At 53.5% G+C, this 109,919-nt stretch overlaps 9 protein-coding genes across 14 annotated transcripts; 5 read left to right on the forward strand and 4 right to left on the reverse strand.

The window, feature by feature from the left end:
- Window positions 1-773: 773 nt before the first annotated feature.
- Window positions 774-2,024, reverse strand: LOC127191440 (galactoside 2-alpha-L-fucosyltransferase Sec1). Its single transcript, XM_051148535.1, has one exon. The coding sequence runs from the start codon at window positions 1,880-1,882 to the stop codon at window positions 1,031-1,033; it is 852 nt and encodes a 283-aa protein (XP_051004492.1). The 5' UTR covers window positions 1,883-2,024; the 3' UTR covers window positions 774-1,030.
- A 5,823-nt stretch (window positions 2,025-7,847) lies between these two features.
- Window positions 7,848-15,766, forward strand: Ntn5 (netrin 5). Its single transcript, XM_051149687.1, has 7 exons — window positions 7,848-7,954; window positions 8,953-9,603; window positions 12,943-13,131; window positions 13,314-13,463; window positions 13,761-13,814; window positions 14,166-14,246; window positions 15,390-15,766. Exons 2-7 carry the CDS (start codon window positions 8,979-8,981, stop codon window positions 15,764-15,766), a joined length of 1,476 nt encoding a protein of 491 aa, XP_051005644.1. The 5' UTR covers window positions 7,848-7,954; window positions 8,953-8,978.
- Window positions 15,767-19,974: 4,208 nt separating this feature from the next.
- Ca11 (carbonic anhydrase 11) lies at window positions 19,975-25,532 on the forward strand. The gene is made up of 9 exons (XM_051148536.1): window positions 19,975-20,369; window positions 20,456-20,530; window positions 21,247-21,389; window positions 23,199-23,384; window positions 23,597-23,692; window positions 23,823-23,895; window positions 24,391-24,545; window positions 24,630-24,795; window positions 25,419-25,532. The coding sequence occupies exons 1-9, from the start codon at window positions 20,303-20,305 to the stop codon at window positions 25,442-25,444; spliced, it is 987 nt and encodes a 328-aa protein (XP_051004493.1). The 5' UTR covers window positions 19,975-20,302; the 3' UTR covers window positions 25,445-25,532.
- Window positions 25,533-25,910: 378 nt separating this feature from the next.
- Dbp (D-box binding PAR bZIP transcription factor) lies at window positions 25,911-31,387 on the forward strand. Of its 2 annotated transcripts, XM_051148538.1 has the most exons (4): window positions 25,911-26,682; window positions 27,493-27,903; window positions 29,163-29,374; window positions 30,482-31,387. In XM_051148538.1, the coding sequence occupies exons 1-4, from the start codon at window positions 26,544-26,546 to the stop codon at window positions 30,695-30,697; spliced, it is 978 nt and encodes a 325-aa protein (XP_051004495.1). In that variant the 5' UTR covers window positions 25,911-26,543; the 3' UTR covers window positions 30,698-31,387. The 2 variants fall into 2 exon arrangements, with proteins under 2 accessions (XP_051004495.1, XP_051004496.1); XM_051148539.1 differs by lacking the exons at window positions 25,911-26,682; window positions 27,493-27,903 and adding an exon at window positions 28,446-28,587.
- Window positions 31,388-31,519: 132 nt separating this feature from the next.
- Window positions 31,520-39,045, reverse strand: Sphk2 (sphingosine kinase 2). 5 transcript variants are annotated; one of them, XM_051148543.1, is made up of 8 exons: window positions 38,799-39,045; window positions 38,065-38,135; window positions 37,654-37,758; window positions 33,964-34,432; window positions 33,209-33,358; window positions 33,029-33,123; window positions 32,831-32,946; window positions 31,520-32,594 (listed from the first exon to the last, which is right to left on the reverse strand). In XM_051148543.1, the coding sequence occupies exons 4-8, from the start codon at window positions 34,367-34,369 to the stop codon at window positions 31,520-31,522; spliced, it is 1,842 nt and encodes a 613-aa protein (XP_051004500.1). In that variant the 5' UTR covers window positions 34,370-34,432; window positions 37,654-37,758; window positions 38,065-38,135; window positions 38,799-39,045. The 5 variants fall into 5 exon arrangements, with proteins under 5 accessions (XP_051004500.1, XP_051004499.1, XP_051004498.1 ...); XM_051148542.1 differs by having other exon boundaries at window positions 38,065-38,189; XM_051148541.1 differs by having other exon boundaries at window positions 38,781-39,045.
- Window positions 39,046-39,662: 617 nt separating this feature from the next.
- Rpl18 (ribosomal protein L18) lies at window positions 39,663-41,627 on the forward strand. The gene is made up of 7 exons (XM_051149688.1): window positions 39,663-39,778; window positions 40,207-40,354; window positions 40,462-40,569; window positions 40,761-40,859; window positions 41,011-41,134; window positions 41,227-41,296; window positions 41,517-41,627. The coding sequence occupies exons 1-7, from the start codon at window positions 39,663-39,665 to the stop codon at window positions 41,590-41,592; spliced, it is 741 nt and encodes a 246-aa protein (XP_051005645.1). The 3' UTR covers window positions 41,593-41,627.
- A 1,232-nt stretch (window positions 41,628-42,859) lies between these two features.
- On the forward strand, window positions 42,860-50,289 carry Fam83e (family with sequence similarity 83 member E). Its single transcript, XM_051148545.1, has 5 exons — window positions 42,860-43,364; window positions 44,144-44,311; window positions 44,539-44,663; window positions 47,550-47,994; window positions 49,983-50,289. Exons 1-5 carry the CDS (start codon window positions 42,894-42,896, stop codon window positions 50,220-50,222), a joined length of 1,449 nt encoding a protein of 482 aa, XP_051004502.1. The 5' UTR covers window positions 42,860-42,893; the 3' UTR covers window positions 50,223-50,289.
- On the reverse strand, window positions 45,679-46,280 carry Spaca4 (sperm acrosome associated 4). Its single transcript, XM_051149436.1, has one exon. It carries the CDS (start codon window positions 46,278-46,280, stop codon window positions 45,897-45,899), a length of 384 nt encoding a protein of 127 aa, XP_051005393.1. The 3' UTR covers window positions 45,679-45,896.
- Window positions 50,290-51,180: 891 nt separating the features above from the next.
- Window positions 51,181-64,906, reverse strand: Sult2b1 (sulfotransferase family 2B member 1). Its single transcript, XM_051149437.1, is given in 7 exon segments — window positions 51,181-51,404; window positions 52,188-52,368; window positions 56,036-56,130; window positions 56,438-56,564; window positions 58,418-58,626; window positions 64,616-64,798; window positions 64,801-64,906. Coding segments are annotated over 7 exon segments (1,110 nt in total). The 3' UTR covers window positions 51,181-51,195.
- Between the last annotated feature and the right edge of the window lie 45,013 nt (window positions 64,907-109,919).

Below are 109,919 nucleotides of genomic sequence, written 5' to 3' on the forward strand. Positions count from 1 at the left end.
CATGCAGGCAGGACACTTAAACACTTAAAATAGTAATTACAGAAATGTGAAATAAGTAATGCACGAGGTGGCAATTTTAAGTGAATGTAAGTGACAATAAAAACACTTTTAAAATACCAACAAAGGAAAATAAAACAGATAAACATTCTGGTATCTCCTTGTTTTCACATGCACTGAACCCAGAGACATCAATGCCGAGCTCCCGGGCTCCAGCTGCACATGCTCTGGCCTGACTGTCCTGAGGAATCAGGCTGGGTGTAGAACTGGAAACAAGTTATAAGTTTGGGCTGAGAGGATAGAGTCCAGTGGGGAGCTGGCGTTGCAGGAGTCTGGGGCCACGCTACTGTTCTGCCTGACACCTGGTGTCCCAGCACGAGGCAGATATTGGTGCCACTCAGAGACATCAGTGACAGCAACAACAGAAGTAGACCAAGGCCAGGCTGATCAACAGGGCTTCACTGAGAGGGCAGGAGACACTGCCATAGCCATCGTCAGTCTTTCTGAGGAATGAGTTTCAATTGAAAAAATGCCCCAGCCAGATTGGCCTCTGCATTTTCTGGACTGACTGATGTTGGAAAGCCTGGCTCACCCTGAGTGGGTCTCCCCTGGGCAGGTGGTCCTGGGTGGTGTAAAGCAGCAGGCTGAGCAAGGAATGGGGAGCAAGCTGATAAGCAGCCCTCCTCCACAGCCCCTGTCTCCAGGCTCGGGCCCTGACCTCTCTCAGTGCTGCACTGGGATGTGGAAGTGTGAGGTGGGATAAGCACTTTCCTCCCCGAGTTGTTTTATCATAGCCATAAGAACCCTAATGCAGACACTGCCCTCCATGGCAGATGCAGCACATGAGGCAGCTAACACTCCGGGTATAGTGAACTCAAGTCACATGTGCATGTTGCTGCTGAGGTTAAGCCCAGACTGTGCTCATGTTTCCAGGATACACTGGAAGGCAGTGAGGCCACTCAGCTGGGATCCTGAGCATGTGCACTACAGCAAGCACCCACACCGCCTCCTGGGTGCCGAGGCTGAGGCATGGCTAGAGATTCCTCCCTTGGGCCTGTCCCAGGTCAGCAGCAATGCCTACCCACTCGGGCAAGTAGGCTGCCTCTGGCTTGAAAATCGCGTGGAAGGGGGAGTTGGGCTGAGTGAAGTTAGCCAGGTAAACAGTATCCCCGCCTGTGAGGTAGGCAGCCCAGATCCCAAAGGTCCCCACGGTGATGATGGTGTGGTTGCACTGGGTGAGGAGTGCGAAGTCCTTGGCTGGCGAGCCCTCGATGCCATTGCCCGCGAACACCACGTCCCCTCGAGAGACACTGATGCTCTCCCGGCACCAGGCCATGTCATCACTGGTGACTACAAAGACTGGAGACGAATAGCGTGCCCGGAACCTGTCCAGGGCCTTTTCCAGGTAGCCCCGGTCAGCCACCACGCCCTTCCACACCTTGGGCATGACATGTACATAGTCCCCCCGGCGCACATGGACGCCCACAAAGGTACTCGGCTGGCTCCCGTTCACCCGCAGCCCACGCAGGAAGGCCTGGGCCTCCTCACGCACGTGGTCGTGCAGGGTGAACTCCTGCTGGATCTCTGGGCGCAGGTGGTGGTAGAAGGTCCAGGAGCACGGGTACCCCGTGAGACGCACATAGCGTCCTGAGATGTGGCGGTAACGCTCCTCCATCCAGTCGTTGAGGTGGTAGTTCTGCCACGGGATCCTTGCGGCAGTGTCGCTGTGCAGCACCGGGAGGCTGATCCTGAAGATGGGGGCCAGAGTGCTGTGCATGGCCGCGGGGATGAAGGCGGCCTTTCCGTTCATCCTGGCCAGGGCGAGGAGCGTGGCGTACTCGCCCATCTGGTTCCCCAGGCGGCCAATGGAATTGATGGTGAACATGCCCCCCTGGGACAGGTGTCTCGGAGATAATACCACAAGGGCTGAAGAGGCCCAGGGAGCAGGCACCAGAGCCAGGCGCTGGTGGCAGTGGAAGATGACCGACAACAGGAAGATGACAAAAAGAAAGTACAAGGTGGAGAGGGGCAGGCAAACTGTGGAAGAGGAAGGGAGTCAGAAGACACGGTTAGTGGGTCAGACTCTCTTACCCAGTCCATATCACTGTCCACTGAGCACGTGGTCAAGGCCTAAGAGCTCACCATACAGGCTGTGAGGCTAGGCCTGCCTTTACCAGCAACGTGATGGGTCCAACTGTACCTCTCTGAATCTTTCTGTCACCTGTTCAATGAGTATGGCTAGGCATAACCACTGAAAATAGCCGGCTGAACCAGGCAAGGTGGCACACGCCTTTAATCCCAGCACTCAGGAGGCAGAGGCAGGTGGATCTCTGTGAGTTCGAGGCCAGCCTGGTCTACAAAGTGAGTCCAGGACAACCAAGGCTACACAGACAAACCCTGTCTCAAAAAACCAAAGGGGGAAAAAAAAAGAAAGAAAGAAAAGAAGAAAATTCAGTGGGATACAAGAGCGCTTCCTTATTCACATTCTGCCCTTCTAAAGTGTCAATTACTCAGGGCCAAGTGGGGGTTGGAAATATTAAATGGAAAATGCCGCAAAATAAATAATCTATAATTTCTAAGTTCTGTGCTGAGGATGATGAAATCTTTCAACACCCCACCCCATCCCCAGCTCTGGAGAGTCAGCCTTGGTCCAATGTGCCATGCTGTGTGTCTTGCATGCTCTGGTCACTTAGATGTTATCCTGCTCACTGTCCGAACTACAGTGTCAGGCCAGCAAGGCGACTCAGCCAGGACAGGCACCTCCAGGCAGGCCTCATGTCCTGGGTTCAATACCTGGATGCCACAAAGTGGCACAAAAGGGTCAACTCCTGAAAGTCAAGTTTCCTCTGAAGAGAGCTGCAGTGCTGTGTTTGTGTAAGCCTGACCTCACTCCCTAATGGCTCTAAAGGGACAGATGATGACTAGAGGCTGGATACACCAGAGAGGCTCCATAAAAGGCTCCTTCAAGCAGGAAAGCTAGCAGGGGCTAGGCGGTGCTGGCCCACACCTTTAATCCCAGCACTCCCGAGGGAGAGGCAGGGGATCTCTGAGTCTGAGGCCAGTCAGAACAAGTTCCAGGACAGCCAGAGATACACAGAGAAATCCTGTCTCGAAAAAGAAAAAATAAACAAAAAAGAAAAACAGGAAAACTTACAGGGTGTGCCAAGTGCAGGAGTCACAGCCGTGTGTGCAGCTCTTATTACAGCACGGTTCCAGGTGCTTTGCTGAGTTGTTTCTCCTTGTGCCTGATTTATAAGCTCCATGGGAGTTTATGGGAATGGAAGGCGCACAGGGCCGCGCACTGTCTACGGTTTCAGATGGTCCCTGGGGTCCTGGACTATACCCTCACCACCGACAGCTGGTTTCTAATGTCCTCCCACCGTGCCCAGCCCACAAGGAACGGCAGCTGCTAGTGGGCTAGTAGAGCAGGGGAGGGACAGCAGAGAACTCTCCACTCTCCACTGCTGAGGGCAGAGCAGGGCAGTGGTTAGACAGCTCAGGGTTGCCATGTGTGGCGTTGCTTCCCATGGGCTTCGGTTCATTATTCAGCTCAGTCGCTGTAAGATGAGACTGGCCACAGCACATGGGCACTGAGTTCCTGACTCTAAAGACCTGGGTGGCCCTGTGCCTGTCAAAATCAGTCATGTGAGGCAAGCGAAGCAAATACCTGCTCCTGCTCAGGGGATGGGCAGTGCCAACTTCCTGCTTCTGAAATGCTTTCAGTACCAGTTATGTTTTATCATCTTGGCCTTTGTAAGCAGGCTGGCAACCACACCACTGGGATATGGCTTGTATACCTAAGCACCCACCCATGTTGGTGTTCAAGTGGCTTCTGGTGTGCTCAGCGCTGCCCAATACCTGCTTTACCTCAGAGGCTGTGCCCGACAGGCCGGGCTCGTCTCCCACCTGCTCCCTGACTCAGCGAAGCTGGTCTGGTCTCTGTGACTGGCTAAGCCACATGGTTAGTGTGTAGAAGCACACAGCATTGGGCCTGGTAACTTCCACCCATGCTCCGCCTATCACTACACTACACCTGTGGACTATTTCTACTTCCTGCTTGTGTTGCACAATGCTGTCAGGACTCACAAAGTGTCCATGTGGATGATTTTTGGTTTCCTCAGGCACCTGTCTGGAGTGGCATTGCTGGGTCAAATGTGACCCTGTGGTCACTGGTTTCCGGACCCATCAGCAGTGTGTTATAGAGTTCCATTTCTCCAGTCGCTGTCCTTTGCTGGTGACTGACTGTGGTGGAAGCAGTGCAGTGGCCCTCACTGAGGGGGCCATGTGTTTTAGCCTGCAGGTTCTGCCTTGGCACCACTGGGCTTGTCTGGGCTCTGATGTGCGCGATTCATTTCTTTCTCGACAAGTTGATACAGGCAGAGTTATCTGGGACCTCCTCAATTGAGAAAATGCCTCCACCAGATGGCCTGTAGGCAAGTTTATGGGGGCATTTTCTTGATTAATGATTATGGGAGGCCCCACACCACCATGGGCAGTGCTGTGTCTGGGCAGGTGGTCTTTGGTTGTAGAAGAGAGCAGGCAGAGCAAGCCATCAAGAGCAAGGCAGTAAACAGCACTTCCCCATGGTCTGCTTCGGTTCCTGCCTCCAAGTTCCTGTCTTGAATTCCTGTCCTGACTTCCATTTATGATGGACTGTAAACGTCAGGCTGAAATATGTCCTTTCCTTGCCAAGTTGCTTTTGGTCACAGTGTTTATCACAGCAGCAGAAAACAACTAATATACCACCCTGAGGGCAGGTGAACTGCCTCTTCCTTTCTCTTTATACAGTCAGGTTTGAGCTTGTGATCTGTTCTCGCCTGCTTATTTTTGGGGCGAGCCTCAGGGCTGGGCAGGCCGCCTCTCTCCTTCACTCCTACATCCCGGGGCCTCTCACTTTCTGATTAACCCAACCATTTCTGGAAGCATGAATATTCTTGGAGTTTAACTTGGGTTCCCAGCACGCAGCTGGGTCAGTTAGCTCTGACCACAGGACGCAGCACATGACACACAGGCGTGCTAGAAATACAACTCCTTCACTGCTTTATTTGCCACAAAGCAGGCTAGCTCTACTTTAGCCCAGTGCCTGGGCCCCCTTGTCATTTTCTCTCCTATCTCCTGGCTCTCCGGCAAACTTGAAGTGGAGCTCCCAGCCCAGCCAGAGCACCTCAGAGCCAAGCAGGGATGGAGAACCTGGCCAGGGAGAAGAGAAAGAGCTCTAGACTAGGGGCGGCCTTGGGAGAGGGTGTGGCCTCGGGAGCACTTCCTGGTAAATGCAGCTGCTTTGGGAAGTGCTCTGCGGCTCCCATCTTGAGGTAAGGCCCAGCCTCCAAACTGCTGTGCCAAGAGCGCCCTCTTGAGGCTGTTCCACAGAGCAGAGGCTGTGCTACCCTGCTTTTCTGAGGCTGGTGAGAGACCAGAGTGTCTGTGGAGAGGAAACCGGTCGGAGCTCTCCTGAAGCCAGGCCCTGTGGGGGTTAAAGTCTCAATACTACCTCTGAGTTGGGGACCAGCCACTTCCTGGGTGGGCTTGTCTCTCCTCTGCCCCACTCATGGCACAACAGATGTCTTCTGGGAGGTGGTCACCCAGCCAGCCCAAAGGTTCCTCTGTGAACTACTTAGGGACTCCGATGCTAGGCAGGGAGGATCCCACAGCAGACCCAACCTTCCTGAATGTCCTGACTGGCAGCGCAAGGCTCTCTTCTGAAACCACAGCACCTATCCCTGCTCTACAGCAAATGATACCTCATTGTCTACCAGGTAGAGCAGACCAGTTTCTTGTCTTTCTTCTAGAAGGTGGCCTGACAGGGTCAAGGCTGGGGCAGAGCTGGGAAGACTTGCTGGATCCACCCTACTGCGCACACAGTCCTTCTGGGAACACGCTTCTCTGACGTAGGGTCTGTTGGTCCAGCTTCTCCTTCAGCTTCGCCCTCCAGCTTTCAAGGGTCTTGTAGCTCTCATTTGTCCCTGTCCTTGATCTTCCAATATCCCAGCCTCAAGGGTTTCCTGCAACTAATACAGGGCACCTCCGACTTGCAGGGCAATAGGTCCCTGAGCCTTGCCCCGGGCCAGTTCTGCACAGTGGCAAGACAGAAGCTGTGAAGCAGAGAGTGCTCAAGGACACACCACACACCCCTTCTTTGCTCAGGGGGAGCCACAAGACTCAGATGCTCAGAACACAACAGGTACTCAAGGGCTTCTGGCTCAAAGCCCTGGGGCCTAAACACCAGTTGCTCAAGTGAGCTGCCTTTGACCTTTGCTACCCCCTTCTGCTCCCCAAGTCCAGCCCGGATGAGGCACTCTGCACCGCCCTCCCTGCAGAAGCACTGGCCTCTGGTCTTCCCTGTGGCTGGACTGAGGCTTCCTCGGGGATTTTGGAACTTGAAAGCAATTGATCTCAACCCTGAGTTAGCACACAAATGGCAGGCTTCAGGAGGCTGCAGGACTGGGAGGGGCTGGCTGGATTGAGGTCAACCAGCAGGGGCGTGGCAAGTGGGAACCGGCCAGGGCCCCCAGCTGCAGCTGTGCTCCTACCTGCTTGGATCCTTCTAGGCCAGTTTGTTCGGGGCCACCAGGCTTCAAGCCTGCTGGGGGCAGCAGTGCTCCTGTCCCACGCAGTGTCTGGTGGCATGGCTGGCAGGGGTCCCTATGGGGAAAGCGTGGCTGCTGTTGGCTAGGGTTTGGGGTGGGCGGCGGTGTTGGATTCTGCGGGCTCTGCTTAGAGCTCCCGCCCAGAACCCCCACTAGCCTGAGAACAGCCTCTCTCATTCCTCCTAGAGCCCACCACGCGCTGCTCCTGCAGAAGAGTGTGGGATGGCTGACTACAGCACACTCTTTGCTTCTCCAGGCAGGTTTGACCAATGGCTGGGCCCCAATAGCCAGGTAGGAGATGCACGCCAAAGAGGAGAAAGCAGGGCAGGGCCCCTTATAGATCCCAGAGGCCCAGCAAGGCTGACTCTAGGCCGACGGAGCAGCGAGGTGGGGCCTGCCGTTAAGAGGAAGGCCCAAATGGGCAGGGCATAGTTTCTGCCTCTAACCCCAGAACACCGAGAACTCATAGCCTGCCTGGTACTTCATGGTATTAAGAGCCAGAAGGTGGGACCCTAAAATTGCTCAGCAAAAAAACATGCTCACATAAGGGGCTGGGGCTTAGGGGAGGCTGGCCTGCTTCATTCTGCATGCATAATGGCTTCAGACTCGGGGGTGGGTTGGGGGGCTTATGGCCTGCAAGGAAAGTTTCAGTGGGGCACAGGGTGGTGGAGTGCTCAGCCTCTGTGCAGATTTGGAGATAAGGGTTCACACAGGGGGCTCAGGAAAGCCCCAGGATTCCCAGTCCTACGAAGGGGAGGGTGAGAGACTGAGTCCTCTGGCTCCTAACATTCCCTGGACTCTGGATTTCTGGTTTCTAAGTGCCCCGGCATCTGGCACACAGTTATGACTCCTCCCATATTATGTCTGTCCTCCCATATTATGTCTGTCCTCCCATATTATGTATTCCCCAACATCAGCTCCCCCACCTGCTCTGAGGGTCTGAGCACTGTGGGGAGTGTGGGGATACGGATCCAGGCCTGAGATTTGGTGTAGCAGGTGGAGCCATTGCCCAGATAGTCCCAGAAATGTAACTGTGGGGTCCCAATGTCCTAAAGAAAGGCCAGGCTCTGTCTTCCCAGTACCCCAGGGGTCTGCTCTCCAACTCCAAGGTGTTGTTGGATTCCAGCTCCCACACCCTGTCCGTCCCTCAGCTTGTCCTCTGGCTGTACACCTGGACGGGAAAGGGTTAAGAGTGCAGGGCTGGGGTAAGTAGCAGAGAGGCTGGGGCTGTTTGGCGATGATAATCCCCCTCCGTGCCCAGGGTGTGGAGAACAAGGTTAGAACCCCATGTGGGAAAGACTTCCACTCTGCTTCTGATTTCCTGCCAGCTCTCCCTTCCCTCCTGGGCTTCTCACTGTCCTCAGACTTTGGTGAGTGTGTGTGAGCCTGCCTGCTCTTCCCTCCAGGCCTCAGAAGCCCCTAGCTTCATGCTATCCAACTCCATTGCAGGTGTCCCGTCCTCCGCCTGCCCTGCTACCCTCTGGCTCTGACCTGTGCTGCTTTCTGCTCCTCTTCTGTGTCAGGGTCCTCCCTCGCCAGGCGCGCCCCCCCACCCCTCCTCTCTTCCTTGACTCTCTTCTAGCTTTTCCCATGTGTGGGTCCCACTGCTTCTTCACCCACCTTCACCTGTCCCCAGGGCCTCTCCCACCCTCACCTCTCCCCAGGGCCTCTCCCACTCTCACCTCTCCCCAGGGCCCCTCCCACCCTCACCTGTCCCCAGGGCCTCTCCCACCCTCACCTGTCCCCAGGGCCTCTCCCACCCTCACCTCTCCCCAGGGCCTCTCCCACCCTCACCTGTCCCCAGGGCCCCTCTCCCACCCTCACCTGTCCCCAGGGCCCCTCCCACCCTCACCTCTCCCCAGGGCCTCTCCCACCCTCACCTCCACCCAGAGCCTCTCCCACCCTCATCTTTCCCCAGGGCCTCTCCCACCTTCACCTCTCCCCAGAGCCTCTCCCACCCTCATCTTTCCCCAGGGCCCCTCCCACCCTCACCTCTCCCCAGGGCCTCTCCCACCCTCACCTCTCCCCAGGGCCCCTCCCACCCTCACCTCTCCCCAGGGCCCCTCCCACCCTCACCTCTCCCCAGGGCCTCTCCCACCCTCACCTCTCCCCAGGGCCTCTCCCCTGGACACTGATGGATAACTTTAGGGTGTTAAGCTCTGGATTAGTTCAGGCAGAATTCTCAATTTTGCTTGCGTTCTTTCCCTCTGGGTTATGTAAACAGTAATTCTCCCCAGATGGAACTATTTTCCTCGCTTCAAGGCAGCTGGGGAGGGGGCTCAGGCAGGGCTAGGAGGAATGTGGGGTCCACAGGAATCCGCAGCAGGGTGGAGGCTGACTGACCCCCATCTGCCACCTCTGTCTGCAGGTGCCAGTTCTGCTGCAGCTGTGCCTATGGCCCTCGGCCTGCGCCTCTTGCTTCTCTTTAACCAGGCCACCTCAGACCCCTGCTATGATCCCGGAGGGCATCCTCGCTTTTGCCTCCCACCAGTGACCCAGCTGGTTGGCAAGGCAGCATCCCCCTGCCCTCAGACCTGTGCTCTTCCTGCAGACAGCCCTGGCCCTGACTGCAACGGTAGTCTGACACTGGACCTGAAGGGCTCCTTCCTCTTGACGTCTGTCACCCTGCGCTTCTGTGCCCCGGGGCCTCCAGCACTGGTTCTTTCTGCCGCCTGGGCCCCTGGAGGTCCCTGGAGGCCACTATGGCGCAGGCCTGCTTGGCCTGGGGCTCTGGGGGGCCCTGGGAAGGTAACCTTTCACTCCCCACCCGGCCCCAAGGCCAGGATAGTGGCCAGCTACCTCCGTGTGGAGTTTGGGGAGAAAGCAGGGCTGGTGACCACTGGAGTAAGAGGCCGCTGCCAGTGCCATGGCCATGCTGCCGGCTGTGCTGCTCGTGCCCAGCCCCCACGCTGCCGCTGCCGCCATCACACCACTGGCCCAGGGTGTGAGAGCTGCCGCCCATCCCATCGAGACTGGCCCTGGCGGCCTGCCACACCCCAGCACCCTCACCCGTGCCTGCGTAAGTCATGGGTCCTGCCCCCAGACCTTGCCACCATGTGGCCTCCTGGGAGAACATGCTTTGGGACCTTGTTCCAAAGCATGCAACGTGTGCTCTTCCCCTCAGAACTGCTTTTCCTTGCTCGCCCTCACATTGTGCTGGGACTGGTGTCCTTTCTCTGTTGCCAAGCTTATCAGACACACAGACACACACAGGAAACCTCTCAGGGACTGAAGAGATGCACTCACCAGATGTAACCATGTGACACCAACGGCAGTCCTGAGCAGAACATATCCCAGGACTGGGATGGAACTGGGTTTGGGCAAGGGTACGGGCAGACGTACTTCCTGACTCCTGGCAGACATGGCACTGTCTGAACAAGAGGACTGTAGCCATAGCTCACTTACACAGTCACTTAGTGTGACCTGATATGATGATGGACCCGTCCTGCCCAGTCCACAGTGGGTGCTGCCATACTAGGTGCCGCTGGACACAGTCAGGAGCAGCTTTATCAGATGGCCTGTCCCAATTTCAGCTCTTCTGCTCAAAGTTATGTGGTCTCAGGCAGGGGATCTGACTTCACTGTGCCTGTTTTCTTACCCTATAAATTGGGGACAGTGACAGCTCTATCCTCTTAAGGCTGCAGAGAAGACAGCGAGCCCTGGCGGCAGAGCTCTGTCCCTCCACACTGCTGAGCGCCTGCCATGATAACATACATTCCCAGGCAGAAAGGACAGCCTGGCAGGAACACAGAGCTAAGATGATTCTTGGGGACTTGTCTTCCTAGATGCAGCTTGGCCTCTCTTCTTCCAGCAACAAGGTCTGTGACCTTGGGGAAAGGTCTAAATACCTTCAGGCACTGGCAGACAGACACAGACAGTCACACATCCCTCAACTTTCTGGGAGACCAGTGTCCCAGCCATCTCTCCTCCACCACCCCAGGGAGCAGCAGGGGAGACTCACGTGTCCTGATGCTGGGACAGGCTTCATCAGGTCTTGGGTGCTAGGGAGCTTGTGTCCCTGAGTACGAGAGCAGCCATCCCAGTAAAGACAAGGGCAGCGCGGGGGACCTAGATAAGAGACAGTGACACACTTCTGTGGCTTTACAGATAAGGTGGCTTGATTATCTCTACCGGTCAAGTTGTTTCAGAAGGGTACTCTGGGTCAGAAAAAAGCTAAAGCGTGCCTCTGCAGCAGCACTGCCACAAAACCACCTAACGTCTTGGGAGAGACAGTAGAGAACCTTGCTGGATTGGGGTGTGTGTGTGTGTGGGGGGGGGTAACAGAGGCTCAGGGGAGGGACTGTCATTTTACAGCTGCCTCTGCTGTGATTCCTGCTCCAGGCAGCTGCCCACCCAGGCTCTCAGCCTCTAAGTCCAGGTCTTTCCACAGAGTGACCAAGCACTCTGCTTGAGCATCTCTCTGGGATCCCTGCTGCTAGACACACAGAGCCCTTGGTTTGTGTGGATGGGCTTTTTGGCTTAGGTTTTAGGTTTTGTTTTGATAGTGTCTCACTTTGTAGCCTTGGCTGCCTGGGACTTGCCATATAGAGCAGGCTAACCTTGAACTCATAGAGATCCACCTGCCTTTGCCTCCTGGGCTGGGATTAAAGGTGTTCCCACTATGCCCAACAGTTTATGTGGTTTTTAAGAACTAGCCAGGCATGGCAAAGGCTCTTCTGTATGTCAATCCTCAGTAGACAGAAGTAGGAAGATCGTTAAGTTCTAGGCCAGCCTGGACTTCACGAGCTGCTGTATCTCCCCCAACTAAACAACAAATATATGAAAAGTTTCCTAGTGTTGCCCCATTCAAGGGAAGGATGTGTAACCTGTTTTCCACACAGAATGCTGGGAAGGGACGTGGCTAGTACCCTGGTGAGCTTTGTGCTGTGTGGCTGAGGCACACCGGGTCCTCCGCAGACACTTATCAGGAGCTTCTTTCCTCAGCTAAGCTGTAGAACATCTTTATGGACGGCATCACATGTACTTTACAAGGAGGTTCTATGTCTCCCCCCCCCCCCTTTTTTTTCTTTTTTCCCTCCGATACAGGGTTTCTCTGTGTAGCCTTTACTGTCCTAGACTTTATAGACCAGGCTGGCCTCAAACTCACAGACATCCACCTGCCTCTGCCTCCCTGAGTGCTGGGATTACAGGAGTGCACCCAGCTCTCAATGTCTTTTTAATTTTTAAAAATTTTATTTTATTTTCTGTGCATTGGTGTTGGGGTGTCAGATCACCTGGAACTGGAGTTACAGACAGTTGTGAGCTGCCCTGTGGGTGCTGGAACCAAACCTGGGTCTTTTGCAAGAGTATTCTTAATCACTGAGCTGTCTCTCCAATCCGGTCTTTTTTTTTTTTTTTTATGTGTTCTGCCTACATGTGTGTCTATGCATATGTGTCCCTGGTGCCCAGAGAGACACGAAGAGGGCATCAGATTGCTAGACCTGGAGTTACAGACAGCTGTGAGCTGCCACGTGGGTGTGGAGAATGAAACCTGGGTCCAGCCAGCGCTACTAACCTCTGAGCTCACACTTCAGCCCCGAATTTCAATGTCTTAAGCCATATTTTGCACACAGAATTGAGTTAATTGTCACCAGGAAACTTCACCAAATTGTGCGGTTAATTAACTTATTAACTTGATTAGCTTAATTAATATGCCTAAAATAAACAACTCAGGGTTAGACTCTCAGAGTCTGAACCAGCACCAGCTACTGAGTCATGCTGGATGCCTCCTTGCCTCCTATGGACCTGCAGTTGGGTTAGACAGAAAATGCCGGCCAGGCGTGGTGCTGCACGCAAGTCATCCCAGCACTTGGGAGGCAGAGGCAGGCAGATCTCCAGCCTGGTCTACAAAGCCAGTCCAGGACAGCCAAGGCAACACAGAGAAACCCTGGGGTGGGGGGGGAGGAATTCAGGAAAATGCAAGCATTCAACAAGCCTGTGGGCTCTAGTGGAAGTTGTTGACAGAGCTTTTGTTTCAGGCTCCCTCCAGCTGCGCTTTACCTCTATGTGTCATTCCCCCACTACAGATGGGGAGGGGCATAAGTGGAAGGACTCACACTTTGGTACCTGCTGCCTAGTGCGTGTGAGCGCTATAGGCCTAGCACAGCCCCTTCAGGCAGAGGCAGGGGCTGTCCATTCTTTCAGTACTGTGACCTCCCAGAGGGTCACAGGCTAACTGGTGACCCCTGCAATGCCAGAATTAAGATCCCCTGGGAATGAGCCCAAGGCAGTCTCTAACTCCACAGACCTGCAGTCTTTGATGAGAACAGCATGGTAGGTAGGGAGAAAGCCGGGGATGGGAGACAGACCTGGCCCTAATGTGCCTGTGTGACAGTTTCTGACCTCATCTTGTCCCCAGCCTGCTCCTGCAATCAGCATGCCCGACGATGCCGATTCAACTCCGAGCTATTCAGGTTGTCAGGTGGCCGTAGTGGGGGTGTGTGTGAGCGGTGCCGCCACCACACAGCTGGGCGGCACTGTCACTACTGCCAGCCAGGGTTCTGGAGGGACCCAAGCCAGCCCATCACTAGTCACAAGGCATGCAGGGGTGAGTGTGGCCTGAAGGCAAGCCAAAGGGGAAAGGACACAGAGCTAGAATTCTATGTTGGCAGGTACAGGGGTGGGTGTGAGGGAGGAGGCTGGAGTCTAGACTATCCGGTTTGGGGAGTGGGACGTGGATTTTGTAGGGAGCCTGCTGGTCCCAAATATCTCATTCCTTTTGTCATGAAGCCTGCCAGTGCCACCCAATTGGAGCAACAGGAGGGATGTGCAACCAGACCAGCGGCCAGTGCGCTTGCAAGTTAGGGGTCACAGGTCTGACATGCAATCACTGTGGTCCTGGATACCAGCAGAGCCGCTCACCCAGGATGCCCTGCCAACGTGAGTCCCATAGCACACAAAGGCCTAAGTCCTGAACTGGAATGGGAGATGACGGTCCAGATTTCACTGGACAACTACAGTGTGTGGCTTTGGCTTTTGGGTGGCAGTTCTCTTCAGAGAACTCGGGTCTCAAACGACAGACTCTTCAATCTTGGAAAGAAGGCTGAGGTTTAGACTCCTTGGTCTTATGAGGGAAAGGGGTGGGTCCTGGGGAGAGTAAAGGATGGTTGCACCCTTGGGGGCTGGCATTGCTTGGATTCCTAGAGTTTAAGTTGAGTTTCTCCTATGGCCTGACAGGAATTCCAGAGGCAACAACCTCCCTTGCTCCCACCCCAGCTGTGTCTGGATCTGGTAAGAGGCCGGGGCAGACATTCTCAGCAGCAAGGGGCTCTGGGATGGGCTGGCTGGGTCCAGAGGGTACCCTGCCCTCCTCTGTGTTGTTGTTTTGTTTTGGAGGCAGAGTTTCTCTTGGTAGCCCTGGTGGAACTCCCCCTGTACACCAGGCTGACCTTGAACTCAGAGAGATCCACCTGCCTCTGTCTCAGGAATAATGGGATAAAAGGTGTGTGCCACCATACCTGGCCTCCAGCCCTCCTTGAGGGTGCGGAGAGTCCAGCTGTCTATGGAAATGGGGTGGGGAGATGAGCGGGCTGTGTGGTCCTGGCCACGGGAGCCCACTGCAGAGAGCCTGACCCTCTCCAGATCCACAGTGTCAAAACTATTGCCACGTCCCGGACACCAGTGTGCACATGAGCCTTCAGAGGTACTGCCAGCAGGATTACGGTAAGTGATGGGGGGCAAAAGGCCTGCCTTCTCCCTGCCCTTCCATTTTCTTTTCTTTTTTAAATATTTCTTTCTTTCTTTATTACATATACAGTGCTCTGCCTGCAGGTACATCTGCAGGCCAGAGGAGGGCACCAAATCACATTATAGATGGCTGTGAGCCACAATGTGGTTGCTGGGAATTGAACTCAGGACCTCTGGAAGAGCAGTCAATGCTCTTAACTGCGGAGCCACTTCTCCAACCCCCATTTTCTTATTTTAAATGGGAAAGGATGTTAGATCCTAAAGGAGTGTTGTCTGCCAGGACGTGACAGAACAGCTGACAATGGCGGGAGGCAGCGGAGAGGAATCCCCCTCCCCTCCCGTGTCTTCTTGTCCCCCACGCTCTTGCACGTCCAAGAGGGCATCATCCTGTCCTTCTGCCTGACATCTCTGAGTGACCTCTAGATCAGTAAGTTCTAGGTCAGCCTCAACATCTTATTGAGACCTTGTTGCCAAAGCAGCAACCCTGGAGCCCCGTGGCTACGGTTAACAGTAACCCCAAAAAGTTCCAGGCAGCATTACCTGAAGCTCTCGGGGTGCTCTCCCTGCCTCATCTCTGGTGAGCATGGCCCTGAAACTCCACCTCCTTAGCCACCCCCTTCTCAACCACAACCCTGAAACCCTGCTCTTCCTAAGCACCCCGGCCACTCACATGGCCCTTCCAACCATCATCCTGGACGTCTCTCCCACTCCACTAGCGTCCACCATCCTAGACCACACCTCATTTGTTCTGCCGGCCTCTCCTCTCCAGCGCCTCCCAACCTTCCCAAGGCAGTTAGTTCCTCGGGTTGTGGTGACCCCACCACCACCACCATCAAATTACTCTGTTGCTCACTCCGTAACTGTACCTTTGCTGCTGTTATGAATTGTTAAGGGAAATGTCTGCATTTTCCGATGGTCTTAGGCGACCACTGTGGAGGAGTCACTTGACAACCGCCACTCCCTCGGTGGTCGCGCGACCCACAAGTTGCGGGCCACTCCTCTAGACCCTGCCTACCCTTCGCCACCGCCACGTGGCAGTTGTCTTCTCCATCAGGCCAGCCCTCGCTCCTCAGGGCCAGCCTCCTCCCACTCACCTGACATGGTGGTGTCTTCTCGCAGTTCTGCACGCCCAGGTTTCCGCGTCCGAGGCGCCCTCCGTGGGCCCCGAGTGGTGGCGGCTGGCCGTGCACGTGCTGGCCGTGTTCAAGCAGCGCGCGAGGCCCGTGCGCCGCGGGGGCCAGGAGGCTTGGGTGCCCCGCGCTGACCTGGCCTGCGGCTGCCTGCGCCTGCGCCCTGGCGCTGACTACCTTCTGCTGGGCAGTGCTGCGGAGGGCACCGACCCCGCGCGCCTCGTCCTCAACCGCCACGGCCTGGCGCTGCCCTGGAGGCCACGCTGGGCCCGGCCACTGCGGCGACTGCAGCAGAAGGAGCGCGGTGGCGCCTGCCGCGGCCTTCGGCCACCCACACCGAGCCCTGAGCCCGGGGAGCTAAAGTGAAGAGGACGGTACAAGACAGGAGTCAACAGAGCCTTTGCCCTCGACGGTTTGCTTCCGCTACCGAGCCAATCAGAAGCTACAGCGCCCGTGACGTCACCCCGCACGTGCCTGCAAGCAACTTTTCCGGAAAAGGCGGGAAGCCTCGAGCCGGACTTTGGGGCCCGGAAGTTAATGCTTTGAAGTCTGTGAGCCTAAAGGTTACTTGTCACAAATAAAGTCTCATGCCTTGTGGTATTGTGTCTACAGGCCCCCCCCTGGTCCATGTTGGGGGGAGTCTTTAGGGGACAAATGAAGAGGACCTTGAGTAAATTTGCCAAGTCTAAGTATCTGGGAGAAAGTGGCGGATGTGCTTGGAGAGAAAGGACATCAGTAGACTCCCTGGGTTCTAGTTAGATCGTGTTGCTTGAGGATTAGCCCAAAGACAAGAGGCCCGGAATGGCCAGCAAAGACAAGAAACTTGACAAGGTCTCACATATGGTGGCGCACGCCTTTAACCCCAGCACTTGGGAGGCAGAGGCAGGTGGACCGCTGTGAGTTCAAGGCCAGCCTGGTCTACAAAGAGAGTCCAGGACAGTCAAGGCTAACACTGAGAAACCCTGTCTGGGGGGGGCGTGGGGGGGCTGCCACTTAGATACTGTATTATTCTGATGGGCCACAAGACAGTCTCTGCAGCGGTGGGGGGGGGGTGGGAGGGAGTGGGGGACAAGGACACAACTTTGAATATCATCTGGTCTTGAAATATTAGTGGCACACCTCAACACTTAGGAGGTGGAGGATCAGGAGTCCAAGGAGTATCTAACAAGTGCAGTTTGAAGATAAAACCAATTAACGCATGTTAAAGGTTTGGGATAGGCCTGGCCCAGAGCAAGCACTGTATGAATTTACTGTTACTTGAACACCCAGAGGCCTCTCTCCCCCTGTGAGTGCTCTGATGAGTAGGAGGGCCTCACTGAAATCACAAGGAAGTGGGCTCTGAGGGCAGGGAGTGAGGGTTAAGGAAGTTCACGGGGCTGTGGGAATACCTGAGCTGCCAGAGCTCTGGCTTTGCCCCCTCCCATCGGAGACCCTGAGTGTAGGAGATGAAAGCGCAGAGCACGGCGATCCTTCCGTGTTCCTTGTGACTCAAACTTTGTTTCTAGCAGCCGAAGCAAATTGCTGTGAAATCCGCATCTGTACGGCTTGCCGACCAGGCCCTTCCCATCTCTCCCTCAAGGCGTCAGCCTGCCTGGCTGTGCACAGTAATAGAGGTGGCACAGGTGGCCACCAGACCTCAAAGGAGCCCGCCCCCACCTCACCAGCCTAGTCAAATAACTTCATTGTGGAAGTGGTGAGGGAATCTCCTGAAATCTATATTTGTTCTCGTAGAAATTTGCCTAGAAGAAAGGGGAGAGAGGGAACTCCAGATGGAGTGAAAACTTTTTTGAAAGATCCAGAAAATGGGCTGGGCTGTAGCTCAGCTCATAGAGTGCTTAGCCTAGCATGCAGGAGGCCCTGGGTTGATCCCCTGAGACCAGGTACGGTGAGAGATGCCTACAATCCCAGCACTGAAGAGTCACAAAGCAGGAGGATCACAAATTCATTCTCAGCTACATAATGAATTAGAGGCCAGCCTGGGCTGCAGGAGACCCTGTTCCAAAAGCAACAGCAAACTTCTAGAGGTTAAAAGCCTGGTGTAGAAGAGAGAGTCCAAGCCAGGTGTGGTGTACATCTGTAATCTCAGCACTTGGAATTCAAGGCTATACAGTGAGACCCTGCCTAAAAAGTATTTTTCACTGTTCTATAATGGCTTGAGAAAGTTGACACTTGTCCCATTTTCCAGAATTGGATTTTTTGTTTGTTTGTTTGGTTGGTTTGGTTTGGCTTTTGCTTTTCAGGACAGGGTTTTTCTGTGTAGCCTTGGCTATCCTGGACTCACTTTGTAGACCAGGCTGGCCTCGAACTCACAGAGATCTGCCTGTCTCTGCTTCCCAAGGGCTGGGATTAAAGGCGCACAGCTGCAGCCGTCACCACCACCCAGCTCACATTATAGAGTTTAAAATTGAAAGTTAGGGTGTTGGTAGGGCCACACTAAGAAGGTGTTAGTGAGAGTCATCCCCGCCTCTTCCAGACTCTTGGGCTATCTGTGACCCTTGGCTTGTGGTCATGTAATTCCTGTCTCTGCCTCTGTCTTTGCAGGAGTCTGTCTTAATCTTCCTGTCTTGGCTGTTAAGGGTATTTGTCCTTTGATGTAGGTCCATCTAATAATGAAGGGTGATGTCATCTCAAATAATAATGCCTCAGCATGGTGGCGCAGGATCGGCATCCCAGCCACACAGGCACACTGAGCGGGAGGATGGAAAGTTCACGGCCTCCCTGAACTAGAATGAGCTCAAGGCCAGTCTGAGCTATAAAGTGAGAAGCTGCCTTAAAAGAAAAAGTTCCAAAATGGCTAGAGGTGTTCCTTATCTGTGGTCTGCTAGTCTAGAATTCCCTAGCCAGGGTTCAACTGTAGAGCACCTGCCTAGAGTGCCCCAGCGAGCGGCTGCGGGTATGTGGCTCAGCTATAGAGCCCTTGCCTAGCATATAGAAAGCCTTGCGTTCAATCTTTGATAATGGGGGGTGGGGCAAACAACACCTTAATCACACATGCATCCCTAGATGCCGGGGTATGTCTTGCTTTAGCAGCAGATCGAACACTAGTCAGCCCCCCTCCCCCAAAGTAGGTGTCGCTCCCTTCTGACTTCTCAGTTTATCTGTGGAATAGGCTGATGCTGACCCCACACTATGGGCAGCTTCAGGCCTGACAGTGCTCCCGCTACTGTGCCTTCTCGGCTTGCTTTCCACTCCCTGCCTGCCTGCCCTATGCTTCATGTCACCTGGTCTGTGGCTGCACCCTCTCCTCTGCCTGTGAAGCTGTCCCTTGGTTTTGCTCTGTACATGGATGGCTTCGTGTGTAGTGTCCTTGGTATGTGTGTGTGTGACTCCAGCTCTGTCTCTATTTCTCGGTCTTTTTATACTCGGTATCTATATATCTTCGGATCTCTGTCTACCCTCCGTTTTCTGCTTGAATGCCTCTCTCTAGTCTGTCCTAAGTGTCTCTGCAACCACTGGATTCTGTCTCTGTCCTTTTTGCTGGCCCACCCAGCTCCTCTAATCCCACCTTCTATCTCTAACTTAATTTTTTTTTCTCTCTTTTTTCTTTTTTTTTGGGGGGGGGGTGTGTGGTGGTTCAAGACAGAGTTTCTTTGTGTAACAGCTCTGGCTGTCCTGGAACTTTTAGACCAGGCTAGCCTTGAACTCACAGGAACCCGCCTGCCTCTGTCCCCCAAATGCTGGGATTAAAGGCGCCACCAAGGCGCTGCAGGGCTCTAACCTATTTCTTGGCGTCTGCCTCTCTCCACCTCTCTCTCCTTCTGTTTTCTGTGGGCTGTTGGTTGTTTTCTTTAAGCCGGGTGTTACAAAGTAGCCTAGGATGGCTTCAAATCCTGGGGCGGGAGGCGGGGGGGGGGGGGGGGCTCAGTGCGAGAATCTCAAGTCTGTGTGTTTGTACATCCTCAGCTCCTTTCCTAGGGCCTGGCATTGTACTTTTCACTCTCTCTGTTTCTGTGTCTCCTTTCTTGCCTGGCTTCTCGCTGGCTTGTCTCTAAGCACCTCTCTCCCTGTCTCTGTATGTGTATCTCTCTCCTGCCTGGTTCTCTGAACATGAATCTCTCCGTGTCTATTTCTCTGTCTCCCCCACCCCCGCCCCCGCTATTTGATATCTTGCGCCGCCCCTCCCCCTTTCTGAGGAGCCCATCTCTCCTTCCCAGCCTCAGCTCTCACCTCCAGCCTTCTCACCCTCCAATTCCCCAAGCCTCTGCCTCCCCCTCCCGGCGAGCGGCTTTTCTGCACGCCAGGCCCCCAGCGTCCAGTCCATTCGGGCCCTGGCACCTGGAGCTGGGGGCCTCGGGCTCTGTGGGCGGCGCTGCCCCTCCCTTTCCAGGGCTGGGCCCAGGGGTGCGGCCCTTTCTACTGCGGAGGCCCCCAGCCAAACATCAAACCAGTGGGAGCAAGCGGGTGGGGAAGAGGGAAGCGGGACTGAGGTGATGGGGGAGGGGGCAGGGAGGAGGAGATGGAAAGAGGGAGAGGCAGCGCTGGGCGAGGGAGGAGGTGAGATAGAAGGAAGAAGGGAAGGCAGAGTCGAATAGGGAGGAGGAGGACGAAGGGAAGAAGAGAAGGCAGGGTGAGGGAGGAGGCGGAGGGAGGGGAGCGCACGCAGGGAGTGCGCGGCTGGGTTTGCTGGATGAGAGCAAAGAGGGGGTGTGCATTGGCATCGAGAGGGACCCGGGGCCGGCGAGGGCGGTCGCAGCTCCGGGAGGTAGAGAGGAGCGCAGGGCACGGGCCCAGGCGAACGGAGGAGTGAGCTTCAAACGGGCTCTGGGGTGCACGGTCCCAGCCCCTGCATCTCGGGAGCTGTGGCTCCCGTGCTGGGGACAGCCAGGCTGGAAGTCCCAGGAGGAGGGGAGGGAAGACCTAGGGGGCCGGGCACTGGGAAAGGGTCGCTTAGAGGCCTCTTGGATGGGGGGTGCGGCTCGCCTGAGCGCCCCTCAAGCGCTGGTACTCTGGGCCGCACTGGGAGCGGCAGGTAAGACCTGGGGGTCGGGGCAGTAGGCCCTGAGGGAGGGACGGGGTGGGGTACCTAGGAGAGGGATACACCTGCTCTCTTCCCAGCTCACATCGGACCAGCACCTGATCCCGAGGACTGGTGGAGCTACAAGGAGAATCTCCAGGGAAACTTCGTGCCAGGTGCAAACAGGGTGGAGACCCAGAGCCTGGCCCCATATCCCTAGGCGCCGTTTTCCCCAGATTTGGTAGTCTGGGTGCTCGATCCTCTCATCTTCCATAAGACCGATGCTCCCAGCCCCTGCTTCTTCCCTCAGGAGCGGGGGCCCAGCCTCTGAACCTCAGCGGCTCACCATGGGACATTATACATGCGCATTTCAAGTAGTGAGTGGGAGTGAGTGCAAGGAAAGAAAAGTGTGGGGGTGGAGAGATGTGTGTGTTTGCAGCCATAGACAGTTCCTATTCATGCTGGAAGGCACAGACTCGGTAGCTCAGGCCCCTGCCCCGCCCCCTCGCTCGGGCCTTCGGAGCCCTCTTTTATAACTCTTACCCTTAATACTTCTTATCCAGCTGTGGGACCTGGGAGTCTAAAAGAACTACAACTCCCATGGGGCTATGGGGCAGACAGGAGATTGATGCGTTAGTTTTACCTCTGATGCCTAATGGGAGTTGTAGTTCTGGTTTTACATAGACCAGCTTAAAGATGGGGGACAATACAGAAGGCTTGGAGGCGTTATGAGTTTCTAGGAAAGGATTCCAAAAATTATTCTAGAAATCAGCATTCTGGCTCTTATGTCCCTTCTCTCTAAGACCAAGGCTCCAGATTCCGCCAGGGTTACCCGGGCCCCAATCCACACAGCAGGTCCTGCCTGGAATCCAGCCTATTTCTATTCCCACAGGGCCTCCCTTCTGGGGCCTGGTGAACGCTGCCTGGAGCCTGTGTGCTGTGGGGAAGCGGCAGAGCCCCGTGGACGTGGAGCTGAAGAGGGTTCTTTACGACCCTTTTCTGCCTCCGCTCAGGCTCAGCACCGGGGGAGAGAAGGTAAGGAGCCTTGCAATGGGGTGGGTATGAGTAAAAGGGACCTGTGCTGAGGTGGGTTGTGAGCTATGAGGTATAAAAGGCATTTGCAGGATGGAGGAAAGGCTCCTTACTCTATGAAGATCACCTGCTCTTGCCTTTGCCACTGGTTTCCTCAACTTCCCATGTTTGCCATGCAGTGAAAACAATGCAACTCGTCCCAAGTGTTTGAAAAAGCTTAGCAAACCCGCTAATCTTTACAAGAGCCTACAAACTAGGGACTGTCTTATTTATTATCCTTATTTTATGGACAGAGAGCGAGGCACGGAAAGATGAAGTTTCTTGCCTAAAATCACATAGCCATCAGACCAAGTGGTGTGGCCTCAGTGTCTGTACTGGGGCGGCTTTCTGCAGTACCATTTCTCTAGAAGAGCTGGTGCCATGAGCCAAAAGCCTCAGAGTCAGACCCGCTTTCTCACGAGGCTCCTGTCTTTTGCACTTCCTGCCCCTCCACTGTCCTCTCTCATCCAGCCTTTCGGCCTTCAGCTCGATATCCTGCAGTCCGTCAAACTAAAGCCTCCCCCCACGCCTTGTGGGTACACCATCACCTTGTGGGCACACCATCGTCCCAGCTACCCAGGAGGCTGAGGCAGGGGGAGGGACAGTTCAACAATGCCAGCCTACCTCCAGAAAGCCAACAAAAGATAACCTACAGCAAAGCTCCATAATGCCCCTCCTGGCCTTGCATTATTGGGCCCCAGGACCACTTAATTCTTGGCTCCACAGGTCAGCCGAGCCTCTGCACTTGGCCTTCCCGCTTCCATCTGCCAAGCGTTACTCACCTCCTTAGGGATGGATGCCTTCCCTGACTTGTCGGTCTAAGCTGGCACCAGTCCTGTCCCTCCTAGCTAAGCTCAGGTGTCACTGGCCATCTAGTTTTGTAGTTCCCTAGTCCCACCTCTCCTGTTTGCTCATTGCTTTATTTCTAGTGCTCACTGCAGATAGCAGCAGCTCAAGAAATGGTTTTGTTCCACTTTTAAAATGTCAAGATTAGCCGGACGCGGTGGCGCACACCTTTAATCCCAGCACTCAGGAGGCAGAAGCAGGCGGATCGCTGTGAGTTCGAGGCCAGCCTGGTCTACAAAGTGAGTCCAGGACAGCCAGGGCTACACAGAGAAACCCTGTCTTGAAAAAACAGACCAAACAAACAAACAACAAACAAAAATGTCAAGATTCTATCGTGTGTGCTATGGAGGCATGGAGTGAAAGTGTATGAGGTCGGAGGGTAATTTTGTGGCGTGTTTTCTCCTTCTACCTTTATGTGGGCTCCAGGGGCTGAGTCCATTACGCTTACACAGCAAACTGAGCCACATCACTGGCCTTGATGAGTTTTTCTTCTTTTGTTCTTTTTGAAAAGACTCATTCTATAGCCCAGTTTGGACATGAACTCATAGCAATCCTCCTGCCTTGGCTTCCTCCATGCTGGGATTACAAACCTGAAACAGCACTCTTGGTTCAGTACTTGGGTTCTTTTTGTTTGTTTGTTTGGTTGGTTAGTTGGTTTTGGTTTTTCAAGACAGGGTTTCTCTGTGTAACAAGCCCTGGCTGTCTTGGACTCACATTATAGACCAGGCTATCCTCGAACTCACAGATATCTGCCTGCCCCTGCCTCTGGGGGCTCACTCAGTACTTGCTAGCTGAATAAATCTGAGGCTGGGGAGTGGCTGGTGCCTAAACTATATTAAATAGTTGTTGGACTCTGGGTCATGGGAAGAATGGCAGCTAGGAGGAAGTTATCTCTGTATCCCCCAATACCTTATACCTCTCCTGCAGCTCCGAGGAACCTTGTACAACACTGGCAGACATGTGTCCTTCCTGCCTGCATCCCGGCCTGTGGTCAACGTGTCTGGGGGTCCCCTTCTTTATAGCCACCGACTCAGTGAACTGCGGCTGCTGTTTGGAGCTCGAGATGGGGCTGGCTCCGAACACCACATCAACCACCAGGGCTTCTCTGCCGAGGTGCTGACCTCTAACCTTTGACCCTCCACATTAGGTCTCCCTGGTTTCTTAGCTCCGTGCTTCATATCATCCTTCTGTCCAGAGCTGCCTCCTCCCCCTGACCCCCACCCCTAAGTACTAATCCCTGATGCAGTTCTGGACACCAAATGCCCGAAAGCTGCCAAAACCATTCGTTCTCTTGTCCCCTTCTCTGCAATCGCCTTACTTTCCAGGTGCAGCTAATTCACTTCAACCAAGAACTCTACGGAAATCTCAGTGCTGCCTCCCGGGGCCCCAATGGCCTGGCCATCCTCAGCCTCTTTGTCAATGTGAGGGAGGCAAGACGGGGAACTGGCTTCCAGGGTGTGAGGGACACGGGAGGCTGGGAGGCTAGGCTCGGGTGGTGGGCCTTTGGGGAGCCTTGGGCTGCTGTCTCCTCGCCTCATGCCCCCTGCATAGGTGGCTGGCAGCTCCAACCCGTTCCTCAGTCGCCTCCTCAACCGGGACACCATCACCCGAATCTCCTACAAAAGTAAGTCCCCAAGCTAGGCGTGGAATCCCAGCTCCTGGGGAGGCTGAGGAAGGAGGGTGACAGGGCGAGCCTGGGCTACAGAGCAAGATCCAGTGTCAAGTCAAAAAGCGAAGAGAGTGGCTGGAGGTGGAGGTTTGATGATGAGTGCCTGATTAGCTGGGCATGGTGGCACACGCCTTTAATCCCAGCACTCGGGAGGCAGAGGCAGGCGGATCGCTGTGAGTTCGAGGCCAGCCTGGTCTACAAAGTGAGTCCAGGATGGCCAAGGCTACACAGAGAAACCCTGTCTCGAAAAACCAAAAAAAGAAAAAAGAAATAAAGAGCGCCTGATTAGAATCCCCTGCTGAGGGGCCGGGGGCCAGGTTCAGTGGTACCTACCCGGCCTGTCTGAAGCCCTAGGTTCAATTTCCATGCTGCATCTAAGTCCCTATGTATTGGTTGTACCCGTGGATTCCCATGGGACACCTTTTCACGCTTGGCTTGATATCCCCACAGATGATGCCTACTTTCTTCAAGACCTGAGCCTGGAGCTCCTGTTCCCAGAATCCTTTGGCTTCATCACCTATCAGGGATCTCTCAGCACTCCACCCTGCTCTGAGACTGTCACCTGGATCCTCATCGACAGGGCTCTCAATATCACCTCCCTCCAGGTGACTGACCTCCACATGCATGCTGCCCCTAGCTGAGTACCACATTGCCGCATCCCCTGCCACTCACCATTTCTCTTGAGGCAGATGCACTCCCTGAGACTCCTGAGCCAGAATCCCCCCTCCCAGATCTTCCAGAGCCTCGGTGGTAATGGCCGGCCCCTACAGCCCTTGGCCCACAGAGCCTTAAGGGGCAACAGGGACCCCCGGCATCCGGAGAGGCGCTGCCGAGGCCCTAACTACCGCCTGCATGGTATGCTCTCCTGCATATTTTGATAGTCTGCACTTATTCCCAATGGTGTCACAGTGTGACACATCCCTCAGACTCCCCCCCACCCCCCGCTCCCTTCTCCATATGGGACAGCGTGGGGAAGCCCACCCCTCTTTGTAACTTCGAGTGAGACCCGACACCCTGTTTTCCTTGCCATACAATTGCAAACTGGTCCATGTCCTCTGCCTACTGTCACTTTCTAAGATGGTACGGTCCAAGTCACCTGTTTATAAATGGTACGACCCTACTTCCAGCTAAAGCATTGACAGCTATCCCCTTTCTGAGACTCAACGAGGTACAATCCCTCTGTCTTTCTTACTGCCACTCTGGGGTTCTGCCCCGCGAAATCCAGTGGGCTCTCGGCTGGTTTCTCAACATGGTACAGTCCAGATGCCCACCCCACCCCCTTCGTGTACGGCTACCTTTATGCAGACCAGTCTAATCTGCACGTCCCATCTGACCTTCTTCCCTCCCTATATGGTCTGGTCCAGGAGCTGGCCATATCCCACAACTTGGTATATTCCAGTCCCCTCCCCCCCTTGCAGCTTGATTGTGGAAGAGCCCAGTGCGTTCAGCCCCCACAAACCGGTGCCTTCCTTTTACAGTGGACGATGGTCCTCATGGTCGCTGAGACGAAGATTAAGCCCGCGCGTCCTGAGCTTCCTCATGAGGGGGAGGGGAGTTACCCCAAAACAAAGCAATTAAAGGGACTGAATGTTTCCGGTTTCTCGGTGGTTTGATTATCAGTCGCGATTTAGAAATACAAAAAATTAATCCTTCCCGAAGACCACTTCTTTCTCCCTTAACCTGCTATAAATGGCCTTCTGCTTTATACCGCAAACAATGAGCTCGTGAATACGAGGCTCCTTTAAGAGACGCCCCCCCTTCCGCCCCACACCCGCATCCGGCAGCACGCGCAGGGCCATGTGCTTCCCCTTCTTCCTGCCTCATTGGCTCGAAGTGGGTCACGGTCCCGCCCCCAGCGCCTCCTCCCATTGGCTAAATGTAGGTCAGTGTCCCGCCTCCTTCCAAAAGGCGAGGTAACTTCACAAGTTCAGCCCCTCACGCGCCTCCAGGGCCTTGGCGTATCCCTACACCTTATTGGCTGAGCGTCTCAAGGGCTCGGGACGTGATTGGCCCTTGCTTTCAGTCGGAGGGAGGCACGCGGCTGGGGTGCATGGCCCAAGAGCAGGGAGGGGGCCCGGAGGAGGGGCGCGAGCTCTGGCGTCGGGTGTTTTGGTTTGGATTTTTTTTTTTTTCCGCGAAAGAAGTTTGCTTTGGCCACGCCTCAAGGCTGCCGCCTCCTCCGGCCCCCTCCTCCGCCCCTGGGCGCACACCTCTGGGTGCAGATTGCAAAGCTCCCTTTTCTTTGCGAGAAGTGCAAATTTTGCTAGAGCCAGAGGCTCGCCCACCTGGTACAGAAGGAGCGCGCGCCTGTGTCCCTTGGGGACCCACAGTTGCAAAGAGACAGCTGCTTGATTTGGTCACCCACTCGCCGAGACTATAGGATCCTCCCGGGACACTCTTTTTGAGTTGCACCTTTCTGCAGACGAGACTGGCTGACCCTCTCCGCGCTCTTAGGATTTGCAGCGTTCTGATAACTGGAGGCTTGCACGCCGCGCTCGCCCGACCCTGGAACACACTCGCCCGAACCACAGGAGTGTGAGAGAGACTGACATATCATCTCTTCGACTTTATGAGCTCATGAACCTGGGAGCAGGTGCCCGGCAATGGCGCGGCCTCTGAGCGACAGGACCCCGGGTCCCCTGCTGCTGGGTGGTCCGGCCGGGGCCCCCCCTGGCGGGGGAGCGCTGCTTGGGCTGAGGAACCTTCTGCAGGGAACCAGCAAGCCCAAAGAGCCGGCCAGCTGTGAGTTCTAGTCCCCACTGTCTTCGGGACTTAAATGTTGGGGTGGTGGTCCACGGCACCTATGTGCCAGGTATCACATCTTTGCTAGTCGCCGCACGGTCACTCAGGTCCAGGGCCAAATCTGACTCCTGGACGACCCAAGGGTCAAGACCCCAGTCTTCTTCCATGGAGACAGAGTTTAGGTCCAGACTCGTCTTTTCTCCCCTTTGGCCTGGGGATCTGGACCCCTGGAGTCCTAGGGAAGGGAGGGGGTGTGTCGGATGCTCACAGGGTGCTGACACGGGCTTGGGCGGGGCCTCTCAGGGTCACGTGGAGACCAGGGACGAGGAATGTGCCTGAGCAGTGCAGCCCCTTCCTGCCCTAACAGATTGTGGGGGAGGGGATGTTAGTATGGGGGGGGGGTTTACTGAGCTGTCACTTTTTCTCTCTCACTTGCCCAACCTTTCACCCACGCTGTCCCCAAACCCCCATTTCTAAACTTCCATCATTTCTCTGGGTCGCTTTCTTGTGTCTCTTATCCCTTCCCGGGTCTCTAAGCCTATCTGTTTGTACACTTTATGTTTTCCCTTTCTTTGGGTCCCTGTCTTCCTGGGTCCTGGTGCTTTTCTTTCCCTCGCTCTCCCCAACCTCTTTATCCCTCTCTCCTCTTTCTGGGTTCCTGTCACCCCACCTGTCCCCACCTCTCTTGGTCTTTGCTCTCCCGCTTCCCGTCGTCTCCTCACTTCTCCACATCCCCGCCATGTGGGTCTCTCTCTCTTGGGGGTCCTTCCTGTGTCCCTCCACCCCATCCGGTCTCTCCTTGGCCCACAGGTCTCCTGAAGGAAAAGGAACGCAAGGCAACTCTGCCCTCAGCCCCCGTCCCGGGACCCGGCCTGGAGACGGCGGGCCCAGCCGATGCCCCGACTGGGGCGGTTGGTGGCGGTGGGTCCCCGCGGGGGCGCTCAGGGCCAGCGGCTGGCCCGAGTCTTTTTGCGCCGCTGCTGTGGGAACGCTCTCTGCCTTTCGGCGACGTGGAATACGTGGACCTAGACGCCTTCTTGCTGGAGCACGGGCTACCGCCGAGCCCGCCACCCCTCGGGGGCCTGTCGCAGGCACCCTCTCCAGCGCGCACGCCCGCGCCCTCCCCCGGGCCGGGCTCTTGTGGCTCCTCTTCCCCCCGCTCCTCACCCGGGCACGCCCCCGCGCGGGACACTCTGGGAGCCGCCGGCGGCCACCGCGCAGGTGCGGCGAAGGGGCGGGGCTGGCGGGCAGGGAGGGGCCTCGCGACGCTTAGGAAGTCTGCCCAATGAGATGCTGCGATCCATTAAGGGGTACTTGGGTCCCCAAACGAGAGAGGGTTGTCCAGTGAAGAGGCTGTATTTTCCTCTAGGAGGAAGTTTCCTTTTACTCCTGAAGCCAAGAGTAGAAACTCAGAACACCTTAGTGAACTGGGGAGGTGACTGACTCCAGAGTCTGGATTCAGAAAATTTGGAAACGAGATAGGACTGTACTTAAAGGACATATAAAATGGGAGCAGGCCAGAGCTGGGCACTAGGTTCCTGGTTCGTGTCCCCGCTACTGTGTAGAGAGAGAGTATCTTGGCTCCCAGAGTCTTACAGCAGAGAATGTCGGGATCCCGCTACTGGAGTCTCCCGGCGGAGCTCCCCATACTCCTGCGATGGGGACCTAGGGTCTCAGGATTGTGGGAATCCCGATGGCAAAGTGCTTGGCAGGCTGGTTCCCCCACGGACCCCATAAGCGCGGAGAGGGTGGGTAGGATGCTTGGAGATGTTGGAACTGAGACCAAAAGGAACAAGAGGGGCGGCCACCCCTACCAAGATAAGGAGTCTGGATGTGGGACGCCTGGGTACACCTGTCCCTGATCCGACCTCCACGCAAAACCAGGGCTGCACATTCCCTCGCCACGTGAGTCCTCCCTCCCTGCTGTGCGCACGCGCTCTCACTCTTGAGGAGGCGGGGCCTGGGAACGTGAGGGTGCGTGGGGCGGGGGAGGGGAAAGGAGAAGCAGAAGGCCACACGTGATGCAGCCCTGAACTGGTGTCCTCGGCTGGCCCTTTCGGGTTCGTTCTTAAAGACACAGGCATCATCCTTTTTTAGTAAAGCTCTGGAACCTCGGAGCAGCATCTGTTTCTTCATTACTCTTAGGAGTGAGCCTAACAGGTTTAAGCACTGAGCAAGGTTACAGTCAATATGACTCAGATAAGGCAGTGGGAAGAAATCTGAAGCTTCGGGCTTTTAGAAGCTGTTAGCGGACTCACAGGATATATAAGACCAGTCGATTGTGCCTTACTCATAATGGTAGAATTGCTTTCATGGTGGCTAAGCATATTTGTCACAGGGTTGATGTCTGACAGGCAGAAAAGGCTGCCCTGTGGTAGACCGTGGATAAGGCGGGGCAGGAGGTGGGGTGGGGGAGGTCTCTGAGAACACAAGCGTCCAAACTAAATACTCATGCGTTCAAGTGATACGCATTTCTTCAGGCTTGACCTCTAGGGACACACCCAGTCCTGTGGACCCAGACACCGTGGAGGTGCTAATGACCTTTGAACCTGATCCAGCTGATCTCGCCCTGTCAAGCATTCCAGGCCATGAGACTTTTGACCCTCGGAGACACCGCTTCTCAGAGGAGGAACTGAAGCCTCAGCCAATCATGAAGAAGGCAAGGAAAGTCCAGGTGCCGGAGGAACAGAAGGTGAGCACGGCCGGCCAGGTGTGGGGCTTGGTTAGGGTCAGCACCTGACTGTTCAAAGAAGCTTCCTGGCCTATAGAGGCACCCAGTTCACAAGGCTCCTGGGGACAGGCTTTGCCCTGAGTCACGAAGATGGTGTCATCACTTGGACCCAGAAACCCCTGTGGAGTAGAGCTCAAGTTCCAAGAGGCCCTGTTGCCAACTGGAACTTTCTTTAGCATCTCATCAGTCTGCTTCTGAGCAGCTGGCCTGGCTGGAGCTGGTTTCAGCCTGGGGTGCAGACATTGTCCTCCTGGGGCCCGGAAGTCATCCTTGACCAGCCATGCTCTGGCTTGTGGGAGTTTTAATAGCATATGACCTAGCACCTGGCATCCTGTTTTGCTGCTACTGGGGTCTCCTGCTGTCTCCATCATGGCATTGTATGTATCATCCATCCCAGCATCTAGACCCCTCTGAGAAACCTAGTCCATACCAGTGGTTTTTCCTGCTACAGAGCTCGGCCGTTGCTAGGGAATGGATGTGTCCTGCAAGCTGGAACCTTTAATTAAGAGGAAGTCAAGGGAAGCATCATTTTGAGCTGGGTGGAGGAGCCATGGTACCATCCTCAGGGGAAGCCTCAGCTTCCAATTGTTCCATCAGTCAGGTGCTGGAGGGGGCCAGGCAGACAGCTCTCTGCTGACAGAAGACTAGGTCTGCTTAAAGCTCATGTTTACTTTCTGAGACGAGGTTGCCTTGGCAACCAGGACACCAAACCCTGTCACTAGGGGGCTATCCAAGCTTTCCTTAGCAACCTGGATCTGGAAAGGTGATGTCTAGGGCAGTGTGCTCTTCTATGGGATAAGCCCTCAGACCCTGAAGGCCTTGTTGCTAGGAAATATCCATAGCAACCAGTTATCTGTAGGTCCTTGTTAAGAGGGGAGGCTCCAAATGTGTACCTGGAATCTAACTTGTGATCTAGTTTCCTGTGAGGGAGCTGTACTTAGCAGCCAGGGCAGTAGCCGGCAGAGGTTGGGCACCCATACAGCAAAAGCCAGTAGCCCTTGGCTTCAGTGCTGCGCAGAGGCAGGTCCTTTCACTGGCTCTCAGTGCCTTCCACCCCTCCATCCCCAGGATGAGAAATACTGGAGCCGGAGGTACAAGAACAACGAGGCAGCCAAGAGGTCCCGAGACGCACGGAGACTCAAGGAGAACCAGATCTCGGTGCGGGCGGCCTTCCTGGAGAAAGAGAACGCCCTGCTGCGGCAGGAGGTGGTGGCTGTGAGGCAGGAGCTGTCCCACTACCGTGCTGTGCTCTCACGCTACCAGGCCCAGCACGGGACCCTGTGAGGCCACTTCCACCCTACCAGGGCTGACTTCTGATCCTTGCTGAGACTTGTACCTGACACCCTCCTCCCTCCTCATCCCATGGCCAGTGCTCTGGCCAGCTAGGTGCCCCAGGGACGTCATGATGCAGACAAATACATTTATATTTTTAAGAAAAAGCTAGCCTTCCCCCACCTCCCTCACTGGGGTGGGGAGGGTCCTGTGTGCACTCTTAGCACGTAGGGGAACCCATCCGCCCACCGCCTCCGTCAACACAATCCTGAATAAATCTTGAGAACCCAGGAGCCAGCTGTTGTGGCGGACAAAGCAGCTACTGGCTCTGACTCAAAGCTGCAGCTCAAGCGGTGTGCTGCTACTTAGGGGCAGGAGTAACTCAAAGTGCTGTCAGACGGAAGGGGCAAAGGTCTAGAGGAAAGCGATGCCTTTATTGCATAGACCTTTTCAATTGCTGTTTAGACTAGTGACAGGGACAAGAAGACACAGAACATGAAAAGTGACTCTCCCCACCGGCGAGGGGAAGATCATTAGTGCAAATCTGGGGACTGCCTTGGGGAACCTGCCCCTCAAGGGCTGATTGACCAATCAAGTTGAGGCACCAGAGGAGGCAAGAAGCAGCCCTGGCGGGCCGTGAGCTGAACCCTTGCTAGCTCATACATTCCAGGCCCCGTCATTGGGCATCAAGGAAGGCAGGCCCCACCCTCAAGCCACTGAGTCTTCTGGGAATTGGACCAGAAGCAATCTCCACTCTTGCGGTTATGAGTCAGGGCCCTGCTTCTGCATAAGAGATAGGCCCCAGCCTATCATCACCTCAGCCTGCTTCAGGCTTTAGGTTCTTGGCCTTTGACCCGCAGGCCCGGTGAGCAGTGTGGCAAGCCTGGGATGCACCTGCGCCTGCATCGGCCCATACTCCACTAACTCCCCATCGACAGTAAGTAGGCCACGAGGTGTGAGAGGCTCGAGGCGGAAGGCCCGAGCTGCAGCGTAGCCCAGGTGCGGGCAGCCCAGGCTGAAATGGTTCCCATGCTCCATGGCCAGCAGAATCCGTAGAAGTGCAGCTCGTGAGATGCCGCTGCGCACCCAGCACAGGTGCACTAAGCCGTCATCAAAGCGTGCGTGGGGGGCCGCCACCAGATCTGCACAGATGTGGCTGGGCAAGATGGCCAGCAAGAGTACAAATTCCCCCTCTATTGTCACCCAGTCTTGGGGCAGTGGAGAGCCCAGGGGAGGGAGCAGATGGTCAGCTGGGCCCCAGGTAGAGGCTTCTGGAGCATTGAGGGTGGGAGATGGGGACCCCGAGGATGCTGCCTTTTCTGGGGGCCCTTCAGTGATGGGTGAAAGCTGAGCTGTTTTGGGAGAGTTGGGAGATGAGGGCAGCAGTGGGTCTGGGGATAGAGGCGCATCTCCAGCTCCCACCCAGTCCCCAGTCAGCTCAGGGCCACCACCATTGAGGGTAGGGAGGGGCTCAGGGGAGCCAGGGGAGGCCAAGGAGGGCAAGGGCAGGGGCAGGTCAGACACTGACCGATGTAGAGGTGAGTGGGTGACGGCCGGGGCTGGGACTGGGGCCAAGGCTAGTTCTGACTTGGCTCGGGGCAGGCTGTGGCCTGGGATGGGCAAGGCTGGTTCCGTGGTAGCGGGGAGGTAGGAGAGGCGCCCACGGTAGGTATGCAGTGTGGCCAGGCCTAGCACTGCACCCACTGTGAATCTAGCCCTGCCCAGAGCCCTGAAGCGCTCACTGTGGATGTCCACGTCTGACAGGAAACCCCAGGCCACTGACAGGAAGGAAAAACAGCGGGATCCTGAGGCTAGCGTCACCGAGAGCAGGTCCAGAGGTTGGCTACCACCCCGGCAGAGAAGCAGCGAGCAGTTGAGCAACAGGTCAACACCGACAGCCGGCTCAAACCTTCACAGCCAGAGACGGGTGTTACAGTGGGAAAGGAGGATGGGGAGTGAGACACACAAGACAAGGATGGGGGGGGGGGGGCAGCAGTGGCACCAGAGAGCGTATCCCCAGCCCCGCATAAGCACCCCTGACTGAAGGCCTGCTGGGCCAGGCACAGATGGGGCCCCGCAGCGCTGAAGGCTCATGCCTCTCTTCAGCAGGGATCCCTGGCTGGCTCAACACAAGCAGTGACATACCCGCCGTAATGGTTGACTGCCCCAGCTAGGGCATTGCCGGAACCACAGGGGAGGACCCCAATGGGCATGCGCACGGCGTCTTCCCAATCTGGGCGATCAAGGAGCCCATTCAGCACCTGCAGTTGGGACAGGGCTGCCTGGGTCCTGGCCCCACTCCTCGGTCCCCCCCAGGCAGGGTTAGGGTGTCTGTGGCCCTACCTCATAGAGCAGCCCATCTCCCGAGACAGTGACAATGCCTCCCCACTCCTTCAGGTTCAAGCCCTGCACCAGCTCACGGGCATGGTTTGGTCGTTCTAAGGGGCCAAATCAAAAGGTTAGCCAGGAAGCCGCCTCTCACGTCCTCTCACGTCCTCCCACTCCTCCCCCAGTAGCTCCCACCTGTCTGTATGAGGTTGAAGGACAGCCCAGCCTCGGAGATCATGGGCACCACGTGTTCCATACAGTGCTGCCAGGCCACACGACGCCCGCCAAAAGGATTGACCAATATGAGCAGCCTGGACCTCCGGGGCAGCAGTTGAGGGGTGATTTCTGAAGGGGATGGATGGGAGAAAGGAAGGGAGGGCTGACTCTTCTAGAAGGGTATTCTGTGAATGGGCCCCAAGGAGATTTGATAAAGGGCAGGTACCCAGGGCCTACTGGGAGTTTCTCACTCCCTGCTGTCACCTGGCCAATGAGGTCAGACCAGTTTTTTTTTTTTTTTCCCTCACAGGTGCTAAGACAAAGGGTTGGTTGTAGAAGGGCACCTGTGCCCTGTAAACCTGTGTGTGGCAGGTGGGGAAAGAAGCCATGATCCCTGCACACCCATCAGGCTCCTGTACTTTTCTGTGAGGCTCATACAGGAGACGGGGGCCCTGGGTGAGGGAGGTTCTGCTGGAAAGCTGCCTGCCTCTGGGGAGAATGGAGCTACAGGCCACCTCTGAGCTGCTTGAAGGTCCTGAAGACCTGTGCGGTACCTCTTCCATTCTTAGCCTCCTGCTGCCACATGCCTAGGAGTCTGTTACTCCTCTGTCTGGATCATTTTCCAGAGAGGGACAGACAATATAGCCAAGGGCAGAGGCGCTCACTTGGCTTGCTTTTCTGAAACAGACTCAGAAAGACAGAAACGTCCACGTGGCTTTGGCCTAGCATCTCACCCTGATCCCCCGACAGAGGCACTCCTCGGAGGAGACACATGAGAGCCGTTGCCCAGCGCTGGGCCTCTGCACGATTCTCCTCATAAGTGGCCGCCCCGTCAGCCCGGAAGGTGCGAGTAGCTCTGTGCCTGCCCCCACGCCGGCCCCTTGGGTAGGTGTAGACACAGAAGTAGGCTGCCGTGTCTGAGGGGCTCCGGCTTTGCAGAGTCCCACAGCCTGAGACCTCGTGCAGAGGAACTAGGCCATCTCGGGGCCGGGCTTCTGGCTTTGGGAGCAACCGCTGTATGTGCAGGGCCTGCATCGTGAGGGTGAGGGCAAACCGTGGCCCGTGGGCTGGGTAGGAGCCAAACTCGCCATGCAGTATTGGAGTATTGGCAGCCATTGGCAGTGGTGGTGGCGGAGCCATGACCTAGGCCCAGTCTCAAGCACTCCTAGACCCTTGGCTTATGGTCAGCTCCTGCTGCAGCTTCTGTGGGGAGGGAGGAAGACAATGGTTAGAATTCAAGATCCTAGCGGGGTGGGGCTGGGGGGTGGCGCACACTTTTAATCCCAGCGCTCAGGAGGCAGAGGCAGGCGGGTCTTTGTGAGTTTGAGGCCAACCAGGTCTGCAGAGGAAGTCCAGGACAGCCAAGGCTACATAAGAGAAACCCTGTCTGAAAAAACTTAAAAACAAAACCCACAAAAAACAAACAAAACACTCAGGAGTCAGAAACACAAGTTGGGGCTGCTCAGGGTTACCTTGTTTCAAAAAACCATCCCACCCACAAAGAAACCACCACAAACCCATGCCACCCAGGAGACAGAAAAGAAAGAGAAAGGGAAAGACACTAGATGACAGCAAGGGCTTGAGGGGCATGGGAGAGGCCGGGGAAGATAGAGCTGGGACGACGACGGTGTAGACCCACAGGCACAAAGAAGAAAGGGTCAGCACTGAAAAGCAGAGACACCCGAGGAGACCACAGCTTCTGAGGCACAGGCTGAGAAGACACTTAGAAGTGGCCAGGCGGTGGTGGTGGCCCACACCTTTAATCTCAGCACTCGGGAGGCAGAGGCAGGTGGATCTCTATGAGTCTGAGGCCAGCCTGGTCTACAGAGTGAGTTCCAGGACAGCTAAGGCTACACAGAGAAACCCTGTCTCGAAAAACCACCACCTCCACCAACCACCTTAAAAGTTCCTCACCCTAAACCAGGCGTGGGCCACTACGCCTTTAATCCCGGGACTCTAGAGGCAGGCAGGTCTCTGTGAGTTCAATGCTGGTCTGTGAGTTCGAGGCCAGCCTGGCCCACAAAGCTAATCCAAGATAGCCAGGGCTACACAGAGAAACCCTGTTTCCAAAAACCAACCCCCCCCCCCCAAAAAAGGTTCCTCACCCCAATGAAGAAAGCCTGTTGCTTTCCTGTTTGTTCCAGGAGAGAAAGAAGTTGACACACAAAAGTCAGGGGAGGCCACCTGTGAGAGCCTAAGGGAGTGGCCACGGACCTGTTTGTCTGGAAGTACTGAGCTGGGTGTCTGGCCTTCTCTCCCAGAAGAGAGTGAGCCAGGACTAATCTCCCACTAAGTGGAAGGTTCCAACCTGCTAACTGCTCACTTTTGGGCAGTCCAACCTAGTCTTCTGACTGGCCTGTCACCTTTCCCAGGGTCTCACAGCTGCCTAGGACACACCCCATGAATACTGTCCCTCAAGATCTACCTCTGACCTCTGCCCTGGGCCACTCCCTTAATGCCCAGGTAACTGCCCCACCCTCAAACCTGCAGAGGCTCCTATGGGGTCCGCAAATCAGACACCAGCACAGAGCCCTCCCTATACATTGAGGCCCTAGGCTGGGTCTCGGTCTCTCGAGACTGCAGAGCTGGGCCTCCATCCACAGGTTCCCGGCCAGCCTCTCAGTTTTCCAGGTTATCCTCGGCCCGTATCCGGACTCCCGGGCCGCAACGCAGCCCCAGGTCTGGGTCTCCAACCCAGGGGCAGACCTAGTTTCCGTTTCCAGATCCCACCAAGTGTTCCGCACCAGGCCTGAGTGTCCACTCCTCTGGGGTCACCCCGGAACCCTCAACCTGTACACACGCCATGTCCTCCCGGCAGCCCCTCCAGAGTCTGCACTACCACGGTCCCCATCAGATCTAGGGGTGGGGGGAAGGGTGTGCGTCCGTCCAGCCAATGCCTGTGCGGAGTCCGAGCCGCACCAATGAGAGGACAGGAGGGTGGAGCCACTGCCTTCATAACTATGCGCCAGGGCCTGGCAGCCTAGTGAGGAAACTAGGCGGGGCCTTGCTAGGCCGCGCCCCATCATAAGTGAGGGCACACACGCAGCAGAGGAAAGGAACGTGGTCTAAGGCAAAGCTTAGCTCGCCATCTTTGTTGAGGTCAAAACAGGCCCATCCCAATGGAATCTATAAAAAGAAAAGGGGGCGGTGCTCTTCAACCGCAGAGACCAACTCTCTGGCGTAGGTGACAGGAAAGCTGAGATAGAAACAAAGAAATGGGGTGAGTGAGGTAGTACAGCCTCTAATCCTAAAACTTGGGAGGCTGAGGCAGAAGCATCAGGAAGTGCAAAGTCCGCTTCTGAAACGACCCAACCTAGGTGGAGCCCATTCTGCCATGATAACCAGGTTATTATTAGTTTACAAACTGCCTTAGAGGGGGGAGGAGGGAGATTAACACCTGCCTGGGATACCATGGGACAAGACTGTTCCAGAAGGTAGCCTAAGGGAAGGAAAAGCTTTGGAAGCCCAGAGAAACTGAGAAACTGAGCCCAGGGAAACAAGATGTTGAGGCAAAGCATGGTGACCAGATGAAACCAAAGAGCAAGGCAGGTGGGCAGCAGGAGACCTGCAGAATTGAGAGACAAGCCCGCGCGTGCGCGCATGCGCTCGTGTGTGTGTGTGTGTGTGTGTGTGTGTGTGTGTGTGTGTGTGGAACGTACCTCCCCACGCGCTGGGCAAAACACTCTCCACCCATCACTCTCACTAGGCAGGGACAAAGCTTCCTAGAAGGACGTTAAGTGGAGAAGGGAGTCAGCTTTTTGCCAAACATGCCAAGAAGAGGACCTCAGCCGGGCGTGGTGGCACACGCCTTTAATCTCAGCACCTGGGAGGCAGGCAGAGGCAGGTGGACTGCTGAGAGTTCGTGGCCAGCCTGGTCTACAGAGTGAGTCCAGGACAGCCAAGGCTACACAGAGAAACCCTGTCTCGGAGAAAGAAAAGAGAGAGAGAGAGAGAGACCTCAGAGAAATGGACAACCTGTGGACACAGCCACTGAGCTCTGACAAAAGAAAGGCAGAAACCCCAACCAAAGGGGCTGAGACCTCAGCAGAGAAAGGGGAACAAGAAATGCAAGTGCTAGCTCAGTCACGCCGAGTGACCCCGCCATGAGTAGCCTCGGCTGCTCTGAGAGAAAAGGACCGCTCACCCTGTCCTTAGGGGCGGTCTGAGGCCAGTGGCAGAAGAGGGCCTTGGCAGATGTCCTCACCCATGAGGTGTGACAGCCCTGGACTCTAGACCAGAGTGGGTCTCCACCTTCCTAAGGCTGCCCCCCTCGAGTACAGTCCCTCACGCTGTGGTGCCGCTACCTCAAAGCTGCAGTTCTGCCACCGGTGGTTATGAGTCGTGACGTGAATATCCGATAGGCAGCACCCGTGAGGGGGGCATGACCCACAGGTTGAGAACCACCGCCGGAGCGTGATCCTTACCTGGCTCCTACTCCCCCGTGGAGTCAGGACGTCCGGTGGGCAGCCAGGCCTCTGCTGTATCCCAGCAGGCGCCGAGCCCAGCACTGGAGGCCATATAGGGGTGGTCTGGGTTTAAAAAAAAAAAAAAGTCCTTACTCACTGTGCAGTCCCAGGGTTGGGGCTCTTGAGGAGGAGCCCAGAACTGGCCAGCTTTCCCATCCATCCAGCCGGTCTGTCTTGTACTACCGAAGTCCAGGTAACACAGTCTACCTAGCACACTCTACCGTGTGGACTGAACATGTATACAGACGTATGCAATCAGGGAGACACCCCATAAAGCTTACAATCACTCTCTTTTTCCAAACAAGGCAAAAAAAAAAAAAAACAAAAACAAAAACAAAAACAAAAACAAAAACCCAGAAAGTGACTTACCCAAGGTCACAATTTTAAATAGCAGGGCCAGGCCAGGTGTTGGAAGACTGTAATCTCAGCTACTTGAGAGGCTGAGACAGAAAGACTCAATCAAAACCAGTCTGGGCAATTCTGTGAAACCGTGACTTAAAAAAAAAAAAAAAAGGCAGAGCTGGCACCCGAGCTGGCTTACAATTTGGCTAGGTGCCAAATGTTCACTTTTTAATCTATGTCCCTCCTTCTGCCCGGGCTTTCTTCACCATATTTCTTTCGCACCCTCAGGCCCCCACGCCCCCTCCCCTCCACCCCCCGCCATGGTCCCTATCTCCTTCTCTCTGGGTCTATCCACTCCCCCGGAGCTGCCGATGGCTCCCACGAAGATCCAGGCCGGGGACTCTGCGTGCCTTCTCTGCACGTTAATATGTACATCGAAAATGTTGGGCCAGTGTAACCTGTCTGGTTGATGGGGGGTGAGGGGTAGAACGTTCTCTGAAGAAGGAGACTAAGGAGAGATTCAGGAAGAGGCCATCTGGGGGGGGGGGCTGAACCCCAAATACTGAAAAACTAAGGTACTATGGGTTGAACTGCAGCAAGAAAGACTCAAGTGAGAGTCTAGAAGGACTTCCTGGGCTTCAGTCCCGTCTAGTAAACTGCGCGTAAGGAAAAGGCAGCCGGGAATTTAAAGAAAGGCAGGAAGTGTGAGAGTAGCTTTTTCTTCAGGCGCAGACAAGCCTCACCTCCAATACACAACCCACCGGGTCCTCCAGGAGCAGCCGAGAAGAGGTCGGCGTGCGGCCAGAGAGTCACCGCGCGACCCCTCCTGCTAACTCCGAGCATGTCTGTCGCTCTCAGATCCCTGTATCCCTGGTCAGGGACTAGGAAGAATAGAGAAGCTCTCTGCGTGCCGGCCCTTCCCTCCGGCGTCGCGCTGGCTCCCCTCGGCTTGTTCTGCGGCCTCAAGTCAGTCGGTCATCCAGCATACCATAGAGAACCCACTCCACCTTGTGCTAGAGCGCCGCGTCGCGCCCCTGTGGCGTCACCCGTGTACCATAGAGACTCGCGGCCAGGATAGAGCGCCCCGCGGAGCGTCACGAGCGCGTCTTGCAGGGAGCCCTTTCCCCGCCCATTCCGGCGCACTTCTGTCTTTCTGGACCTGGCCGAGCAGGAGGCGCCATCATGGTGAGCCCTCAACTGAGCATCTCGGGATGGCTCATCCGCCGCCATCCTCAGCGGGGCCGGGTCGCAGCGCGGTGGAGGAGTGCGGGCGGTGCCGAGGGATGCTGGGGGGCAGACACGGGGCGGCCGGCGCTCGGCGCCCCCGGAGGCTCGTATACCTTAGGGAGGCGGCGCTCGGCAACCCAGGCCGAGTGCGGCTCACACGGCGTCTAGTCTGGCCTCGAACCCACGGCAGTGCCCTTGCCTCGGCCTTTTGAGGGCTGGGGTTCCAGGCGCCATCACTACGCCCGGCTTCCGTGGTTCTTTTGACTTGCCTGCGGGACGTTGAAACCCGCGGGGAGCGGAGATCCACATTGCGCCACCTGGTTTGGGGCCAGGTGGGTCAGGTCTCCGCGGCTGTGAGTTGGGGAGACACCCATGAAGATGCTCCCTTGAGGGTCCTGATGGAGGTGCAGGTTAAACGGTTAGGATTTCAGTACGTGGTTCTGGATGCTAACAGGAAAATGGCTGCGGATAAAGTTAAAGACAAGTTCTTGGCCTTCCTAGCACTGTTTGGAGAGTAGATGGTTTTAAGAGGCTCGCTTTGTCACCAAGATACTTAACGTGTCTAGGATCCACTGCTGGCTTTCTCTTGCCGACTTTTCCCGATCTGGGGGCCAGTTTTGAGAACTTAGAGCTCACACTCTTGCACGGATCTGAACCCCCCCACCCACCCGTGCTGGGCCTAGAACCCAGGCCATCCCATTCTAAGCAAGTGCTCTAAGGTAGACTGACCTAGGGGTTTCCTGAGTTTTTGGAGTGTGGAAGGAACGACACCAGGCCCGGGTATGAATTTGTCACGGGTCGGAGATGTCACCTGGGAGTCCCCTCCCTCCAATTTTAATCCCCCTGCGTTCCTTTTGGGTGTGAATTGTTGGCTAAATTGCCTGAAGGGTAAGTAACCATTGTGAGCATGTAAGTCTTTGGAGATGTGGCCCACTTGCCCAGCTTTGGAGTTGGCCCTCTAGCAGTTCCTCACCACCCCCAATCCTCCCCCCCCCCCCCACAGGGTGTTGACATTCGCCACAACAAGGACCGAAAGGTTCGGCGCAAGGAGCCCAAGAGCCAGGACATCTACCTGCGGCTGCTAGTCAAGGTAAGCTGGGCCACAGCTTCCACGGTGGGTAGGGTGGGGAGAAATGGGGGCTGGGGGGCTTCTCTGGGAGTTCGGAGGGTGGTGGTCACGAGCTCTCTCCCTTCCAGCTGTACAGGTTTCTGGCCAGACGAACCAATTCCACCTTCAATCAGGTTGTGCTGAAGAGGTTATTCATGAGTCGTACCAACCGGCCACCTCTGTCCCTGTCACGCATGGTTAGTAGGGGTGGGGGTCGCAGAGCTCTGGCTTGCTTCACTTCTGGGGTTGGGGGTGGGTGGTACCAAATCTCAGACCTGGGGAGAAGGCGGTTGTGCTCAGCCATTGGAGGTCTTAACTGACTTGGCCCTCCGGGTGGCAGGTGTGAGCGCAGATAGGCCTGACCTGTTCGGTCGTTTACTCCTCTCAGATCCGAAAGATGAAGCTTCCTGGCCGAGAAAACAAAACCGCTGTGGTTGTGGGGACAGTCACGGATGACGTGAGGATCCTGGAAGTGCCCAAGCTGAAGGTATGGACGCAGCGGTCTCCTGGGCTGCGCAGTCTTGGTTTGTTTCGCTGTGATACAACGGTGCTTACGTCCACTGGAGAGATGCTAGTTGCAGTGTTAGCTACACAAGAGTATGTGACCGTCCACACAGCTCCTGTGTGTGTCTCCTCAGGTATGTGCGCTGCGGGTGAGCAGCCGGGCCCGAAGTCGCATCCTCAAGGCTGGGGGGAAAATCCTCACCTTCGACCAGCTGGCTCTGGAGTCTCCCAAAGGCCGAGGCACTGTGCTCCTGTCTGGTGAGTGAGGGCTGCTTTGACGCTCCTGGGTTTGGGGAGCTCTCTGGCCAGGGTTCCTCAACTCGATGCTTAATATCTTCCTCCCTGGCCAGGTCCTCGGAAGGGCCGAGAAGTGTACCGGCATTTTGGCAAGGCCCCAGGGACCCCACACAGCCACACCAAGTGAGTATCAGGCCTTGTCCCTTGGTAACTGTTAGCCACAGTGGCCTAGGGTATTAAGCTCACTGGCTGGGGATGGGCACAAGGGTGGACTACCCAGAGCCTTGTCACTTCTGAGGGGGTGGTTCCTGTGAAGGCTCTCATAACCCAGAAGAGGTTCCCAGGTCACAGGAACAGGGTAGCCAGCCGCTGCAATTCTTTGACCTGCCTCCTTTCCCTACAGACCCTATGTACGCTCCAAGGGCCGGAAATTCGAGCGTGCCAGAGGCCGAAGGGCCAGCCGAGGCTACAAGAACTAACCCTGGATCTGTTATTAAAAAGCTTTGGATGTTGATGATCCTGTGTGTGTGTGTTCATGAAGTTGGGGTGGTGCAGGGTGGGATGAGAGCCACCTGTGTGGCAGAGCACTTGATTTGGAGTCACTACAGACCTGTCTCTGGGGAGGGGTGGGGTCCTGCTCACAGATGTCTTGAGTGTGGGCCTCCCTGCACCTGTGCAGCCCTCTGCCTGTAATTAGGGCCCCACCTCTGCTGGGTGTCATGTGTTCACCTGCTTCCTCCTAGGATTAGTTTTTTCCAAGATCTTAGTGCTGGGGGGTGGGGTGGCGGACAAGGTGTGGGAACAGTGAGGCGCTCCCTATAGCCAATCCCTGAACGTGGTGCCCAGCGGGCCTTCCCCCTGTGTTTGCACAAAGGGCCGCGTCCCGGGCAGACGCCCAGTTGGGAGGAGAGCTGCTCAAGTGAAAGAAGCTTCTAAGCTGGTACTAGTCCTCGGCTTCAGACCCAGTGTGGTCAGGGGTCTGTGCACCTGGGAGGAGGCCAGGCCTTACTCCCAATTTCTTCTCTGGGCTGTGGTGCACGTAGGCTGGGACCAGCAGCAGGCTTGGCAGGTATGTGGGGTGGGAGGGGGTGGCTCCTGTAAGGGAAGTAGGGAACAGCCAGAAGACTGGGTCTGAGGGTCATGGTAGAGGCCTACCCTGTGGAGGTCCTCCCTGAAGGAGACTGGGGGATCCCTTGGTGGGCCTAACGGGAGCATCTCCTTAATCAGCCTGTGGGAGCTGGGGTTTACTCAGGCTCAGAAACTGACTCTCCTGGCCATCAGGTGCTAAGATTACCTGCTATGCAGCTGTGAGGGAAACAGGCCAGAGTGGGTCAGATACCAAGTGGCAGGCCTTTGAGCCATTGGTTACAAGCAGTAGGGTGACCTGGGACAAGCAAGCCACCATTTACCTAGAAATGGTTGGGCGGGTAGCCAGACCTGTTGGCAGGCAGCTTATACTGACCGGCTTGGAACGGCCAAAGGCCACCTAACAACTATGGCTCCAAGTTGGAGGTGGTCTTGTGGGTGGCAGAGGCACCCCTTTGGTGTACGAGAAATGGCTGACGTGCTCAGGAAGTAGGAACAGATGGATGGCATACAGCGTGTAGGTAGTCTGTAGGGCTTGTGAGTCAGGGGCAACTTCAGGGAGCTGTGTGGATGATCACAGGGCTACCCCGAGGGCTTTGGGTGGCCACATGATATCACTACCCCTAGATGGTTAGTCCCCAAAAGCCATCCAGACCCTCCAGGACCTGGCCCCTGGAGGCCTTGTGTGGCTCCAATGGCAGCCTCCCAGTTGGCTGCACTGGAAGGAGAGGAGTTGGGGGCCGGCAAGCCAGCCCCGACCAAGGCCGGCCTTGCCTTGTATTCCGAGGGCCAGCGCCTAGCCCTCGAAGTACTGCTGAGCAGTGGCGAGGAGGCCTTCCGGGCCTGTGTGCAACAGGAAAAGTTGTCCCCCTTTCTGAGTGTGGACGAGGCTCAGGCCCTGGCTGCAGCTGCTGAAGACTGGACAGTACCAAGCCAGGAGCCTGGTAAAACAGGCGTAGGAAGCACCATCTCTGATGGGGACATTGGCAGCCTGACCTACTGGCCTGGGCAATCTGAGGAGCCTGCACCCGTGCTGCGGCTGGGCTGGCCTGAGGACCCGGCCTGGAAGGGCATCACCAGAGCACAGCTCTACACCCAGCCCCCGGGCGAGGGCCAGCCACCTATTAAAGAGTTGGTACGCCAGGAGATCCAGGCTGCTCGCAAGGTGGGTGTCACCCTATGACCTACCTAGGCTTTTCCCCATACCCGCCTGGAATTTGCAAAGCCATACTCAGGCCTCTCAAGACCCATGGACCTGGAGCCCAGGGGTTATCTTCTTCAAATCTGGAGGCATTTCACTCCCTGGTGTTCTTGCTGCAGGAGCCAAGATGTGACCACTGTGTCAGCCCCCTTTCATATCAAACCAGAGACTCCCAGCTTCCTCCAGGAAAACCCCAAGAGTGGTTCCCTGCCCTGTAGCTCCCTGAAGCCCCCCATTTCTTGGGTAGCAATCTTGGGGGTTTCCTGGCTTCAATGACAAGTGATCTCCATGGGGGTAATAGGTACAGCCTTCCAAGAGTAGAGGTCATGGCCAAACAGCTGTGATGCTGTGAACACTCATTTTTCCGAGTGACCTAGCTGATAAATGGTGCCACCATAACCCTGTCTGCCTGCAAGGCACACCCTAGTGGCTCAGCCTTCTTGGCAACCAGTGCCCAGCCCTGAGCCGGAGCTGTGGGCCTTCTTTGACATTCTAAGGGACGATCTGTGGCCAACCAGGGATTGACAATTGAATTTTCAGTAGCTGGAAGTTGGGGGTCTCCTACAAGGGCAACCTGGCTCACACTCCATGCAGGGCAAAGTCAGGGTGGGGGTCGGTGTCTCCAGCCCCCCATCCCGTGTCTACCTCTTTCCCCACCCCAGCTGGTGGCCATGCAGGGCAGAGTCAGGGTGGGGGTGGGGGTCTCCAGCGCCCCCATCCTGTGTCTACCTCTCCCCCCCCAGCTGGTGGCCATAGTCATGGATATGTTCACCGACCCTGACCTGCTCACAGACATGGTGGACGCTGCCACACGCCGCTGGGTACCTGTCTATTTGCTGCTTGACCACCAGCATCTGCCTGCCTTTCTGACATTAGCCCAGCAGCTAGGTGTAAACCCCTGGACCACTGAGGTAGGAGCCAGGCCAGAGGCATCTAAATGTCTTTATTTCAAGGGTCACTCACTAGGTCACTGGCTTTCCTTGAGATCTGAAACCCATGTCATTGGGTGGGTGGGGCTATCCTAATGGGATTCTTGACCCAGAGCTAGGTATCCCCAAACTCCTAAGATTTGGTATCAGTGGCCCTGGAGATGCTGGGACAGTATTCGTGGGAATCATAGAGTACACCCCTTTCCCAGAACCTGGACATCCGGACGGTGCGGGGCCACACTTTCCAGAGCCGCCGGCGACGGCAGGTGAGCGGCCATGTGCGGGAGAAGTTCCTGCTGCTGGACGGTGACAGGGTCATCTCGGGATCTTACAGGTGTGTCCCCTCATGACACCCTGTGCCCAGCCCTCCCTTGGCATGCTCAGGTGGTGGGGGGAGGGGTGGGGCTGGGGAAGCACTCTTTCTGCGTCTCTCAGCTCCGTCGTCATCTCTAAACTGTGTCCGCATGCTCGCCCTGGAGAGGAGGTGTTCCGCCACAGAGTACGCTCACGGCTGTCTCTGCTGTCGGCCAGGCGAGTGGCCTTGTGAATCCCAGCTTGGGAAACTGAGGCATGGACTCCGGGCTCCATCTGGTCTGGATTCAGATCCTAAGCCCGCCAGCTACTAGCTGTGTGACTTCAGGCAACTTAACTTCCCTTCTGTGTGCCCCAGTTTCTGCCCTTCAGTGTGAGACGATAGGGACTGGACTATTGTGGGCCTCCATCCACTGTTTAGCCTAAGCCTCGTCCCTGCCTCCACCCAGCAGATGTCAGTGGTGTCCTCTTATCTACTTTCAACATCCCAGCCATCCCAGAATCCTCCAGACATGGTCAGGTGGCCCAGGGTAAGAGGCACTAGCCAGGAAGCACTGTTCTCAGAGGATAAGGAAAGACACACAGCAGACTTGCGGACACACTGCTGCCTACGTTCCTCAGGCCAGGGGTTGAGGATTTCTGGCAAGTTCCTGTTCGGTACCAGCACTGGCAGTTCTGTTCAACTTCTGCGACCCTCTAGCCGTGAGACTGTGATTGATGCTTTCGAGTGTCAACTATCACCCTGGCTTTGCCGGAGGGGACCAACACATGACATAAGTAGCTGAATATGGTGGCACACATGACTGAAAGAAGGAAGATCACAGAGCTCAAGACCATCCTGGGATACAGGACACCCTGCCTCACAAAGGATCCCTGCCAGGGGGCGGAAAAAAAAAGGCGCTCTGAAACCCCACCTGGTATTACTGTTTTTTTGTTTTTTGTTTTTTGTTTTTTGTTTTTTTTTTTTTTTACCGTATTTCACGAACTCTAAGGTGACGCCAACACAAAGAAACACCTGAGCAAACTTGAAAGGATGTGTGTCTTAGGACCAACAGGGCACAGCAGACCAGTGAGAATCACAGGCCGCACCCCACACGAAGGCACGTCTGGGGCTTTACCAGCCTGGCTCCCGTGGGCCCTGGAACGGAGGAAGCCAGGGCCACAGGAGATAGACTGCACCTCTGGCCGTTTAATGGGGGGAAAGGGTAGAGGTCGGGGCACGGGGCACAGCCCCAGGCCCTGCAGTTCCTGCGGGTCATAGCCAGTATTGAGGCGGCAGCAACAGGCCCAGAAGCAGCTGCAGACCCAGTGCCAGGCTGGTAGCCCCTGTGGCAAGGCCAGCACCCCTATTGCAAAGGGGGCCGGAGCAGCAGCTGGTAGTAAGACTGTACGTATGGCCCATGTAGCTGACGGGTTCCTCGCGGCCACAGCTGATGGAGTGTATGCAGCCTTTGTTGATGATGGGCCCCACACCCTGGGCTACTCCGTGTCCTGTGAAGCAATCCTCGTCGTCCCCACAGCGCATTTGTATGCCCGGGCACTTAGTGGAGTCAGTCAACTCACAGAAGATGCAGTCCTTGATGCCTGTCCCACCTGGGCAAAGAACCAACACCAGAAGCAACGGCCAGCCAAGGACCATGGTGGCCTGGCGGCGTGGAGAGCGCCCAAGCCAGGCCGGGAGCTTCCTTGACCTCCTGGATGGCCGAGTGTGACCTCCTGGAACACCTCCTGCCCCTCGTCCTGGCCTCAGGAGTCAGCACTTGGGAGTGTTCCTGGTTTCCCCCACACAATGTGACCTCCTCAGAAGCTATTGAGTCCTTGGGGTTGGAGATGGGCCAGCACCCTGCCCACAAGACTTTGGGCCATGGAACTCGGTGACCTCACAGACCCCTCAGGGTTCCCTGACTGCTGTGGGGTGGGGGAGGGGGTCACACACAGCCCAGCCCACCATAGGCTGAAGGGACCAGGACTTGTCACCTGCCAAGGTAAGGACACTTGAAGGACCCACACATAATGCCAACTCTCTCATGCTGCTATGAATTCTGCCTCTCCTTGGCCCACTGAGGCTGTGGGGCAGCGCTTGACATATGCAGGGACCCTGTGTCCTGTGTTCAGATTTGCACTGGAAGTAATAAAGCCACAGCCATGGCAGGGGCCACCCTCTGCAACCTGCAGGCCCCGTCCATGCAGGACATTGGCTCTTTGTGGCAGATGTGCTACTTGGATCCTGGTGTACTGTGCACAGGCTTGGGAAAGGCAGCCTTTCTGGTGAGCCGGCGGGAGTTAAAATGATCCTGTGGGTATCAGAAGATCTACCCCATCTTCTGATAAAGAAACTGAGGCAGTGGGATGTCCCTCAGTGAGACAGGACTGAGCCCATATTTACCCTCACCTGACTTCAGGTGGTCAGTATAGGAATTTCCTTCTCTTGCCGGGCACAGTGGCTCAGGCCTTTAATCCCAGCACTCGGGAGGCAGAGGCAGGTGGATCGCTGTGAGTTCGAGGCCAGCCTGGTCTACAGAGTGAGTCCAGGACAGCCAAGGCTACACAGAGAAACCTTGTGTCGAAAAACCAAGAAAAAAAACAAAACAAAACAAAACAAGAATTTCCTTCTCATGGAGCCCAGGCTTTTATAGAACTGTGTGCCAGAGGCTGGGCTTATATTCCTGATCCTCCTGCCTCGTCCTCCTGACGTGCTGGGATTAAAGGCGTGCGTCACCATGCCCAGCAGATATGAGTATCTTATCTCGTTGTCCCCAGGTTGGTTGTGACAAGCAGCAAGGGTAGACACTTATCCTGTTTACCAGAGGAGCCAAGGCCCCTGAAATCATAACTTAAGGTCACAGGGTCCGGGGACTAGGATGGGTGCCACCCTACACAGATCCTGACTGCCACCCTCCATCCCTAGCTTCACGTGGAGTGACTCACGCCTGCACCGGGGCCTGGTGACCTTGCTCACAGGGGAAATCGCAGATGCCTTCAACCAGGAATTCCGGGTCCTGTACGCGGCCTCCAGGCCGCTCCCACCAGCACCAGCTCGAAGCCCCCTGTTCGGCCTTCAGGAGGGCTCACAGCTGCCCCGAAGCCCGCACCGTGTGGCCCTGCGCTGTCCTGTGGCCCCTGTGGCCCCACTGCTGCCTGATGGGCCTTTGGCTCACCGCCTGGCTGCCTGTCACATCCTTGAGGGGGACAGGCGGGAGACCCCCACCACCACAGGGCCAGCTCTCAGTGACATCTTGAGGAGTGTACAGCGCAGCAGGACAGCCAGCGGTCCCCCAACTCGACCCAGCCGCTCCCTGTGGGATCTTAGCCGCCTGTCCCAGCTCTCTGACTCCAGTGATGGTGACAATGAGGTGAGCTAAAGACTGAGGCAGAGAAGCCAGGTGACAGGAAGGTTCTGCTTGGGCACCGACAGCAGGAAGCAAGTTCTTTTTATAGCCCAGGCTGGCCTTAAACTGATTCTCCTGCCTCTGCCTTCAATTGTATTGAGATTGACAGGTGTGAACCACTACAGCTGACTAATAAATAGGTTAAACTTAACCTATTTCACAGTGGGGAAACTGAGGCTCCTGAGAGGGCTTGGAACCTAGCTCTGACTACCTCCCAGGGGGACATGTTGACTTCCTAGATCTGACTGTTCCTGGGGTAAAAGGGGAGTGGAGGTGGGTCAGGGGAACTGAGAGAGAAGCCGCCTGCGGCTGAGGCGGCTGTGTGGAGCGTGTGGCTCTGGCTGAGTCCATTCCAACTGCTTGGATAGCCCTGAGCCTGGGTTCTGTCTCTGAGCCTCTGTTTTCCTCACCCGGAGAGGTCGTTGTACGAGAAGCAGCAGAGCCTTGTGGAGGAGACAAGCGGCCTCCCTCAGGCTGCAGGCAGATGGAATTGGGTCCCTCCTCAGTCAGCTAAGCCCTGCTGGCCCCTCATAACTGGAGGAGCCTCCCTTCTGTCAGTTTTGTCAGTGAAGCTACACCCGGAGGCGAGGCGAAGGGAGTGGGGCCAGGTCAAGGTCCGTGCCTCGCCTCCACCTGGGGTTCTCCTCCCTCGGCAAATATTTGTTTCCTCAGAAGGCCACAGCCACTTCCTGTTCTTCTCCAGCTACAAGGCAAGGGGAGAGGCATCCCGTGTGGCTCTGGGCTTCCACTTCCGCGCCTCCCGCTCACTTCCCCCTGGCTCTGGAGGTTCTGAGCCCTTCTGGCCTCCTCTACTGGCATCTCTCCCCCCTCCCCTCCTCCTCCAACCGCTCACCCCTCCTCCTATCCTTCTGTCCACCTCCCCTGTCCCCCCTCCCTCTCCCCTGTCCCCCTCCCCTGCCCCCTCCCCCCTCTTCCATTTCCAACCCCTCTCCTCTCTCCTCCATCTCCAGATCCCCTCCTCCCTCTTCCATCTTCCATCCCCCCCCCCCCTTACTTTCCCCGTCTCTCAGCCTTTCTCTCTTCTCCCTTGGCTCTGGGCCCCAAGATCTTCACTCTGCCCCCTCCACCCCCTTATGTATGTGTGTGTTCTTGAGTATGCAGGTGTGTTTGCTGGCGTGTGCCTGTTGAGGTCAGATGTCGATGCTGGGGGTCTTCCACCTTATTATTTTTTAAAGTAACTTATAAAAAAAAAGATTTATTTATGCAACATTCTGATCGCCAGAAGAGGGCACCAGATCTCATCATAGATGGTTATGAGCAACCATGTGGTTGCTGGGAATTGAACTCAGGACCTTTGGAAGAGCACACAGTGCTCTTAATCTCTGAGCCATCTCTCCAGGGCCCGGTTTTATCTATTGAAGACGGTGTCTCTCACTGCACCTGCAGCAGGCTGTTGCAGATAGACTCGCTGCTAGGGAGCCTCCGGATTGACTTATCTCTGCCTTCCAGCACTAAGGATACAGGTCTTGGCTTTTTACACAAGTGTTAGGGACCCAAATGATTGCATAGCAAGCATTTTGCCTAGAGAACCTCCCCTTAGCCTCAGGCTCCTAATTTTGAGACAGGGTTTCATATGATCCAGGCTGGCCTTGAACTAATTTGTTTTGTTTTGTTTTTTGGCTTTTTGTTTTTCAGCTTTTGATTTTTCAAGACGGTTTCTCTGTGTTAGCCTTGGCTGTCTCAGACTCACTCTGTAGACCAGGCTGGCCTCGAACTCACAGCGATCCACCTGCCTCTGCCTCCCAAGTGCTGGGATTATAGGCGTGCGCCACCACACCTGGTCTTCTGATCCTCCTGCCTCTACCTCCTGAGTGTCTCAATTGAGGGTGCCAGTCATGCCTGGTTTATGTGGTGTTAAGGTGCATGCAAGCCTAGCACCCCACCAGCTCAGCCCTAGCAACCACTCACCTTATTTTTTCCCCTCTTCACAGCTCAGGAAGCCCTGGGGCTCCAAGGACACCCCAGCCAGGGCACTGATGAAGCAACGGGGCACTGGAGGCGGGCCCAGGGGCGAGCTGGATCCCCGGGCACAGCCCTGGGGCAGCCCCCTACCCTCCACTCCAGCTGGCCGCCACCGCCACCTGCGTTACCTGTCCCCAGCCCAGAGGAGATTGGGAAACAATGCCACCACAGACTGGGCCTCCGGTTCGGGCCCTAAAAGGAGCCGCTGATGGGATGGATCCCTGCCAGCTGTGGGAGCGTTCACATCCCTTAAGGGATACTGGCTGTGTCTGAGGCCTTTGGACTTGGGTCTGGGCAAATGGAAGGGATTGGTCTTCGTTGCTTTAGAGTTGGGTGAGGTCGGCAGAGCTGAGGACCGAGAAGCAGCACAAACGGCCATGCATGGGGCAGTGGGATAATGAGTACAGGAGGAGCAAGTTAATAACAGTGTTGGAGGGTGAGGGGAACGGGCAAAGCTGAGGAACAAAGGCCTGGAAAGTACTGGGGATACTGAGACACTGGCATGTCTGGCGTTTTCTGGGGGAACTTGAGGGAGGGCGTCAGAGTGCCTCCCTCCACCCCCCCCTTCCTCCCTCCCTCCACCCCTCCATTTCTGCTCAGATTAAACTCAGACAGCACAGACATGCCTCTCCACAGCTTCCCTGCAACCCGGTCTCCAGGGTCCAGACCCCAGCATCCTCCTCAGCTCTCCACGGACCCGGGGGGTTTCCCCCCAGCTCTCCTCCCTCAGGTCCCAGGGGTCTAGGCCCCAGTGTGGCACCCCTGCTGAGTTCATGCTCAGTGGCGGACACCCCACCCTCTTGTGTTTTGTCTGTTGTGCAGTGGTCACTGAGTGACCCAGGCTGGATGTGAGTTTGCAAGCCTACTGCTTGTCAGTCAAGTGCCCTCTGCACTCTCTGTGGCTGGATCCCCTGCCTGTCTGCCTGCCTGCTGTCCCCTGCCTGCCTGCTTGCGCCCCCTGCCCGCCTGCCTGAGCACCTGCCTGCCTGCTGTCCCCTGCCTGCCTGCCTGAGCCTCCTCCCTGCCTGCTGTCCCCTGCCCGTGCCCCCTGCCCGCCTACCTGCCTGAGTCTCCTGCTAGCTTGCCTGTGTCCCCTCCACCCCCCCCCCCCCCCATCTCCCTGCGTCCCCTGCCTGCCCCTGAAAGTGCAGCACGGAGGAAGAAGGAATTGGAACGACACGTTTATTCTTGTGAGGATCCCGGGTTCAGGTCATCAGAGGCTGCACGGGGGCCAGGGTTGGGCTCGGGGTCAGGCTCGTCATCAGGGCCGGTGTCCTCTGCAGACGTGTCCCAGGGGAAGCTCGGCTGTCCCCGCATTTGCTCTCGATAGACGCGGTCGAAAGCCTCACTCTGTGCCACAGTGAAGTGGTTCTTCCAGTCACCGCTGATGCCTGCAGGGGGAGGAGGAAGAGAGCACCCGGGGAGCTGCTGGGCGCCCTCTTACCCTCTCAGCCTCCCTCACCACGACCAACTACAGCATCTGTGCCAGCTGGCCAGAGCCTCCCTGCCCCCCCCCCCCCCCCCCCCCCCCCCCCCCCCCGCTTTACTGCCTCTTTCCCTTGCGCCTAGGTGACCCGGTGCTAGCCCTGTCCTTTGATCTCTGACCTCCCAGATACCCTCCCAGAACTCACCTCCCTTTTTTTTAGCCCCAAAGAGTCCTTTTACAACCTGCAACACCTACTCTGGTAGCTGCCTCTGCCAGCACAAGGCTCTCTCGCCCTAGGACCATCAGATTCTTAACACGTTCCTGCTGCGCCGTGATGGCCAGAGCAGCCCAGCCAGGCACCCAGGAGGGAGGCTGTGCACGGATGGATCAGCCTGAGGTCCCCACAGGCAGGGAGCTGTCTCAGCAAAGTACCCCACAAGTATGCCTTACATCACGCTGACTACTAGAGGTCCACCCCTTGGCTGTGTGGAAAGAGCCCTTTCGAATAGCAACGTGCCGCGTGCCCCGGCCTGACCTCAACTCTAGCTGCTTTGATAGACAACCCTGGTGGTGTCGGAGCCCAGCTTTGGCTGCACTCGGGCTGCTTTGTTCCAAGGGGAGGCCCAGGTGAACAGGCAGCCACCTGGAGTGCCAGCCCTCCTGCCAAGGGTAAAGATTAGGTGGCCCAAACACTCCACAGGGCATGCCCAGAGGAGCCATGAAGCGGAGGAGAAGCACGCAGTGGTACCTTTGCGCAGGAACGCCCCCTGGCGGTGGTCCAAGAGGCTGGCCGGCAGCAGTGTGTAGTTAGACATGGTGTTGGCCTTCATAGCACCAAAAGCCGAGTGGGCCACTACAGAGCTCAGGGCCTCTTCGCCCAGTGGCCGGCCCAGGAACTCACAGAGGCGTTGCACAGAGCCTCGAAGGTCCTGGGGTGGGAGACGGAGTCATCAGTGGAGTAGGGACCACTCTGAGTGGCCTGAAAGGGTTCCTGACTCTCTGCCTCAGTTTCCCCACCTCCAAGCCAAAGTGTTGGGCCTCCTTTGTCCTCCAGGGTTCTAGAGGGTTCTGGAGGAGTGAGTGGAGGAAGGCAGAAGTCAGCTCAGCAACTTAGAGAGAAGCTTGCTGTCCCTCAGAAGCACATGCTGTGGGTAGCACTGCTCCGTCCGTCCCTGCCTGCACCTCCAGGACTGGTCTCTGGGGCCTAGCCTTCCCTGTCTGCCTGCCGCCCTTTACACATCATCTCTGTGTCCCTGACACCCCCATCCGTGCCCCCACCTTATCCTCTCCCTGGTAGACCCTCACCTATGCAGCCCCTTTCCCAGGCAGCCCACCTTCAGCCTCCTTCCCCCTCAAGTCGGCCAACCCTTCCCTGGCTCCCTTGATGCAATGACGCCCCAGGACATGGGGCAGAGTCCCCGCAGGCAGGCCTGGCTTCCACACCACTGTTTCCACACTTCCTTCTCTCTCCACGTCTTGGCACAAGATTTCTTATTACGCCCTTTGCCACTGATAATCGCAACTGCCACCTTCCTTGTGACCCTTGGCTGGAGTCCCCGGAGCTCCAAGCTGTGACCTAAGCCTTCATTCACATTTGTGCTGGCCTCGCCAACAGCTTTGCCAGAAACGTCACACCCTGGTTAGCAAACAGGGGCCCAGAGATGCTCCAAGCCACCCAGCGGGGAAGCTCAGACTCAGGCCCCCAAAACACACAGCTTCCCCCAACCTCACAGCTGTGCCTATGGCACACGGCACTCTGCATCGCTGGTTGGTGCACAGCCTGCTTTTCCAGGTCATCTCTCGTTTCATAACTCTTTATTCTCTGAGCCACAGGCCTGTCCCAGAAACACACATGTGGGTGGGGCCACGTACCCCAGGTTCCATGGCCCAGTTTTTGGTTTGGAGAAAAAAACCTGATGAAATGGAGGGAGGGAATCATGGTGATGAAACCTTTTCCAGAAACTTCCATCGGAAGAAATTTATCAGGATGGGAAAAAATGGGGCTTCAAGGAACTGCTATGGGTCTTAGGGAGAGGACCAACCCACTTTAGGTGCTAAAGCTCCCGTCCCATCCTCAAAACAGCACTGATAACTTACCAGGAAGAACCTAAGCAATTACCATTTTCACAGCTCAAAATGGGTGAGCTATTGCTACTTTAAGTGAATATATATACTTTTAAAAGAGTTATTATGTACAGTGCTCTGCCTGCATTATACCTGCAGGCCAGAAGAGGGCACCAGAGCTCATTATTGATGGTTGTGAGCCACCTTGTGGTTTCTGGGAATTGAACTCAGGACCTCTGGAAGAGTAGTAGTCAGTGCTCTTAACCTCTAAGCCATCTCTCCAGCCCATAAAATATGTATGTTTTAATTTATTCAGATTACATTTAAATTGTTATCCCATCACTTGTATCCTCTCACTCCTCCCTCCTGCTCTCACCCTATTCCCCTCTCCTAAGTCTGTGACAGAAGGGGACCTCCTCCCCCACCATATGGCTACAGCCTATCAAGTCTCATCCTGGTAGCCTGCGTATCCTTTTTATTCTTTCTCTGGGTGCCACCAGGTCTCCCCACCAAGGGGAGGTGGTCAAATATGGGGCACGAGAGTTCATGTCCGAGTCAGTCCCCACTCTCCACGTAACTGTGGAGAATGTCCTGTCCATTGGCTAGATCAGAGTAGGGTTTTGTTTTGTTTTGTTTTGTTTTTTTGAGACAGGGTTTCTCTTTTAGTCCTGGATGTCCTGGACCTGCTTTGTAGACCAGGCTGGCCTTTTTAAAGAATTATGAGTCTAAGCATTTTACCTGCACGGATGCATGTATGCCATGTGGCCCACAGAGGCCAGAAGAGGCCATCAAATCCCCCTGGAACTGGAGTTATAGTCAACTATGAGCCACTGTGTGGGTGCTGGGAAACACCCAGCCCTCTGCAACAACAGCCAGTGCTCTTTCCTACTGAGCCATCTCTCCAGCCTTCGCCATCATCATCATCACCATCACCACCATCATCATTAAATACTTTTCAGGCTGGGTCTCGCTGTGTAGCTCTGGCTGTCCTGGACCTCCCTTTGTAGACTAGACAGGTGTGAGCTTGCAGAGATCCGCCTCGGCCTCCTCGGTGCCTCCCCTCTCCTTCCCCTACTTGGGGTCAGCTGCACGCAGCTCTCACTGGGGCTGGGCAGCAGGTAGCAGGCATCGGCTCTCCTTGTAACTAGTCTGATATGCTCTTCCTCAGACTCTAGCTAGCTGTTCTTATGCCACACACTGAGACAAGGCGGGGCTAGGTGTGGGCACTGCACCAGCGCCAGGCACACCCCTCACAGCTGTGCTCGGGGCTCTTCCCAGGTTCTGAAGAGCAGCCTCCTTGTGCACTGAGAACCTAAGGTAGTAACTAGCTTGTAACTCTAGGACTACAAAAAGCATCTCCAAAATGCATTGCCCTGACCTGGTGACATAAGCCTGTCACCTCAGTCACTCGAGAGACTGAAGGTTGGAAGTTCAAGGCCAACCCGGCTTGGTAGTACACGCCTGTAATCCCAGCACTCAGGGGGGCAGAGGCAGGCAGATGTCTATGAGTTCGAGACCAGCCTGGTCTACAAATTGAGTCCATGATAGCTAAGGCTACACAGAGAAACCCTGTCTTGAAAAAAACAAAAAACAAACAACAAAAAAACAAGAAGCCAAACAAAACACCAAAATGAAGGCTAAGGCCATAGAATCCTTGCCTGGACTCTCCCAGTGAGGACCTGGCATTAGGGCTTATTCGTAGACCACGTGTGTAATGTGTACAGGTACAAAACTGTGTGTTCAATTTTTTTTTTTTGGTTTTTTGAGACAGGGTTTCTCTGTGTAGCCTTGGCTATCCTGGACTCACTTTGTAGACCAGGCTGGCCTCGAAATCACAGCGATCCGCCTGCCTCTGCCTCCCAAGTGCTGGGATTAAAGGCGTGCGCCACCACGCCCGGCGCGTTCAATTCATAAAACTGAAAATAGTGACAGCTATGGAATATGCCTGAAGTAGCAGCACCCGGGGGGGTTGAGTCAGGAAGATCTGGAGATGGAGGGCAATGTGGACTACACACCGGGCCTGGGGACATAGCTCACTCTGGAGAGTGCTCGCTTAGCGTGCAGGGAGGCCTGGGTCCAACCCCAACTTCTGCATAAACCAGGCAAACTCCTGTAACCTCAGGAGTTGGAAACAGAATTAGAAGTTCAAGGTCATCCTCAAATACTTGGGCTAAAGGGGACTGAGTGATGGAGGGGAGGAGGAGAGAGGGAAAAAGGGGGCACACAGATGGAAGGAGAGGAGGAGAAGGAGGAAGGGGGGCAGACAGACAGACAGAGAGAGGGAGGAGAAGACATTTTCTTAGGGCGGCTCCATCCGCAGCTTGGTTTTCCTCTGTTGTTATGTGGCCATCCCACCCCATCTTGAGTTGATTTACTCTATCTGCCTATAGTCGTGTCTCCCCCCACCCCACCCCCCCCCAGAGACCTCCATAGGTCTTGTTTGCCCAGTACTTGGACCGGTAGAGAGTTGGCAGGCTTCCGGGAGTATGTGGTGAGGGAGGAGGGGTGGGGGTGGGGGAACACCAGACTAACCTGGTGCAGCTCCTCGTAGGTGATGAACAGGAAGTTCTCTCGGCTCCGCATCCGGATCCAGCCCTTGATGTGGTCAAACCAGGAGCCAAACTGCACTGCAGGCAGTGGAGAGTGTGTCAGCGCCACATGGCTCCCTGGACCAGGTTGGACAAGCCACCCCATCCTGGCTGCCTGGCACCTTTCAGCCAGGGTCAGGGACCCTCCCCACCGTGGCCAGCTCCCGACTGTGGAGTCCGCCCTCTGCCACCACCCATCCATGAGAAGGGAACATATCTCAGCTCTTCTGCCTCTTGGTCTGTCTGTCTCCCATGGTCTCTCTATCTGTGCCTGCTAGCCTCCATCTCCATCTCTGTCTCTCCTTCCTTTTGTCTCTCCCTCCTGACTTTTCCCAGGCCTCCTCACCTTCTCCTTTGAGGAAATCCTGAAGGAACTGGTCAGGCGTGCCAGGGTCTTTCAACTGCCCTGCAATCTTAGAGTAATAATAGAGCGAGACCACAACGTCCCGGGGGTTCCGGCCCAAGTAAATGACCTATATACCGTGGGGAGGGGAGAAGGTGTCAGGCACAGTAGGATCCAGCAAACCCTCCTCCCCAATGTGGCCTGCCTTGCTCCTCGCTCTTCTGACTCTGCAAGCAGAGCACACTCCCAGAGGCCTCTGTGTCTCTCTCCCCTTCACCCAGCAGCTGATAACTCCTCCTGGGCTCTCCTTGGAGCACCCTGTTTTGTTTTGTTTTGTTTGAACATTGCTGTATATCCCAGGCTCGCCTAGAACTTGCTATTTAGTCAAAAATGATCTTCCCTGCTTCTTCTGCTTCCTCAGTACTCAGATTACAAGTGTGCATCGGTGGTGGCACACGCCGCGGGAGGCAGAGGCAAGCGGAGCTCTGTGAGTTCGAGGCCAGCCTGGTCTACAGAGTGAGTTCTAGGACAGCCAGGGGTACACAGAGAAACCCTGTCTCGAAGACAAACAAACAAAAAAAAAAAAAAAAAAAAAAGAAAGGAAAAAAAAACAAGACAGCCGGGAGTGGTGGTGCACGCCTTTAATCCCAGCACTCAATAGCCTGGTCTACAGAGTGAGTCCAAAAAAGCCAGGGCTAAAACAGAGAAACCCTATCTTGAAAAACAAACAAACAAACAAACAAACACCAGGCTGGAAAGATAGCTCAGAAGTTAAGAACACTGCCTGCCTGTTCTTCCAAAGGTACTAAGTTCAAGTCCCAGCAACCACATGGTGGCTCACAACCATCTATACTAAAATCTGGTGCCCTCTTCTGGCCTGCATGTGTATGTGCAGGTAGAACGTTGTATGCATAATAATAAAAAGAACATTGTGACTGGTGGATCAGGGCCCAGGGGAGTCTGCTCAAACTATTGCACTAACCAAGGACAATATAAGTAGTAAACATCGAACCTATACTCTGATCTAGCCAATGGACAGGACATTCTCCACAGTTATGTGGAGAGCGGGGACTGACTTGGACATGAACCCTGGTGCCCCATATTTGACCACTTCCCCTTGGTGGGAAGGCCTGGTGGCACTCAGAGAAAGGATAAGCAGGCTACCAGGATGAGACTTGATAGCCTATGACCATATAGTGGGGGAGGAGGTCCCCCTCAGTCATAGACCTAGGGGAGGGGAATAGGGTGAAAGAGGGAGGGAGGAGAAACAGGATGATTCAAGTGATGGGGTAACAATTGAGTTGTAATCTGAATTAATTAAATTAATTAATTAAATAAAAATAAAATAATAAAATAAATAAAAAATAAAAAAAATAAAAAGAACCTAAAAACCCAAACAAACAAAACAAGTGTGTATCACCATCCTAGTTTATGTGGTCCCAGGGATGCACACTGGCTACTGCTCAGACAATTAACTCAGCTGCTTGCTTCCCCAGCCCCTCTGACAATTTTTTGTTTTGTTGCTTTGTTTTTTTGAGACAGAGTTTCTCTGTGTAGCCCTGGCTGTTCTGGGACTCACTTCGTAGACCAGGCTGGCCTCGAACTCACAGTGATCCACCTGCCTCTGCCTCCTGAGTGCTGGGATCAGAAGTGAGCACCACCATCGCCTGGCCTGGTTTGTTTGTGTTGTAGTTTGTGTCTTTGTGTCTTTGGTAGCATAGGATGACATCACAGCACTCTCCTGTCCCAGATCCCCAGTGCTGGGATGACAGCCACACATGACCACATCCAGCCTCGAGTCTGTTCCCCTTTTAAAAGGTGGCCAACCACATGGAGACTCTCAACCATCTGTAATATGATCTAATGGCCTCTTCTGTCATGCAGGTGTACATACATGTAGGCAGAGCACTGTATACATAAAAAAAAAAAAAATCTTAAAATATATTTAAAAGGTAGCCTACCCCCGCAGCCCACGCGCCTCACCTTGGCCTTGGAGTTGAAGTAGGCCTTTGTGAACAGTTGGATGGGGAGGTGGGAGCTCATGAGGCGGGGGCTGGGCCGGTCTGGGAGGCTGAAGGCGCTTATGATGGTCTCACACCAGGGTGCACGCTGCCAGATGGGCTCAGAGCGGGTCCACGAGGGGTCCCCATCTTTCAGGATTAAGCAGAGGATCTCAATCATCCAGTTGGTACCTACGGGCAGGGGGTGGGGGGGCGGAGAGCGGGACAAGAAGGTCAGAGGGAGTAGAGGGTGTCACTAGGGATGAGCTTTGAGGTTTCAAGGGCCCAAGCCAGGCCCAGAGGCGCTCCCTCCCTATCCCTAATTGCCTGAGGATCTGGATGTAGAATTCTCAGCTACTGTATCTGTGCTCCCTGCTATAAGGATAATAGATGAAACCCCCATTTAATGCTTTCTTTTATAAGCAAACCCCAATTTTTATTTTTATTTATATTTATTTATTTATTTATTTTTGGTTTTTCGAGACAGAGTTTCTCTGTGTAGCCTTGGCCATCCTTGACTCACTTTGTAGACCAGGCTGGCCTCGAACTCATAGCGATCCACCTGCCTCTGCCTCCCGAGTGCTGGGATTAAAGGCGTGCGCCACCACGCCCGGCTTATTTTTATTTTTTATTTTTATTTATTTATTTATTTATTTTTGGTTTTTCGGGACAGGGTTTCTCTGTGTAGCCCTGGCTCTCCTGGATTTGCTTTGTAGACCAGGCTGGCCTCAAACTCACAGCGATCCACCTGCCTCTGCCTCCTGAGTGCTGGGATTAAAGGTGTGCACCACCACACCCAGCTCAATTAAGTGTTGTTTTGTTTTCTTTTGTTTGCTTTTAAAAATAAGAGTTGCCTTGATCAAGGTGTCTTTTCACAGCAACAGAACACTGACAAAGAAAAGGGGCTGGAGGAATATGGCTCAGTGGATGAGAGCACTGGCTGCTCGTGTAGAGGACCCAGGTTCAATTCCCAGCACCCACGTGGCAACTTGCAACACCTGTAACTCCAGTCCCAGGGGATGCGGTGCCTTCTTCTGGCCTCTGTGGGCTACATGTACACATGGTATACACATGGTCATGTGTACACATGGTCTACACGTAGTCATGTGTACACATGGTCTACATGTGGTCATGTGTACACATGGTCCACAGACAGAACTGCACATGAAACTCCGATCCACATAAAATACAAATAAAAATATTGTAAAAAAATTTTTTTGTTGTTTTTTTCGAGACAGGGTTTCTCTGTGTAGCCTTGGCCATCCTGGACTCACTTTGTAGACCAGGCTGGCCTCGAACTCACAGCGATCCGCCTGCCTCTGCCTCCTGAGTGCTGGGATTAAAGGCGTGCGCACCACGCCCGGCTGTAAAATATTTTTTAATTAAAAAAATTATTTATTATGTATACAATATTCTGTCTGCATATACACCTGCATGCCAGAAGAGGGCACCAGATCTCATTATAGATGGTCGTGAGCCACCTCTGGGTGGCTGGGAATTGAACTCAGGACCTGTGGAAGAGCAGCTGGTGCTCTTTTTTTTTTTTTTTTTTTCGAGACAGGGTTTCTCTGTGTAGCCTTGGCCATCCTGGACTCACTTTGTAGACCAGGCTGGCCTCGAACTCACAGCGATCCGCCTGCCTCTGCCTCCCGAATGCTGGGATTAAAGGCGTGCACCACCACGCCCGGCTGCAGCAGCAGCTGGTGCTCTTAACCTCTGAGCCATCTCTCCAGCCCCATATAAATATAAATATAAATATATATATACATATATACATATATATATATATATTTTTTTTTTTTTTTTTTTTAAAGAGAGAGCATAGGGTCCCTGGAGTTGGAGTTACAGGTGGTTGTGAGCTGTCATGTGGGTGCTGGGAACTGAACTCAGGTCCTCTGGAAAAGCAAAATGTGCCATTAACCACCAAGCTATGTCCCCAGGCCCTTAAATAAATATGTATAAAAAGAAAAAGGCTTAGGGGCAGCAAGACGGAACAGCAGAGATACCTGTAGCCAAGCCTGGTGATCTGAATTCACACAATAGAAGGAGAGAACCAACTTGTCCTCTGACCTACACACACACACACATACATACATACACACACAAACACACACACATACACACAAACACACACACGTACACACACAAACACACATATACACACATACATACACACAGTGATGGTGGCTTGGTTCTGGCTCTTTTCTAGCCTCTGCGGGCAATGTGCACATATAATGCACAAACATGCGTGCGAGTAAAACACCCATGTGCGTTAAATAAACATAAGCACCTGTAACTCCAGTTCTAGGAGAACTATGCCTGTTCCCTAGCGCTGGCCGCTCATGGGGATCCCGGGCCTGTTGGGAGCGGACACTGCTGTGTCTGCTGTGTGCATCTCCTTTGCTTAGCTGCACTCACCTACAGGACAGGCTGCAGGTTGTAACCCTTATTCAGTCACAGGGCCCCAAAAGGCTCTGTAATGCAGCACAAATAAACTCCACCTTCTGGCCTGGAGAGACAGCTCAGAGGTTAAGGGCTTTTCCAAGGTCCTGAGTTCAATTCCCAGCAACCACATGGTGGCTCATGACCATCTATATGAGATCTGGTGCCCTTTTCTGGCCTGCAGGTGTACATGCAGACAGAACACTGTATACATAATAAATCTTTAAACTCCTCCTTCCCAAATGACTGCCTTCGAAGGTGTTGCCTTCCCACTTATGCGTGTGCTACCTCATGCTTCTGGAAGAGTTGCCCACTTCTGAATGTGTGTGGGGCGGAGGAAAACACTGTGTCTTCTATAACTCTCCACTTTCTTCTTAAGGAAGGGTCTATAGTTGCTGGGCAAGGTGGCGCACGCCTTTAACCCCAGCACTCGGGAGGCAGAGGCAGGCAGATCACTGTGAGTTTGAGGCCAGTATGGTCTACAAAGTGAGTACAGGACAGCCAAGGCTACACAGAGAAACTCTGTCTCTAAAAACCAAAAAAAGAAAAGAAAAAGAAAAAAAAAAAAAAAAAAAAAAAAAAGGAAAAAGGGGGCTGGAGAGATGGCTCAGAGGTTAGGAGCACTGACTGTTCTTCCAAAGGTCATGAGTTCAAATCCCAGCAACCACATGTGGGCTCACAACCATCTATAATGAGATCTGTATATATAGTAAATATATATATATATATATTTTTTGGTTTTTCGAGACAGGGTTTCTCTGTGTAGCCTTGGCCATCCTGGACTCACTTTGTAGACCAGGCTGGCCTCGAACTCACAGCGATCCACCTGCCTCTGCCTCCCGAGTGCTGGGATTAAAGGCGTTGCCACCATGCCCGGCTTAAATAAATATTTTTTAAAAAAGAAAAAGAAAAAGAAAGAGTCTATGGATCTTATCATTTCTGAGAAGCTGGCTGGACTTAATGTCCCCAAGCTCTGTTTGTCTCCACGCTTAGCACTGGGGTTATAGGCGCAAGGTACATGCCTGACTTTTTCTTTCTTTCTTTTTTTTTATTAATTTATTCTTGTTACATCTCAGTGGTTATCCCATCCCTTGTATCCTCCCATTCTTCCCTCCCTCCCATTTTCCCATTATTCCCCTCCCCTATGACTGTTACTGAGGGGGATTTCCTCCCCCTGTATATGCTCATAGGGTATCAAGTCTCTTTTTGGTAACCTGCTATCCTTCACTCTGAGTGCCACCAGGTCTCCCCCTCCAGGGGACATGGTCAAATATGAGGCACCAGACATGCCTGACTTTTTCTATCTTTCTTTTTTGTGGCTTTGGTTTTTCGAGACAGGGTTTCTCTATGTAGCCTTGGATGTCCTGGACTCACTTTGTAGACCAGGCTGACCTCGAACTAGCAGAGATCCACCTGCTCTGTCTCCTGAGTGCTGGAACTGCACTGTGCTCACTTATGTTATATACAAGCAGGGCCTTGGCAAAGCAGCCAGTGCCATTGACCTCTGAGCCGTCTCTCCAGCCCAGAAGGTGTAGTTTATTTGTGCTGCACTACAGAGCCTTTTGGGGGCCCTGTGACAGAATGAGGGTTACAACCTGCTTGTATCTAACTCACTGCCCTGACTTCTATGTGGGTCACACTCAGGTTGTCGGCCTTGGCAGCAAGTGCATTTGCCAGGTGAAACATTTCATTGCTCTTAATTAACTAGTTTTGTTATTGTTGGTTTTGAGACAGAGTCTTAAAACACAGTTCTGGCTGTCCTGGAACTCACTACGGGAACTAAGCTGGCCTCAAATTCATAGAGATCTGCCTGCCTCTGCCTCCTGGGTGCTTGGATTAAAGCCACTACACCTGGCCAGATATTTTTGTGTTTGTTTGTTTTGTTTTGTCTTTTGTTTCTTTGTAGTAACGGGAACTGAGCTGAGAGTTTGGGAATGCTCCACCCCAGCCCCTCACTGGGGGTTTCTAGGCAGGGCCTCTACTGCTGAGCTTTCTGTCATGAGACACATTAAGATCACATTAAGATGTTCAGGATAAGCCTTGGGGTCCTCCTTCCTCAGACTCTGACCTAGCAAAGACAGCAGGCCTCTGCCACCAGGCCTGGCTCATCCCTTATCTGAATGCGAAGAGCCCTGTCCCTGCGCAGGAGCCTGGGCTGCCTGGGTGGAAGGCTCTCAACCACCAGGAGAGGGCGCCAGAGGAACACACTCGTCCAACGCTCTTCTTAGCGGCTGCGGCTTGTCGCCCCAGCATGAGCCCTGCACGGGATACGGGATGACAAGAATCTTGCACCAGGGGATCTCAGCAGCCCTCCAGTGCAGCTGAATCTGGAGACAGGGGCGGGGAAGTCCCACTCCCCAATGCATGGCTGCCTGGGGGTTCATATTCGTTGGTGAGGATGGGGTTACTCCTGCACCGGCTGCCTTTCTATGCTCTTGGCTCTTGAGACCAGCTACGTTTCCCCTCTCTGCTGGGTTAGAATTAGACGCACTGCAGACCTCACCACTCTAACCATTTTGAATTCCATTTGGCAACATTTAAATACAGCCATATTGTTTTACAAGAGTCACCTCTATTGACCCCTCCAAAGTGTGTCCTTTTCCCAAACAGAAATGTTAATCATTAAACAAATGCCCTCACTTTTCACCTCCTGCAGCCCCCGTCTGTGACGTATTTTACTTTTCTTTCTTTCATCTTATATTATATTTACAGGAGAAGAGGGTCTTATGATGTAGCCCTGGCTGGCCTGGAATTTGCTACGCAGACCAGGCTGGCTTCAAACTCACCTGCCCTGCCTCCTTAGTACTTGGATTAAAAAGGCACACGCCACTGAGGGCTTATTCTTGGGGGCCTGGGTTTTATAAAGAGTTAGCTGAGAGAGCCATAGGGAGCAAGCCAGTCAGCAGTGTCCTGTTTGATTCCCGCCTCAATCCCTGATTGATTTCTGGCCTGACTTCCATCTATGACAGACAGTGGCTTGGACATGTAAGCCACACCTGCCACCTGCCCTTTCTTCCTGGGTTAGGGCAGTTTTTTTTTTTTTTTTTTTTGTTTTTTTTTACAGCAGGAGAAAAAAAAAAAAAAGCAGACCGCGCTTTTCCTTATCAGTGAGGATTGAGTAACATCCTGCATGTGAGTTCAGAACGCAACGGAGAGGAGGGAATTCCTCTGCAAACATGCTGGCCAGCAGGCGTGGTTCGGGCGTCACAGAACACAGCCATGTCTGAGGCAGACAAAGCTCTGGGGGGGAAAACCCAGACCAGCCTGCTAGTGAGAAAGCGGAGATTTAATCGATGAGGCTGCGCCTGGTGGCACACAGCTGCCATCCCTGAACCCCTGAACCCGAGGCACTGAGGCACTGAGGCAGGAGTTCAAGACCAGCCCAGGCTACATGAAAACAACGTACCCATCAAACCTCACAGTGGCTGGTGTCACTCAATGCTCTGAGGGCTGAGGGCACAGGGAAGGTCTGTGTGTGTGTGTGTGTGTGTGTGTGTGTGTGTGTGTGTGTGTGTGTGTGTGTGTGTGTGTGTGTGTGTGTGTGTGCACTCTTACAGCTCTGGTGGGAGGAAGGGGGAGATTACCCAGGCCTTCAGAGCCTACCTGGAGCAAGGGGCTTAGGGGGCAGGACAATGGGAGGGGTTTCCGGCAGAGGACAAGTTCCAAGTAGTCCTGCAAAGCAGGCTCCTCCTTCCCTGAGACGGGAGGGGGGCGAGGGGGGGAGACAGGGAGGGCGTACCTGATTTGGGGTAGGTGACAATAAAGATGTCCTCATCCCGCACATTGTTGGTGTTCTCGGCCAGGCTGAGGCTCTCGGGTGAGTACATGCCGACTGGAAACGGGATGCCTTTGTACCGGAAGTATTCACCAGGCAGCTTCTGGCTGGAAGAGGGGAAGAGCCCAGGTAAGAAGAAGGAGGGGGAGGGGTGGGCAGCAAGCTGCAGGGCCCTTCTACTCGCCCCCTGGTGGGGAGTGTCCATCTGAAAAGTGGATCTGCTTCAATGTCGTCACAACAATCCCGTGACGTCATGTGTACTAGCCTCATATTATGGATGTAGAAAGCTGAGCACAGGAGCGGGTGGGAGTGGCTTGCCCAAAGCCATGCCACTGGCAGGGGGCAGGCTACTTAATTCATGGCTGCAAAGTGGAGCTAAAGTGTCCTTCTTAGGGTTTATTTCACAGCCCAAGCCTAGAGGGCGACACCACGTCACCGGGCCATTTTACGAATGAGGAACTCAAGCCAAAGGTGGCAGGTGCCCTGCCCACGCTGCTGCACGCTGCGGAGCCCATGTGAAAACCCGCGATGACTCACGGAGAAGCTAAAATGATCTAGCTGGTTTTCCAAAAGCCGTGACGCATTTACGCAGCCACGAAACTGAGTTTCCAAAGAGGAGACTAAACCTAGGGCTTCCAGAATGATTCAGGAAGTGTTCTACCATTCAGCCACACCCCAGCCCCTCACTGGGGGATTCTAGGCAGGGGCTCTCCCACTGAGGCACGCCCCAGCCCCTCACTGGGGGATTCTAGGCAGGGGCTCTCCCACTGAGCCACGCCCCAGCCCCTCACTGGGGGATTCTAAGCAGGGGCTCTCCCACTGAGCCACGCCCCAGACCCTCACTGGGGGATTCTAGGCAGGGGCTCTCCCACTGAGCCACGCCCCAGCCCCTCACTGGGGGATTCTAGGCAGGGGCTCTCCCACTGAGCCACGCCCCAGCCCCTCACTGGGGGATTCTAAGCAGGGGCTCTCCCACTGAGCCACGCCCCAGCCCCTCACTGGGGGATTCTAGGCAGGGGCTCTCCCACTGAGCCACGCCCCAGCCCCTCACTGGGGGATTCTAAGCAGGGGCTCTCCCACTGAGCCACGCCCCAGCCCCTCACTGGGGGCTTCTAGGCAGGGCCTCTATCACTGAGTCACGCCCCAGCCCCTCAGTGGGGGATTTTAGGCAGGGGTTCTACCACTGAGCCATGCCCTAGCCCCTCACTGGGGGATTCTAAGCAGGGGCTCTACCACTGAGCCACGCCCAGCCCCTCACTGGGGGATTCTAGGCAAGGGCTCTACCACTGAGCCACGCCCAGCCCCTCGCTGGGGGATTCTAGGCAGGGCCTCTCCCACTGAGCCACGCCCACAGCCCTCTATTAGTGCATTGGAGACAGGATCTCAGTAAGTTCTGACTGGTTTTGACTCTTGTGTCTCAGCCTCCTAAGAGCTAGGATGACAGATCTGGGCCACCAGGCTCATCTAGGACATATGTTTTGTCTAATAATTTTTTTAGTGACGACGCTTGAACTTTGGTGCTGGCCCATCAGCCCATTGTCCTGCCACGGAGCTACAGTCCTAGGATTCGTATTTTGAGGGAGAAAAAAAGAAACCATGGTATACTGCTTCGTTTCGAAGACCAAGCATCCACTAACATTCCTGAGGACAGGCTCGCTCTGGCTGCTGAATCTGGGTCACACCTGTGACTGGCGGGACGGAGAACCCTCAGGCATGGACTACAGTGCCTGAGCTTCTGTCCCTGGATGCCTGTCACTTTTTCTTAGGGAGCAATTCCCACAGTCCACCACTGTGTAGTGCCTGAAACTAAAACCCTCTGCACGTGGCCTCTGCTCATCCTCCCAACCTCTCTGTCCCTTTCAGTAGGGAAGAGGCAAGAGACCCAGGGAGATTAGGGTGGGCAGAATTGTGGATGCTGCCAACTGCTCTTAAAACACCTCACTTTAGTTGGGCGTGGTGGCGCACGCCTGTAATCCCAGCACTCGGGAAGCAGAGGCAGGTGGATCCCTGTGAGTTCGAGGCCAGCCTGGTCTACAAAGCGAGTCCAGGACAGCCAAGGCTACACAGAGAGACCCTGTCTCAAACAAACAAACAACAAAGAAATAAAACAAAACACCCTCACTTTGAGTGAGACTAGTGAATCAAGCCAGCCACTCCGCAGCCCCAGAAGGCAGAGGCAGGGGGACAGAAAGCTAAAGGCCAACTCCAAAAGCCCAGGGAGTCTCAGTCTCAAACAGTAAGGAGATGCTGGGAGGTGGCAGCACATTCCTTTAATCCCAGCACTTGGGAGGCAGGCGGATCTCTGAGTTCGAGGCCAACCTGGTCTACAGAGAGAGTTCCAGGACAGCAAGGGCTACACAGAGAAATCCTGTCTCGACTTCCATCCCCTAAAAGAAAGGGGCTGGAGAGATGGCTCAGAGGTTGAGAGCACTGGGTGTTCTTTCAGAGGTCCTGAGTTCAATTCCCAGCACCCACATGGCGGCTCACAACTGTCTGTAACTCCAGTTTCAGAGGATCTGAAGCCCTCTCACAGACACACATGCAGGCAAAACACCAGTTCAAATAAAATAAATAAATAATTTTTTTTAAGAAAGAAAGAAGGAAGGAAGGAAGTTTGGAATGTAAAATCCCCCAAAGAGGGGCTGGGGGTGTGGCTCAGTGATAGAGGCCTTGCCTAGAATCCCCCAGTAAGGGGTGGCCATGGCTGTGGTATGTCACTAGGCCCTAGTCTCCATCCCTAGGACAGCAATAACAATGATGATGATGTTGATGATGACAGTTTGGCTCTGAGCATGTAGGTGAAACCCAGAAACGCAGAGGATAAACCATTCTTCGAACCCACACTGTGGAAAGCTTGGGTGTGTGCCTCGGCGTCTGGTATAATCATGGGCACAGTAACCGCTGCCTCGTCACAGAGAAAGTGTCAGAGAAGGGCTGAAGGAGGCTGTAAGTGGTCAGCGTGCATCCTGGCTTGAAGCTCACATCCCGTCAACTTGAGCTATCTAAACATCTCCATTTTACGGAGCAGGCCAGCGCTACAGTGCGATGCTCCCTTGCTAAGCTGTGCTTTCTTTAGTCATTTTATCACTTTCCCATAGGCTGAGCCAAATTGGTGATATCACCAGTTACCAGGTAGATTTGGCTCAGCGAGTGGGAGCAGCGAGGTCGATAGTTACCAGGCAAACTAGCTGATGGATACCTGCCTGTGGCAAAGCCTAATCTGCCTTGCCTGCTTGAGCCTCAGTTTCTTTGTGTGTCACAAGCAGACAGCAACAGGCACTACTTCAAGCCGCTATTCCTATCGAGGATTATAAAGGCTGTGAATCTTAAGTACTGGCCCCAGGGATGGTTGACTCTTTGATCTCAGCCGCTCTACAAGAGAGCTATTTCTTTCCCATTACAGGAGAGGGAAACTGAGTCACCTTTCAGGGAAGGATCTTGTGCCCTGAGGCACCCAGAAATGGTTTCTGGATGAGTAAGTAAATAAATGTAGACACTTGGGCCTGGACAGGAGTGTTAATTCAGAACATGGTTGCTCTGGCAAAAGATCACATCCAAAGGCCTTCTAGGCCTGTGTGATCTGGCCGGAATACAGGCATGCCTTTAATCTGGGAGACAGAGGCAGGCAGATCTCTGAGTTCAAGGCCAGCTTGGTATAGAGCAAAATTTCAGTAAGGAAAAGCTTAGGTCCAGGCATGGTAGAACATGCCTTTTTTTTTTTTTTTTTTTTTCCGAGACAGGGTTTCTCTGTGTAGCCTTGGCCATCCTGGACTCACTTTGTAGACCAGGCTGGCCTCGAACTCACAGAGATACGCCTGCCTCTGCCTCCCGAGTGCTCCCGAGTGCTACCACACCCGGCTGGAACACGCCTTTAATCCCAGCACCCAGGAGGCAGAGGCAGGTGGATCTCTGGGCTCTTAGTCCGATCTGTCCAGACCGTTCAGTTGAGTCAGTGAGCTGAGAGGCAGTGCAGGGGAGCTGAGTTCGCGGCAGTTTAGTTGGTGGAACTCAGAGGCAGATTTTACCAGGACAGTTTTACCGAGACAGGTGGAAGAGAGAACAAGTTAGGCACAGGTGAAGACAGAACGAGCCAGAGAATGAGAAGGAGCCAGCAAGAAGATTGGAACATATTTTCTAGAGTTAGTTTGAGGCCAAGCAGAGCCAATCAGTAAGAAACTGAGAGAAATCAGATTGAATCAGTCAGCTTGGAGAGGGATTTGAGCCAGAACAGCTGAGTTGAACCAGCCAGCCAGAGTTCAGAAGGAGCTGCTAGAAAGGGCGAACTTATTCAGCAGTAAACCTCAGAGGCTGAAAACACTCTAGGCCTGGATTAGATTGTACAGAGGCTAGAAGCTTCCAGGACTAGGCCAGGGTTAAGGACAGAGCCAGTAAGCCTCAGAGACAAAGATTAAATCAGGCAAATAAAAGTTAATACTACATGGGCCACTGCTCCACCAGTTTAAAAAAAAAAAATTCTGAATGCAGCTCATGTCCTGAGAGGCCAAGAAGCAAGGGCTCAGGGCTGCTGGCCCGCAAGGCACCTGTGAGTAAGTGAAAGAGAAAGTGGGCGATAAGTGAATGAAGGAGTGCACTTATTCGGCCATGCCTTGCCTTCATTTCCAGATGGTTGTGAGCGGCCACGTGGGTGTTGGGAGTGTTGAAACCAAGTCCTCTGCAAGAGCAGCCAGTGCTCTTACCCACTGAGCCATCTCTCCAGCCTCAACAATTGTTTGGTTTGGGGAGAGATCTTCAGTGTCTGTTGGAAGAAAGGAGTTTGTGCCACATGGTCCTCCCCGACCTTGTGAATTCACTCAGCAATGCCTTGATGATCCCTGCCTTAACCGAGGCGACAACGGGGCCCAGAGAGGCAGAGGCACCTGGCTGACATTACACAGCCAGGGAGGGCAGAGTGGAGGATTTGAACCCAGGCTGTTCAGAGATGCCCTGGTCATGGTGCACCCAGCCCACCACGATGGCAATCCCACTTAGAGTTAAAGCACCTGAAGTACTGTAATGGAAGCAAAGCTTGTAAAACAGGATTGCTTTCTCTAGCAATAGCGTATATTCAAGAGAAGCAAAGCAGGCAGTTAATTGCTTGCCACAGACCACCAGTAGTCAGCATTGTCACAACAGGAGCCCTAGGTGGGACCCTTGCTGTATGCACCTGTAATCCCAGCATGAGGAGGTCCATCCCTGGAGGTCACTAGCCAGCCAGCCTGCTCTAATCAACAGTCTTTTGGGCTGGAGAGATGGCTCACAGGTTAAGAGCACCATCTGCTCTTCCAGAGGTCCTGAGTTCAATTCCCGGACACCACATGGTGGCTCACAACCATCTATAATGGGATCTGGCGCCCTCTTCTGGCTTGCAGGGGTACAAGCAGGTAGAGCACTGTATGCATAATAAATAAATAAATCTTAAAAAAAAAAAAAACAAAAAACAAAAAACAGTCTTTTGGTTCAGTAGAGAACGTGTCTCAAAGGAAGGTAGATGCAGCTGGCAGGATGGCTCCACAGGTGAAGGCACTTCCTGCCAGGCCTAACAACTTGAGCAGAGAGAGAGAGCTGACTCTTGTGGGTGGTCCTCCGACCTATGAGCACATGTCACTTGCATGCATACACACACATGCAATAAATAGTAAGTGCTGGGTGGCTCCTCTGACGGCCAGGGTTAATCCCTGGCTTTCACATTCACCCACACATCTGTGTGCCCGTGTACACACTACACACACACACACACACACACTTTTCTAAAGCAGCAGCAGTGAGTGGGCAGCAGATGAAAATGTGCCTCTAAGCTGGGTGTGGTGGCATTGCACAGCTTTGATCCCAACCCTTGGGAGGGAGGCAGAAGTGGGTGGATCTCTGAGTTCGAGGCCAGCCTGCTCTACAGAGGGAGTCCTCCAGGACAGCCAGGACCACACAGAGAAACCCTGTCTTTTTTTTGTTTTGTTTTTTGTTTTTTGAGACAGAGTTTCTCTGGGTAGCTCTGGCTGTCCTGGACCTGCTTTGTAGAACAGGATGGCCTCGAACTCACAGCGATCCACCTGCCTCTGCCTCTGCCTCTGGAGTGCTGGGATTAAAGGTGTGCACCACCACTGCCGGGTGAAACTCTGTCTTGAACAAAACGAAAACAAACAAACAAACAAAATGTCGCCTTTGTGGTGCTAAGGTGTTGGGGGGAGGGGGTGACCATGAGCCTTGGACACCAGGTCTGCAAACCATACGGTGGGAGCTACCCCTGCACACACCTGGCTTTCCACTAGAGAACACCTGTTTCCATGTATCCATTAGCTAGTGACAGGAAGTGAATACCCTAACATTCTCAGATAAGCAGGGCACAATGGGACAGCCGGAGCTGTTGGGGTGAGGATGGGTAAGTCCGAGGTTTTAGGAGTCTCCAGAGCCCACGTCCATGTCCTGTCTCCTGAGGGGCGCCATGCTTCCCCTACACCAATTTTACTGTAGCACTGTTGTTCTGTTTCTTGAGACAGCCGTGCTATGAGTAGCCCAGGCTTGACTCAAATACCTGGCAATGCTCCTGCTCTGAGCTCCGTAGTACAGGGGTTATAGGTGTGCGCCATCACGCCAGGTCTATGTGCTGCTGCTGGCCGTGGAACCCGGGGCCTCATGCACACTGGGCAGCTAAGCAAACCCTGAACCCAGGGGTCTGTCTATCAAGGGACTCATTCCGTTATCACAGTGACGGTCAGTGGCTGCCCAGGGGCCCTCTTGTCTCCCGCGGGGTGTTTGAGAAGGTGCCTTCACCATGTCACTATCCTACTGCTGGTGTGAGCAATACTCAAGGACATGGTCAGGCTCCTTCAGTGGAGGGTGGACAGTTTGTCACTCGCCCACTGATATGTCCTGAGCCCTGGTCGTGGGAGCACTGAGACTCGCATTGGCAGCTTTTGTCCTTGCGATCGATCCAGCCAGCTTCAAATGACGTCATTGTACACATCAGAAAGTGGCGGTGTGTGGGTCTGAGGCAGGAGGACTTTGCAAGTTTAAGACCAGGCTGAGCTGCATATCTTGACCATGTCTTATAGGAAGTGGAGGAAGAGAAGGAAGCAGAAGATGAGAAAGAGGAGAGAGAAAAGAGGGAGGAGGGAGATGGGGAGGAGAGAGGTGGGGAGGAGGGAGATGGGGAGGAGGGAGATGGGGAGGAGGGAGATGGGGAGGAGAGAGGTGGGGAGGAGGGAGATGGGGAGAAGGGAGATGGGGAGGAGGGAGATGGGGAGGAGGGAGATGGGGAGGAGAGAGGTGGGGAGGAGGGAGATGGGGAGGAGGGAGATGGGGAGGAGGGAGATGGGGAGGAGGGAGATGGGGAGGAGGGAGGTGGGGAGGGAGGGAGATGGGGAGGAGGGAGGTGGGGAGGAGGGAGGTGGGGAGGAGGGAGATGGGAAGGAGAGAGATGGGGAGGAGGGAAATGGGTAGGAGAGAGGTGGGGAGGAAGGAGATGGGTAGGAGAGAGGTGGGGAGGAGGGAGATGGGGAGGAGGGAGATGGGAAGGAGAGAGGTGGGGAGGAGAGAGGTGGGGAGGAGGGAGATGGGGAGGAGGGAGATGGGAAGGAGAGAGATGGGGAGGAGGGAGATGGGGAGGAGAGAGGTGGGGAGGAGGGAGATGGGGAGGAGGGAGATGGACTTGATCTCACACAGGGGGCTCTGGAACAGGACATTTCCACTTGGTCACAGGAGGTCAGGAGGACCTCTCTGAGGGGGTAACGTGTAGAAACCCCTAAGGGAGTGAGGAAGTGGCTGTGGGGTCCCAGAAGGACCTGGGTGTGGAAGCTGGTGTCTGGGCAGACTAGTTGAGCCAGGCCCATTGTCATAGGCAGCTGCCAGGCACCAGGCGGCCCTGCTGATTCACGCTGGGGTCAGCTCAGCTGAGTCCCCCAGCGTGAGCCAACTTCAGCTACATCATTCATAGCCTGTGTTTATAGCAAAGTCCCTACGGACGGACGGCCAGCCTTCGCCTGCCAGGATGCTCTTGCCCTCCCCCACCCTCTGCTCACCTCCACGCTGGCCTCTGCATGGAGTGCGTCTGTGCCAGCGTCCCCAACTCCCCTCAGCAGAATGACTCACACTTTAGCCAGAGCCAGGAAAAATCTACCAGCGGCGGCTTAAACCTCGCCGGGAATGAATTTCCCAGCGTCTCTATGATGCGTGGCTGGCTCCGGCTCAGGGGGCGCCCCCCTCCATCTTGTTTATTCTTTGGCCACTGCTTAATACTTAGTGACGGTTTTCTTTCTGTATTTTCTTCTTTCATTGCTTCTTCCCTACTTGTAAGGGGGACTGGGATTGCGTTCTGCCTTCAGGAAGTAGGCAGAGTAGGGAGATGGGCTGTACTCACTGCACGTGCTAGGTGAACAGACAAGCGCGTCCCCCACCCCTGGAATGTATGGGATACCCGGACGACCTTGCTAAGGAACCCAGCTAAGGACACAGGATCTGGGCTGCGGCACTGAAGAAGCAGAAGCCAAGAGGGAGGAGACCAGTGCTCAGCAAAACGCTTGTGCCAGCACATCACAAAAACCTGCTTCCATCTTGTTTTGCTTTTGTTTTTGTGGAGATTTTGTTTGTTTGTTTGTTTGTTTGGTTGGTTGGTTTTTGAGACAGGTTTCTCTATGTAGCCTTGGCTGTCCTGGAACTTGCTCTGTAACCCAGGCTGGCCTGGAACTCAGACATCCACCTGCCTCTGCCTCCCTAGTGCTGGGATTAAAAGGTGTGCGCCACCACGCCTGGCCTGACAGTATCCTCGAAGGCATCCTTTACATTTCTAAAATTTACTACACACAAGCATCTTCTGTAAAGAAGCTGAGAAACAAACTGAATTTAGTCATCCACTGCCTGGAATGTGTGGGGGTCAAAGGTCTTGATGCCTGTGCCTCAGGTTAAAATGCCTGGAGCTGGGTCTGGTGGGACAGGCCTGTCACCCCAGCACCCCAGAAACTGTGGCAGGAGAATCTTGATTTCAAGGCCAGCTTGTGAAATTCAGTGAGAGCCTGTTGCAAAACAAAACAAAAAAGGAGGAGCCGGGCATGGTGGCCCAGGCCTTTAATCCCAGCACTTGGCAGGCAGAGGCAGGTGGGTCTCTGAGAGTTCTAGGCCAGCCTGGTCTACAGCAAAAGACCCTGACTCAAAAAACAAAACAAAATAAACAAAAAGTAAAAGGAGGCGGAGGGGTGGGGCATGGCTGCTGGTTGAGAACTGGCCGGGCATACAAAAAGTCTTGGGTTCAATCCCCGGTGCTACCCCCAGACTAACAGCTACACTAAAACATGTCTAGCTGTAAATATCACACACACACACACACACACACACACACACACACACACACACACACCTATATATTCAGAAGTGAGCAACTGCCAAGGTCATTGCCATGTGAGATTCAGTAGAGGGACGTGTGTGTGTGTGTGTGTGTGTGTGTGTGTGTGTGTGTGTGTGTTATGTATGTGTCTGTGTGTGTGTGGTATGTGTCTGTGTCTGTGTGTGTGTGTGGTATGTGTCTGTGTGTGTTACATGTCTGTGTGTGCATGCATGTATACATATGTGCATAATACCTTAACTATATACCAGAGATGACAAAATATTATTCATGAAGGAACCTGTCAAGGCCACCACAGTCCTATTCTACAAAAAGACCTTCGTCAAGGAATAATCCTATTTATTATAGCTGAAGTATTCCTTGCGGGCTTTTTTCTGCGCTTTCTATCACTCCAGCCTTGTTCCCACACATGACCTGAGGGGTTGGTGGCCACCTACAGGAATTACACCATTAAACCCACTGGAGGCGCCTCTACTTAACACAACAGCTCTCTTACCATTAGGGGTCTCAAGTACGTGAGCCCATCATAGCCGAATAGAAAGAAAATGAAAGCATATAAATCAAGCCTTACTAATTATAATCATCCTTGGACTCAGAATATTTCAAAACATCATTTTCTATTTCAGATATGTGCGCCCATGCAAGTGTGTACTTGTGTGCAGTGTTTGTGTGCACGCCTGCGTGAGTGTGCGTGTGTCTGTCTGTATGTTTGTGGTGTGTGCTTGCTTCATGCTGACCCTGGGGCTCCTCCTCCTGCTCTCACTTCTCCCAGCTTCACAGATAGCAAACCTCACACCTCACTCTCTTCACAGACTATCTCATAAAGACCTTTAGGCCCATTTCAAAACCTGCCCCCTCTCACCACCTGACAATGGTAGGATTGAACTCAGGACCTGGTTCATGTTAGGCCAGGGCTCTACCACTGAGCCATAGCCCAGCCCCCCACTGGGGGATTCTAGGCAGGGGCTCTACCACTGAGCCATGCCCCAGGCCCTCCCTGGGGGATTCTAGGCAGGGCCTCTACCACTGAGCCATGCCCCAGCCCCTCATTGGAGGATTCTAGGCAGGGGCTCTACCACTGAGCCATGCCCCAGCCCCTCACTGGGGGATTCTAGGCAGGGGCTCTCCCACTGAGCCACGCCCAGCCCCTCACTGGGGCATTCTAGACAGGGGCTGTACCGCTGAGCCACGCCCCAGGCCCTCACTGGGGGATTCTAAGCCGGGTTCTACTCCACTCGTTCCTGTCATTTTTTTTTTTTTTTAATTAAAAGTTTTCTTATAGGGGGGTGGGGGGTGGCAGGCATGATGGTGCACGCCTTTAATCCCAGCACTTGGGAGGCAGATGCAGGCAGCTCACTGTGAGTTTGAGGCCAGCCTGGTCTACAAAATGTGTCTAGGACAGCCAAGGCTACACAGAGAAACCCTGTCTCAAAAAAACAAAAAAGAAAAACCAAAACTTTTTTCCCTAGGGCTAGAGAGATGGCTCAGAGGTTAAGAGCAGGGGCAGTTCTTCCAGAAGACCCAGGTTCAATTCCCAGCTCACAACCATCTCTAACTCCAGGTTCATAGGATCTGATACCCTTCATAGGTGCCAGGCACACATGGGTGCACAGACATGCAAAAACACCCATACACATGAAATAAAAATAACATGTACATACATACATACATACATACGCACACATACATAAACACCTTGCCATCTTGTCCTTTAAGAAGCATTTTCCTAACACAGAGAAACCCTGTCTCGAAAAACCAAAGAAGAAGAAGAAGAGGAGGAGGAAGAAAAAGAAGAAGAAGAACAAGAAGAAGAAGATGAAGAAGAAGAAGAAGAAGAAGAAGAAGAAGAAGAAGAAGAAGAAGAAGAAGAAGAAGAAGACGCATTTTTGCGCACTTGGGAGGCAGAAGCAGGCGGATCGTTGTAAGTTCAAAGCCAGCCTGGTCTACAAAGTGAGTCTAGGACAGCCAGGGCTAGTTTTTTCTGTTTCAGAAAAAACAAAACAAAACAAAACAAACAAACAACAACAACAAAAGGAAGCATTTTCATTTTGAGGCATGGTGAGCATCAAAGTGAGTTTTGGCAAGCAGAAACCCCCGGGCCGGCCACGCTCAGGAGGCTCCCGGGGCTGTGTGGCTTCCCTACCCTCCGGTCTGGACAGCTGCTGCAGCTCTGTTATTTTTCCATCTCAGGCTGAGTGAGACCGGCCTTGGACGTCCCAGAATGTCATCCCAGGAGCTATTCCCTGGTGTCTGGCTGTTTAGGTGCAGGGAAAGGTGGTTGACACTTCCTCGTTTGTAAGAGAAGCCACCCCCCTCCCCACGTGTAGAAGGGATCTGTATAGATTCCAGAGTGTGAAGGTGCACAAATTCCTGACAGAAAATGGATAGCTGTGGGCCTGGCCACCCAGGCCTGCAATCCCAATACTCAGGAGACCGAGGCAGGAGGATTGCTTTGAATTCTAGGACAGCCTGGGCTATAGACCCTGCCTTAAGGTAAAATAAAGAAAAATGAAAATTTAAGGGCTGAGAGATGGCTCAGAGGTTAAGAGCACTGTCTGCTTTTCCAAAGGTCCTGAGTTCAATTCCTGACAACCATATAGTGGCTCACAACCATCCACAATGAGATCTGGTGCCCTCTTCTGGCCTGCAGGTGTATATGCAAGGGAAATACTGTGTACATAATAAATAAATCTTAAATTTTATTTATTTTTGGTTTTTCGAGAGAGGGTTTCTCTGTGTAGCCCTGGCTGCCCTGGACTCGCTTTGTCAACCAGGCTGGCCTCGAACTTACAGGGATCCGCCTGCCTCTGCCTCCCGAGTGCTGGGATTAAAAGCGTGCGCCGCTACCACCCGGCTTTTAAAAATTAAAAAAAAAAAATCTTTTTTTTTAGTGGTGTTTTAACTTCAAGTGGCTGACTGACCACACAGAACACCTCCTTTTTAGACTTTGAGGTACAACCCTCCTATTGTTGGCCCATTTGAGAAATGAAGGCAGAAGCAGGCGAAATGGAGTGACATCTGACAGAGACATTCCTTTGGTTCAAGGTGCCCCCAGCTCTGTCCTTTCAGGCCGTCAGTCTCCCCCAAGGGCCTGGTCTTGTCAGGCTCAGCCTGTTCTGTAAATGTTCCACGCTCTACCACACCAGGTCTCCTAGTGGCCTCTTGCCTGGGGCGTTTCCCATTTCTCTCTGATGCACTGTTTATTAAACCCCAGTTGTGTGCCTTTGTTGCACTGAACCTCACAGACCCAGTGTGCTGTCTAATGCCACAGTCACCAGCCACACGTGGCTCCTGGGTATTTGAAATGAAACCACGGGGACGCGGGGTAGAGGTTCTGGCTCTTTCCCTTCTGTTACTTTTTGTTAGCTCTGAGGACCGGAAGCTCTGTTAGCAGGCTGGGAACTTGCTTGCCGACTGGTCAGCTGTGACCACGATGAGATCAAAATGCAAATGGAATCTCTCCCTAGGCAGGGCAACTGCCCAGGCTGGTCATCAGACAGAAAAAGCTCACATCACAAATCCCAGCTTAGTGTGGGAAAGAGGCAATTCAATTTATACTTTAGGTGGGATTTTTTTGTTCTTTTAGGTTTAAAATTTTTTATTTATTTTTTATCTTATGTGTATTGGTGTTGTGCCTGCATGTATGCCTGTGTGAGGGTGTCAGATCTTGGAGTTACAGACAGTTGTGAGCTGCCATGTGGGTGCTGGGTATTGAACCTAGGTCCTTTGGAAGAGCGGTCAATAAATGCTCTTAACCGCTGAGCCATCTCTCCAGCCCCTTGTTTTGTTTTGTTTTTGTTTTTTGTTAAGGCAAAGTCTGACTCTGTATCCCAGGCTCACCTCAGGCTTGCCGCAACCCTCCTGCCTCCACTCCCTACACGCTAGGATGACAGCTGTAAGCTCTCTTCCACCCATTGTAGTTGTGGCATAAAGGAGACCTTCCCCGGGAATTCATGCTATGTCTCAATAAGTCAAGTGTTGGTAGAGCACTGACCAGGATTTCCCAGTCAGTGTCTGTGGACATGGCTCAGCAGCAGCGCCCTTGCTAGAATCCCTCAGTAGGGGCTGGGTGTGGTTCAGTGGGACAAAGCCCTGGGTTCCATGCCACCTAAGGCAGCACAAAGAAGGAGGGAGGTTAGAGCTGAGGAGATGGCCCAGTGGCTGCTTTCTGTGCTGGCCTGAGTACCTAAGTTTGCATCCTCAGCTCCCAGGTAAAAGCTTGGCACTGCGGTGTGCCTCCCCACCTCAGTGCTGTGTGTGTGTGCCTCCCCACCTCAGTGCTGTGTGTGTGTCTCTCTCCACCTCAGTGTTGTGTGTGTGTGTGCCTCCCCACCTCAGTGCTGCAGTGTGTGTATCTCAGGGCTGTGGTAGGGCACAGAAACAGATCCCTGTGACTCTCTAACCAACTGACCTAGTCAAAATCGAGAGCTCCAGTTTCAATTAAAAGAAAAGGCAGAGTAGTTAGAGGGGCAGCTCAGCAGTAAAAAGCACTTGGTGCTCTTGAGAAGGACACAAATTCGGATCCCAGAACCCATGCCAGACCCTCTAACTCAGTGACAAGGGATCTGGTGCCCTCTTCTGGCACCCTGAGGCACCTGAATAAACATGGCACTTGTGCATGCACAAACACACACACACACACACACACACACACACACACACACACACACACACACGTTAAAAATGTGGGAAGTAATAGAGGAAGATGCCAATCTCCAGTTTTCCCATGTACACACACAGGGGAGCATACCAACACACATGTGCACACAATGCCTGTACCACATTCAGAAATACACACAAAAGGGGGGCGGAAGCTGAGTGGATATGACGCATGAAGCAAGCCTGTGGATCAGGCCTGGCTGGGGGCTCTGATGCAGCCCCTTGTTTCTCTTTCTCCATCTGCCCCCATTTCCTGGCTCAAGAGGGCTTCCTGGCGTTTGAAAAAGGAAGTAGGAAAAACAAAACAAAGCCCCAGATGAGCTAAGGATGGTAACTCACTGCTGTTATTACGTAGCACTTGGGAGGCTGAGGCAGGAAGGTTGCCATAAGTTCAAGACCAGCCTGAGCTACAGAATGAGACCGTCTCAAAACCAAAAAAAAAAAAAAAAACGGGGCTGGAGATGATGGCTTGGTGTTTGAAAAGGGCACACTGCTCATCCAGAGGATTCGAGGTCAGCTCCCAGCACCACACGGGGCAGCTCACAACTGCCTATAGCTACAGACTCGGGTATCTGCCCCTTCTGACCTCTGTGGGCACCCACATTGTTGTGCATGCATACACACATACACAGAGAAACACATAAATAAACAAATCGGTCTATGAAGAAGATGCATTGCCCCTCCCCGTCACACAAAATCCCTCCTCAGAGCAAACAGCTTCCTTCCCCATGGGACAGCAGTCCCCCAGGTGTCACCTGAAGCCTGGTGAGCTTTGTAGGTGGCCTTTGAGCTCAGGGCACCTGGTCCCTTCTTGGGTCTTCTGGCTCAGAACTCCCTGCTGCTGGATGGCCCTTGCTGCCTCAGCATTGGATGCCACAGGTGTCTGTTGGATCCCACATTTCCTCCTGGAAGGAGCCCACACACTAGCATGGTCTCACTCCCCTGCCTCTGTCATAGCAGTGCCCAATGGGGACCACAGGAAACGGCAGAGGGGACTGCCTTGGGTCTCTGTGGGCTCTGAACAGCTCCTGCTTCTTACCAAGGAGCTCTGCTTGCCCACTTGAGCCCCAGGTGGGCATCAGTGCCCTCAGTTTATTGCCTAAACCTTGCTAACAGCCCCTCGAGTAGAGAGCCCAGCTCTAGGGTAAGGTCTGTGAGATCTCGCCAATGTTGAGCAGGAAGCTGGAGACTAGAAACTGCTTGAAAAGCTGACGTTTAAGACATAGGGGCAATGCCAGGTGTGGTGGCGCACGCCTTTAATCCCAGCACTGGGGAGGCAAAAGCAGGTGGACCGCTGTGAGTTCGAGGCCAGCCTGGTCTACAAAGTAAGTTCCAGGACAGCCAAGGCTACACAGAGAAACCCTGTCTCGAAACAAACAAATGAACAAACAACAACATCAACAACAAAGAGGTAGGGGCAAGAGGACCCCATGTTCCATGCCAGCCTGGATAGCTTAGCAAGATGATGTCTCCAAATGAAAAGTTAAAAGGCAGTGGGTGTGGCTGCGCGGATACAGGCACCTGAGTTCTGTGCCTGGGACCAGCATGATGGGACAAGAGAACTAACTCCATAAATTTGTCCTCTGACCTTCACAAGCCCATACAAGTGAATTAAATCCCTGGGACCTGGGCCCGGAGAGATGGCTCAGAGGTTAAGAGCACTGTCTGCTCTTCCAGAGGTCCTGAGTTCAATCCCCAGTAACCACAACCACATGGTGGCTCACAACCATCTATAACGTCAACTGATGCCCTCTTCTGGCATGCAGGTGTACAAACAAATAGAGTACTCATATACACAAAATAAATAATTCTTAAAAAAAAAAAAAAAAAAAGAAAGAAAGAAAGAAACACAAATAACTGGCTGGGAAGCATCCTCTACACTGAGGCATACAAGCCAGTGGCTTCTCTTCCATAAGACGCATGGAACTCCCTGGGTGCTGGGGTGCTCACTGAGCCTCCAGCTAGGTAGGGGTGGACTCCTATTCCTTCCAGATCCTGTCCCCTTGTCCCACCTTCCTCATGCCCAAATCTAGGGCAGGAGACATTTTGCTCTCTGTGGTTGAGGTCTTGGCTTCACACTAATTACCTGTGGATAGACTTAGCCAACCCTCTGTTTTGTTTTGTTTTTTGTTCTTTTGTTTTTTCGAGATAGGGTTTCTCTGTGTAGCCTTGGCTGTCCTAGACTCACTTTTGTAGACCAGGCTTTGATCTCACAGCGATCCACCTGCCTCAGCTTCCCAAGTGCTGGGATTAAAGGCGTGCAACCACCACATTAGGCAACCCTCTTAACACCCCCTCCTTGCCTTCTTTCTCTCTCTGGTTTTTCAAGACAGGATATATCTGTGTAGTTCTGGCTCTCCTAGAATTCTATCTGTAGCTGGCTTTGAACTCACAGAGATCCTCCTGCATCTGTCTCTTGGGTTCTGTGACTAAAGGCATCACTGTGGCCCAGCCACCTTTTTTGTTTGTTTGTTTGTTTGTTTTTGTCTTTTTTTTTTTTTTTTTTTTTTTTAAAGAAGAGGTCCTCGCATAGCCTAGGCTGGCCTTGAACTCTCTATGTAGCCAAGGATGATCTTGGTCTTGCCATCCTCTCACCTCCATCTCCAGAGTGCTGGGGTAACTGGCTGTCGTGGTGCAAGGCTTCATGCCTGCTAGGTAAGCACTGAACGCTGAGCCATGCCCCCAGGCCCAGTCTGTCCTTCACAGCCCTCCAGATCCACGTGAGGTTGTCAGAAGCATAGCCACCTAAAGCACGCTGCACAACCAACCCCATTATTTAGAACATTGCCAGGGCTGCCTCTTGCTGACTGCCCTAAAGTGTTACATTAAATCCTGGACAAATTAAATCCTGGACAGTTTGCCCCACATGACCCACAATCTAGAAAAGATAATGGCTTACCTGTTCTTGTTTAGGAGGCTTAAAAATGGCATCACTTGTTGCCTCTAGGGTGTGGCGGGATGAGGTGCTGCCCTTTGCCCTATAGGAATCCGCTGATGCCCTCTGCCCACCACGCCTGGCCCCTCCTGCGGACCTGACTCATTCCAAGATCAAAGGTTTCCTAATCTCTCTCTTCATTCATTCCTGGGCCTCGTACTGATTCCATGAAGCCCGGGTCAAGAGAGGTCTGAAGATGGACCAGAGCAATCTGGGTTCTGTGGGCCTGTTGCTCCCTCACACCTCCAGGAACCCTAAACAGCTGAGTTTTGAAAGTCACACTTGCATCTTTAAGCCCAACAAGCATTTGCTGATAACAGCGGGTGGGGGGATGGGGGGGTAGGTGGGTTGGGGGGTAGGAGGTGGGGGAGATGGGGGCACCGAGAAGCCACAGAAGATGGTAGAGCAGGGGACTGTGGTGGGCTTGGAGTCTAGATATGAGCCTTTCTGGAGTCTCCCCAGAAGAGAGAAACAAAAACCAAAAAAACAAAACCCTGGATGTGCAAAGGTACTGTGGCAGGGAAGCCTGGGGTGTGTGACCAGGGAACCTGAAGTCGGGGGGGGGGGATGGCAAATGGAATGTGGGGAAGAGGGAAGTGCTGGGGGGCAGGGTGAGGCCTGGAGGGGCCTGCATGCTCCGGAGTCACAACCCGGCTATCGAGATGGGCGAGGCAGCTCTGGGACCTCTGGGCTTGGGGAGGCTGGGGAGTGGCTCTCAATGGAGATGATAGGCCATGAGTTGTCTGGGTTAGGGAGGTGAGGTGTGAGGATTGACAGGCCATGGAGACACAGGGGAAAGTGGAGAGCAGTCCTGGGTAGTGGGTGGTCGGGAGTGGGGGGGTGGGCACAGGAGGAAGAAGTTAATAGCCAGCAGAGTGACAACACTGAGAGGGCAAATGACTGTCACTTGCAGAGAACAGTCATTGCAGGGACTTGGGTGGCACAACTGGACCGGAAGACAGAGGAAGGTGCCAGGTAGGGCAGGGTTGAAGAGAAAAGGATGTCCAAGGAAAGCGGAGTGGCCCAGAGGTGCTCGCCAGCATGTCACACAGCAGTCAGGACTCGACTACCTGGTCCCTGCAGTCTGGGTTCCTGTGTGCCTCTCCACACCCTGGCTCTTGGCTGAGGCAGGGGAAGGGAGGACTTGGAACCGAACCACACCGGAGTGAAGCAACCAGGGTGGGGATAGGGTTTAGCTGTCCCCTCCTTACAGCTCAGGGTACCAGAGGGTCGTGGGAGGGCCAAAGTAGGAGTGGAAGATACCGGCTTTGATGCTGAGGCCAACAGCTCACTGTGTGCTATAAAGGGAGCTGCATGCCTTTTCTGAGTTTCTGCTTGCTCTGCTGAGCAGTGAAGCCAAGGGAAGGGGTGTGAAGAGGCCCCAAAGACGGCAGGAGATGGGGATTCTGTAAATGAGGACACTTTCCCCGCCCCCCCCTCAGCCTCAGTTTCTCCATCTGGTAAGTGGGTACACTTGAGTGTCTGCCTCATCTCCAGAAACAGAGGAACTAAGCACAATGCCTACACGAGGAAAGAGGTCAGCCCTAATCTCTCTCAGCTCTCCAGGCGCGCCAGACCCCGCTTCCCCGCCCTGTGAGCATCGCATGCTCCCTAATGTCTCCTGATTGGTACAGATGGGATTCACCTGATTGATTCATCGACCTTCCTCCCCCCCGCCTTTTTTTTTTTCTTATTTTTCTTTTTTCTTTTTGCAGTTTCTGGGTACCAGGCTCCCGGTTTCCCTTACTCAATTTAGGTTACCAAAGGCCCTACCCTCCTCCCCAAGACAGTACGACCTGAGCATGAGAGAGGCATCCCGTGATTGAATCCAATGAGGGTCCCTCCCTGGCTGCGGCCCATCCCCCACCCTCCCCAGGCCCTGACAAGCCGCCTCACCTAAGTTCAGAGACACAGTCCTCGTACGAGCCCCACAGGGCCGGGGGCTGTGGCCCGTCCATGGCGGGCAAGGCAGGAGCGAGCCGGGCGTCGGGGCCAGGTGCGCAGCGTCTGCCGCGCCCGCCAGTGCCAGGTGCCTACCAGGCCGGCCCAGGGGAGGGGCACAGCCGGTTCTCCCAGATGCTGCCCACGCCTCCTGCCGGCGGCAGGGAGGGAGAGGCCGGTGCCCTCCCAGGGCGAGGGTGGAGGCTCCACACGACCAGAGTCCAGGGCCAGCCGTGGGGACTTCCGGCTGTACCCCGAGTGGTCAGTGCAGCCCAGCCTGGCTGCCCGCCCCAGGCCAGCGGATCACAGGGCTTCTTTACTTCTGAAACTTTTGCCGAGCACCTCCTGTACCTGTGCCGCTGGGCTGAGCACTGGGCATGCTGCGGAAGCGCGAGGGACAAGAAACACGGAGATGCAGCCAGAGCACGGCAAATGGATTAATGTCAGATAAGGAAAAAGATAGAGAGACAGCGCCAGAGACAGAAAGAGGCAGAGATACAGAGATACACAGACAGTGAGATAGAGACAGAGTCAGAAGCACACAGAGACAGGCATAGATTGGAACATAGAGAGATACAGAAATGAGAGAGAGAGACAGAGACAGAGAGACAGAGAGAGAGAGAGACAGACAGACAGAGAGACAAGGGGAAGCACAGAAGGACAGAGGGAGACCCAGAGATAGACACTCTTCCTAAATGCTTTGTTTATTATCTACCTCACAAGGACAGTTCTGCCCCACGGGTATCAGCTATCGCCTCCCAAGGAAGTGCTTAGGGTGCTGATGGACAGGGTATGGGTGCCGAGCCAGTTGAGTCTCTGAGCATGTGGAAGGCAGTGAGCAGATTCAGAGCTTCCAAGAGCATTTTAGAACCCTGAGGAACGCAGAGGAACATCTCAGGCCGTGAGAGATGGGAGGGACACAGGTGGAGGCCACCATGCTGCAGACGGAATAGCAGTTGAGTGCCCCCCTCCACCCCCAGGCACAGGGAAGACAGCAGAGGAAGGGGCCTCGTGCCACCTGGGGTGGTTGGTGGAGCCGAGCCTCAGTGAGCGGTCCCCAAGCCAGCCACCTGCTGTAGTGTGGATATGATTTCTTCTCTGGAAGAGTTCAAGCCACAAAATCTTTTGTTGCTGGTATTAGGAGGGCGGAACTTAATCCAGCTTCGATTATGTGTAGAGGTGGGGCCTTTGGGAGGTGATTAGGTCACCAAGTGCCCCCACATCAGGGCGCCTTTAGAGGAGGAAGACACACCAATAAAACAAAGAACTCTCGGCACACACACCCGCGGTGGGAGATGCAGGCATGAAACCGCATGCCTAAGTCTGGTTAGACCTGGTACCTCCAGATCTGGAGCCCAAACCAACTTTTTTTTTTTTTTTTCCCTTTAAAAACAGCCTGCCTCCAGTATTTTCTTATATTAATGAAAGATGAGTAATATGCTTCCATCTAATCATGTATTCATCCACTCACAAATACAGCCCTTCTCTCTCTCTCTCTCTCTCTCTCTCTCTCTCTCTCTCTCTCTCTCTCACACACACACACACACTCACCCACTCCTCAATCCGTCCTCCCACCCAGCCCATACATTCATCTATCCACACTCCAATATATTCAATCATGTTCATTAATTTATCCATATATCTACCCGCTCACCCACCCACCTACACACCAACCCACCCCTCTGCCCGTCTGTCCATCCATCAGTATATGCGCATTACACCCACACAGGCCCCCACCTTCCCATTCATTCATTCAGTCATTCATTCATTCGCACACCGATCCATACATGCTTCCTCCATCCATCTCCATAGCGATACACTCATTCATACATCTCTACCAGCTTATTCATCCATTCGTCTACACATCTACCTCTCCATCTATCCACCCAGATCCCCACCCATCCAATCATAAGTCTATTAACGCTCCAACCTACCTACCCACCCATCCATCCATCCACACCCACCCACCCATCCATCCATCTACCCACCCACCCATCCACGAAGTCACTCTCCCATCTACACCTCCACCTTACTCACCCACCATTAGTTCATACCATCCATCCATACAGCCATCTACTCACATACCCATTTTGTCAGTCCGTCTGTGAATCTGTCAACAAACCCAATCCATCCACTTACACACCCCTTCACCCACACATTGATTCCCACCCATCTACCCACTTGCCATCCATCTATCCATCGTCACTTCCTTATATCCACCCACCCACCATCTACCCACCCACCCACCATCTACCCACCCTCTTAACCATCCACCCACCCACCTAGCCATCCATCCATCGATTCATCCATCCATCCATCCAACCAACCACCTAGCCATCTATCCATCCACCCACCCACCTAACCATCCATCATCCACCCACCCACCTAGCCATCTATCCATCCATCCATTCATCCATTCATCCATCCATCCACCCACCCACCTAGCCATCTATCCATCCATCCATCCAACCATCCACCTGTCCATCCATCCATCCACCCACCCACCTAACCATCCATCCATCCACCCACCCACCTAGCCATCTATCCATCCATCCATCCATCCACCCACCTGTCCATCCATCCATCCACCCACCCACCTAACCATCCATCCATCCACCCCACCCACCTAGCCATCCATCCATCCATCCATCCATCCATCCATCCATCCATCCATCCACCCACCCACCTAACCATCCATCCATCCACCCACCCACCTAGCCATCTATCCATCCATCCATCCATCCACCCACCTGTCCATCCATCCATCCACCCACCCACCTAACCATCCATCCATCCACCCACCCACCTAGCCATCCATCCATCCATCCATCCATCCATCCATCCACCCACCCACCTAGCCATCCATGCATCCATCCACCTGTCTATCCATGCACTCCTGATCTATAGATGCAGCCGCCCACCAATATGTCCATTTCTCCACCCATTCGTCTGCCTCCCCTGATGCATCTCTCTACTCATCTACCTACCCATCTATTTACCAAGCCCTTTACCCATTCATCTAGTCACTCACTCAGCCACCTATCAGTAAATCCATCCACTTACCGACTTCCCCACCAATCCATCCTCCCACTCACCCATCCACACACAGTCTTCCATCTACGCATCCACTCATCCACACATCATCCATCCATCCATCCTCCTATCACTCGTACACCACATATCCACTCACCTGCCAACCATCCATCCATCCGACCATCTTCCCACTCGTTTATCCAATCACAGACCCAATGAATGACGTACCGCCATTCATTTAGAATATTGATGTTTTAAAACTTTGTGTTTTATGTGATAGGTGTTTTGCCTGCATGTATGTCTGTGCATCATGTCTATGTTTGGTACCCAGGGAAGCCAGAAGAAAGCATCAGATTCCCAGGGACTGGAGATAGATACAGGTGCTTGTTAGCCATTGTGTGGGTACTGGGAATTGAACCTGGGTCCTCTGGAAGAGTAATAAGTGCTCTTTACTGATTAGATATCCATCTTTCAGTTTATGAGTGTAACCCCCCCATACACACATGGCTATCCATGCATCTATCCACCAGCTCACCTCATCCACTTACTCACCCCTTTCAGCCCATAGAAAGTCAGGCAAGTAGACAAGGCTTTGAGTCAATCTGGCCATTTAGTCCTGGAAATGAAGTTCAGGTGGCTAAGAAAGTAAGAACGTTCAATCTTATTCCTTTCCATTACTTTAAATAGCAAAATGCTTTCATGAGATTATATACCAATTAAACCATTGAAAATTGGGCATTGGAAGGCACCAGTCAAGGACAATACAGGCGGTAAACTTTAAGCCCCTACCCAGATCTAGCCAACGGTCAGAACATTCTCCACAGTTGAGTGGAGAGTGGGGTAAGACTTTCACATGTACTCTGGTGCCTCACATTTGACCATGTCCCTGGAGGGGGAGACCTGGTGGCACTCAGAGGAAGGACAGCAGGTTACCAAGAAGAGACTTGATACCCTATGAGCATATACAGGGGGAGGTAATCCCCCTCAGGAACAGTCATAGGGGAGGGGAATAATGGGAAAATGGGTGTGGGGGGAGAGGGAAGAATGGGAGGATACAAGGGATGGGATAAACATTGAGATGTAACAAGAATAAATTAATAAAAAAAAAATAAAAAAAGAAAATTGGGCATTGGGGGCTGCAGAGATGGCTCAGGGGTCTGTTCTTCCAAAGGTCCTGAGTTCAACTCCCAGCACCCACATGGTGGCTCACAATCATCTGTAATGGAATCTGATGCCCTCCTCTGTCTGATGCTTTCTTCTGTCATGCAGTGATACAAGCAATAGAGTGCTTATATATACATAAATAATAAATAAATACATCTTTTTTAAAAAAGAAAATTGGGCATTGGAACTGAAAATACAAGACCTGTAAAAAACATTTCGATAAATGTGATATGAATCACGTGTTGAAATGAAATAAATTACATTTCCAAAATTGATTTTACTCATATTTTTTCAATCTTCAAAAGTAATTGTAAAAGATTTTATTCTTTAAGTTATGTGTGCATGTGCATGTGTGTGTTCTGCACGTGCTCGTGAGTTCAGGAGACTAGAAGAAGGCACTGGGTCGCCTGGAACTGGAGTCACATCTGTGAGCTGTTAGATGCAGGTGTTGGAGATTGACCTCAAGTCCTCTGTAAGAGCAGGGTGGGCTCTTAACAGCTGAGCGTTTTCTTCTCTCTCTCTCTCTCTCTCTCTCTCTCTCTCTCTCTCTCTCTCTCTCTCTCTCTCTCCAGGGTTTCTCTGTGTAGCCCAGGCTGTCCTGGAACTCGCTCTGTAGACCAGACTGGCCTCGAACTCATGGAGATCCGCCTGCCTCTGCCTCCCAAATGCTGGGATTAAAGGCATGTGCCACTACCACCAGCTTAACTATTTTCACTTTTTAAAAGAATATGGTGTGACAAGGCATGGTGGAGCGTGCCTTTAATCCCTGCACTTGGGTTGCAGAGGTAGGCGGATCTCTGTGAGTTCAAGGCCAGCCTGGTCTACAAAGCCAGGACAGCCAAGGCTACACAGAGAAACTCTGTCTTGGAAAGCCTAAAAAAAGAAGAAGAAAAAGAAGAGGAGGAGGAGGAGGAAGATGTGGTGTGGTGGTGCTGGGTGCTGCTGAGACGGCTCATGGGTTAGGAGCCAGGTGTGGAGAAGCACACCTTTAACCCAGCATTCAGAAGGCAGAGGCAGGTGGAGCACTCTGAGTTTGAAATTAGCCTGTCTACTGTCTACATAGCCCATTCCAGGACTACACACAAAAACCCTGTATAAAAAAGGAAGGAAGGAAGGAAGGAGGAAGGAAGAAAAGAAGGAGGAAGAAAGGCAAGCAAGCAGGGAAGAAGGAAGGAAGGCAGGCAGGCAGGCACTCATTGGTCTTGCAGAGGTCCTGAGTTCAGGTCTCAACACCCACCTTTAACTCCAGGGTCTCCAGAGGTGAGCACTCACGTGCCACACACATACGCCTAACTAAACCTAAAAATAAAATGCGCCTTTAAAGGGATTAATCACATGGAGTGGCGCTGCACATCTGTGGTCTCACACTGCAGAGGTTGGAGCAGGGGATCAGGGTTTTGAAGTCAGCCTTGGCTGTACAGAATAAGTCCCTGTCTCAAAGGGGTTCGCACAGCTTTAAAAGGTATGTGACGGGGGGGGGGGGGGGGAGCTGAAGAAAAGCATGAGCTGCTCTTAAAGGAGACCTAGGTTCAATTCCCAGCACTGAGAAAGGCTGGAGAGATGCTGGGAGGGGCTATCCCTCCAGCCTTGGGGAGAGATGTCATTCTAGGCCCCGGTGGTGACAGTGCGGGTGGGCAGCCCTGGCTCAGACTCAGTGTCATATTTCTTAGCCCCTTCTCGCTGTGCCATCAGACCCTTCCCCCAGTGATGCCATGTGCCATTTTGCTGGTGGAGTTCACACGTGGGAGAGGGAGGTCACTGGGTCATGAGGTCATGCATCCAAAGAATCAGGCCATTGTCACCTTCAGAGCCCAGCCTTTCCATTAAAATCCAGTAATTGCCAAAAATACCAGGAGAGCTTGGGCTGGGAGAGGCGGGGCTCCCCAGAGGGTGGGGCTGGGGCCCCAATTCTGAGTCAGGAAGGAGGAACCCAAACGGGGCGGGCAGATGTGAGTCTGGGTCCTGGATCTGAGGGACACACATGAGAACGGACATTTAACACCCCAATCCTGGAAATGCATGGGGAGAGGGCAGGTGATGGGAAGGTGGTGGGGAGGGGTGGGGGTGGGGGTTCGGCTGCCTCCAAGGCTACTGTAGAGTCCCCACGTGGGGGAGGAAATGAAAACTCACTAGGTGGGGTGAGAGGCAGGCTGCTGACATCTCAAGCTGGCTCTGCCCACCTCATCCTCCTGTCCTTCCTCTATCAGTCAGTCCATCTCGGGGTGGGTGGTGTGTCAAAAACCCCACCTGTTCTCCACCCCGATTGCTCCACGCAGAGGAACTGCCTGGGGTGATGCCACCCACACCCAGCCCTGTTTCACTGTGCGTTGCTGTACAGGGCTCAAGGCCACATGGAAGCTCCACGCCTGTCACCACTCGCCAGGGATGGCCTGGGCCAGGCTTGGTGGACACTCAAAGAGATGCTCAGAAAAAGAGAACTTGGGTCCTGGTAGGCTGGCCACCTGGCCACAGAGGAGATGGCAGAGACGGACAGACGGATGGACGGACATGTAGGCAGAGAGTAGGAGAGGTGAGGAGGGTGGCCAGGGATTTACTGGGGCGTGAGTGTATGAGCTCATGGGGCCTGGTCTAATCTGAGGGAGGAGGCTGGGCCTTGGACTTCTGAATCTCCCCAGAAAGGCCAGGTCTAGATCCATGGGTCTTGAGGGAGAGGAATTTCCTGTGTGCCAGGGATGAGATGGGCATGGCCCGTTTCAGGTGTGGGTGTGGCATTTTCGAGGAGGAGGGGTGGAGAGGGAACGGTGGTGGCTTGAGTTTACAGGCAGGACAGGCGATCCTTTCACTCCAGGGCTCAAGATTGTCTTAGCTCCATTCTCACCTTTCCCTGGTGCTGACTTCTGACAAATGTGGGGACCAGCCAAACCCGCAGTGCCAGTTAGGCCCCCCCGTGCCCCCTCCCCATCCTCTCTTTTCCCTGCAGTGTCTCCAGCAAGGCCCAGCCCAGGGAAGGGTGCGTAGGCAGACTCAAGTGGGAGAACAGGACGCCCCATCCCTGCCTCAGCCTTCCACCTCCTGCCTCCTGGGCGGCCCATCCCTGTTCCACACCCCTGCCTTCAGGGGCCCGAGCTTCCTCCTCGGCCCTTGGTTCCTCAAAACCTGTTGCACCAAACTTCCACCCTCCCCCGTCTCCTTGTTCCCTATGCACTCCCGAGCCATTCACCATAGGCCAGGGCACCTGCTATGTGCCTAGCACTGCTCAGGGCTCTTGGACAGACCGGGAGAAGAAATGATGAACTGGAAGATGGCCCAGAGAGGCTGAGGCAGGAGGATCCCTGCAAGTTCCAGGCCATCCTGGGTTACTTAGTAAATTCCATACCAGGCAGAGATCCAGGGTAGGACTTGGTCTCAAAAACAACTCAAAACTAGAAGGTAAAGGCAGAAAGAGTAGAGTTCAAGGTCATCCTCTGCTACATAATGAGTTAGCCTGAGCTACATGAGACTCTACTTTAAAACAGAAACCCCACCAGTGGGGGTGTAGAGATGGCTCCACCGTTAAAAGCAGGTATTACTCTTGCAGAGGACCCAAGTTCAGTTCCCAGGATCCACTCGAGGTGCCTCTTAATTACCCGTACTTCCAGCCCCAAGAGTGTGGCGCCCTCTTCTGGCCTCCTTGAGCACCTGCACTCGTGTGCGCATACCCAACACAGACACAAGTATGCATATAAATAAAAACAAACCTAACCAAAAAAGAAAAAGAAAAACCCTCACTAAATCTATTTTTTTTTTCTGTTACAGCAACTACACATTGTAGATGCAATGGTGAAAAGGAGGAAAGGCGACACCTGACAATCACACAAATTGACACGAAGTGACAAATAGTGGAAGAAGACTCAGGACAGCTGAGTGGGCTGGTCTGTGCACCTGGGTAGTTTTAGGTCAGCCTGTGAGGTCACCTGGGAAAAGGGAACCTTTGGAGTCAGGACATGGGCTGTAGCTGACTGGAGATGTGTTGCTGTGTGGGGAAGGGCCAGTGTGGAGACCCTGTGGCTAGAAGGGCCTGGAGACCGAGGGAAACTGGGTGTTGGTGTGCCTGTGGCTGAGGACAAACGGAGACGCTGAGACTCCATACAGAGCTGTGTGTCCATTATAAATGTCATCCCTTTCTCAATTGAAAAAAAAAATTAAAGATTTTATTTTTGCTGGGTGTCACATGCCTTGTATGACAGAGGCAGGAGGATCGCTGCAAGTTCAAGGCCATCCAGGGCTTCATGGTGAGATTAACAGCAGCAGCAACAACAATAATAATAATAATGACTTATTTTTATTTTCTAAGTTACACATGTGTGTGCATGTGTGTGCATGTGTGTGCAGGTGTGTGCAGGTGTCTTCCGAGGTCAGAGGATGGGTGTTGGCCCCTCCCCGGAGCTGGAGTTACAGGCAAGTGTGAAATGTGTAACACAGGTGCTGGCAACTGAACTCGGGTCCTCTCCAGGAACAACACAAGCTCTTAGCCACTGAGCCATCTCTCCAACTTCTCAAATTAATTTTTTAAAATTTATTTATTTTTATTGTATGTGTGTTGTGTGTCTGTGGGTGTCAGATTTTGGAGCTACAAGCAGCTGTGAGTTGCCATGTGGGTGCTGGGAATTGAACCCCGGGTCCTCCGGAAGAACAGTCATTAAGTACTCCCGACCGCCGAGCCATCTCTCCAGCCCTCAGATTAATTATTTTTTTTTTTATTTTGGGTTTTGGAGACAGGGTTTCTCTGTGTAGCCTTGGCTGTCGTGGACTCACTTTGTACACCAGGCTGGCCTCAAACTCACAGAGATCCGCCTGCCTCTGCCTCCCCGAGTTCTGGGGTTAAAGGCGTGTGCCACCACGCTCAGCTTTTCAAACTAATTTAAAAATAATACTAGTGTCAGCCAGGCGTGGTGGTGCATACCTTTAGTCCCCAGCACTTGGGAGGTAGAGGCAGGTGGATCGCTGTGAGTTCGAGGCCAGCTTGATCTACAAAGTGAGTCCAGGACAACCAAGGCTACACAGAGAAACCCTGTCTTGAAAAAAAAAAGAATATTTCTATACGTCATCAGGAAGAAAATGGGACAAGATGGGGTGGCTCAAGAGAGAGGAGTAGCAGGGGAGACAGGATTGTAGGGCTGAGCCGCACGGAGGGCAGAACAGAGTGCAGCCAGCCCCCACATACCCCCTTCTGTCTTGGGTGCTGAACTTCTCCCAGAGGAGGGAACTTGAAAGCCCTGCTGCTGTCTAGGCCAGCCCCAGCACAGGGACACATACACAGGGATACATACACAGGAACACATATGCAGGGACACATACATAGGGACACATACGCAGGGACACATACACAGGAACACATATGCAGAGACACATACGCAGGGACACATACGCAGGGACACAGCCCACCTGTCACAACAAGATGGTCAGGTGAATCGTTGGTCAAACACACCGGTGGGACCTTCTCGGGGTTCAGTTCTGGCCACTCTTGGCCAACAAAGCTACTCACTAACTGCCTGCAAGTTCTCCTGAGGCCACCCCTAGCTCACAGAGGCAGAGCCACCACAAGAGTGCCTGCCACCTGCCCATATGTGCCAACCTGGTGCCAGGCTGTTTCAGGCCTCCAATGGGACAATGAATTGGGCGTAAGGCTAAAATGTTGTAACTTCTTTTGGGTCACAAGAAACAGTTAGTGAACAATGCCTCTGGTACCCTGGTCCTTACCCAGTGTGACACAGATTTCATTTGTTTATCTCTGCAGTGCTGGGATCGAACCCAAGGTATTGCATAGGGTACGCAAGTGTTCTATCACCGGGCTGCACCCCAGTCCACATGTCATTTCATTTTATTTATTTATGTATTTTGCCGTTACTTTTTGTTTTGAGACAGAGAGTCTCACTAAGTTGCCTGGCCTGCCCCTCAACTCCTTCCTCATCTTCCTGCCTCTGCCTCCCAGTTGGTGAGGTTTTTTGGCGATGTCACCACAACAGAATACAGCCAAAAGCAGGGCCCACAAAGGGTGGAATCCCAGAGCTCTCTAGTAAGGTGTGCTCTGGAGCTATGGTTTTACAAAAAATAAAAAGTGGGGTCGGAGTGGGGATCGGCAGTAGAGATGGGTCAGAAGTTAAGAGCACTGGCTGCTCTTCCAGAGGACTTGAGTTCAATTCCCAGCGACCACATGGTGCCTCTCAACCATCTGTAATGAGATCTGGTGCCCTCTTCTGGTAGGCAGGCAGAACACTGTATGCACAATGAATAAATCTCTTTTTTTCCTGCCAACAACCTAATTTTGTTCTTTTTAAAAATGTAATTAATTTATTCAGATTACAACTCAATTGTTGTAATCTGTAACCCGTTGTACTGTGTAACCCCTGTTACACAGTGTGTAACCCATCACTAGTATCCTCCCATTCCTTCCTGCCGCTTTCACTCTATTCCCCTCCCCTAGGTCTAAGACCAAGGGGAATAAATCTTTTAAAAATAAAATTAAGGCCAGGCGTGGTGGCGCACGCCTTTAATCCCAGCACTCGGGAGGCAGAAGCAAACGGATCTCTGTGAGTTCGAGGACAGCCTGGTCTACAAAGCGAGTCTAGGACAGCCAGGACTGCACAGAGAGACCCTGTCTCAGAAAACAAAAAAACAAAACAAAACAAAACAAAAGAACAAGAACAAAACAAAATCAATTTTAAAAGTGGTTGAGGTGGTGCTCCCTATTTGTAATTCCAGCATGCCGGAGGCCTTGCCTCATAAAACCCAAAACCAATCGAAACGAAACAATCCTGAGCCCGCCTACCTGAGGAGGAACTTGAAGTGAGGTTGTCGCCTCTCATTGTCCCTTGCCTGGAAAGCCGTTGTACAGCATTGCCCCTTCTACGTGCTCTTTAGAGCCGACCCTGCCTGTTGGCACGTAAAGTTTACGTCTTGGCGCCTTGAACCATTAGGCTCCCGTGACCATTAGGATCCAGCAATTAGGAGTCTTGGCTGGGCTGAGCGCGCTGGCACACGCCTGTAATCTCGGGCACTCAGAAGACGGAGGCGGGAGAACTAAGGAGTTTAGTGTCAGCCTCTCTCCTACGTAGTAAATTTGAGGTCATTGTAGGCAACACGAGGCCACCCCATGCCTTGTTCCCTGGGGAACAGTCTTACCACACAGTTTCCAAGCTGTGAGGAAACCCAAGAGATGCCCGAGAGGAAGCTGAGGTGTGGGGTGGGGTGGGGGGGAGAGGAGTGAGGCCCCACCCCAGTACGGGCCCTGAAGCTGTGAGCCAAGGCTGAGCGGGGATCCCGAGGTGACAGAGGTGAGCCAGATCCCCTGAGCTCCACCCCGACCGGGGAAGACACCGAGGAAGCAGATGTCGTCCTAGTCAGAGGTGTGGGCAGTTTAGCGCCGAAGCGCAGTCACAAGTGCAGGCCAGAGGCCACAGCCCCAGGCTGGCACATGACTAACACCAGTGACTCTGTTCCCGACTCTTACTGTAATCTCCCGAACCTCTGACGTTTCAGGTCCCGTCCTGGCTGCTGCAGCTGTCTGAAACCCTGCTTAGCCTCCTTCTCATTTCGAAATAGCAGCCTACAGAAGAGCTTGTTTTGTTTTTTTTTCAAGTCAGGGTTTCTCTGTGTAGCCTTGCCTGCCCTGGACTCACTTTTTAGACCAGGCTGGCCTCGAACTCACAGAGATCCGCCTGCCTCTGCCTCCTGAGAGCTGGGATTAAAGGCGTGTGCTGCCGCCACCACCCTGCTTGCAGAGGAACTTATTAGATCAGAAGTTCAAATCCTAGGAAAAGTGCTTTGTCGTGTGTGAAACGTTTTCGAATTCAGTCAAGGTCTCACAAAGTTCCCAAAGCTGGCTTTGAACTTGAGATCCTTCTGCCTCAGCCTCCCCTGGAGCTGGGATGAAGGCTGGCGCTAACCACTTGGCCTTTGCGGCTGCTTTACTGTCAGCACAGTCTATCTGTGCTGTGGGCGTAGTTTTAATACTTCACTTAGTTCTTATACCTCTACCTCCCTTCCAAACCCCAACTCTAGGTAGGAGTGATGGAAGATTAGAGGGAAAAGGGGCACAGGTCTCCTGACTGCTTCCTGCTGATTAGGGCCGGCGGGGCAATACCAATCTCAGTTGTCAGGATGTCTAGCTGTCCGGCAAACACCACAGCAGGAGGAACCAGCAACAGCACCCGTAGCCTTCTTCTTCTTTGGAGTTGTCATTTCTCTCTGGGCTCCGGCATTTACTCCCTCCCAGAGCCCACAGGAGGCAAAGATCTTCATGAGTTTGATGCCAACCTGGGCTACAAAGGGAGTGCAGGACAGCCAAGGCTGCACAGAGAAACCCTGTTGCAGGATATTTGATCCCATTGTGAACCCCTCGATTGTGAACTGTAAAAGCCTGTTTATTGTTTGGTGTGGCTCAGCCCTAGCACATGGTTAATCCAAGAGCTTTCTGTACATAGGATTTAATAAAGTTAACGCTAGGTCAAGAGGCAGAGCAAGAAACCAGCTGGCAGGGATCAAGCAGACTTCAAGAGAAGAGTATTTAAGACAGTAGAGGCCAGGCATGGTGGCGCATGCCTTTAATCCCAGCACACGGGAGGCAGAGGCAGGCAGATCGCTGTGAGTTCTGAGGCTAGCCTGGTCTACAAAGCAAGTCTAGGACAGCCAAGGCTACACAGAGAGACCCTGTCTTGGAAAAAAAAAAGACAGAGTGGAGAAGGGAGGGAGCTCTTTGGCTTTGTTTTTTCCCTCCTGGGCCATCAGCTGAGCTTGTAGGCGCTTTGGCTTTTGGCTTTTCCTTCTGGGACATGAGCTGAGTAGGAAGGTCAGCTGGGTGCTTTCTCTGCCTCTCTGAGCTAGCACGTTTTCTCCGCAGCACCTGGCTCCTAAGTCTTCATTAGTAAAGGCGAACGTTTGGGATTTCATTATAACTACAAAACCTTGTCTCAAAAAAACAAAAATAAATAATACCTTTTAAAAAGGTAAATGTGAAATATGTTTTCACACATGTATGCTATATTGAAATAAGAACCCTCAAATCCTTATCGGTGAAGAAAACTTTCCTTTATTTGTTGTTTTTTCCTTTTCCTTTCTTTCTTTTGTTCTTTCTTTTTTTTTCCGTCTTTTCATTTCAAAACAGGGTTTCTCTGTGTAGCCCTGGCTGTCCTGGAACTCACTCTGTAGACCAGGCTGGCATCAAACTCACAAAGATCCGCGTGCCTCTGCCTCCTGAGTGCTGGGATTAAAGGCCTGCGCCACCACCACCTGGCTACGAGCCAGTTTCAACCAAGAACACTAATGACGATGGTAGTCACGGTAATAATATCCTTCCGTATTAAATGAGAGTAGAGGGAGAAGGCTTGGCGGGTAGAGGCACTCGCTGTGTAGTGCTGGGGGTCCAAGTGTAGTTCTCAGAACCCAGAGGAAAGGAGACAACCGACTCCCCGACCTGTTCTCTGACCCCGTATGTGTGCCCCTTTGTGTGAAACCTTTTCGAATTCAGTCAAGGTCTCACAAAGTTCCCAAGGATGGCTTTGAACTTGAGATCCTTCTGCCTCAGCCTCCCCCGGAGCTGGGATGAAGGCTGGCGCTAGCCACTTGGCCTTTTCGGCTGCTTTACTGTCAGCACAGTTTATTGTGCTGTGGGCGTAGTTTTAATACTTCACTTAGTTTTTATACCTCTACCTCCCTTCCAAACCCCGACACTAGGCAGCAGTGATGGAAGATTAGAGGGAGAAGGGGCTAGTTTTGTTTTGTTTTGGGTTTGGTTTCTTGGGTTTTTTTGTTTGTTTGTTTTTGTTTTGAGACAGGGTCTCTCTGTGTGGCCTTGGCTTTCCTGGACTCACTATGTAGACCAGGCTGGCCTCGAACTCACAGCGATCCGTCTCCAGGCTAATTTTAAAAACATCTGAGACAGGGTCTTGCTACATACCCAAGACATACCTTGAAATAGTGGCAAAGCTGCCCTTGCTCCCTGGCTGCCGGGTTTAAAGGAGTGAGCCGCTGGCCATATTTTGACTTCAAAGAGAGGACTAAAGTGCCGAGGTTAAAGCCCTTGCCACTCTGAGCACAAGGACTGTCGTCTTCATGAGTGCTGGGTTGGCACGGTGCCTACCTGTAATGCCAGCCTTGGATGGCTGAGACAGGATTCCCAGAGCAAGCCAGCTAGCTAGACTAGCCTGATCACGAACTCTAGGTTTGACTGAGAGACAGACCCTGCCATCTCTCCCCCACTCAAGGAGTGAAGGAAACAGAACACAGGATAATTCCCAGCGACCACTGAGCCTCCACACACGCAAGCCATGACCAAACATGAAGGTGGAGAGAAAAAGGGAGTAGAGAGCAGCGAGTTGCAGTTTTTCCTGCAGCAGCTGGGCCCTGGGCCCCACCCTGCCAAGGCCACTGTGACCTTTATCCCCCACAGAGAGGGACTTACTAACTGTATCCTTCCTATTCCAGGGGCCTTTCCCCTCCCTCAGCGCTCTTGTAAAGTGACTGAGATTCTCCCTGCTGGCTGAGCCTGACATGCAGCGCACACTCTTCATCCTTAGCGTTTCCAGTATGGGGTCTCGGGGTCTCATTCAAAATTAGCAGCAGGCAGACAAGAGGACAAACAATGGTGATGTGAGAAGAAAGCTGAGGGTGGCTGTGGCGACAGGGCTGCTGCTGCTAAGACTGAGCTCTCAGACCCTGCGGTCAGCAGAGAACCCCTCTGCCCCAGCAAACACCTGGTGATGTTCACAGTGACTAACCCGTGTGATCCCTTTCTGGGGTGAGTGGTGACCCCCAAAACCTAGTGATCATGTCTTTATTCTGTCCCCCTCCCTGCTACATTGGGGCTGACTACCAGAGCCAAGAAAATACTGCATAAAGTGGCATAAAGGGTTTGTTTGAGTCTCTGTTGATTTTTGTTTGTTTGTTTCTGTTTTTATTTTTATTTTTTCTGAGACAAGGCTTCTCTGTGTAGCCTTGGCTGTCCTGGACTCACTTTGTAGACCAGGCTGCCCTTGAACTCCCAGAGATCCACCTGCCTCTGCCACCCGAGTGCTGGGATGAAAGGCGTGCGCCACCACCACCAGAGAGTCTCAGTTGTTTTGTAAAAGGCCTATCCCGGTCTAGTAGGTAAGAGTGCTTGCCACCAAGGCTGGCGATCTGAGTTCAATCTCCAGAATGCCCATGATGGAATGAGAGAACTGACCAGGAAAAACTATCCTCTGACCTCCACACATGGTGAATTTCCAAGCGCGCGCGCACACACACACACACACACACACACACACATGCGCACACACACGCACGTGGGCGAAGGAGAGAAGGAGAAAGAGAGGGAAGGCAGGCAGGAAGGAGACACATAATCTCCATGTGTTCTGCTTTGGGAAAGCAGCCCCAGAGAGGGCTGTGCACACAGGATGCCGCAGAGGTAGACCTCCTGCCTTGACCACCCTCCAGGTGGTGGGAACCCCAACCAACACCTGCCCATCACCATAAGAAGACTCTGAGCCACTGGTAGAACATTTGGCCAGAACACACACGAGGTCCCAGGTTCAATCTCTAATCACGACGAAGAGAGAGAGAGAGAGAGAGAGAGAGAGAGACCTTGAGCTGGCTGCCGGCAACAAGCCACTCCCCAGCCCTCACCTAGGAAATGGTGGCTTCATAAATGGTGATTTTCCTGGAGTTGGCAATGTTTGTTCAGAGTCAATAAAGACGGAGCCGAAACTCAGGGGCTTCCTGGTAGTCCACTCATCACCATCTAGCATTCTAAGGGCGCACCTCAGGGTGCACCAGACAGTGGCCAGAAGAAGGGGCAGGCGGTTTTAGCTTCTTCCTTCCCGCCCACCTTCTTTCTGACAGGGTGTCATGGGGCCTGAGCTGGCCTCAAACTTCCTATGATGTGGGCCTCCTGTGTCCTCCACAGATGTGGGCTATGGTCATACATGTGGCCACCACAACCAGCTTTGTTTGGGTTTTTGTTTTTTGAGAGAGGTTCTCACTCTGGGCCCCTGGCTGGCCTAGAACTTGCTTTGTAGACCAGGCTGGCCTTGAACTGTGCCACTGTGCCCACCAATGCCCAGGTTTTTGTATATCTGCTTGCTTGCCTGTTTATTTTTTTGAGACAGAGTCTCACTGGCTGGTCTAGAACTTGCTCTATGGAGATCCACCTGCCTCTGCCTCCTGAGTGCTGGGATTAAAGGTGTGCACCAACATACTGGGTCTCACTCCTACTTTGCTGTTTCTCTCTCTCTCTCTCTCTCTCTCTCTCTCTCTCTCTCTCTCTCTCTCTCTCTCTCTCTCTGAGAAGCCCTGGCTGTCCTGGACTTGCTTTGGAGACCAGGCTGGCCTCGAACTCATAGCGATCCACCTGCATCTGCCTCCCCGAGTGCTGGGATTAAAGGCGTGTGCCAACCACACCCAGCCTACTTTGTTGTTTCTTTAATGCTGCTCTAGGGTCGGAACCAGGACTTTCTACGTGCTGGGCAAGCATTCTACCAACTGAGCTACATCCCAGCTGGCTTCTAGACTTCAAACATTAGCGTGGCCACAGAAAATCAGTTTATGTTAATTTATGAGTTTGTTTACTCTGTGTGCGCACACCATGGGCTCATGGGGATGCATAAATGCCACGGCTTGCTTGCGGAGTGGGTTCCAGAGACTGAACTCAGGTTGCCGGGCTTGGTGGAAAGAAGCCACTAAGCTATCTTTCCTGCTGGTCACAGAGAATGAGTTTAGTGGAGCAGACTCTGAACCGGGTGTGGCAGTGCAGGTTTGTAATCCCAGCACACAGGAGGGGGGACAAGAGGAGCCGCAGTGCACCGCCATCCTCAGCCTCAGCTGGGCTTGAAGCCAGCCTGGGCTGCGTGAGACCCCACCCGGATCTGTGTCACTTGTCAGCCTAGGTCATGCTGTGTCTTCAGATGGAAATTTGGGGTACAAGTCCTGGAACCATCTCCTTACTGTCCCTGTCCTGATGACAGGACGGTGCTCTATCAAGACTGGAGGGCTCTGTGTGTTAGCGTCCCTAGATTCTTGCTCTCTTCCTGTGCACCCACACCCACAGGAGCTTAGACCTGTGGAATCTCCCCATGAGATGCTGGCCTTGGCTCCCGGGACTTGCTTTAAGGGGGAGACAAGCAGCAGAGGCTAAACACAGCACGTGTGCATGGAGGCTGCTGTCCAGCACATTCTTCCCTGGGGTGCTGGGAGCTGCCTGCAGGGGTGAGGACAGGCACTGATGCCACTTCTGCTGGGGCACCCAGACACTGGGTGAGCAAACAGTCTTCTTGGTCCTTCTGCCCCTGTCCACCTCCAACCCCACCCTAAGCAGACATTCCCAATGAAATGAGGCCAGGGAAGAGGCACTTGCAGATGCTGGTCTGCACAGGTACCCTGGGGCATGATGAGTCTCCGCTGTGTAAGCCACTGTGTTTGGGACATAGTCAGGGATGCCTTGGCAGGTCTGTGGGGCCAGTTTGGAAACATGATTGTTGAGACTTGGAAATCAGGTGAGTAGTGTGTAGATACAAATACACTGTGTGCAGCGCGCACTGTGTGCAGCGCGCACTGTGTGCAGTGTGCACTGGACTGTGTATAGCATGCACTGTGTGCAGTGTGCACTGTGTACAGCATGCACTGTGTACAGCGTGCACTGTGTACAGCATGCACTGTGTGCAGCGTGCACTGTGTACAGCGTGCACTGTGTGCAGTGTGCACTGTGTATAGCATGCACTGTGTGCAGTGTGCACTGTGTACAGCATGCACTGTGTACAGCATGCACTGTGTACAGCATGCACTGTGTGCAGCGCGCACTGTGTGCAGCGCGCACTGTGTGCAGCGCGCACTGTGTACAGCGTGCATTGTTTACAGTACGCACTGTGTACAGCGTGCACTGTGTATAGCATGTACTGTGTACAGCATGCAATTGTGTACAACGTGCACTGCATGCAGCGTGCACTGTGTACAGTGTGCACTGTGTACAGCATGCACTGTGTGCAGTGTGCACTGTGTGCAGCATGCATTGTGTACAGCGTGCACTGTGTACAGCGTGCACTGTGTGTGGTGTGCACTGTGTGCAGGATGCATTGTGTACAGCGTGCACTGTGTACAGCGTGCACTGTGTGTGGTGTGCACTGTGTGCAGTGTACACTGTGTATAGCGTGCACTGTGTGCAGCGTGCACTGTGTACAGCATGCATTGTGTACAGCGTGCACTGAGTGCAGCATGCACTGTGTAGAGGCCTCTGGCCCCACATGGCTACTGGGCCCCTGACATGTATAGAGGGCAACTGAGGAAGTGAAGCCCATTTCATCTTAATTACTTCATTATTGATACATTTATGTATTTCCTTATTTTAGTGTGTATATGGTATGTGGCTCTGTGTGTTGGATGCATGTGTGTGCATATGACGTGTGTACTGGACTGCTGGTCTATGTATACTTGCATAGAAGACGGATATTATTTTTCATTTGTGTATGTGTGAGCACATACATGTGTCCAGAGTTGGTTTTCCCCTTCCTCCCTGGGGTTTGAGGCTGGAACGTAAGGCACCAGGCTTGGTCACAAGTGCCTGGTGTGCTGCTGGTCCATCTCTGCAGCCCTCTTGCTCTGTTTTGAGACAAGCTCTCCTTCTGATCCCAGACAACTGCTTGTCATTTCAGCTTGGCTGTCTGGTCAGGGACCTCAGGGACCTGCCCTTTCCACCTTTCAGTGGTGGGGTTAAAGGGCACCATGATCAGCTTCTACTCAGGGACAAAGGGCCTGCCCTCAGCCACACAAGCGTACAGCAAGTGCTTTCCCCACAGAGTCACCTCCTAGTTGGTCATCTTAAGTACTTTAAGCTTAGACGGATCTGGGAGCTGGGTATGGGGGTACATGTGCACCCGAAACCCCAACATATGGGAGTTAGAGACAGGAGGATGTCATAATTTCCAGGCCAGTCAGGGTGACATAGCAAGAACCCAAAACAAAACAAAGGCAAGAAGACAGCCTTAGAGCCTTGTCTAGCAGGACACGCTAGGGTCATGGACAAATCGTTCTCTGTACTGCTTAAACTACATTCCAATAGAACATTAATGTTGGGGTAACCATTTGTACATTGTGCGAAGTTGTTTCTGTACATTCTTTTTATTTTAAGATTTATTTATTTATTATGTATACAGATCTCGTTGTAGATGGTTGTGAGCCAATATGTGGTTGCTGGGAATTGAACTCATGACCTTTGGAAGAGCAGTCAGTACCCTTAACCTCTGAGCCATCTCTCCAGCCCCCTGTTTCTGTGTATTCAATTGTTGATTGCTAAGCCGGCAGATATCTGAGTATTGGTATTATTATTGTTGTTATTGTTTCTAGGTTTGTTTGGTTTTGGTTTTTCGAGACAGGGTTTCTCTGTGTAGCCTTGACTATCCTGGACTCGTTTTGTAGACCAAGCTGGTCTCAAACTCACAGTGATCAACCTGTCTCTGCCTCCCAAGTGCTGGGATTAAAAGTGTGCGCCACCACTGCCTGGCTATTTCTAGGGTTTTGTTTGTTGGTTGAGACAGGGTTTCTCTGTGTAGCCTTGGCTGCCTGGCCAGGCTGCTCTCGAACTCACAGAGATCCACCTGCCTCTGCCGCCCCAAGTGCTGGGATTAAAGACATGCGCCACCACGCCTGGCTGGTATTGTTATTATTAATAGTGTTTGTTTTTTTGAGACAGGGTTTCACTGTGTAGCCCTGGCTGTCCTGGACTCCCTTTGTAGACCAGGCTGGCCTTGAACTCAGTGATCTGCCTGCTTCAGGCTCCTGAGTGCTGGGATTAAAGGTGTGCGCCACCACGCCCGGCTGGTATTGTTATTCTTATGGTCTATCGCTCGCTGGCCTCATATTCTCCTTTCTCGCTTTTGGCTAAAATAAAGATCTGAGGGTCAATGGCTGGACGGAGAAGTGGAAGGCAGGACTTACAGAGGAAGGGTCTCTGGGAGGAGATTCACCAGCACGACAAAGGAAGCAATGGACATATTGGGGTTGAGAGAGAGGTAAAGAGCTGGCCATGTGGGACATAGGTCAGGATTAGTCAGGTTAATTTAGATTGAATAGCTGAGAGTCTGCCCAGCTATAGGCTAGGCTTTTATAACCATTAATAAGTCTCCATGTCTTTATTTAACCACTGGCAAGTCCAGGAAACTCCCACTATATGTTAAATTATAGGAGCTGAAGGTGTGGCTCAGTGGTAGATCCCCTGCCTAGAATCCCCCAGTGAGTGACTAGGGCATGGCTCAGTGGTGGAGCCCCTGGCTAGAATCCCCCAGTGAGGGACTAGGGCATGGCTCAGTGGTGGAGCCCCTGGCTAGAATCCCCCAATGAGGGGATGGGGTGTGGCTCAGTGGTGGAACCCCTGCCAATAGCCTGAATCCCACAAAATTAAGTAAATAAAAATCACTTGTATAGGGCTGGAGAGATGGCTCAATGGTTAAGAGCACCACCTGCTCTTCCAGAGGTCCTGAGTTCAATTCCCAGCAACCACATTGTGGCTCACAACCATCTAGTGTGATCTGATGCCCTCTTCTGGCCTGCAGGTGTACATGCAGATAGAGCATTCATATACATTAAATTAAAAAAATCTTTTTAAAAAATCACCTGTATAATTACAAAACAAACCTAAGGAAACAAAGTTATCAAGATGCACACAGGCCTAGAGAGATTGCTCAGAGGGTAAGAGCATATATTGCTGTCGTGAGGACCCAAGTTCAGGTCCCAGCACAGGTACTGGGCGGCTCACAGCACCCTTGAAGTTCCAGGGGGATCTGATGCCCTCTTCTGGCTTTGTTGGGCACTGCAATCACGTGCACATATCCACACAGACACACGTATATAATTTAATATTAATAAAAATAGCTCTTTCTCTCGGACCCGTGGCACCAGCAAGATGGCATGTGTCGTGGTCTCCGCAGTCACTGACGGGACCAGAAGTGGCATAATAAACAAGAAAGCCAGGCAGGCGTGGTGACACATGCCTTTAATCCCAGCACTTGGGAGGCAGAGGCAGGTGGATCGCTGTGAGTTCGAGGCCAGCCTGGTCTACAAAGTGAGTCCAGGACAGCCAAGGCTACACAGAGAAACCCTGTTTCAAAAAAAACAAAACAAAAAACAAACAAACAAAAAACCAAGAAAGCCCTCTTCTGGTACATTCCTTCAGATGTGCCTCTCATGAAAAGGGAATTGTGCTGGAAAAGTATGGGTTTAAGCCAAGCAGCCAAATTCTGCTACCCGGAAGTGCGTGAGGGTGCCGCTCATCCTGAACGGCAAGATCACATTGGTCGTGCGCGTGCGCAATGGTGGCGGCTTGAACTTCATTGAGGAAAACGATGACGTCTGGTTGCTGGATTTGGTCGAAAAGGTCATGCTGTAGGCGATATTCCTAGAGTCCGCTTTAAGTTTGTTAAAGTAGCCAGTGTGTCTCTTTTGGCCCTGTACAAAGGCAAGAAGGAAAGACCAAGATCATGAATCTTGACAATGCAAACACCGTAATAAACTTTCATATTCTCAAAATTAAAATAATAATAACAAAAACAATTCCTTAAACACCAAACAAAATGTATATACAAGATACTTTTGGGGGAGGGGGGCAAGATATCTTTCTTTTCTTTTCTTTTTTTTTTTTTAAGTTTTTCTAGACAGAGTTTCTCTGTGTAGCCTTGGCTGTTCTGGACTTGCTTTGTAGACCAGGCTGGCCTTGAACTCACAGCGATCCACCTGCCTCTGCCTCCCGAGTGCTGGGATTAAAGGCGTGTGCCACCATGCCCAGCTCTGAATTTCTTCATTAATATTAAACATGCAACATGGGTTTTCACCTCAACGGCGGTTTCAAGATGGGGGTGGTGCTAAACACACCTTCCCATACCTGAAGCAGCCAGGATGGGACCGCAAACACCTCAGGTTCTAGTGATCAGGAAACAGATTACAGAACAAACTATCATAGTATACCAGTATATTGCCACTGGCATACGACCCATACCAGCCTCTGGCCTGCAGATGTGACTGGGCTGGTCACCAAGTACGCACGACTGAGTACTAAGCCCACTGCCCTAGCCATGACATCTGCGACTCTTCATGTGCTCGGTGGATATAGCTAATCTCTGTCACCTCTGGGTCCCCTGGGAGATAGGCGCGCCCACTAGGCTTGAGACTCTGGGAAAAGTTTTATGTAGTTGAGGATGACCTTGAACTCCTGATCCTGATGCTCTGCCTCCTGAGTGCTGGAATTGCAGGTGTGCTCCGTCATCCTGGGACTCACTTTGTAGACCAGGCTGACCTCGAACTCACAAAGATCCACCTGTCCTGTCTCTGCCTCCCAAGTGCTGGGATTAAAGGCGTGTGCCACCACGCCTGGCCACATTTTGTCGTTTTTTTTCCTTCTTGGTTTTTCAGGACAGGGTTTCTCTGTGTCTCCCCTGGCTGTCCTGAAATGCACTCTGTAGACCAGGCTGGTCTTGAACTCACAGAGATCCACTGCCTCTGCCTGCTGGGTGTAATTTTTTGTCTTTTAAACCACAACCCTAGAACACATCTCACTGGGCAGAGCATATGTCCTCAGCATCCGCTCCCAGCAACTCATGCTCACATTTACTACTGCCCAAAATATCACCACCTGGGAGGCAGAGGCAGGAGGGGGGGAGGGGCAACTCTCAGATCTCTCAGAATAAACATAAGAAGCGCTGGCTTGGCATAGAGCCCTTGCCTGTGACCCACCAGTCTGGGGCAAGGTCCTCACTTCCAGCCTCACCCCTGAAGAAATGAAGTGAGTGGCTGACAGAGAGTTCTGAGTAGGGGTGCAAGCCTGGCCCTCAGACATGGCCTCTCCGGCTGGGTAAGAGACCACAGCTCTTCAGTTCAGACAGGCAGGCTGAGAGTTCAGTGTGCTGGGAGGAGGCGGGAGTGCCGGCAGCCCCTGCTCACTGTGGCTCCGTTGGAAGCATCCAGGGGAAGGCCTCCGCTCCCAGTGGGTGAGCAGGCACAGAAACAGTGACAGAGACGCACACGGAGCACTAGCCGGCCCTGAAACAAGCAAATAGGAAATGCCGTCCGTTGCCTCTAGTTCCTTGCCAATTAGACTTTATTGTGAATTTATTAAACAGAGGTATCTTCCTTACAACCTGACTCTCCTAAGCAGGAGGGAAAGGAAGTTAAGGAGAGGAAGAACAAGTCTTCCGGGTATCAGTTCCGTGGGGAGAATTCCTTAGCGTCGCTCGGCCGGCACGCAGATCCTCTGCCTGATAAAAGCTATCTGCTCGCCTCGTGGCCTGACCCTGCAGGCTTGTCTGCTCTCTCCACCTGCCGCCCTTCTGCCAGCGGGCGGGAGCCCCGGGTCTCTCCTCTGGTTCCCTCCTCCCACTGATGATCGATTTGCACCACAATAGCCCTGCTGGAGTCCCAGGTCCCTTTCCTTAATCCTGGATCCAAGATGGAATATCCGTGGTGTCTCAAGGGGCCAAAGCCCGCAAGACTGCTTTCACCTGGGGCCCAGTCACATTCCTTCCACAGCCATCATCTGCAGCAAGATGGCACAGCCCGGAGGCCACCGTAGGGTTGCCGGGACAAGCCACGTTATGGTGCGAGCATGACCTCACAGAGGCAAAGTGAAGAAGAGGCCACTCAGGCTGGGGGTGGGCGCTTAGCAACTGGAGCCAACAGGAGGGGCAGGTTTGGGTGCGCTGCGTGTGATGGGGGGGAACCATAGTCAGAATCACGCACAGTTTTCTTCAAAGCAGCGGGAAGGAGTGTGTTTCACAGGGAGACGCGTTGAGTGTCTGAGGTGGAAGACATGTGGGCTCCCCTGACACAGTCACTGCACAGCTTATACATATTCAAAGCCTGATATCACAAGTGAGTGCACTCCGGGCGTGGTGGCGCACGCCTGTAATCCCAGCACTCCGGAGGCAGAGGCAGGCGGATCTCTGTGAGTTCGAGGCCAGCCTGGTCTACAAAGTGAGTCCAGGGCAGCCAAGGCTACACAGAGAAACCCTGTCTGGAAAAACAAAAACAAAACAAAACAAAGCAAACAAGTGAGTGCACAATGAGTGAGTGAGTGAGTGAGTTAATGATGATCCGAGACACATTCTGGGGTCACCTCTTCTTAGTGTCCCTCAGATTTTATAAAGGGCACTGTGCAGCTCCAAAGTGACTGAATCATTTTGGAGACCAAGGAATTGGACACAATATAGGCAATTCACTCTCCAGAGCTGGACCTGAACTTACGTGAACTGACTGAACGGAAGTGAAAGGGCAGAGGGCAGGGGTGGGGCTGCCATCTCAGATGCCAGCAGAGGCTGTTGTAGCACCAACTGGGAACTGCGGAGACCTGAAATGGCCAACAGCCACGGAGGACCGTGGAGAGTACAGTCACCGGGGCAGCTTGTCACTGGCTCTGAGGATGGAAGTGGGACTTTGGAGTTCTGTGAGATGAGAGCCATGCATGGATTGGAAGCCGGAAGGACTGACTGACTTCCGGGTTCACAGGGCGTGGGCAAAGCAGGAGGCCAGTGAAGAGCAATGGCACTAGTCCAAGTCACCAAAGATGAGGACAGGGCTGATAAAAGGTAGTGCATGGTGAGAGTACTTGAAAGCACAGCCAGCTGTGAGGTTGGATGTGGGGACGGGAGAAAGTCAGGGGACAAAATGACTGTTGTAACAGTGCCCCAGACCTTAGCATGACAGACTCCATGATGGATATACTATTCAGGCCATGAACCTCACAAAACCCAGTGTGGGCACCAGCGGGCTGATAAAGACTTTTTTTTTTCCCCTGAAACCCTTGTCTGAGCAGTCTTGTCTGGTGAATACCCCCACAACACTATGACACTTAGAGACAGTAGATGTTTCCTAATGTCCCTAGCTGTTTCTCCTTAAAGACCCCTATGCAAAGGACCCTGCCCCAGTACAGGCTGTGCTCCATGCCCCTTGACCCTCTGCCCTTCCTCTTCCTTGCAAAGAACAGTCAGAGATATCAATCGCTGGGCCACAGGAGGGTTGTGGCCTTGATCAGGCAACGAATCGGCCCACAGCAAATGATGACACATTCTTTCTTTAGCAAACATAGTTGAGCACTCACTGTGTGCCGGACTCTCTATTAAGCACTAGGATTAAAGTGGGGGACTGCCAAAACTGGAGGTAGAGGCAGGTGGATTGCTGTGAGTTCGAGGCCAGCCTAGTCTATAAAGTGAGTCCAGGACAGCCAGGGCTGTTACACAGAGAAACCCTGCTTCGAAAAAAACGAAAAAAAAAAATTTTTTTTTAAAAAATATATTTTAAAAATCTATTTATTACATACAGTGCTCTGCCAGCATGTACACCTGCCTGCCAGAAGAGGGCACCAGATCTCATTATAGATGGTTATGAGCCACCATGTGGTTGCTGGGACTTGAACTCAGGACCTCTGGAGGAGCAGTCAGTGCTCTTAACCACTGAGCCATCTCTCCAGTGCCACAGTGCAAGTTTTTATGTGGACTAGCTAGAACTCATGGTGCCTGTGTTAGCCCTTTGAGCAACTGCCATGCTGTTTCGTAAGGCAGCTGCACGGGTCCCGACATCAGGGGTGTGTGTGTGTGTGTGTGTGTGTGTGTGCGCGCGCGCGCGCGTGTGCGCTACAGCTCTATGCCTCAACAGCAGTCGGTCGTCACTACCTTCAAGCTCTTTCTTCTGCCCTGCCAGCCATAGCTAGCTGCCCTGCTGTCTCCCTTCCCCATGCTCCAGTGCTGACTGCAGTGGTTTGGTCCATCCTAAGCTAAGCGCCCACTAGAGTCAGCTTCTCCTCCCCTCCCCGCTGCCCCCCCTCAGCTTCTCCTCCCCCCCTCAGCTTCTCCCTCGCCCCCCCCCTCCATAGCTCAGCATCTCTCCACAGCTCCACAGCTGGAGGCTGAATAACAACCTGCATGCCTGGCACCCATTGCACCCTGTGACACCACTCACTTCCTACATGCCTGGAGTTTGGAGGTAGCTACACGGCTTCTCAGTGACCTCAAGATGTGCCAAGCCTGCCCAGAGGGTTATATTCTTTGTCCTGTTTATCAGTGTCCTTCCTGCTCCTATCTGTGCCTTACAGTCACCTTCCCAGAGACACCTGCCCCGAGTCCTCCCCACTCTAAATCCATCTTCCGGGTTTTGTGAAGATGGGTAGATGTTGGTGCCTCACTATTATTTTAGGAACTGGGTATGATGGTTAACACTTGCAATCCAGGTACTTGGGAAACAGGCAAAAAAAAAAAAAAAGAAAG

Source organism: Acomys russatus, chromosome 7 (assembly GCF_903995435.1).
Source record: "Acomys russatus chromosome 7, mAcoRus1.1, whole genome shotgun sequence".
Lineage (NCBI taxonomy): Eukaryota > Metazoa > Chordata > Mammalia > Rodentia > Muridae > Acomys > Acomys russatus.

Bases quoted from the DNA above. Each gene is read 5' to 3' on its own strand.
- Ntn5 (XM_051149687.1), top strand. From the start codon at position 8,979: ATGGCCCTCGGCCTGCGCCTCTTGCTTCTCTTTAACCAGGCCACCTCA. The intron at 9,604-12,942 runs GTAAGTCATGGG...TCTTGTCCCCAG, and splicing joins GCACCCTCACCCGTGCCTGC to CCTGCTCCTGCAATCAGCAT. The intron at 13,815-14,165 runs GTAAGAGGCCGG...GACCCTCTCCAG, and splicing joins CCCAGCTGTGTCTGGATCTG to ATCCACAGTGTCAAAACTAT.
- Fam83e (XM_051148545.1), top strand. From the start codon at position 42,894: ATGGCAGCCTCCCAGTTGGCTGCACTGGAAGGAGAGGAGTTGGGGGCC. The intron at 44,312-44,538 runs GTAGGAGCCAGG...CCCCTTTCCCAG, and splicing joins TAAACCCCTGGACCACTGAG to AACCTGGACATCCGGACGGT. The intron at 44,664-47,549 runs GTGTGTCCCCTC...CTCCATCCCTAG, and splicing joins GTCATCTCGGGATCTTACAG to CTTCACGTGGAGTGACTCAC.
- Rpl18 (XM_051149688.1), top strand. From the start codon at position 39,663: ATGGAGGTGCAGGTTAAACGGTTAGGATTTCAGTACGTGGTTCTGGAT. The intron at 39,779-40,206 runs GTAGATGGTTTT...CCACTTGCCCAG, and splicing joins TTCCTAGCACTGTTTGGAGA to CTTTGGAGTTGGCCCTCTAG. The intron at 40,355-40,461 runs GTAAGCTGGGCC...TCTCCCTTCCAG, and splicing joins ACCTGCGGCTGCTAGTCAAG to CTGTACAGGTTTCTGGCCAG.
- Dbp (XM_051148538.1), top strand. From the start codon at position 26,544: ATGGCGCGGCCTCTGAGCGACAGGACCCCGGGTCCCCTGCTGCTGGGT. The intron at 26,683-27,492 runs GTGAGTTCTAGT...CTTGGCCCACAG, and splicing joins GCCCAAAGAGCCGGCCAGCT to GTCTCCTGAAGGAAAAGGAA. The intron at 29,375-30,481 runs GTGAGCACGGCC...CTCCATCCCCAG, and splicing joins AGGTGCCGGAGGAACAGAAG to GATGAGAAATACTGGAGCCG.
- LOC127191440 (XM_051148535.1), bottom strand. From the start codon at position 1,882: ATGTTCACCATCAATTCCATTGGCCGCCTGGGGAACCAGATGGGCGAG.
- Spaca4 (XM_051149436.1), bottom strand. From the start codon at position 46,280: ATGGTCCTTGGCTGGCCGTTGCTTCTGGTGTTGGTTCTTTGCCCAGGT.
- Sphk2 (XM_051148543.1), bottom strand. From the start codon at position 34,369: ATGGCTCCGCCACCACCACTGCCAATGGCTGCCAATACTCCAATACTG. The intron at 33,359-33,963 runs GTGAGATGCTAG...CATCCCCTTCAG, and splicing joins GCCTCTGTCGGGGGATCAGG to AAATCACCCCTCAACTGCTG. The intron at 32,595-32,830 runs GTATGTCACTGC...CTGGCTGTGAAG, and splicing joins GCAGTCAACCATTACGGCGG to GTTTGAGCCGGCTGTCGGTG.
- Ca11 (XM_051148536.1), top strand. From the start codon at position 20,303: ATGGGGGGTGCGGCTCGCCTGAGCGCCCCTCAAGCGCTGGTACTCTGG. The intron at 24,546-24,629 runs GTGACTGACCTC...CTCTTGAGGCAG, and splicing joins TCAATATCACCTCCCTCCAG to ATGCACTCCCTGAGACTCCT. The intron at 24,796-25,418 runs GTATGCTCTCCT...TTCCTTTTACAG, and splicing joins CCCTAACTACCGCCTGCATG to TGGACGATGGTCCTCATGGT.